Below are 133,627 nucleotides of genomic sequence, written 5' to 3'. Positions count from 1 at the left end.
GTGTGGCAAGCGAATGAGCAACTAAAGTCTGATAAACAGGGCTTCTCACACAAATGGTAATGGTATTGATGGCTAGCTAATGATAACCATTGGATGTTTAGCGATTGCTAGCTAATTATCAAAAGTAGTTAAGACAGTTTTCTGGGTTAGATGGCCAACTATGCTTGCTAACGTACCCAATTATTGCAGCCATGTTTAAAATATAAAACTATATAAAACACAAAAAATGATCACAAAATCATAACGTAACATTCACATTGGCTATGAAATAACTGATATGCATATTGCCCCAAACCTTCCCGGTTTTCACAAATACGCTGCCCCCCCCAGCCATGTTTGGATTATACATTACACTTATGTCCCAAATCTGCCCACAACACAAGAAGAATCAGAACGCAACCTAAAGTCCCTTCAACAAACGCAAACCAATGTGCAAAGGCAATTTCTCCCAAGTCCCAACATACTATAAGCAAACAGGTTTATTATGAAGTCACAAAAACTAAACCCAAAAGCCACAAAATATGTAAACAAATAATTGTAAGTGTTGGAAAAAAAACAGGTAATGCCAAAGCAGGGCCTACAGAAAACTACTAACCCTAGTCTGCAACAAAGTCATCTTACTCCCAATGAAAACAAGAAATGGCGAGTCTTCCGCAAGTTTCCTACTCTGACCATAAACCTAACCAAACAAGCCCACAAAAGAAAAAGAACATCAACCTTACAAACACCATATATAGTGACTTTCAATAAAACTATTAAACCTAAATAAGCCACTGAGAGGCGAACGTGTTTCGGACGCGTGTTCTGGGCTAAAAATAAACCAATGTCCAGTGCGCTGTATGTCTTTGGATATGGCGATCAATTTATTTACAGTTCGGCATACACATGCTCACCATAACACAGGTAGATAACAGCGTTGTCGTTTCCATTCAGCAAATTCAGATACAAGCACGCCAGCGAAGCTAACAACTGCCGGAAAGACACGGACAAAAACTGTTTGCTTCCCGTTCCACACACCTGATTCTCATCACCTGCAGCTTGGTTAAATGCACTTCCTGCATTAATGCTCCACCCTGTGTTCAATATCAGAACTGCATGTGTATACATTGTAGTCGCACACTGTTTTTAGTTAAGGACAAAATAAAACAAACAAAAAATACATAATGGCGCCAACATCATACATAAAAAGACAAAGAAATACTCAAAACAAAAACCACAAGTCTACACCATGTGCAGGATCCAGCCACAAAAGCCTCTCCTCTTCCCAGCTACAGCAGGACTTATGTAGAGCCACAGGCAGGTGAAGCCAATCAGGCAATCAGCAGCTCGTTTAGGTGGAGCTCCAAGTTAACAAGTTGAGGAGAAAAGCACAGATCACATGCAGGGGGTTAGATTAAGCACCGGCACGTAACACACTTCTGGATTAAACTTCCCCACGCCGCCTCATTGCTGCTTTGAAATTATTCAACAAATATACAACCTGCTATAGGCAGTTAACCTAATGCTTAATAGCTACCTACAGGAACACAGTTACAAATCCACAGTCGTTTTTCCATCCTTCAAATTTATTGTAATCACCTGCTGTAGCTAGTCATTTAAGATTAATTCCACTGCTGCCACTTGCGCTCGCTTCAACAATGGATTAATATCACCACCTACTGAACACCACCTCTTGAGCATGTTTCAACAATGGGGATTGAGTGACTCAGCACGTCAGCCAGCCCCTCAGTAAGAGACATTCACTGTTCTTAGCCAGCCGTCAGGGTCCGGTGTAATGACAAAAAACGGTGCACCTGCAAAACCTGTGTAAATCTGTTTCTGCTTCAGGTGTCATTTAGACTTATCGAACACTTTCTTGGATACAAGGCTGAGCATGAGTAACTATACACTTATTGACTTATAAGATCTGCATTGGACATTATTACCCATTTTAGCCTGCTGGCTAAAGCACTGCAAGCTATGTAGTTAGCTAAAGCAAGTGCACTGTAGAAAGGCCCAAATGGTAGGCCTAGCACTGGTGTTGGGAAGTTCAATTCATTAAAATGAATCAGTACATTCGAGTCAGTACATAAAAAAGAATCGAGTTTTCGAGTCGTTCGAGTCATTTTTGCATAGGTCACCATTAATAAAACACTCACTTTCCGAATATAGTATTCATGTACTAGTCCTCCCTCTCCGGCTCTAACTCGAATAATACTCTTACAGCTCCGGGAAAAACGTAGGTGCTCACAACAATGCAGCATAATGGATCAGAGAAACTATATCTCTCCCACCTAGATACTACTAGTTGAAGACACTTCTTTATTAGAACGTACGCCAATTAATTAGCGAGGTTACTAGCTAGGTTACATGTCAGCACAACAATGTCTTTCCCACACGTAGCCAACTCTCACATGGTGTGAATTCACCCTTAGTTCAATGACTATTTAAACAGAAGCTACTGCTCCACAGTTTACGACTATAACACTCGAACAAATAAAACTCATTTCTTGGATGACTCTTCATTTTTGTGAAAAAAAAAAAAGGTATTGCTTTCTCCACATCTAGAGAAGGAGCAATGCTTAGGCATTTTTAACTTAGCTTGCCTTACCTGTACAAAAGTGGCAAGCGTATCACAATACATGTAGAAACGATTTCACTGGATTAAGGTTTTTGTTACGCAACTAACACCCTGTTAACCCTGGAATAACACACCGAAAACCTGGAGTTTCGAAATGGGAGAAAGCAAGCAAATTTCAGCACAGGCTTTTTTGTAACAAGAATAATTTAAAAATATCCCTCGGCCATTTGTGAATACAATAAAGTATTAAAACAATGCATCAGCAAATAATTCAGTTTTCTGGACTTTTAATTTCCACCTCTTACACACACACTCACACACACAGTAACATATGTGCACACATGCCTCGTTGTTCCGGAGTTACTCATATAAATGGCAAGGATTCAACATTATCATTACAAATCAAAACAGTATCAAGTTATACTTACATTGATGCTTGTTGCAAAGAGCGTTTTTCAGTGAGTGCTTTACATCATAAAGCGTAGGTTGAAGAAACCAAAACATGAACACTGAAAAATAGAAAGGTACACAATAAAGATGTTTATTATAAATGGATGCCGGTGAATCTCTTTGATTTACTATATACATTTATTTTAAATATAAGCAATAAGTAATAAACCTTTTAATGATTACTAATGAAACATCACTAATCACCAAGAATATCAATTCCCATATACCAGACTTAAAGGACAACACCTGTAATTTTCATTTTTTCAGTATAGTCAACATATCCTTTGAAAATACCTAAACTGAAAATGTTTTATGTCCAACTCTCAGTACTTCTCCACATTTTCCTACTACATTTAGCGTTCAACCAGGAAAGTCATTCATTTCAGTTGTGCGCTCAAGTCGTTGAATTAGCTCAGGAAGATAAATTTTCATTTTCAGAAAATACAACTTATTATCACGAAACATATGGCCAGCGTTGTTTTTACCAAATTTACTTCCAAAGGGAGCGGATGAATTAATTTCGAAGACGCCCATTTTCAGCATGCCACTCCAAACTACTTTCCACATATCAAAAAAGCCAATGTTATTACTTTATAAAGTTGTTTCAGTAAAAAATACAAAGGCCAGGTTCTTCGTAATAGGAATTATGCTGACCAAAGCAACAGGATGGCTGCGTCCAAATAGTCAAACAAATTACGTCCTATGTCTTTTCCTAAGCATTTTTCCTTAACCTTGATGGAAAATGTCATGAGGTCAAGGAAAGATGTCAAGGAGAATTCATAAGTACTTAGGAAAAGACAACCGTGGTGCTAATCGTGCATTCGGACGGTCCTCGTCAACTCGTAAAGTTGGAAATTTATCACGTGACCAAGTCGTATTTACGTTTGGGTGGTCATGGCAACTGGTAAATTTATCACATGAACAATACGTATGTCCGCTGGGGATGTAAAGGAGGTGGACCAATGAGATCACCTACTGTTGGTCACATGATAAATTTCCAGTTAAAAAAAAAAAATTATTGATCATATTTCAATGTTACAATACATTGTATAGAAAAATATATATTACAGTTGATCACATTGTGAGATCATTTTAACATCGTATATTCATACATTAAACAATATCGGAATAAATTTCCAGTTGTCCACCATGTGTTGAAAGCAAGGTGAGGTCAGTGAAACGTCACAACTCGTAAACTCGGGTATCATGGAACTTGCCCAAGTTTACCACTGGTATTTACCACTTGGTCGGCCGTTCGAGTGCAACCTCCTGGTGGTAAACTCGGAAATAACAGAAGCCGCGTTTCCACCGCAGGAACTATACCCCGGAACTAGGAACCTTTTGAGGAACTCAGTGCGTTTCCACCGCAGGAACTAGGGTCTAAATTTAGTTCTGGGGGCTTTGTTTTACCCCCCAAAACGTTCCTGCTCGGGGGGTAGTACTTTCCGAAAGTACAGGAACCTTTTGGGTGGAGCTTGCAGCGCTGAACATTTCTGATTGGTCGAGTACTCGTAGCATTTGTGTTGTATTTATTTTCCGCCATTACCCGCCATGTTTGAAAATATGCAGCGGCAAACCAATTTATTTTCATAATAACTTCAAATCAAACTTGTATGTTATGCGGCGCAGTAGCCTACTTTTGGTTATAGCCTGCCAACGTCTTGGAATTATAACGTGTGCTCTTCTGTTCTTTTCTTGCTTTAGTATTCGTTTTATAAAATGCTAAGCATTCGTGCTGGGACAGCATATTACGTAGGCTACCAAAACATTCAAACGGATTAATTCGGTTGCTGAATATTTTCTTCCGGATTTTCTTTGTTAGCCCGTTGTTGACTCAAAACGTTTGATACAGTTATGTGAGGTATGCGGTAGTTCTGCATAATTAACATTGGTGATACAGTACAAGCAAACTGGAAATCACCTTCCGCACTTTTTATCCGGGTAAAATAACAGGTTAATTCTAGTAATCTTCCCTTTAGCTTTTTCAGACTGCCGTAATTTTACTCAATTTTACTGCCATTTTTCAATTCCACGAAAAGACCAGGAAGACTATGGACTCATTTATGGTGCATGGTTCGCATCTGGAGGGCACACTTCGCTGCTCGGCTAGCAGTAACTTCGAAGGAAAGCAAACGGTGGCTGTACCACTACTAATTTACATTTTCACGCAAGTCCGAGTTTTCGTTCTATTCTTGTCATTTTGCGATTAGCCTGATATGGAATTGACGACGAGAAAGTAATAAAACAGCAAATTGTTTACAACGTGTGCATGTTTTCTGCTGTTAATGAATGTGTTTGAGAGGATATATGAAAATCAATAAATACAAAAGTAACCATATATAGTCATTGTTGGTAACCCGTTGTATATAAGTGGAATAAACCCCTCCGGGCTGTCCCGGTTATTAGAAAATAATGTAGGCTACTTCGGTGGTAGTGTGGGGTTACAGAAGAAATCATATGACAGATGGACCGACGACAACGTCAGTGAGCTAATTTGCCTAATCTTCGCGGTACTTTTGACCCCGGTGGAAACGCAGACAACCATTGGCTGAAGGAACCTTTTAGTTCCTGGTAAAGTAGTTCCTGGGACTGAAAGTTCCGGGTAATTTTGGTGGAAACGCGGCTAGACTTTACGAGTTGACGAGGACCGACCGAATGCACCATTAGCTACACTAGGCTACGTAATTATGTGACGGCGGATGTTATTGACGTGGGTCTGCCGTGGTGAAACTACAATGTTCCGAAGATGGACTACTAAAAGCGCATCTTAAGCCGCGTTTCCACCGCACGAACTTTACCCCGGAACTAGGAACCTTTTGAGGAACTCAGTGCGTTTCCACCGCAGGAACTAGGATCTAAATTTAGTTCCGGGGGCTTTATTTTACCCCCCAAAAAGTTCCTGCTCGGGGGGTAGTACTTTCCGAAAGTAAAGGAACCTTTTGGGTGGAGCTTGCAGAGCTGAACATTTCTGATTGGTCGAGTACTCGCAGCATTTTTTGTGTTTATTTTCAGCCGCCATGTTTAAAAATATGCAGCCGCAAACCAATTTATTTTCATAATAACTTCAAATCAAACTTGAGCCGCGTTTCCACCAAAAGTACCCGGAACTTTTAGTCCCAGGAACTACTTTTCAAGGAACTAAAGGTTCCTTCAGCCCATGGTTGTCTACGTTTCCACCGCTGTCTAAAGTCCCGCGAAGATTAGGCAAATTAGCCCACTGACGTATGAAAAAGCGACGTTGTCGTCGGTCCATCTGTCCTATGATTTCTTCTGTAACCCCATACTACCACCGAAGTAGCCTACATTATTTTCTAATAACCGGGACAGCCCGGAGGGGTTTATTCCACTTATATACAACGGGTTACCAACAATGATTATATATGGTTACTTTTGTATTTTTTTTTTTTTATCGATTTAATCACCTGGAATTGAAATATTCTTCTGCAGCCGTTTGGGCATATTTTACCGTTGTCAAGCAAAACTGTCGTTGGTAGTTGAACTTGGACCGTTGTTATGCAACAAATAGGATATAACAGGCCAATAGTCAGATTGTAACTGTTTTATATATCCTCTCAAACACATTCATTATGTTTTTATGCGAACATTCGCTTTCATGTCTTGACATCCGAAGCGACAGAATGCATTCACATTTCCAATATAACTGGCAACAACAGCAGAAAACTTGCACACGTTGTAAACAATTTGCTGTTTGATTACTTTCTCATTGTCAATTCCATATAGGCTAATCGCAAAATGACAAGAATAGAACGAAAACTCGGACTTGCATGAAAATTTAAATTAGTAGTGGTACAGCCACCGTTTGCTTTCCTTCGAAGTTACTGCTAGCCGAGCAGCAAAGTGTGCCCTCCAGATGCGAACCATGCACCATAAATTAGTCCATAGTCTTCCTGGTCTTTTTGTGGAATTGAAGAATGGCAGAGTAAAATTATGGCAGTCTGAAAAAGATAAAGGGACGATTACTAGAATTAACCTGTTATTTTACCCTGGCAAAAAGTGCGGAAGGTGATTTCCAGTTTGCTTTTACTGTATCACCAATGTGAATTACGCAGAACTACCGCATACCTCACATAACTGTATCAAACGTTTTGAGTCAATTACAACGGGCTAACAAAGAAAATCTGGAAGAAAATATTCAGCAACCGAATTAATCCGTTTGAATGTTTTGGTAGGTAATATGCTGTCCCAGCACGAATGCTTAGCATTTTATAAAACGAATACTAAAGCAAGAAAAGAACAGAAGAGCACACGTTATAATTCCAGACGTTGGCAGGCTATAACCAAAACTAGGCTACTGCGCCGCATAACATACAAGTTTGATTTGTTATTATGAAAATAAATCGTTTTGCGGCTGCATTATTTTTAAACATGGCGGTTGAAAATAAACACAAAAAAATTCTGCGAGTACTCGACCAATCAGAAATGTTCAGCGCTGCAAGCTCCACCCAAAAGGTTCCTGTACTTTCGGAAAGTACTACCCCCCGAGCAGGAACTTTTTTGGGGGTAAAATAAAGCCCCCGGAACTAAATGTAGACCCTAGTTCCTGCGGTAGAAACGCACTGAGTTCCTCAAAAGGTTCCTAGTTCCGGGGTAAAGTTCGTGCGGTGGAAACGCAGCTTTGTATGTTATGCGACGCAGTAGCCTAGTTTTGGTTATAGCCTGCCAACATCTTGGAATTATAACGTGTGCTCTTCTGTTCTTTTCTTGCTTTAGTATTCGTTTTATAAATTTTTTTTTATAAAAAGCATTCGTGCTGGGACAGCATATTACGTACCAAAACATTCAAACAGATTAATTCTGTTGCTGAATATTTTCTTCCGGATTTTCTTTGTTAGCCCGTTGTAATTGACTCAAAACGTTTGATACAGTTATGTGAGGTATGCGGTAGTTCTGCGTAATTCACATTGGTGATACAGTACAAGCAAACTGGAAATCACCTTCCGCACTTTTTGTCAGGGTAAAATAACAGGTTAATTCTAGTAATCGTCCCTTTAGCTTTTTCAGACTGCCGTAATTTTACTCTGCCATTCTTCAATTCCACAAAAAGACCAGGAAGACTATGGACTAATTTATGGTGCATGGTTCGCATCTGGAGGGCACACTTCGCTGCTCGGCTAGCAGTAACTTCGAAGGAAAGCAAACGGTGGTTGTACCACTACTAATTTAAATTTTCACGCAAGTCCGAGTTTTCGTTCTATTCTTGTCATTTTGCGATTAGCCTATATGGAATTGACGATGAGAAAGTAATCAAACAGCTAACTGTTCACAACGTGTGCATGTTTTCTGCTGTTGTTGCCAGTTATACATATAAATGTGAATGCATTCTGTCGCTTCGGATGTCAAGACATGAAAGCGAATGTTCGCATAAAAACATAATGAATGTGTTTGAGAGGATATATAAAACAGTTACAATCTGACTATTGGCCTGTTATATCCTATTTGTTGCATAACAACGGTCCAAGTTCAACTACCAACGACAGTTTTGCTTGACAACGGTAAAATATGCCCAAACGGCTGCAGAAGAATATTTCAATTCCAGGTGATTAAATCGATAAAAAAAAATAAATACAAAAGTAACCATATATAATCATTGTTGGTAACCCGTTGTATATAAGTGGAATAAACCCCTCCGGGCTGTCCCGGTTATTAGAAAATAATGTAGGCTACTTCGGTGGTAGTATGGGGTTACAGAAGAAATCATAGGACAACACACGACAACGTCGCTTTTTCATACGTCAGTGGGCTAATTTGCCTAATCTTCGCGGGACTTTAGACAGCGGTGGAAACGCAGACAACAGTGGGTTGAAGGAACCTTTTAGTTCCTTGAAAAGTAGTTCCTGTCACATGAATGACTGTTAAATTGTTAAATTTATGCAAGCTAGGCATAACATATTAGGCCTACAAATCTACTACTGTATATATCATCATTCTTAAGTTTCAACCATGTTGAATTAAAAACATAATCTGGCTAAAAATGTCTCATATCCCTTTTTCTTGAAAGACAGACTTCTGTGCTATGGTTAATATGCTGATTATGATCTGATTATAAGGCTATGCATATAATAGATTAAGAACCACCACACAACTCAGTCATGTTGATCGTTTGTTTTCGTGAACGGCCGAATGGTGCGTCGCTTTAAATGTTGCTGCCACAAGGAATTGTGGGACGGCATTATCTCCTTTCCTTTCATAAAGGACGGTCCAGTGTACCTTATGCTAAAGGAGATAAGAAAGGAAGCACTGAAGCACATTTCCTTAGCATTTAGTGAATTCGACCAGCTCTTATCATGGCTGCCACTTGGATACTTCCGGGTCATTTCACTCAGTTAGGAAACTTCCTAAGCGAAAAAGACTATTTGGACGCAGCCAGTGTCTCTCTTTTTTGGTTCTACATTTTACAGCTTCCGGTAGCTATATCAGCATTGTATGGACAATACAGTTTTATAGTTTGTGAGTTTGCATCTTAGAGCCATGGGTTCCCTTGGCAGATTTCCAATGCTTTTTTCCCCACAGGGATTTCGTTTTCTGCTGAAAATATAAGGTCTGTGGTAAACGTAGGCCTAAGTGAGTTTCCCGTTTTGTTCTACGAGATAAATTACACCCCTTAATATCTCAAATGCGAATTTTGAAGCCATTTTGTGCTTTAAAATTGTTAGTTGCAAACAAGTTGCTAAATTATAATAGACTGGAAGGCATATTCAGTACTCGGAATGTCTTGGCAGATATTGAGATGTAGCCTACTGAATAAATTACATTACCTAATACCTAAAGACAAATAAGGCAGCTGGCCCTGATGTACTCAAATAGTTAGGTGAGATCGTCTTTAAACCACTGGCAGTTATCTGTAGACAGTCTTTAGAAACTGGAGAAATACCTGAGGACTGGAAACAAGGTAATATAACTCCAATATATAAGAAAGGGGACCACAGTGATTCAGGTAACTACAGCCATGTCAGTTTAACTTGCATCACATGTAAAATACTGGAATCTATCATTAGAAACAAGTTAGAAGCATTTCTTGAAAATAATAACATCCTAAGGGATTGCCAGGCAGCACGATTTTCGCAAGGGAAGGTCATGCCTGACAAACCTTCCGGTATTCTTTGAAGAAGCTACCAAGTGTTTTGATTATAACAAGCCATATGATATTATGTACTTAGTCTTACAAAAGGCATTTGATAAGGTACTACATGGGAGACTTGTTGGTAAAATAAAGACAGTCGGAATTAGAGGACGTATTTCAGAATGGATTCGGAGCTGGCTACAGGGTAGAACACAAAGAGTGGTAGGAGGGATATTATCTCAACTGTTGGAAGTGGAGGAGTCCCACAAGGATCGGTGCTGGGACCCACTGCTCTTCCTCATTTATATCAATGGAACAGGAACATATAAAGTACATTAGTCAAATTTGCAGATGATACAAAACTAGGAGGCCCAGCTAATAGTTTGGAATCTACTGAAGTAATCCAAGAAGATTTAAATAAAATCCAGAAGTGGGTGGAAACCTGGCAAATGAAATTTAATATAGCCAAATGTAAAGTTCTACATGTGGGAAATATAAACATTAGGCAGGATTACTTCATGGAAGGAACAAAGTTGGAATGTGCTCAATTTGAAAAAGACTTGGAGCAACGGTTGATTAAAGCCTTTCAGGTTCTAGGCACTCTGCTGTAGCAGTAAAAAAGGCCAACAGGATGCTGGGATATATAACCAAAAATACTGAGTATAAATCCAAGTAAATTATACTTATCCATTTGTTAGACCACACTTAAAGTATTTTTGTGCAGGTCTGGGGAACGTATTACAAGAAAGATATAGATGCTCTGGAAAAGGTAAAAGCTATGAGGAAAGACTTTAGATGCTTAACCTCTTCAAGCTTAGTAAAAGGAGACTTAGGGTTGATTTGATTGAGGCTTTTAAATTCATAAAGGGGATCAACAAAGTGAACTACAAGAGATTCTTCAAGTTGAGTTCTGCTATTAGAATGAGGGGACATAAGTAGAAATAAGGTACAGACAGGAAGAATTTTTTTATGCAGAGTTGTTGTGGAATAGCCTGCCGGGTCCTGTAGTAGAGGCAGAAACTGTGGGGATTTTCAAGACCAGGCTTGATAAGGTGTTCGATACTATCTAGTCTGTAGGTAATCAGAGCACTTGGTACAATTTAGTCAGGAAAATGAAAAGCATTGTTGGGCTGAATGGCCTGTTCTTGTCATTATATTCTTGAAACTGCAACAACGGTCGCATTCTGGCAACCGCCACTCACGTTTCCACACTAGACCGCCTGCGCAGGACAAACATTGTAGTTTCAACATAGCAACTTGTTTGCAACTTACTTTTTAAAAACACATAACGGCTTTGAAATTCACGGTTGAAATATTAATGGGTGTAATTTATCTCGTAGAACAAAACATGTAGCTCCCTTAGGGTTACGTTAACCACAGACCTTATTTTCTACAGAAAACGAAATCCCTATGGAAAAAAGGACTGGGAATCTGCAGAGGGACCCCAAAGTGGAAAAAACTTCTGAGTTGACCTACAAAAACACGTCATCACTGTGACAATCTATTGTTCGCAGGATAAATTTACTGAGAGTTGCAGCAAAATATTATCAGTTTTGGTCTTTTCAAAGGATATGTCAACAATAGTGAAAAAAATTAAATGACCAGTGTTATCATTTAAGGTTTATTTGAAAATTTCAGCCATGAAATACAGCTGATCTGTTTTGAACAGAACATGGTATCAAAGGGATATTTCACTAATTGACTTTGGGATAACACAAGTAATTTTGCCGAGCTTTACCCCATTGTATTTGAGTTGCGTGAATGCTGGCAACATGAGCTGTCCCTGATGACCATTCACGGCAGCGCCATTCCTCTTGGTTTTCTGGTTCCCAGTTCACTCCTATAAATTTTTGTGATGTCGCCAAAATGAATCTTTTTAAAACACAAACTACGGAGAATAAAAGATCAATAAAAGAGAGTACTAACATCAAATGATCCAAAGTTTTTCAACTTGATAAGCAGTTTTCAGGTTTAGCTTAGCTACAGATTTTAATATTTTCAGACTTGCTACTGCGTAGAAATACAGGAAGCCGTAGTTAGATTTTTTAAAATGTTCACATCCATGTGAATATATTATCGTGCTAAATTATATATTGCTATATTAAAATAACATTTTTTCGGGTCTTCTTTTTCTGTTATAAGGCAGTAAAGCATTGAAAATACATCAGATATTCAAAAAATTGGAACCGTTTGTCATTCGTCCTCTATTTCATCAACCTATTATTCTCTGTAGTTCATGTTTAAGAAAGATTAATTTCAGCAACATTGCAAAAATGAATGGGAGTGAACTGGGAACTAGAAAACCAGAAGGAGCGGTGCTGCTGTTAACGGTCAACAGGAACATCTGATGTTGCCAGTATTCACAGCCATGGGAAACACAAAGGGTTAAGCCCCGCAAAAATTCTTACGTTATAGGCTACCAAAGTAAAATATATCCCTTTAAGGCAAACCGTAACTCACAAGACACTACCAATCACACATCTTACAAAAATAATTTGGAGTTTAGATTTACTGCAGAACAAAGTGCTTTTGACGAATGCTAGTTACAGCAAACATTTTAATTTAAGGCAGTGTATATTCTCACTTGACCTTAACAAGTTGGAAAAAGTTATTGTAGTTAACATTTTTGCTGTCTGGCATTTAAACAAAATAACATGGCGTAGACAGATGTATGGATTGTTATCAACACAATAATTAGAAAATGTATTTACATGGTGATTCTATTCATAAATATGCACAAAAAAAAAAAAAAAAAAAAAAAAAAAAAAAAAAAAACACCCATACAGTCAGTTATCAAAAATTTAAACACAAATCAAAGCCAGTTAATAAAATTTTGGGCAGAAGCATGTCCTGTGTGCTTCACAATCTAGCATTATTTTGAATTTGGAATATGCCACATTTCGTCCATGAAAGTCAATCAACTTCTACACGCTCTGTTGGGAAGTAGACAAAACTGCCTCTGGAATTCTTCGAGAATATGCCGTTAATGCTCAACTGGGTTCAGATTTGGTGGCTGAGATGACCGTGACATATGAATAATGTCAGTGCCATGCTCCTCAATCCACTATAAGGGATTGACTTTATATGATCATTGCAATTGCACATAACCCTGAAGACACATGGCATAAAACTACTAATGATCTGTTTCCAGGGGTATTTTTAATCTACAGAGACACCCTTTTCTGCAGGAAAATTAATTTAACATGGCGTGAACATGATCACCCTGTACCATTAAAGACTGTCATTAAGTGTGCCTTCTAAGGATGTCTGTTCACCCAAGCTATGCCAGATGAATGTACCAAAAATACACCATTATGGAACCACCAAAACCGTTTCCTGGTGGAAATCAGTGCTCAGATGTAGTTTGTAAGGTTGGTAGTTGGCAGTAGTCCATAGCCTGTACTCCTTGCAGTCTGAATAAGTGCATGGACCTCACAACTGTGGAGTATGAGCTCGGATCTGTTACCCTGCGGTTGGGATGTCTTTACCTCATCAATCCAATGCTGACATCACAATAATGCAGTGGTGTCAAACTCTAGTCCTGCAGGGCTGCAGTGCCAGCAGGTACTTGTGGTTTCCATTCAGTCAGCAGCCAGTTAAGGCCATCAGTACAAGGTGTGTAGATTATTTAGCCAGTTAACAGCTTAAGTGAATCACTGGTGCTGAAACACACCAAAAACCAGTAGACACTGCAGTCCACCAGGACTGGATTTTGACACACTAACCCTATAAATTCTGGGATGTTAACTTAATTAACTTGATGACCCACATGGATGTGACAGCCACATATTTGCTGTCCTTCATTTACCCAACGGTTTACACTTCTGTGCACTACCTGTACAGGCCTGGTATTGCTTATTATTAATTATTTTAAAGGGCAACTTACCCACTGTAAAACCATATGGAGAACGTGTGATAATCAGAAAGAATATTTCCATTTCCATGCTGTCAGGTAGATGAAAATTTACAGCTGTAAGTACAGAAAAAGGGGAATGTTTCAGACATTTTGTTACTAATGCATATGGATACACATTTCAGTCTTACATTTTTGCTGCACAATAAAGCCAATAGGATCAGATGTCCATTTGGACATATTGTACGAGGACACCAGTAAGGTGAAACAATTATGTGCAGGAACTTAAACATGAGAAACAGATGGATAATAATGAGGAACACAGGAATCCACTATTAAGCAGGTAGAGAAAAATTCACCATGACAACCCATCATGCAAAACAATAAGCAATATGCTACATTACTGAATTAAGCAAAAAAACCGTAGGTGACTGACATTTTACAATTTAAAGGGACTTTAATAACAAATACCATTTTTTGCATTACCATTCTGTTATGCTCAACCATACCTAATTGTTTCATAGAACTAGGTAAGTTCTGCACTATTACATAATGCCGCAATATATCCCACTGGACATCTACAGCCAGACACTTAATTGTATGTACAATTTTGATGCACAACGTGTATTTTATTATAGTAAAATATAGTCTTACCTGAAAATTTTTCTTCTGTTAATTGCTTCAACAGGACAACTGCAATCATGAGTCCAGAAAATAGTATTGTTCCTGCATCTGGGGCAGATGCCAAAAGCTCATGGAGAAGGACTGATTTGAAGAGAATTGAGAGATAATTAAATTATGCACAAAACATGGAAAGAGAATTAAAACTGAGAAGGACAATGTGAAAATGTTCAGAATTAAGTATTTTTCCAGTACAATTCCTACCTTCTGCATTGTGCAACAAATGACCTTACACTGACCATAATATTGCTATTACCAGCTAAATACTGAACAGCAGAAAAAATAGTCAAGTTGATGATGTTGGACACAATTTTTGAAGCGCATAGTTTATGCTAAGTAATCACATATAATAAATAAAATTATGTAGCTTATTGCATTCATGACAAATTTTTATATGCCCTAAATTATTTTTGATTTATGTCTGACATAATAATTTCCAGTATTCATAAATGCACAATGTTTACTGATACTTCATTGATGGCTTACATCATCACAAAAATAGGGCCCATAGGGAAAATAGTGCTCTACTTCAGCAAAGCCATACACAAGTAAAGTAATAATAAATGTTTGCTAAAACCATATCAATAACTTGTTTGTTTACTTTTTAAAACATGTGATATAGAAAGGAAAAGAAACCTATGTTAAGCCACAAAAACTGCTTGATGCGGTACATACACTTACTAGAATTTACCCCTGTTGTAATGACAAAATATTCCAATCGCAGCGCCTTGTTTGTGAATCTCGTGTAACATGTACCTGTAAAAAGAAGCCAGGAAGGTTTCAGCCACAGAAAAATGGCCAGTCACCCAACCACAACACACTAATAGCTTGGGTCAAAAATATTTGAGTACTGGTGAGCATTGGGTCCGCTGGAGAAGTGGATTAGTCTCGGCTGTGCCGGCTGGTGGCGAGAGCACACGCACCTGGGCTGCGTTAGCTAATCAGCCCAGGTGCTTAAAGGTGTGCTGCTCTCCTCAGTTTGGGGCCGAGACCAGGAGCTCACACTGACAGCGCATTTTTGATTTTTGTTTCATTTTGGTTCAAAGGCAAAGAAACTGAAAAGTTGGTCAGCGGATCCCATGCTGAAAAGCACTCCTGGGTATTAATTAATTTTGTCTTTGTTATTTTTGTTTGTTGTTTTAGTTAACTGTTTCTGCTCTGAACCCGTGAGGGGGAAGGGTGAAGGCGTGATCTGCGCCAGGGCAGTACCATTCACAGCTTGCTATGCCAGTGTGAGAGATCTGAACTAAAGGCAGGCAGAGACTAGATGCCAGTGTAGGGTGTTCTGAATTGGTTTGGTGTGACTTTGGGGAGGTGGAAGACAGGGTGGGGAGCAGCAGCCTGGACCAGCTGCAGTGGTCTGATGGTACAGGTCAGTATATACCGTTCAGGAAGGTGTTACAATGGCCCAGACGAGAGATTTCCTGGGATTGTATGAGTAACTAAGTGGCCTCTCAGGTGAGGGAAGGGGCAGATTCTACTGATGTTGTGAAGGAAGAACCTGCAGGTCCAGGTGACTATGACATAAAAATATGCCAATAAGCACTGTCAGATAATTACATTGCTTAATGTTTTACTGTCTACGTTTTAGGATTTTTCACCCATTTTTACCAAAAAAGTTTTAGTTAGATTAACATAGTAATTGATACAGCATATTCAAGATGACAGACCCTTAGGGTAAAGCCACACATCCTTTGATGAGAAACTACTTCGTAGTCGCCTCCAGTCATTCATTTTCTATGGACAGGCCAGCGGTGCATAATGGAAGCAGACTGGTGAGTGGTGTGGTGCTATGTCTGCATTTGTACTCCATCTTTGTTCTATGAAAATGAAGCTGTCCAAGTAGCTCACTCCGGCCATCAAAACTCATATCAAACTTTCAAAGTAGGTGTTTTAGATCGAACATGAACTAAGCAACTGCTTGCCTATTTCTCACCTAAAATCCATCCATCCATCCATTATCTATACCTGCTTATCCTGGGCAGGGTTGTGGGGGGAGCTGGAACGTATCCCAGCGTGCATTGGGCGAGAGGCAGGGTTCACACCCTGGACAGGCTGCAAATCTATCGCAGGGCACACACACCATTCACTCACACACTCATACAGTACCTATGGGCAATTTGGAGTCTCCAATTAAGACTACCTGCGTGTCTTTGGACTGTGGGAGTACCTGGAGGAAACTCACGTGGATGGGGGGATGCATGCAAACTCCACACAGAAAGGCCCAGACCGTACCCAGTGAGCCACGTGCTTGACTGCGCCCCTACACTGTATGACATTGATTCCGGAAAACAGAGCCCAAAATCGCAGGTGATATTGGCAGCAATAAATTGTACAAATGTTCACAAAATACTGTATGATAAAATAAAAACCTACCAGGAAGTGCATATGGAGCCACCTTAAAAATCACAAGAATCCTCATGAGATTTATAGTACTGCCAACATAAGCCTCTCCATTAGAGCCTAGAAAACAAAAATGACATCAAAGTGGTGACAAATCTGTAACTGTAATTTTTTATGTTTTCTCCCCATTTTCTCTCTAATTTAGGATGACTAATAAACAATGTTAATAAACTTTTCTTATATTAAAACTGACTTAAAATTATACATCTATAAGAACAAGCAATAGGTTTTAAAATAGGTTTATCAAAGCACACCTAAAGATGGCATGATACACCTACAGATATGTGTGCCAATGTACAATAAAGAAAAAGAAAAATATAAAAGTAAGGGCTGCTGGGTGGCTCAGCATGTTAAGGCACCAATATAAATATGATATGGAGCACAGCTGAGCTCCATGGTCATGGAAGGCATCTGCAGGGTGAGACACAATTGCCGATTAGGTCGGTTAGGGGTCTCTTCCCTGTTCATTGCTCTCTGTAGGGTTGGGTATCGACACCCGGTTCCGAATTGGAGGCAGTTCCAAATTGCCATGAACAAGGAATTCATTAAGAAAGGTTGGCTTCAGATTTGCTTATCGAATCCTGAAGATGTATTTTCACTCACATTCTCGCTAAAAGAGTGAAATGCATGAAGCATCAAAAAAGTCTATAAAAACGTTAAACTGCCAGGACCAACTGCTCTAACATCCACATCCCTGGTTAAGGCATGCATCATCACAGCTTGGAGATGGTGGTTTACAACATGGCTGACCACAGTAAACTGTTTAAAGTGTGGCTAAGCTGCGGTCAATTAATTTCATGCAAGGGAGGAAGTACCTCCAGTATCTACTTACATTTGCTGCAGCATAAACTTCAGCATTGCACCACTTTTGATGAGCACCAAAGTCCCAGTAACACCCCAGATTGAGTTAGAGCTAGTAGCGCCTCAAAATCAGGTAACGAACAAAGCAAAAAACAGCGTACATTAAACTTTTATACGGCAAAACAGAGAATGATATTTATGTTTCTCTTAGATACAAGTTCACAGAATAGTATCACCTCCTCCAGCTCATCCCCAGAGAGCACCATTTCTTAATTTTTCTTTATTTTGCTCTGTTTTTACCAAAACGAAGGAAAAGACACCTTATCTTCATTATTGACAATTTACAATTTTTGTAGCACCCGCAATCTGCTAAGATTTAAGGGTAGCTTTTGTTTTGAAAACATTTTGGTTTCTTCCTCAAAAAATACAATATAAATCGTAACGAGGATTCAGTAAGAACTGTATTCAAAAAGCAGAGTCAGAATCGATAAAATCCAAATGATACCCAACCCTACTCTCTTGTGACCCCTATAGTTAATTGGCTAGTACACCACATGTGGCGGAGGAAACCATTTACGTCTACACTCTCCAAAATCAGCCACAGGAATTACAGCATGAACATGACTGAAATTAGCTAATGGGACATTCAAAATTAGGGAGGGAATTGGGCATAGAAAACTTGAATAAAAAACAAAGTAAAACAAAGCAGGCAGACTTACTTTCAATATAACCCCATATGGCGAATGCGATGGACATCAGGATGCATGGAACGGAGACTTGAAGGCAATATAGCAACACAGCTCTGTTGCTTCTATCTAAGCAAATAAAAATGCAGTATTCACACACATATTGTCATGTTTTGGGCGTTTGTATGATTCGCTACATTGTGTGTACTCCTGGTTGCTGTAGTTTGAATGGGAATGACCTCAGCGAGCATCAGTCATGTAGTTCAGTTAGACTGCTGTGTGAAAAAATATCCTGTAATGGCAGCCTGGTTTTCATGACCATTTGACTTGCTTCCATAATAAAGGTAAGTAACAATATATGTATTTAGATGGACCCTAGGTGCCTGGGCTGGGTTTAGGTTTTTGGTGGCCCTAAACAAGACTTTGCATGTGGTCCCTAAAAGTTCCCATCACAACCACTAAATTGCTATGGAGGTATTTTTTAGCAAAAGTCACAAATCTGTAGAATGGTTTCACATTTGTAAATGGAGTTTCACAAATCTGTATAACTGATTCATAAATTTGTAAATTAATGTGAGAATACATGCAATAACAGTTTCAAAACTTCAGTAAAGACTCAGTAATTACAACCTCTCAAATCAACCTCTTACATCCTCTTGACATTTTCACCAAATTTTGCAGTGTACCTTGATTTGAAAACTTGTGATTTGGGATGTGTAGTTGTGCCAATACTAACGCTCTGAAGGAGAGTGACAATGTCTGTTCTTCCAACCAATTAGATGAGTGGATTTGGGATGACGCTATACTGCCATTATTTTCCATCACTGACAAGACTTTGTGGGTATAATGATTCGACCTGCACAAGCATGAAGGATACTATCCATACTGACAGTCTGAAAGGTAAGAAGTAGAACGTACTGCAACACCTGGTGCTTCATGCATTATTTTCCTATCTCTTCGTTGAGAATGCTCTGAATGGTAAACTAAATGCTTTGTTATATGTTTATACTATCAAATTGCACCATAATCCAATGATTGCTAGGCTACATCTTGTCTAGCTAACTCAATGCAAGGCATGGTGCTTCATGTGTTATTTTCCTATTGCTCTGTTGAGAATAGTATCAGTTGTTGAAGCCAATTGTGGTTAATCCAGGTTAATGGGGCCAAATTCTCTTTTAACTTGTGTAAATGAATTGCATTTAATGTACATTTCAAGTTAATGTGTTTTGGGAGAATATATTATATTGCTGAATTGGTATTTCTTATTGGAACACAGTGCATTGAAAACAATACACTGTGTAATACTGGCAGTTTGTTAATGACTCTGCACATTCTGTGTGGCCTGGCCAGCCTATATAGTCATATGTATCCTATGACATACCGCCAGCTTACTCTACCAGCTAAACCAGCTTTGTCCAGCGAGAACCAGCTTTAACCAGCTACAGATCAGCTATGACCAGATAGAAATGTCGAAAACACATCTTAAACCATCTTAAACCAGCTTAGAATCCCAGCTGGTCTTAACTGGAATTTTCAGCAGGGCAGCTCTTCATATGGCATATTTGTGGGGTTTCTCCAGCCACATTGGGCAAATGACCTAATGCCCGCTTCCTTATCATTCAGCTAGCATGACATAAAAGTTGTCCAGCTCACTTATTGTTCACCAATTGTGGATGGCAATTTCGTTCCGTGCCCTGGTTCAGTATACAAAAACCAAAAAGGTGTATTTATGAAATTTTGATTGAAGTGTGGTAAACTAGACGTTGCAGTATGCAAGACACGAGAGAAAAATAATCTTTCTGTTAGAATCCTGTTCTGATACATTTGAAAAGAAAGTGCAGGCTAATGTGGCTAGAGCAGGTGGGCGCTCACAGGGTTTAGCTGATAACAGCGAGCTAGTTAAGCTGCAGGGTTGCTGAGAGCTGAGAGACAGCTGGTGAAAACCTGTGCGGTGACAGGTAGAGCACTTCTAGGAAATCCGAGCAGTCACCATGGCCAGAACATGGAACGCCATTCGGAACGTTTAGCTAGACGAAGGATAAACAGAAAAACTTGCTGTCTCCAAAATGACTTAGCAGCAGACTCTCCAGAGCAGCAGCACATTGTCTTTTAAATATTTTTACAGGATGTGAAATATTAAATTTAAAGCATATTAGTTTATTTACAGTAGTTTTGGGTCAGCTGGGGACAAAGATGAAAAAAATTGCTCTCCAGAAGTAGTGGCTCTAAAGGACCGCATAGACTGTTTATGCTAGCAGCTGGCTATGCTAGGTGCTGTCTAATTTTCCTTGGAATCCCCTTCCAAGTCAATTTGTGCATATTTAAAAAAAAAAACTATTCATGAACAAATTTATGCAAAAAACAGCAACAGCTGTATTTTATCATACATTCAGTGTCCAACTGTGTGCAGTGAGTTATCATTGCTGTATAAGGAAAAGACCCGAGAAATGGTGTGAAATAAAGTGTTAAATAGTTGTACAGTAAATTGAAAAAAATGTAAACACACCTACCTTTTTTGATTTTTTCTTGTCTTTCTTTGTTTATATACCAAAGAGCAGGAATGCAGCTTATAACTGCAAAAGCCGCTGCAGCAATGGTTAAGCCCAGGACACATAAATGTAAGGTGGAAAACCCTATAACAGAGATTCAATGAATCAAAGGCTGAACATAAGAACTTGTGGTAGCACCGCTGGAACAAGCATGATGTTTCTGTTTCTTCCTCCTCTGTAAGGGAAAGGTGTCTTTCTACAACCTATTTATTGCCAAACCTGCAATACAAGAACCAAACTAACAACAGCAAAACAGGCCCTGTCACACTTACACTGGGGGGCATCTCTATCCCTGTTCCCCAAGCATTAGGACACTGTTAAAAATAAATACTATTATTAAGCATTAACTAATTAATAATTGATAATAAATAATGGTTACGGTGTTTAAAAGATACAGATGGCAATAATTTACAAGAGGTTCGTTCATTTAGCAGATTCTCTTGTCCAGAGTGACTTCCAGTGTAGGAGAAATAGACCTGCGTTTACCTGATTATTATGAACAATAGTGTCAGACAAGACCAACAACATCAGTGAGTAAAGATAAAACAGTGAGTAACAATACACCACCGAGTAAAGATACAACAGGGAGTAAAGATACACCATTGAGTAAAGATACACCACTGAGTAAAGATAGAACAGTGAGTAAAGATACACCACCAAGTAAAAATACACCAGTGAATAAAGATACAAAAAAAAACTAAAGTACCAGTGCAAGTTAACGATACTAAGCAAGAGCCAGAATACAAATCCTGAATACAAGCAGATCACATCCATAACAAGTCCTAAAAAGAAACACAAAACCATAAAATACCGTAAATTAAATTATTGTAAAAGGTTAGCGCTGAGCTGGAACTAATTTTCCCAGTAATATTAAACTGTAAGGTGGTGAATTAACATTTTGGAGTGAATTTGTGAGTAAGAGCCAAACCATTTACTGCGAGAAAATTACATACAGTATGTGATCATGTTCATACTTACCCAGTTCTTGTAACCATGCCGTTGCATTGACTGATTCCCTGTCTGTATGGACTTTGCACATGAATTCCCCTCTGTCTTCACTTTTTACATCCCTCAATTTCAGAGAGAAGTTTCCTTTGGGAATTTCCTCACTGAAGAACTCAGCACGCCCCCTGAATCTCTCTTGCTGTGACTCTGGTCTGTTCTCCCCCTCAGAAAACAGCAGCACCAGGATTTCCCCGTTTGTCTTTATCCACTCTACTTGTAACTCTTTGACAGGAACATGGGTGTCCACTGAGCAGTTCAGAACCACATCTTCACCAGCATATGCAAATGCAGGCACGTATGCACCTGTCACAACCAGCCGTTCTGAAAAAATCAAGTTACATTTTTCATTTGTACTCCCGTCAGGCAGGTCCCGTGAGAGACAAGAAACATCAAGGTCTACCAAAAAACAACTGTGGACCTGGTCACTCTCCGGAGGAGAATTCAAAACCTCCAGGACAGCGTTTTGGTGGACTTTCGAAAGAACAAGGACCTGGCGAGAGAGAAATGGGGGGTGGACCACTGGAAAGAACTCATCATATAGTCCACCCCCCTAGGAGGGGCACCCGCTCTTCACCCCATTCCCGAGCACACATACATCCATTTATTTTTAAATGATGTAATGCTCTTAAAATAATTATTGTCTTGGTGATTGTTGTTTGGATATTTGTGTTTTGATTTGTAGACTGGGGTTTCTGTGGGTGTTTTTTTTTTTTTTTCCGGGTTTTGTATACAGTGCTGTTCTTTTATGGATGGTCTCTTATTTTGTGATCATCGTTAATGTCTATGTTTCATTGTGTTTTCTTTCATTTTTGATTTTTAAAAGGAGATGTGTTTTAATTGTATAGTTTGTAAAAAACCAAATAAAGATACATTTTTCATTTGTATTTCATTTTTACAGGGTGTGGTATATTCTACCTTCACGCTCCTCTATGCATGTAAGCAAATGCTTTCTGTTCATTTTATCATAACTATTTTTCATAGAAATTGAAAATTCAGCTGGTTTTCCAACAAATTTCATGCAATAAAAATGCTTACTTTTCAAATATGTAACCAGAACAAACAACAAATCTGTCTCAATCTGAATTTGGTCAAGTGGGGGTACTTACCAATATCTATTTTCACCTTAGTTTCACTGGACTCGTATTTATCGTGAACTACACACTTGTACAGCCCTTTGTCTTCAGTAGTGACATTCCTAAGCAGCAGAGAGAAGTTTCCTTTGGAGATTTCTTCAGAGAGAAACTGGGCCCTGCCGCTGTAAGCTGGGCTCTGTGATTCTGGCCTATTCTCCCCTTTCTGGAACAGATGCACCGGGGTTCCAGAATCCTCCCTCATCCACTGCACCTCCAGCTCAAGCAGAGGTAGTGGGGTATCCACAGAGCAGGGCAACGTTACAGACGCCCCCAACTGGACAACTAGGGGCATAGCAGGACCCCGCACTGAAAATCCTGGAACCGAATAGATACGTTTGAAATTCCTTCACAATACGTGCAAAACGTATAAAAATCCCGTGGCATCCGTTTTATTTAATGAATAAATTATAATACCAAATCTAAACTAGAATGCAAATGAAGTCAAAATCATACAGAAATAAAATCAGTATATTGGTAAACACAAACATAATTAAAAACGAAACTGAATTATTACGGTAATAATTATGTAGCAATCAAAATGATTTTAATTCCATAGGCTAATATTGAAACTATACGCACGGATGCTTCATGCGGAAATCATAAAAAAAATTGCTTTTAAATGTCATATTTGACTTTTTTTTCGTTTAAACACCAGCTGTTGCCGTAGGCTACTACTGAGAAAAGTCAATTTACCTTCCGTCCTGATAGCGCAGAACAACGACAGAAACCAACAGAAAACTCTCATCTTGCTTTTCATCATGAGGTCTACGAAAGTCTGTAAAAACTTTATGTGATTATGCTAATACTCGAAAAACGTAAAGTAGGCTACTGAAAAGGAATTACTCATACACGTTCTAACTACGCACGATAAAAAATATGTTCTTACTTTTACTTTCACTTCCATGGCTACCGTGCCTTTACCTCGTTTATTGCAACAGCGCCCTCTAAAGTGCATAAAAATACTTGCATGTAAAATTATTAACTGTCTCAAGACGTTTTAATGCATGGTGTAAATAGATGCGTGCGCCTGTGGTTGAGAACGAGGCGGACACTTCGTACAACATCACGCGACGAAGCCACGAATTAAATACATGACGTGACTCAGGTCTATTGAACCTGTGACAGACAACAGCAGCTGAGCTTTTGTTATTTGATCATGACACAACGCCTCACTGCTATATGCGTATATGGGTTACATCTTAATCTGACTAACTTCATTAAGTAATGATTCATCCATTTCTTGTTACCACAAAAAAGCCAACTGATAGAATGTGATCCTCTAGTTACACAAAAGTTACTCTAGTTTGACAAAAAAAAAAAGATCTGATGCATCAGCAAAACCATGCATGCATAATATTACCATTACACTAACAGGAAATGGGTACTGCAAGTTACTGAGTTGCTGAGTTTTTCAACTGTTTTCTGACATAAAATGTTTTGAATGACATAAATACAAACAGTACTTATCCTTTCCCCATTTCACCCCAGTTCAGAATCCCTAAATGCATCTGTAAGCATGTCCCATTACTGCAAAATCCAAATTCTGGTCACTTAAAAAAATAAAAAAATTTAATTTTTTAAAAAAAGGAAAAAATTAAATCAAAATATATTCTGCTTGACCCCACGACCCTGCTCAGGATAAGCGGGTAAAGATAATGGTTGGATGGATCTTCTGCTTGAAGTTATGTTTTAATCCTTTTGAAGAGTAGATTTTTTGGTCTACTTTTGGTCTAGTCAGTGTTCTAGAACTCCATTGCTTTCAAATAATAGTAGTGTTTGCTACATCAGCATTTGAATGTTCAGTTAAGAATCACATATTTGTCATCTTGCACCTCAATGGGTTAAAGGAGAGCCTGAAACCGGGGGAGAGCCGTGAGGGTTACAGATGGAGATGGGGTCACAGTACAGAGGGTGCCACGGTGGGAGTCGAACCCCCAGCTGCATGGTTGGTAAAGGGGTTCACATTAGGTTCACTACTACAAGAAAGATATAGAGGCTCTGGAAAAATTTCAAAGAAGAGCAACAAAATGAATTCCTGGTATGAAAGATAAAAGCTATGAGGAAAGACATAAGATGCTTAACCTCTTCAAGAGAATTTTTTCACACAAAGAGTAGTCAATGTGTGGAATAGCCTGCCAGGTCATGTAGTAGAGGCAGAAACTCCGGGGATTTTCAAGACTAGGCTCCATACAGTGTTAGATACTATCTAGTCTGTTGGTAATCAGAGCACTAATTTAGTTAGGAAAATGGCGAGCATCGTTGGGCTGAATGGCCTGTTCTTGTCATTATGTTATGTTATGTTATGTTTAAGAGCTAGCTGCCCCACATACTGCAGCACACAGTGTCCCCCAAAGTTAAGGCACGTATGATTTGATTTAAGCCAGTGTTGTCCACAGAAGAATTAAGCCAGCGTCATCCACAGAAGAATAAGCAATGAGTGTTTTCCAGAACGTCCAAAATGGCAGAAAATCCAATATAGCGGACATTTTAAGTAATAGGGCTGCACCTAACGATTATTTTTTATCGATTAATCTAACGATTCTTTTTCGATTAGTCAATTAATCTTACGATTAATTTATTGATTATTCAAAAGATGATTTTATTACTTGATTAATATAACAATTAATTTACCCAAAATAAATATCAAAAACTTGTCTCATTAATATTTCAATATTTTATTCAATCGTCTTCTCTTAAAAACAAACAAATGTAACAAGAAACAAAGTATGCAATGCAGGGCATTACTCCGCAACAAAAAATAGCCCAGTCTTAACTGGTAATCTCCGTTTTACAGTCCAACATAAAATCTCTCCAAAATATATTTGTAAATCTGTTTATGTTTTCCTGTCTGTCGAACGAAGGTGGTCGATAATAGGTGCCTGTAAGCACTGTGGCATTGTTTGAGCTCCTGCACCCAGCCTTGATGAAAAATAGGCAACTGGCCGCATTCAAGATTCTACAAATGGGTTTTTAAAAAATGAAACGTACCCACGCTGGAACACTGTGGTAAAGGGGAACCTTCACTCTAAAATCGATTTTTGATCGACTGCATCACTCGCACATTTTTGATGGTAGGTCATTCCACCAATAATAATGAATGGGCCAATTACACAAACTGATTTTCCAGTCTCCTGACTCAGTATACCTGATGAACCACACAACTCTGAAAGACAGAGAAGCTTGGTTTGGGTGGGCTGTGTGGCAAGTAAGATATCTAAACAACTGCAACACAACAGATTGTGTCTGACAATTGTCAAAATGCTTTTTTTTCCTCTTTTTTTTACCTAATGGGGGAGGGATCATTACTTCAAAAATGTGACATTAGGGTTTAGTTTCCCTTTAAAAGACTCAAAGAGATGGATTTTATAGTGGCTTCAGTATTACAGGGTTCATACACTTTTTCACCAATGATTTTCAATGACTTTTCCATGACTTCTCCACAACCTTTAACTGAATTTCCATGACCAAAACAAATGACAAATGATCTCAGCGGGACGATTTAAAATGATTTATTGTAACAGCTCCAACTACCCTGTACCCTCCAACAGACCCTGAATGGTCTTGATATCTGGGTAGAGGAGCACAAAATGAAACTCAACCCAAAGAAATGTAAAGTTTTACATGTCACCCACATGAGGCATCCACCCGCCCTGCCGACTCTCTCCATTGAGCAGAACATCCTGGAAGTCTGTGACACTGTCAAGGTCCTGGGGGTCACCATCCAGAGTAATTTGCGTTGGGACAGTCAGGTGGTCCACCTGGTCCACCATGCTGACCTCAGAGAACAGGAAGCTTTTTGCTCTGCATCGCCTGAAGAAATTTGGTGTCCGAGACCCAGAACTGGTTTCCATCTACACAGGCTATGTGCGCCCGGTGCTGGAGTACGCAGTCCCCGTCTGGCACAGTTCCCTGACTAAAGACCAGGCTAAAAGGCTGGAAAGCAGAAACGGGCTTGTAAAACCATACTTGGCCAGAGGTACTCAGGGTACCCAGAGGCTCTCTGCATCTCGGATTGTGCACTCTATCAGAGAGACACACTCAACTGTGTCTTGGCTTTGCCAGAAAGCTGCTAAAGTCCAACTTCAGTGACTGGCTACCACCCCTCAGGGAGGAGCTCACAGGTCGTCAGACAAGGAACTCAAACAAACTGGCCATCCCAAGATGTCGAACTGAGAGATACAGGAGATCACCAATCCCCTATATGTGCAGACTCCTAAATGACAGCGGATTTTAAATTTAAATTTGGGATACGAGATTAGATCTCAGCTTAGATAATTGCAATATTTAAAATTTTTTGTCTACTTAGTATTGATGTTTTATTGTAACAGCAAAATAATTCAGTGTTTTTAATGACAACTGTCTTTATGAACCTGTAATAATGCTGAAAGGTCAATAAATAAATAAATAACACTAAGTAAAATTAGGTCTGCATCTGAAACATATGGTGCCTCTCTAAAACAAATAAACACCAGACAGACACACTTAGATACATTCTCTCATATTTTAATTCGAATAGTTTAACATTTTTGTCAATGTCTCAAACAGGGCTCGAACTTGCGACCATTTTGGTCGCATATGCTCCCGAAATTTAATCTGTGCGACCTCGAAATATAATTGGGAGCATTTGTGCGAGTGCAAATAATTGTTCTGGTACGACCTTTTTTTTAAATTTTTCTTTTTCCACTCTAACGTCTCTTTCTCTGTACATTCGCTAGTTAGTACACTCAGCATGTCCCTTGTGAGCTGACGGTGACCCTTCTAACCAATCGCGAGCTTGACATTCTTACCTTTAATGCTGATTTTAAATTGGTTAATATTAGCCTTCAATCACTCCCTTTCGCTGCACTCCACTGTCACGCGACACAGAGAGCTAACGCGTTAACTAATGTTACCTGAAGACAAAAGTTTATGTTCACTTTATTAGCGTTATCGAAAGCTGAAAAGTTGAAGCGGACGTTTTGTGTATTTTTTACAGTCTCTGGTAGCGACCCGGTTGGAACAGCTAATTTCTCCGATGCAGTTTACTGGCGGTTGATTTAATTAGCGGTATTAATGTCACGAGAAGCGCTTTGTAGTTTGAATGCATAACACGCAATTCCTTGAAGAGTCGACATATTTTATGCGTGACAGTTTAACTGTTACTTGTAAACCGTACTGTTATATTGTCGTTTTTATCAATAAAAAATCTATTGCATATATTGTTGGTGCTCCTTACATTTCGGTGGGTGTTCCTAAGTTTTTGAAGTTGGGAGCACCAGTGCTACCAAGTAAAAAAGTTAATTTCGAGCCCTGATATATTATTGAAGCTGCACTTCCTTGGCATATTGTCGGCACAGTAGGGCCTACGTTTACTAACTGCTACATCAGCAGAGGCGTGCCTGTAAACAGACTGAGCCGGACCGAATTAACTTCTCACATCACGAAAATACCGCGAAGGTTACGTGCCAATTTACGTTTTATTACTATACATACTATTTTTATGATTGGATTAATTAGTAATTATATTTGATGCAACTTTAGCTATATTTCCATTACTTTTCCAAAACGTTTGAAAAAATATTATTTTCCATAACTTTTCCAGGGCCTGGAATTGCATTTTAAATTTCAATGACTTTTCCAGGTTTTTCATGACCGTACGAACCCTGGTATTAGCCTCTTTTTGCTAATGGCTGTTGTATCCTGTCCACTGCCTGGGCAGCTGGACCCACCTTGTTGATGACTCCTCCACTCTCCACCACTCCTTCTGCTCCCACTATCACCAGGTCCACCTTCTCCATGATGTACCTGCAGAAAATCACAACACTTTCTCAGAAACCCTACCTGGGCTGCCTTTGCATTTTATTGGCACATCCAGTGAAAGGATAGCAAATATGAGGGATTTCAAGGAAACATTTCACCGATTCAAAATGTACAATCGTGAAATAACTCTGTGGTACTGGTGAATAATCTTTGGTTCTCAAAAAATATCATAAATGGGGTCTGCTGGGGGACTGGTGGAGAAGCCCCACAGTCTCAGATCGAGTGTGGACCGTGCCAGTGCCGACTGTAGCAGGTAACTGCATGGGCAGATGCACAGTTGGCCGACTGCATTGTCCAGGGTTTGGGGGGGTTTGGTTAGTCAGGGTGTCTACATTTCATAACTCTCTAGTGGCCTCTGGTGGCCGAGCGGCCAGCGACACATATGAACGGTCTTCCTCCACCTCCGCTCTGTGTGAGCTTAGCTGTGGTCTGCAGTACTGCAGTATGTGCTGTACTTGTTTGTCTAACCCTCAGCAGTTGTTTTCAGTGAGCCAGACACAGCCCAGATGCAGCCCACATCTGAGGCCTTAAACAGTCGTGGTGAATTTAGAACAGGAGAAAGCTTTACCCCACGGCAGCATCTAAAACTACAGTGACAGGAACATTGAGATTTCTCAATGCCTCTGCCATTTTTTTCCTGCAACAGAAAAAAAAGAAAAAAATCACTAATGTTTTTATTAATATTTGCTTAGTATTTGCTTTAGTACCCTAAATGAGTGATTTAGATTACTTACAGACCATAAAGTTAGAACATGAACGGGCGTGTACGAGTGTGTGTGTGTGCGTGTGCGTTTTCCCCGTTTGGTGTCACAGCAGGCTTTCACTCAGTGTGTGTGTGTGTGTGTGCGTATGCATGTGTGTGTCCATGTGCACATGTGCATGTGTGTGTGTGTGTGCGCCTTTTCCCCCGTTTAGAGAATCGCTTACCCTGCGGAGTCCGGCTGGGATTCTGTGACGTGCACGGTGAAGCGCTTCTTTTCGGCCGCTGCCGTCTCCAGCACCCTCAGCACCACTCTGGAGGACGAGTGCGTCAGGATTTTCTGTGAGAGGGAACGAGGAGCGCGTATATGAGGCAGGAACAGGACAGGGGGGCCCCCAGAACTCTTTTTACTCTCCTCTGACAAACAAGCACTTCAGCTCAGTTTGAGAGTAACAATGTTTGCAATGTTCAACAGCAAAAGTGACGTGTGTGTCAGATTCTCTGTTTTTTTTCGTATACTGTTCCATGCCAATTATGCACCTGAATGTCCCAAAACATTTAGAGATTTAGAAGGAGCCTCATCTGCTCTGCCTACTTAAATGTTGCATCTGAAGAGTGTTGGGACAGGACGCAGAACACGACAACCCTCACTGCTCTGTCTTTTATGAAGGTGTGGCACAGCTTGGCGACTTTGTTCCTGGAGAGAGAGATTTTCTTCAGGAAAAGTTCCCCTCTTTCAACCATAACTTTCTTGCATCGTGACAGATCCTGAGGAAAAGAAACAGCCCGGTTAGTTGCTTTAGACTCCTGATATCATGCTGGTGGCTTGTTAGCCTGTAAGCAGGAGGATCTAAAGGCAAACATGCGTCAGACTATCATGACCATGTGTGCACTCGGTTGAATGTTCAGCTTTGCACTCTGGTATGATTTTTGCTGCTGAGAAACAGAATACATTTGTTACCCAGTTCTGGTATTAGGGGCTTCTAGCATTTGTCTTCACTCAAGGGAATTAATGCACCTAACAAAACATAACATAACATAACATAACATAACATAACATAACATAATTACGAGAACAGGCCATTCAGCCCAACGATGCTCGCCATTTTCCTAACTAAATTAGGGCTCTGATTACCTACAGACTAGATGGTATCTAACACTGTATGGAGCCTAGTCTTTAAAATCCCCAGAGTTTCTGCCTCTACTACATGACCTGGCAGGCTATTCCACACATTGACAGCTCTCTGTGTGAAAAAGTTCTTCCTAATGTCTGATGGAATCAGTCAGAGAGCATTTTAACCTCTGACCTTACCTTAGTCTAGAGGACTGAAACAGAACTATTTTTTCATTTTCCCTTTGAAATTCATTTTCAAAGAGAAAATGAACTCAAATGAATTAGTTTCATTAACCGTAAAATGTAGTCTTTCATATGTACATTTTGATTGGTGAAAGATAACATTAAAATCATTCAGGGATCTGCAGGATTGTTTTCAGATTTTGCTAGTGTGTTTCAAGTGCATATTCAGTGTGTGGGGGAGGGGGGGGGAGTGTGTGTGAGTGTGTGTGTGTGTGTGTGCGTGTGTGTGTGTGCGTGCGAGAGAGAGAGAGATACACACATCGTGCTCCAGGGACGTGAGGCTGATGAAACGCAGGAAAAGTTCTCCTCCTGAGGACACGGCCACATAGGAGTCCGCTCCCGTCAGCTGGTCGATGGCCTGTGTCAGGTTCTCCCTCAGACCCTGGATGGTTTCACCTGCACCAATCGCAGCACAGTGCCGTGCAGTCAGAACCAATCACAGGATAGGGCCGTGCAGTCCGAAACAATCACAACACAGGGCTGTACAGTCAGAACCGATCAGAACCAATCACACATCCTCTGTTAGTCATAAGCAATCACGTCCTCTGTTTTTTGGGGCTAATCACATGTCCTACGTTTGTTAGGACCAATCACGTCCTCGGTTCACTCATCACACATTCAAGTCCTCATATTTCCAACAGTCTCTCACTGGAGTCAAAAACAATTAAGAAAAATATTTAAATTGATATCTCCATGACTTATAAACAAAAATAGCATTTGTACACATTTGTTTAGTAAAGACAGTAGATAAAATAGTTGTTACAGTGTCTAGATTAAACTTGCCACCAGTTTCCACACTTCCCCATGGTGTTTAGGCCCGTTGTAGACAAACTACGTACCTTTGTCTCTTTTTAAGAACTCTAGTAGAGTGCGGATGGCTGCGACAGCAGAGGCCACATCCGGATCCTGCCTCATCTGCGCCCTAAATTACTCTACCAACTCTGAAAAAAATCTATCTGAATTTATCCCCAATCCAGTTAGACAAGGACCTATTCCATACATTGTTATGCGAAAGCACCCTGGTCAGTTGATCTTCTAACACCAAAACAAGCAATTTGCAGTGAACAAAATTCAACATTACATAATTTCCGTAAATTTGAATGAAAAGTTACTTTTTATTCACTGAATTTACCAGATTGAAATAAAAGGTAACATATTTTACAGATACTCAATAAAGAATGTTAGTAAACTAGCGACTTTCCATAAAGAAACATTCTGCACAAAACTTTAAATGACCAAGTATTTATTTGTTCCACTGCTAAGGGGAGAAATGGCTAACCAGCCTATTCATAAAAACAAAACTGAATAAAACACAGACCACTAACAAAAGTACTGGTTTCACTTATTGTTATAGATGGCTAATCTAATAGCACTGTAAAAAAAGAAAAAAGCAAACACGTTGAGTTGGAATCAGTACTGCGTTTGCATCAAAGTAAGATAACGTACCGTCTTCGTTCATTCTGTGAGGGTGCAGTCAGATGTCTTTCTTGCCACAGCTGGACCAGGGGGACTAGCTAGCCAGCCAGATAACGGCCAGTATTAACGAACAGTGGATTTTCGTGATTAAAATGTTTCCCGAAACCGGAGAGAATCTATAAACATAAAAGGCTTATCTAACTAGCTCACAAGCGAGGATGATGAGCTGCCTCAGTAACTGATAACCAAGTTATCACTATGACAGCTTGACACCTTGCTTTTTCCAGTGCTTGCCTAGCTGGCTAACCAAAAAGCAAATGTTTTTGAGAAAACTAGCTATATGTGTATTTATGTATTTATTTGCAATCGAGATAGTCGGCCAGTTATTGTTACAAAAGAATTTAGTTCAATTGTAATCTGCACATTCGCTCATATCCCGTGCGTAATCACATTTTAATAAGCGGGTGGAGGGTTCTTATACAGCTACCTCCATCTACCGTGCCGGAGGGTGAATTACAAGAGAGCTTAGATTTTTAAACCTTAACCTTCCTCCAGTGTCCGGGTCAAATCTGACCAATTTACAACTTTCCTAAATCATAAATATTGTGTTTTTCATCTTATTGCCTCGAGACCTTATGTTTTCCTCCACACTCGGCATCTGAACATATAAAATTGCTGATCACCACTTCCATTGAATTTTGAGTGGCTTAGTCGACTTTGTCACACCTGTGGTGTTCCGGGTTTAAAATGACCACCATTGGAAATTAATGGGTAAGACTACTGTATATTATGTTCATCCAGCAGATGGAAAACATCCCCATACACACACCCACTCACCCACACATCCACAACTACAACCCACTCACCCCCCACCCATCTGCCCCCCACCCTTTCATCCATTCCCACCCGCCCTCCACTGTTAAACAAAATTTGGTGATGATTTATGGTTTATGTGTTAATATAAGAGCAGTTAAAACTGACCGGCCAAATTTGGCTGCAAACACTATAATAAGGGGGGGGAGCAACGGACACTGGAGAAAGGTTAAAGTGATAGTTCCCTTCCTGCGGTTGTGGTCTAAAGCCGTTATTTTTCAAACTCAGTCCTCCCCCCGTGTATGTTGGTTTTCGTTCCAACCACATTCGTTCCACGCAATACCAGAATTTCAACCAGCAGTTAACTTACTCTCAATTAAATTAAATTACTCTCAATTACTCTCAAAGGATTATTTGTCCTCCTAGGCGACATTATGTCAGAAATGGCTATGGATGCCACAAAGAATAAAAGTCCCATATTGATATTGTACTGTATTACGTTACATAAAGAGAGGTAAAGAAAGAAAGAACTGATCATATTAAAGACTGACATGAATCAATATACTCCTAATTGCTTTGTAAATGATAATGAGCGAAACCTGCATCATGATAACGAATGTACTAATCTCAGAGCTGAACATAATGTCAAGGACACTATGCTTAACATCCACCACCCACTGACAACTTTCACCATATAAAACCACCACAAATACAGTCAAGCGACATTAATTCTTTTTAAAAATTAATTTTTGTAATGTTTTTTGATCCATCCATCCATCCATTAACTATACTCGCTTATCCTGGGCAGGGTTGCGAGGGGAGCTGGAGCCCATCCCAGCGTGCATTGGGCAAGAGGCAGGGTTACACCCTGGACAGGCCACCAATCCTTTGCAGGGCACACACACAATACAAATGCAAACAAGACAAGAAACATCTATTTATTTGCACAGCAATGTCATAATGTACAATTCAAGCGCAGTTTTCCTCTAATCTGTCTTTATGACAGTGTCTGTAAAACAGAAATTGCAGTACACAAATAAAGTGGAATTAAATTCAACAAAAATGGCGACAGCGACAGTTAACTAACATCTGGATCTACAAGTTATTTTTTACAGCATTGACTATAACTAGCTAGGTGTTCAGTGGAATGCAACCAAGATGTTTCAATGTTTATCAATCCTGGTCCTGGGGACCCATGTTTATGCTGGTGTTTGTTCCAACCGCAGTAATGAGTGTTGCATTGTAATAAGCTTCTAATTGTTCTTAATTAGACTTTTTGCATCTACTGAATGACAAAGTGCCCCTTTAAACCCACATTATGCCAGAAATACCTATATATGCCCGTAAAAATGAATGTCCCATATTCACATCCGAGGAATTTCAATTGGTCAGACCAACTTATGCTTTCATTTACTGTGCTGTAGGCAATATCTGAAGAAAAACACGTTTGGCAAAAATGGCAAGTTACTCACAATGAAAGGAATTTACTGACAGCAAATGGCAACAAGCCAAACCTTCATTGCGCTAAAATAAGTTTAACCACACAGTTATGATAAAGCACACTTTCAACAACCTTAACTGATCAACTAAGAGATTGGCAATGACAAAAACCAGTATGCACAGTGGGTCCCCAGGACCAGGGTTGAGAAACACTGTGATAAATAAACCAGGAACATTTTTTCAGCATGGAGCAGTATTAGCACGGAAACATAGGAGTGATGTTTTGAGACGAATGACGTCATAATTCTGTGTACCAATTAGCAAAGAAAAATATTACAAAGTGCATTGTGGGTACACAGAATCAGGCCTTAAGACTGTGTCCTTTTGTAGATGAGAAAGGATCCTTTACACTTCACTGTGACCATCATCTGATCCCTGTAAAACCAGAGATAAAAATGAGTATCATAACACAAGAACTCAGAGGCTGAAAATATGTGATGTGGATGACAGTATGTGAGTGTGACATAATCTCATCCCAAATATGAATTAGAGTTCAGTCTGATGTGAGCCAATGCTATTGAGCTACAGTATACCGCACAGTAAGATGTTCAGTGTAATTGAACTCTAACAGGGCTCCACACAATAAAAAATATAGTTGATTTAACACTATCCATTAGTCTGAGTGTATAATAGTAAGGCTTTATTTGGGATGAAATGGAAACATTCCCTCACAGTAATTCTGCTGTATGTGTGTATGTGTAATATACATTACATTACATTACAGGCATTTGGCAGACGCTCTTATCCAGAGCGACGTACAACAAAGTGTATAACCATAACCAGGAACAAGTATGACGAAACCCCTAGAGAGAAGTACCGGTCCAAGTACAGGGAACAACCGCATAGTTCAACCTGGACCCTGGTGGTTAAACTGATTAACACTAACATATATACTAACATAAATATAGACTGCACTACAAAATAATTTATACCTTTGAATAAGATGAACAAAATAAAATAATAATAATAATAATACAAGTACTGAGATTTTTTCTTTTGATTCTCAAATGTGGAAAACATTAAAGTTTTAGTGTTTTAATTGAATCCATCAACACTGTTCTCAAATTTATCATTTATTTTCTTAAAACATACGAGCTGAAAATATTCACACCTTTGTTTTCAGTACTTTGTGGTCTATGCCTTTGCAAGGATAACAGTACTGAGTCTTCTACGGTGTTTTATGAGACTGGAGAATATGTTGGGGTGGATCTTTGACCACAGGATCAGTAAAGATCCTTCAGAACCTTCATTCTACCCATGTGGACTGTCTCCTTCAATTTAAACCTGCCCCCTGTCAGTACCCCTTTCTGCTGCCCCCTGTCTGTACCCCTTTCTGCTGCCCCCTGTCTGTACCCCTCTTTGCTGCCCCCTGTCTGTATCCCTTTCTGCTGCCCCATGTCTGTATCCCTTTCTCCTGCCCCACTGTCTGCAACCCTCTCTGCTGCCCCCTGTCTGTACCCCTCTCTGCCGCCCCCTGTCTGTATCGCTCTCTGCTGCCCCGTCTGTATCGCTCTCTACTGCCCACTGCTGCCCCCTGTATGTATCGCTCTCTACTGTCTCCTGTCTGTACCCCTCTCTACTGCCCCCTGTCGGTGACCCTCTCTGCTGCCCCCTGTCTGTAACCGTATCTGCTGCTCCCTGGCTGTTACACTCTCTGCTGCCCCCTGTCTGTACCCCTCTCTGCTGCCCCGTTTGTATCCCTTTCTACTACCCCCTGTCTGTAACACTCTCTACTTCCCCCTGTCGGTGACACTCTCTGCTGCCGCCTGTCTGTAACCCTCTCTGCTGCTCCCTGTCTGTACCTCTTTCTGCTGCCCCCTGTCTGTAACCGTCTCTGCTGCTCCCTGGCTGTTACACTCTCTGCTGCCCCCTGTCTGTACCACTTTCTGCTGCCCCCTGTCTGTACCCCTCTCTGCTGCCCCGTCTGTACCCCTTTCTGCTGCCCCACTGTCTGTAACACTCTCTGCTGCCGCCTGTCGGTGACCCTCTCTGCTGCCCCCTGTCTGTAACCCTCTCTGCTGCTCCCTGTTTGTACCCCTTTCTGCTGCCCCATGTCTGTACCCCTTTCTGCTGCCCCCTGTCTGTACCCCTCTCTGCTGCCCCCTGTCTGTATCCCTTTCTGCTGCCCCATTGTCTGCAACGTCTCTGCTGCCCCCTGTCTATAACCCTCTCTACTGCTCCCTGTCGTAAAACTCTCTGCTGCCCCCTGTCTGTAACCCTCTCTGCTGCCCCCTGTCTGTACCCCTCTCTGCTGCCCCCTGTCTGTAAACCTCTCTGCTGTCCCCTGTCTGTACCCCTCTCTGCTGCCCCATCTGTACCCCTTTCTGCTGCCCCACTGTCTGCAACCATCTCTGCTGCCCCCTGGTTTAATAAAGTGAAGAAAAAAAGGAGTGCAAACTGACTGCTCTCCTAAAACATAAATTGAATATATCCTGTCTGGCAGGGCCAGGTGGGTGGTTTGACAACTAAACCAGAAGAAACTTCATTGCTTCAAGCAACAATAGCTGATGGCCCTTGAAATCAGCACAATGACAGCCTCAACATTAGGAAATGGCATGGCCATTTTATGAAAGAAAAACGCTTTTTAACTGCCACAGCACTTCTCACAACACACCTGATTTTGCTGAGATGATGTTGAAGATTGGCCACAGATTTTGCAGCTCTGGACAATGCGCTCCAAGTCTTCTTTAATTCTAAGGTAAAATGGAATGGTAGTGTTACCACAAACAGTGAAAGGAACTTACGGATTGAGACACAGTCCCGCTAATTTAGAAGGTTTTACATTATAACTTATTTTATACAACTAGGCTTAAAATGTATTAAGATTTAAAGCCTAGCTGGATTTATAACAGATAAACATACTCATAATTAGTCAAATGCATTTACTACAGGTAGTTTGTACTTACCCTGTATGCTGCATACCTGCATTTCAGAAAGCAGCAAAATAAAGAAATGGTCAACATTTACCAAAATATGACAATATTCCATTTACACATGCATAATGTTCTTGTCAATTTGAAGGAATCTGAGTTATATGCGAGTATCAGCCATATTTGATATTTACCAAATATGTAATATTTCCAAAGGATACTTACAGTATGCATAGATCTGTAAAACTAGCCAACAGGCCAAAAAGAAAGACTCAAGGGGAAAGATGATCAACCGAAGATCTTCCACAGTTCGTACCCCATTTTCTGAAAGTAAACACGTGTTTACAAAAACCCTTACAGAGAATCCCCCAGTTTGGTCTTGTGATTTCCAGAGTTAGCACATGTGCAGTCACATTTATCAGACGTGGTCATGTTTAAAATTGGCATTTAACACCTATGAATGTGTGGGTGGTACAAAATACAATGTAAATTAGGCAGTAGGTATAAGTTTTTAGATCAGAATACTTGACTTCTCACAGAAAAGGAAGTAATCACCTCAGATGTTTTCATTAACATGTAAAATGGTGTTTACTGTACTCACCTGCTTTCAGAATGACTTCTGTTGCTAGAGCAGCTGAATTAAGGACACTTAGGAAAGCAGAACCAAACACATATACTAGGATATGAAGAACAGCTGAAAAGCAATGAGGCCTGTTTTAGTAAGTATGTAAGACTACGGCAAAAAATCTTGCCATGCTTTTTGAACTATTTTCATTTTTACTTGCATGAAAATAGTTCAAAACACAAACTGATTTTTAATTTTTTTTTCTGGTTCTACAGTTACTCCTGATACAGAAAAAACATGACTTTTTTCTTAAGTCATATTTCTTAATTTCAGTTAAATTATACAAAACAAAGGGAAGTTCGTTAAATGACAAATTCAGACTGGCTGTGTGTTTCAACAAAATATTATCTAAAACCAGTTGAAAGTCTATTAAGCTGCATAATTAATGATTAATATGCATTGATGTTATAATGATACTGTACCAGGGAAATTACTCCTGTGGTCAAATTGCTGTATTGGATTCAGGATGTAGAGGAATGCAATGAAAGACATCAATGCTGGGTATTCTGCAGTAACACAAATATCAGTTCATTGAAGTTATGAAAAAGATAATGAAATAATTTCAAAATCTGAATTTATTTTTAATTAAACAAAAAAAGAGCTAATGAATTCAATAACAGTGTTTTTTCCAGGACTGAAAATTTTGGTTGATAATGTCATGTGTATTTTAACAGACTGCAGTCTGTGCAGTGATTAATAATGTAATAATGGGGGTGAGATGTGTGGTGCAGTCTGTAGGATGAATCCCCCTGTGTGGGTCCGATCCCCTGCCATGGCACCCTGTGAGCCTGTCACCCTCTTTGAATAATTAAAAATATTAAAAAAGGGCAGGCATTCCTTTTGTAAATAAATGTAATCATTGGGGTGTCGGGTGGCTCATCTCACTGTTCTTGTACATGAATGGGCCCCGCGGTCTGGTATCTCTTGAGTCACCGTTCTACAGCCTGGATAGGCCCCACGGTTGGGTATCTGTTAAGTCTCTGTTCTAGTGCATGGATGAGCCCCAGGATTGGGGACTGAATGCCAACTGTGCCGATGGCCCAACAAGGTGATGCGTAATTAGTAGGAGCATCAGCCAAATTTTAGGGAGGGTTCAGTCAGCTAGGATCCACAGTGCTTTCTCGTGACCCCTACTGGTTAATCAGAAACCTGTGATCTGCTTGCTAAAGCTGCTGTTTTCCTCTGACTCTTGTCTGTGCAAAGCTTGGCTTGTGGGCCGCGGTGTGAAAAGAAGCAGCTGGTGAGATTCTGAGGAGAGCATGTGCTCATCTACACTCTCGCATCAGTTGTGGAGATGTGATGTAGCAAGGAAAATGTAATAATGAGTAATGATAAATAAATACAATGTGATTTTCCCCAGTACTTCTCCCAGTCCTATACATGTACACATATGCCCATTATGCAAAAATGTTCTGCCAGTCTTAAGCTATGTACTAAGCTATATATTAATATATCAACAAATACCACATTCCATACCTTTATCCTTTTCTGAAAGGATGATCAGGACCAGAAGGTAGAGTGTTCTTTTAAGAATGAACATAAGCACATCAGGGACTTTGTCAGATAAAGCTGAAAGAAAATGTGTTGGCATTAAGTCAGAAAAACCATGGTATATTTACTGGATTTATTATATTTTTCTCTCATTATTTTTTTTCTGGCAATAAAGGATTGTATAGACATCTCCATAAAATGATGTTCGGCAGGTTTATTGTGTGGGTTATTAACCTGTAACATTATAAGAAACCTACACCAAAATAGGCTTGCCACTGTGTTTGGTTTAACTGATGGCACATGGTGTGAGAGTCTACACCTCCACCCTCAATACTGTTATTTCATAATTAAAATAAAAGTAAAACATTTAAGAGAACTACAGCTAAAACGTTTCAATGCTACATGAATAATAAAACATTTATTATATTCACATGATACTCAATACCATCAGTTCTAATAGGCGAGTAATAAAATTAGGTGTATTTGTATCGCAAAATGGTGCTCATTTTATCAACGTTATTTAGAATTTCGGATAGATGACCTCTTTGCTCTCTGCATATTCATGGAAAAAATCTGCAATGCAGGCTTCATAATTCAAAAGCTCATGAAGCACAGGTTTTGCTAGCTAGCTATATATGTTCCATGCATGAATGTAGTCTACTAATTTCTGAATGATCATTTATCAAAGTTGGGTACTTGGGGTGAGTGGGCGGGGTTGAAGAAAAAAAAATCCTGCATAGTATGCCTTTAAGTAAGATGTCCATTTCTGCCAGCACCATTGCCTTTATCAGGTCTTAATGCAAGTCAGTGACTCCATATTATAAACGTCATTAGCAATGTCCATCCATTGGGCCACTGCAGGGGGATCTGTGTAGAGCCAATGCCTCCTGATGGCCTTTTTACATGCAGCCAGCAAGACTTTCAACGGGTATTTGTCATAGGTGCGCAAAACATTGGGCAGGTCACACAGGTACAGAGAGACAAAAGAGTATTTAACTTTGAAGCCCAGTATCTTGTTGATTGATGAACGTCCTCCCAGAATAAAAACTGAATAAAATACACAGGTCCAGAAAATGAGTGCATGGTCAACCATTACTAGCCCACATTATCTTGTTTTATTACACTGTATAAAATATATATGCTGAAGCCAAACCTTCCTATGACCCGATATAAGAATTCCTAAACCATACAGTCAAACGCTTTTTCTGCGTCCAGATTGACCAACATTGTGCTAGTCTTTTCCTTTCCAAAATCGGATTATAATAAACTACAGTTAAGTTAGCTCGTAACAATAAAGAATAGAACAAACTATCCAACTACAATTATATTTTGCTCCTGGGGCGGCAAAATACCACAAAATACCTGACCTCCGGTCAGCAAGAAGGTGGCCAAATTAGCTAAGCAGCTAATTTGAAAGGAAAGAAACAAGAAAAATTCCCCCTTGGGTTGTTAAGAACTCAAACTAATATAAAATGCACACTTGAAAGCACAATAAAATCCTTAAACCAACTTTTCCAAACACCTCCTTCCCCTCACTCCTTTCATCACAAACAGAAAATGTATGTCAGATAAAAGCAATCGAGCAACAGCAGAAACAAGCAATAAAACTCAAAAATAACTTAAAACATCCAGTCAGCACTAGTGGCTTACTACTAGTTCAGTAATTTAGAATCATTTTCTGTAGCCTACTTCAGTATAATTGATGTACTAAAAGCTGTAAGGAGATTCAAGTATACGCCTAAGCATATTTTCCTGAAGTGCATAATAGTTCAAAAGTGACCCAAGCACACTTTCTTATTTTAATAAAGTATGATACATTAGCGTGCTTATAAAACTTTGTCCGGTCCACTTTGTCAAAGTTTCCTTAAGCCAAAAACTGGGGATTCAAGTTGTATATCTATCATATGATATCATGAAATACATCCCAGCACCACTCCATTCTAAAATTCTGGGCATAATTCCTAGGTTAGTACATAACAAAACTGAAGTGAGCCCCAGCCTCGTTCTTGGGCTAATGAAACTGAATGCACAGGCAAAGATGTTATTCTTGAGAAACTACTGAAAATGCATGATAAAAGGACAGCACCTTATTCCTGAACCCCCCTCAGTGCCAGAATGAGAACATCAAACAACAGAAAAAATACATCCCAGTTCAAGCAAGGTTTATGTTTCCATGCCTCTTTGTATATAAAGTTACCAATATTTCATTGTCCACTAAATCTTTTTGGAACTACTCGGGTTTCTGAACATTAATCAGTGACAAACATTTGCATGAGTGCCTTACAATTACATCTCCATGTGTAATGTTACATTTCACACTGAGTAGGGAATGAAGACATGCAGCTAACATACATTAGCTAAGCTGGCTGACATTAGCTAAGGTCACAAGAAAACAAAGTTGCTAATTATACATCTAATTAATACATTTGGCCATCATGTGAAGCAAACATATTTTTAAGTAGAGTCTTATTCATCAGTGACAAATATCTGCAATATGAATAATGCCTTACATGTTTCTAACCAACAACAAACTGCAATTAGACAAGTTACGGTGCATTCAAGTTACGTGTCTAATGTTGCCGCAGTCTGTGGAGTGTTTGAACAACTCTAACGGGCAGTGACAAATTGACTGACGTGTGATCTCGGCGGCTAAAAATTCTATTAAAAATACTGAAAAATATGCTCTCTCAACACTAAAATACTGTTTAATAGCTTATAACCTAGCCTACAGTTTTCCAGGATGTCACAAATATTTCCAGGACATTTGACAAGATCCTAATTTTCCAGATCCTTTGCATGACTGGAAAACTAGTCCCTAAGATTCCAGATTTTCAAGGATACATGGGAACCCTGGTGGAAATTTGTCTGAGCAAGGAAGCCTATTTACAATTTAGCTGCAAGGAGCAATTCCTGAGGTACAAGCAGCAGAACAACAGTTGACAAGCACAGAAAATCTATGAAGGTCGATACAAACTTTAGATATATATGTTGATGATGGAGCATACCATCAACATAGGGAATTGTCTGATGCAACAGTGATTTTTTTTCAATATTTTTTAAATATTTGGATCACTATAGCACCACCACATGGTTGGATTGGGCTACAACTTTAGGCCTGGAGTCTTAATATAGCCGCCAATATGCCTACCAAGTCTCATAATGTGTGTCATCTGGTTATGGAATTATCAGCATTTTGGAGAAAAGCCAAGCCTGCTGCAATTTCACTGACTCTAAATTTGTCCATATTTTTAAAGAAGTGCTAGAAAAGTAATGCCAGTATAAAAGTATGTGAGTTGAGCCAAAACACCAAATCATGTGCAAATTGGTTAATTTTTTGCAGGAGAAGAAGCATTGTAAGTATTTTGAATAATTCAAAAGAGTGGCACGTAACACACTTCTGGGTTAAACTTCCCCACTCCGCCTCATTGCTGCTTTGAACTTATTCAACAAATTTAACAAGCTATAGGCAGTTAACATAATGCTTAATAGCTGCCTACAGGAACAGTTTGAAATCCACAGTCGTTTCTCCATCCTTCAAATTTATTGTAATCACCTGCTGTAGCTAGTCATTTAAGATGAATTCCACTTCCGCCACTTGTACTCGTTCCAACAATGGATTAATACCACCACCTACTGAACACCACCTCTCGAGCATGTTTCAACAATGGGGATTGAGTGACTCAGCACGTCAGCCAGCCCTCAGGATCCGGTGTAATTGCAAAAACGGTGGACCTGCCAAACCTGTGTAAATCTGTTTCTGCTTCAGGTGTCATTTAGACGTATCGAACACTTTCTTGGATACAAGGCCGAGCATGAGTAACTATACGCTTATTGGCATAAGATCTGCATTGGACATTATTACCCATTTTAATCTGCTGGCTAATGCACTGCAAGCTATGTAGTTAGCTAAAGCAAGTGTACTGTAGAAAGGCCCATATGGTAGGCCTAGCACTGGTGTTGGGAAGTTTGATTCATTAAAATGAATCAGTACATTCAAGTCAGCATATCAAAATGAATCGAGTTTTCGCGTCGTTCAAGTCCTTTTTGCATATGTCACCATTAATAAAACACTCACTTGCCGAATATAGTATTCATACTAGTCCTCCCTCTCCGGCTCGAATTATTCGAATAATTAACTAACTCGAATTATACTCTTACAGCTCCGGGAAAAACGTAGGTGCTCACAACAATGGAGCTTTATAGATCAGAGAAACTATATTTCTTCTCCCACCTAGATACTACTAGTTGAAGACACTTCTTTATTAGAATGTACGCCAATTAATTAGTGAATGGCAAAGATTCAACATTCTCATTACAAATCAAAACAGTATAAGTAGCAAGTTATACTTACATTGATACTTTCTTTTGAATAAGGCAGTTTTCAGTGATGACTGCATATCAAATAAAGTAGATTGAACAAACCAAAGAATGATCACTGAAAAACAGAAAGGTACACAATAAAGATGTTTGTTAAAAATGGATGCTGGTGAATCTCTTTGATTTACTATATACATTTATTTTAAATATAAGTAATATAGTAACAAACCTTAATGATTACTAATAAAAGATCACTAAGCACACAAAGAATATCAATTCCCATATTCCCCACTTAAAGGACAACACCTGTAATTTTCATTTTTTCAGTATAGTCAACATATCCTATGAAAATACCTAAACTGACATTTTCCTACTACATTTAGCGTTCAACCAGGAAAACCATTCATTTCAGTTGTGCGCTCAAGTCGTTAAATATAGCTCAGGAAGACATATTTTCATTTTCAGAAAATACAACTTATTATGATGAAACTTATGGCCAGTGTTGTTTTTACCAAATTTATTTCCCAATGGAGCAGATGATTAATTTCGAAGAGGCCCATTTTCAGCATTTTCATGCCACGCCAAACCACTTTCCACATATCAAAAAAGCGAACGTTATTACTTTATAGAGTTGTTTCAGTAAAAAATACAGAGGCCAGGTTCTTCGTAATGGGAATTATGCTGACCAAAGTAACAGGATGTCTCTCTTTTTTGCTTCTACGTTTTACAACTTCCGGTATATCAGCATTGGATGGACAATACAGTTTTATAGTTTGTAGACCTAAAACACGCGAGTTTGCATCTTTGAGCCGTGGGTTCCCTTGGCAGATTTCCAATGCTTTTTTCCCCACAGGGATTTTGTTTTCTGCAGAAAATAAGGGCTGTGGTAAATGAAGGCCAAAGAGAGATTCACATTTTGTTCTATGAGATGAATTACACCCCTTAATATCTCAACCGTGAAATTTGAAGCCGTTTTGTGCTTTAAAAGAGTTAGTTGCTAACAAGTTGCTATATTATAATAGACTAGAAGGCATATTTAGTACTCAGAATCTCTTGGCAGATATTGAGATGTAATGAAGAAATTACATTACCTAATGACAAATAAGTCAGTTGGCCATATACCCAAGGGTACTCAAAGAGTTAGGTGAGATCATCCTTAAACCACTGGCAGGTATTTTTAGACAGTCTTTAGAAACTTGAGAAATACCTGAGGACTGGAAACAAGGTAATATCATACCAATATATAAGAAAGGAGACCGTATTGATCCAGGAAACTACAGGGCTGTCAGTTTAACATGCAAAAATACTGGAATCTACCTTTAGAGACAAGTTAGAAGTGTTTCTTGAAAATAATAACATCCTAAGGGATTGCCAGCATGGTTTTCGCAAGGGAAGGTGTAAACACCTCACAGCTAGACCAATGAGGGTTTGTAGCTGGAGGGGAAGGCATCGCGTGTTTTCCCTTGGCTGGTGTGAGTCCAAACCGGAGATGTTATTTATTTTTCCTCTGCTCGTAAGAACAGGGCACAATTATACTTAAGAATGCACTGGTTTCGTCGCCACGGGTCAGATATGAATGCGCTGCTTCATATCCCGCTTAAGACGGGCCTGAAACGGACCAGTAACATTCTTGTTACTCTCCGTTCGCAAACGGGGCTATGCTGTCATCAGAGATATATCTGATCTGTCGCCGGACTGTCAATATTCCAATGGGAGCATCAGAATATTCACAAATGAGCAGAACAACACATCAGATATATCCATGACCACAGCAAGTAAGCGTAACAGTTACTAGGTTTTACTCTCGTAATAATCTGACTCCAAATGAAATTAGAATTTAAAATTTGGTTTTAACTATACGTGGAACTTGGAGTGGTTACATTCGACTATCTTGTGCCATTATTCCTCAATATATGCTCCCGGGATTAGCACTATTGTTAAATCTCAGTTCGGTGAAGCCCCCAGAGGGTAGGAGGCTGACCACCATAATACATGCCTTCCTTTGTGCATAGATAGTTAGGAGCCCAGGACAGTGTGTATCTATCGGGCTCCTTAAGGCGAATTTGACAAGAACCGGCATATAACGCCCATGGGTCCTCTTAAGCCAAAACACCAGAACCAATACAACACCAATCCCGTTAGCGGGCAGATCGTGGTCGCCTATCTAACTTGAGGACCTCACTAAAGACTTTCGCTGTACTAGACCCCTGATCAGTAGGTCCTAGTCGTAATTGTCCCCCTGAGTATTTAATCGGAATTTCGGCTGAAAAGAAGATAAAATGGATTAGAGTCATGAAGACCACGCAAGTTAAAAATAAGAAGAATTTATTTAACAGGCAGGTAGATCATTAGCTTCAAATTCACAGTCAATTTAAAATATGGAAGGTTTTTAAAACATAAATACAGAGTAAAAAGTTCTTACCCAGCCTGTTTAGCTACACACGAAATCACAGAGCCTGCGCAGTGTGGGAAGTCGATTGCGATCTTCCCTGTTCAGCTACGCACAGAACACAGAGTATGTGCAGTGTGGGAAGTTGATTACGATCTTCCCAGATTGCTTTGTCTCCCTTCCTTTTAAGCCAAATCCCGCATTTGATCAAGGCGGCATTGCCATAAATTAACCTGGACGAATGATAAAATCTGGAATTTAGGGCCCCACCGTTTGGGGGCTGTTGTCAAAACAATTAGTGGGGAAATTGGGAAAAGGAGATGATTACCAGAGAGAACATTCGATTGGGATAGTTTTTTCCTGAGTTTCTGAAACTATGTTTTATCAAATTCTATTTGGTATGAAACATATTTCATTCAATTTCTTGGATTTTCCTGAATACGTCCATACCAAACATGTCAAGGGGATGTAATATTATACCCTTTTGTTGAACCATTTTACATGCAATCCATGTTATTACTACATAAGGCATAATGCAGCAATATAATGACAACGTGCATGGTTTGTAAGGTTTTACGGGGTTTGTGAATATGATAAACAGACGGTTTAGAGTCCAGATCCAGAAAAGAAATAAAAAGTGTGATGACAGAGGGGCCCACATAAGGGCACTGTGGTACTTTCAAGAGCAGTTGCCCCACCATTTTGCCAGAGGCCTGATGATCTTTTCACCCTTAATGGCCCCAACACACACACACCCACAACCGTAGACAAAGAGACTAGTTCCCCTTATCTTAGTCTTGTCCAGATAGCAACATTCCAGAGAGCCAACGGCTTGCTCACACAACCATAAACAACCAGTCCAGTTCCCCTTATCTCAGTCTTGTCCAGAGGTTAACAGTCCAGAGAGCCAAATGGCCTGCTCATCCAGAGGAAGTCCGAGTAACCTATTGTTTTATCACAAGGCTCTCGGGTCCTTTGAAGTACAGGATGAGTCCCAGCGTGCAGGCTCGTTCAAATGCCAGCCTTTTCTGGGTCCCAGTTTGACTCCCCTCTTACAAAGGTCATGCCTGACAAACCTTCCGGTATTCTTTGAAGAAGCTACCAAGTGTTTTGATTATAACAAGGCTTATGATATTATATACTTAGGCTTCCAAAAGGCATTTGATAAGGTACGACATGAGAGACTTGTTGGTGAAATAAAGACAGTAGGAATTAGAGGACGTATTTCAGAATGGATTCGGAACTGGCTACAGGGTAGAACATAAAGAATAGTAGTAGGAGGGATATTATCTGAGAATTGAACTGTTGGAAGTGGAGTCCCACAAGGATCAGTGCTGGGACCACTGCTCTTCCTCATTTATATCAATGACCTTGACAGGGACATAGAAAGTACATTAGTCAAATTTGCAAATGTTACAAACCTGGGAGGCCCAGCTAATAGTTTGGAATCTATTAAAGTAATCCAAGAAGATTTAAACAAAATCCAGAAGTGGGCGGAAACCTGGCAAATGAAATTTAATACAGCCAAATGTAAAGTTCTACATGTGGGAAATAAAAACCTTAGGCAGGATTACTTCATGGGAGGAACAAAGTTGGAATGTGCTCAATTTGAAAAAGACTTGGAGCAACGGTTGATTAAAGCCTTTCAGGTTCTAGGCACTCTGCTGTAGCAGTAAAAATAGGCCAACAGGATGCTGGGATATATAGCCAAAAGTACTGAGTATAAATCCAATGAAGTTATACTTATACAATACATTTGTTAGACCACACTTGAAGTATTGTGTGCAGTTCTGGGGAACGTACTGCAAGAAAGATATAGAGGCTCTGGAAAAGGTTGAAAGAAGAGCAACCAAATTGATTCCTGGTATGAAAGATATCAGCTATGAGGAAAGATGTAAAATGCTTAATCCATTTAAGCTTAGCAAAAGGAGACGGGTGATTTGATTGAGGCTTTTAAATTCATAAAGGGGATCAACAAAGCGAACTACAAGAGATTCTTTAGGTTAAGTTCTGCTATTAGAACGAGGGGACATAAGTGGAAATTAGCAAAAGGTACAGACAGGAAGAATTTTTCACGCAGAGAGTGGTCAATGTGTGGAATAGTCTGCCGGGTCACGTAGTAGAGGCAGAAACTCTGGGGATTTTCAAGACGAGGCTTGATAAGGTGCTAGCTACTATCTAGTCAGTAGGTAATCAGAGCACTTGGTACAATAATGGGTGTAATTTATCTCATAGACAAAACATGAAACTCTCTTAGGCTTACGTTAACCACAGACATAATTTTCTACAGAAAACAAAATCCCTATGGGAAAAAAGCATTGGAAATCTGCAGCGGGAACCCATAATGGAAGAAACTTCTGAGTTGGCCTACAAAAACGTCATCACGGTAACAATTTATTGTTTGCAGGATAAATCTGAGAGTTGAAGCAAGTTAAATGGCCTGAAGTTAACTGAAGTTATCAGTTTTGGTCTTTTCATAGGATATGTCGACAATACTGCAATTTTTTTAATGACCAATGTTATCATTTAAGTTTTATTTTAAAAGGTAAAATTTTCAGCCATGAAATACAGCTAATCTTTTTTGAATAGAACATGGTATTGATATCAAAGGGATATTTCACTTTGGTATAACACAAGTAATTTTGCAGAGCTTTACCCCATTGTATTTGTATCACGTGCATAGACTTACTGGCAACATCAGTAGTCCCTGATGACCATTAACGGCAGCGCCATTCTTCTTGGTTTTCTGGTTTCCAGTTCACTCCCATTAATTTCCGCGATGTCGCCAAAATAAATCTTTTTAAAACACAAACTACAGAGAATAATAGGTCGATGAAAGAAAGTACTAACGTCAGATGGTCCAAAGTTTTTCAAGCTGATAAGCTGTTTTCAGGTTTAGCTTGGTCTGACTCACAGGATATAGACTGTGGGTATAAGCCACAGACCGTATAAAAATAGGTATAAGCCTTTATATTTTTTACAGTCTCTGGTATAAGCTTAGCATCGCCCAAGACGAATGTGATTGGTTTAAATAAATATGAACAAGCCAGAGCGTTTTTTTCCCCATACCAGAATGATAATGGGTTGAGCCAGACCAAAGAGTTTCTCTTTGGCCAGACCATTCTCCAGCGCTGGCACAGTGCTGAAACGAAGTGTGGAGATAGGTCTGCCCAAGTGAGACTAGGTTTAGCTTAGCTAAATTTTAATATTTTCAGACTGGCTACTGCAAAGAAATACAGGAAGCCGTAGTTAGATTTTTAAAAATATTCACATCCATGTGAATATATTATTGTGCTAAATGATACATTGCTTAATTAAAATAACGTTTTCAGGGTCTCCTTTTTCTGTTATAAGGCAAAACATTGAAAACACCTCAGATATTTAAAAACTTGGGACCGTTTGACATTTGTCCTCTCTTTCATCAACCTATTATTCCCTGTAGTTCGTGTTTTAGAAAGATTAATTTCAGCAACATTGCAAAAATGAATGGGAGTGAACCGGGAACCAGAAAACCAGAAGGAGCGGTGCTGCCATTAACAGTCAACAGCGACATCAGGGCTGTGTCCCAAACCATATGTCAGGGTTCGGGTAGGGGGGACCCAAACGCAGAGGGAAAAGAAAACACAAATCCAAAATGGGAGGGGAACAAAAGACTTTACTGACAAAAGGCAAACAAACAGGGAACAGAAAAGGCCACGATGGGCAAAAACACAAACTCAAAAAATATCTAAACAAAACAGAAAACAAGAAGAACTCACAAATACAAGCAGGGCAGAACACGGTCAGGGCAGAACGCAGGCAGGCAGAGCACAAGGGTAATTCAAACAAACAGGTAGGTCAAACAAACACAAGTCAGGAACAAAACACAAACAGGTAAAAAACGCAGGCAGGTACAAAGGGTCTGAAACATACATCGGAAACAAACACAAGGAACCAGCACCCGAGTCAAGGGAACAGAGAACTTAAATAGACAAGGGCTAACAAGACACAGGTGAACTCAAAAAACAATCAAACCAAAAAAGGAGGGGATAACAAGACACAGGTGGGAACAATGATAGAATCACGAGACAATTGGAAACAATCATACAATTAACACAGGGAGAGCAGGACACAAAACAGAAGTGCCGCCATCTGGCGGCCCAACAGGGAAAACGCAGACAGGAACACAGGACCATGACACCATACTTCCATGCTCCGAGCGCGCATAGCGAGCATACCTCCATCTTGGAGTGCGAGTCCAAACCAAAGTTCGGAAGTGCGGAGTACGGTAGTGTGGAGCATGAAAGTTTGGTTTGGGACACAGCCCAGATTGTAGCTGTTGCAGAAAAATGTTTTATTATATTTCTTACTTTGAATATCTTTTATTTCTTTTCAGTTTGAAATGTTTGTTAGAATAGGCATTATTATAGTGACTATATTGAATGGACAGATACTGTAGTCACGTGACTGAGTTCACTTATCAGATCTAAGATGCGCATGCGTTCAGAACCACCGGGAGATTCATACGGAAAAGAGCTGTTAACGTCAATGAAGAGTCTCAGTCCGATATCGCCACATTGTAACAACTCCTAAATTTTTGGCCAGAAGGCGCACACGGTATATGATTGTTTTGTTATCTAGCTTTAATTGTGCAATTCATTATCGTATTACAACTTCGTTTGTATGGACATTTCTGTACACTAAAAGGTTGTTCCTAGCAGGCCATATTGCTGCGAAAACTTTCATGGACACTTAAAGACCACGAAAACAAAATGGCTGCTAGCCAACAGAGACTCGGTTTGTGTATATAATTCACTTGTGCTTTGTGTTTCTAAAAATAGAATATTTTATGTCGTTCCAGTTTTTCACGGTGTTTGCCTGAGTTAAAAGAAAGACAATAAACGCACAGATTACACAGATGTTGCCAGTATTCACAGCCATGGAAAACACAAAGGGTTAAGCTCCACAAAAATACTTCTGTTATAGGCTACCAAAGTAATATATATCCATTTAAGGCGAACCGTAACTCACAAGACACTACCAATCACAAATCTTACAAGAATTATTTGGAGTTTAGATTTACTGCAGAACAAAGTGTTTGAAGAATGCTAGTTACAGCAAACTTTTTAATTTATGGCAGCTTATATTCTCATGTGATCTCAAAATTTTTTTTATTATAGTTAACACATTTTTGCTGTCTGGCATTTAAACAAAATAACATGCCGTTGACAGATGTATGGATTGTTATCAACACAATAATTGGCAAATGTATTTATATGGTGATTCTATTCATAAAGATGCAAAAAAACACGTACAGTCAGTTATCAAAAATTGACACACAGATCAAAGCTAGTTAATAAGATTTTGAAGCATGTCCTGTGTGCTTCACAATCTAGCATTATTTTGAATTCGGAATATGCCACATTTCGTCCATGAAAGTCAATCAACTTCTACACGCTCTGTTGGGAAGTAGACAAATCTGTCTCTGGAATTCTTTGAGAATATGCCATTAATGCTCAACTGGGTTCAGATTTGGTGGCTGAGATGGCCGTGACATATGAATAATGTCAGTGCTGTGCTCCTCGATCCACTGTCTATAATGGATTGACTTTATATGATCATTGCAATTGCACATAACCCTGAAGACACATGGCATAAAACTACTCATGATTTGTTTCCAGGGGTATTTGTCATCTACAGAGACACCCTTTTCTGCAGGAAAATTAAATTAACATGGCGTGAACATGATCACCCTGTACCATTAAAGACTGTCATTAAGTGTGCCTTCTAAGGATGTCTGTTCACCCAACCATGCCAGATGAATGTACCGAAAATACACCATTATGGAACCACCAAAACCGTTTCCTGGTGGAAATCAGTGCTCAGATGTAGTTTGCATGGACCTCACAACTCTGGAGTATGAGCTTTGATCTGTTACCCAGCGGTTGGGATGTCTTTCCCTCATCATTCCAATGCTGACATCACAATAATGCAGTGGTGTCAAACTCTAGTCCTGCAGGGCTGCAGTGCCAGCAGGTACTTGTGGTTTCCATTCAGTCAGCAGCCAGTTAAGGCCTTCAGTACAAGGTGTGTAGATTATTTAGCCAGTTAACAGCTTAAGTGAATCACTGGTGCTGAAACACACCAAAAACCAGTAGACACTGCAGCCCACCAGGACTGGATTTTGACACATTAACCCTATAAATTCTGGGATGTTAACTTAATTAACTTGTTTAACTTGATGAGCCACATGGATGTGATAGCCACATATTTGCTGTCCTTCATTTACCCAACGGTTTACACTTCTGTGCACTACCTGTACAGGGTTGGTATTGCTTATTATTAATTATTTTAAAGGGCAACTTACCCACTGAAAAACCATATGCAGAACGTGTGATAATCAGAAAGAATATTTCTATTTCAGTGCTGTCAAGTCGAAAAAAAGACACAGCTGTAAATACAGAAAAGGAGAATGTTTCAGACATTTGGTTACTAATGCATATAGATACACATTTCAGTCTTACATTTTTGCTGCACAATAAAGCCAATAGGATCAGATGTCCATTTGGACTTATTGTACGAGTACACCAGTAAGGTGAAACAATTATGTGCAGGAACTTAAACATGAGAAACAGATGGATAATAATGAAGAACACAGGAATCCGCTATTAAGCAGGTAGAGAAAAATTCACCATGACAACCCATCATGCAAAACAATAAGCAATATGCTACATTACTGAATTAAGCAAAAAAAACTGTAGGTGACTGACATTTTACAATTTAAAGGGACTTTAATAACAAATACCATTTTTTGCATTACCATTCTGTTATGCTCAACCATACCTATTGTTTCATAGATTTTGCGATTCACTTGGACACATCAGCAGTGATGTAACCAGGGGTTATGAGTTGTTTCGGGTCTTTCAACAATGATGCACTCTCACCCAGGGTTAATCAGGCCCTAGCTTGTGTGCAAGTAGCATGTGTTGTCCATGGATCCCCCCTCTTGATCCACAGCCATCTTGACATCCTCTGTGGCCTCAGTGGCGTTCTTGATGGATTTCTTGCTGTGCTGTCCTGTGACGCCAAGGAGCTCGATGGAGTCCCTCTCCCAGGGCCTTCAGGCAACAGCTGAGGATTTGTTAGAGTGATCCTCTTCTCTGGCACAGTGGGCAAATCGGTGTCTCAACCATACCCCACAGTAAAGGTTGGCTGGGCTGGGGTGAACGTCGTAGATCAACTGGATCAGGAACTTGATCCGGAGTGGCTCATCCTTCCAGAGCTCCGCCCAAGAGATCTTCCATTCCATTACTTGCTCCCATCTGATCCACGTGCCCTGCTGCTGCATCCCCAGCATCCTACAAGGGGTAACACCCCTGCTCAAACCAGCTGACATCTCTCTTTGCCTTGGGCCTTTTCGTAGCAAGTTCTTGGGGCACTACCGAGCCCTGCACGCCCAGACGCCACTGATTCCCCCAGCAGGCTGTGCTGCAGCTGTGACTCAGCCTGGTCGACTGCCTCCTGTGCCCTCCATTTCCTCCCAGTCCTCACTTCAATGCTGGCTGTCGAGACTCTGTATTGAAGCACCTCTCTTGAACGAGTGACCATGAACTCCTGAGTCAGGCTGCTTCTCCAACTAGTGTAGTTCCAGAGGTGACTATCAGACTGAAGCAGTTGTAATAGTCCAGAACGAGGTCCCTGATCTTGTCTGGAACATGGTGCTGGACCAGCACTACTTCCACCAGCTTGTGTGGTATGGACCTGTAGGCGCTGGCAAGGTCCAGCTGCAGAGGCTCTGCAGTTCCCTAGGTCTTGCTCCTGTGCTCAGTTGCTGTAGGAGCTGTTGGAGGTGCTGGTCAATCTCCTCTTTAGAGCATGCGAGGTGGCCACTTCCTTTCTGCCCAAGCAGCTGCCTGGTGAAGCCAAAAGGGTGCGTGATGAAGGCTGCACACTTCCTGGCCCTCTCTCTGCCCCTCCTTCTGTGCCACTTTGCTCTATGGAGAGTGAGAGAGTGATGAGCTTCCTCCTGACGATGTTCTGGGTTCCGGGCACTGTGGGGTGACTCCGAGCCTGGCTCCTCCTGTATCTCACCTGATGCTGCTTCTGTGCATTGCACCACTTGCAACCACTTGGGTTTTTGTAGACCTTGCTGCATACACATACTGCACTCATAGTTGATTTTTTAAAATGTTTTTTAGCTTGGGTTGTTGCCTGTGTGTCTGTCCGGCTGGGGTGCTCATTCTCTCCCCCTCTCGTGGCATCCCTGGGGGTATTTCTGTGTAGGGGTTTCTGTAGCTTGTTTCTGGGCTCTTCCTCTCAGGAGCTGCAGGTTGGGGTGCTAACCCTCCCTGCTTTGGTTGCCGTCTCTCTGAGCTGTCCACTGTCTCTCCAGCTGTCTCCACATTCTAATGCTTTAATCACCATACCTAGAGTATATACCTTAATCTTACCTGTCATATTTACCCATGCCATAAAGAGTCAATTGTATTGCTTATTATGTATGCATTAGGAGACTTTAAATTGACTTTAAATTAAACTGAAAAGGCTATATAATTGCATGATATATTATCCTAACCATTACTGCATCTACAATATAGACCTGCACACCTGGCAGAATCAGAATCAGGTTTATTGGCCAAACATGCTTTTTACACATGTAAGGAATTTGACTACGGTTCACAGTAACTCACACTCACACTGTACTTACATTCAACACTGTCAACAACAACAATGACAAACAACAGCAAGAGTAGGTTTTACCTACAGTAAGCAGTAGTGCTATCATGCACAGCAGTAAAGTGCATGTGCATTGAATAAATATGTAATAAACATGAGGAGTATACCTTACCATACAGTACTATACCCAGCAAACACAAAGCATGCATGGAAGCTAATGTTCTAGTCATATATATTAAGAAAAGATTTTTCATGCATAGAGGTCGTTAAAACATTCTTACTGCAATATGTAATTATACAGGAAATGCATGCACGTTGACATTTCAGTGAAACAGTGATACCTTCATTTCAACATGTTGTTTTCTGGTAGGCTGCACATAAGATGTTTATAAGCCTATGATTACTTAAGGTAAGTTCTGCACTATTACATAATGCTGCAATATATCCCACTGGACATCTACAGTCAGACACTTAATTGTATGTACAATGTAGATGCATAACGTGTATTTTATTATATTGTAAAATATAATCTTACCTAAAAAATTCTCTTCTGATAATTGCTTAAACAGGACAGCTGCAAATATGATTCCAGAAAGTAGTATTGTTCCTGTACCTGGGGCATTTGCCAAAAGCTCATGGAGAAGAACTGATTTGAAGAGAATTGAGAGATAATTAAATTATGCACAGAACACGGAAAGAGAATTAAAACTGAGAAGGACAATATGAAAATGTTCAGAATTAAGTATTTTTCCAGTACAGTTCCTACCTTGTGCATTGTGCAACAAATGACCTTACACTGACCATAATATTGCTATTACCAGCTAAATACTGAACAGCAGAAAAAATAGTCAAGTTGATGATGTTGGACATAATTTTTGAAGCGCATAGTTTATGTTAAGTAATCACATATAATAAATAAAATTATGTAGCTTATTGCATTCATGACAAATTTTTATATGCCCTAAATTATTTTTGATTTATGTCTGACATAATAATTTCCATTATTCATAAATGCACAATGTTTACTGATACTTCATTGATTGCTTACATCATCACAAAAACAGGGCCCATAGGGAAAATAGTGCTCTACTTCAGCAAAGCCATACACACGTAAATTAATAATAAATGTTTGCTAAAACCATATCAATAACTTATTTACTTTTTAAACCATGTGATATAGAAAGGAAATGAAACCTATGTTAAGCCACAAAAACTGCTTGATGCGGTACATACACTTACTAGAATTTACCCCTGTTGTAATGACAAACTTTTCCAATCGCAGCGCCTTGTTTGTGAATCTTGTGTAACATGTACCTGTAAAAAGAAGCCAGGAAGGTTTCAGTCACACAAAAATGGCCAGTCACCCAACCACGACACACTAATAGCTTGGGTCAAAAATATTTGAGTACTGGTGAGCATTGGGTCGCTGGAGAAGTGGATTAGTCTCGGCTGTGCCGGCTGGTGGCGAGAGCACACGCACCTGGGCTGCGTTAGCTAATCAGCCCAGGTGCTTAAAGGTGTGCTGCTCTCCTCAGTTCGGGGCCGAGACCAGGAGCTCACACTGAGTGCATTTTGGATTTTTGTTTCATTCTGGTTCAAAGGCAAAGAAACGGAAAAGTTGGTCAGCGGTCCCAACAGCATTCTTAAAGGCACTCCTGGGTATTAATTAATTTTGTCTTTGTTATTTTTGTTTTTTGTTTTAGTTAATTGTTTTTGCTCGGAACCCGTGAGGGGGAAGGGTGAAGGCGTGATCTGCGCCAGGGCAGTACCATTCACAGCTTGCTATGCCAGTGTGAGAGATCTGAACTAAAGGCAGGCAGAGACTAGATGCCAGTGTAGGGTGTTCTGAATTGGTTTGGTGTGACATTGGGGAGGTGGAAGACAGGGTGGGGAGCAGCAGCCTGGACCAGCTGCAGTGGTCTGATGGTACAGGCCAGTATATACCGTTCAGGAAGGTGTTACAGTGGCCCAGACGAGAGATTTCCTGGGCTTGTATGAGTAACTAAGTGGCCTCTCAGGTGAGGGAACGGGCAGATTCTACTGATGTTGTGAAGGGAGAACCTGCAGGTCCAGGTGACTATGACATAAAAATGTGCCAATAAGCACTGTCAGATAATTACATTGCTTAATGTTTTACTGTACGTTTTATGATTTTTCACCCATTTTTACCAAAAAAGTTTTCGTTAGATTAACAGAGTAATTGATACAGCATATTCAAGATGACAGACCCTTAGGGTAAAGCCACACATCCTTTGATGAGAAACGACTTCGTAGTCGCCTCCAGTAATTCATTTTCTATGGACAGGCCAGCGGTGCATAATGGAAGCAGACTGGTGAGTGGTGTGGTGCTATGTCTGCATTTGTACTCCATCTTTGTTCTATGAAAATGAAGCTGTCCAAGTAGCTCACTCCGGCCATCAAAACTCATATCAAACTTTCAAAGTAGGTGTTTTAGATTGAACATGAACCAAGCAACTGCTTGCCTATTTCTCACCTAAAATCCATCCATCCATCCATTATCTATACCTGCTTATCCTGGGCAGGGTTGTGGGGGGTGCTGGAACATATCCCAGCATGCATTGGGCGAGAGGCAGGATTACACCCTGGACAGGCTGCCAATCTATTGCAGGGCACACACACCATTCACTCACACACTCATACAGTACCTATGGGCAATTTGGAGTCTCCAGTTAAGACTACCTGCATGTCTTTGGGAGTACCTGGAGGAAACCCACGTGGATGGGGGGATGCATGCAAACTCCACACAGAAAGGCCCAGACCGTGCCCAGTGAGCCATGCGCTTGAATGCGCCCCTACACCGTATGACATTGATTCCGGAAAACAGAGCCCAAAATCGCATGTGATATTGGCAGCAATAAATTATACAAATGTTCACAAAATACTGTATTATAAAATAAAAACCTACCAGGAAGTGTATATGGAGCCACCTTAAATATCACAAGGATCCTCATGAGATTTATAGTACTGCCAACATAAGCCTCTCCAATAGAGCCTAAAAAACAAAAATTACATCAAAGTGGTGACAAATCTGTAACTGTAATTTTTTACGCTTTTCTCTCCATTTTCTCTCTAATTTAGGATGACTAATAAACAATGTTAATAAACTATTCTTATATTAAAACTGACTTAAAATTATACATCCATAAGAACAAGCAATAGGTTTTAAAATACTGCCATATCAAAGCACACCTAAAGATGGCATGATACCCCTAGAGATGCTATGTGTGCCAATGTACAATAAAGAAAAAGAAAAATATAAAAGTAAGGGCTGCTGGGTGGCTCAGCATGTTAAGGCACCAATATAAATATGATATGGAGCACGGCTGAGCTCCATGGTCATGGAAGGTATCTGCAGGGTAAGACACAATTGGCAATTAGGTCAGTTAGGGGTCTCTTCCCTGTTCATTGCTCTCTGTAGGGTTGGGTATCGACACCCGGTTCCGAATTGGAGGCAGTTCCAAATTGCCATGAACCAGGAATTCATTAAGAAAGGTTGGTTTCAGATTTGCTTATCGAATCCTGAAAATATATTTTCACTCACATTCTCGCTGAACGAGTGAAATGCATGGAGCATCAAAAAAGTCTATAAACGTTCAACTGCCAGGACCAGCTGCTCTAACATCCACATTCCTGGTTAAGGCATGCATCATCACAGCTTGTAGATGGTGGTTTACAACATGGCTGACCACAGTAAACTGTTTAAAGTGTGGGTCAATTAATTTCATGCAAGGGAGGAAGTACCTCCAGTATTCAGCATTGCACCACTTTTGATGAGCACCAAAGTCCCAGTAACACCCCAGATTGAGTTAGAGCTAGTAGCGAATCAAGTAACGAACAAAGCAAAAAACAGCATACGTTAAACTTTTATACGGCAAAACAGAGAATGATATTTGTTTCTCTTAGATACAAGTTCACAGAATAGTATCACCTCCTCCAGCTCATCCCCAGAGAGCACCATTTCTAAATGTTTCTTTATTTTGCTCTGTTTTTACCAAAACAAAGGAAAAGACACCTTATCTTCATTATTGACAATTTTCAATTTTTGTAGCACCCGCAATCTGCTAAGATTTAAGGGTAGTTTTTGTTTTGAAAACATTTTGGTTTCTTCCTCAAAAAATACTATATAAATCGGAACGAGGATTCAGTAAGGACTGTATTCAAAAAGCAGAGTCAGAATCGATAAAATCCAAATGTTACCCAACCCTACTCTCTTGTGACCCCTATAGTTAATTGGCTGGTACCCCACATGTTGCGGAGGAAGCCATTTACGTCTACACTCTCCAAAATCAGCCACAGGAATTACAGCATGAACATGACTGAAATTAGCTAATGGGACATTAAAAATCAGGGAGGGAATTGGGCATAGAAAACTTAAATAAATAAAAAACAAAGTAAAACAAAGCAGACAGACTTACTTTCAATATAACCCCATATGGCGAATGCGATGGACATCAGGATGCATGGAACGGAGACTTGAAGGCAATATAGCAACACAGCTCTGTTGCTTTTACCTAAGCAAATAAAAATGCAGTATTCACACACATATTGTCATGTTTTGGGCTTTTGTATGATTCGCTACATTATGTGTACTCCTGGTTGCTGTAGTTTGAATGGGAATGACCTCAGCGAGCATCAGTCATGTAGTTCAGTTAGACTGCTGTGTGAAAAAATATCCTGTAATGGCAGCCTGGTTTTCATGACCATTTGATTTACTTCCATAATAAAGGTAAGTAACAATATATGTATTTAGATGGACCCTAGGTGCCTGGGCCTGAGTTTTTGGTGGCCCTAAACAACACTTTGCATGTGGTCCCTAAAAGTTCCCATCACAACCACTAAATTACTACGGAGGTATTTTTTTAGCAAAAGTCACAAATCTGTAGAATGGTTTCACATTTGTAAATGGAGTTTCACAAATCTGTATAACTGATTCATAAATTTGTAAATTAATGTGAGAATACATGCAATAACAGTTTCAAAACTTCAGTAAAGACTCAGTAATTACACCCTCTCAAATCAACCTCTTACATCATCTCGATATTTTCACCAAATTTTGCAGTGTACCTTGATTTGAAAACTTGTAAAATGGGATTTGTAGTTGTGCTAATACTAACGCTCTGAAGGAGAGTGACAATGTCTGTTCTTCCAACCAATTAGATGAGTGGATTTGGGATGACGCTATACTGCCATTATTTTCCATCACTGACAAGACTTTGTGGGTATAATGATTCAACCTGCACAAGCATGAAGGATACTATCCATACTGACAGTTGTACTGACAGTCTGAAAGGTAAGAAGTAGAACGTACTGCAACACCTGGTGCTTCATGCATTATTTTCCTATCTCTTTGTTGAGAATGCTCTGAATGGTAAACTAAATGCTTTGTTATATGTTTATACTATCGAATTGCACCATAAGCCAATTAATGCTAGGCTACATCTTGTCTAGCTAACTCAATGCAAGGCATGGTGCTTCATGTGTTATTTTCCTATTGCTCTGTTGAGAACAGTATCAGTTGGTGATGCTAATTGTGGTTAATCCAGGTTAATGGGGCCAAATTCTCTTTTAACTTGTGTAAATGAATTGCATTTAATGTACATAGTTTCAAGTTAATGTGTTTTGGGAGAATATAGTATATTGCAGAATTGGTATTTCTTATTGGAACACAGTCCATTGAAAACAATACACTGTGTAATACTGGCAGTTTGTTAATGACTCTGCACATTCTGTGTGGCCTGGTTTTCTGAGCCCATTCTTCAGACTGAACTGTTACTGCTCAGGTCATCGTCCTCCCATTGCTCATGAGATTCTCACCATCTTCATCATCTTCATCAGTGACAGAGTCACCACACTCTGTTAAAAATTCCATCTTAAACCAGCCTAAGATGATCAAGCTGGTTTAAGCTGTGTTCTCATCACTTTTAGCTGGTTGGCCAGCTGTAGACCAGCTAACCAGCCTATATAGTCAACTAGTCCACCAGTTTGACCACCAGCTTACTCTACCAGCTAAACCAGTTTTGTCCAACGAGAACCAGCTTTAACCAGCCACAGATCAGCTATGACCAGATAGAAATGTCGAAAACACATCTTAAACCATCTTAAACCAGCTTAGAATCCCAGCTGGTCTTAGCTGGAATTTTCAGCAGGGCAGCTCTTCATATGGCATACTTGTGGGGTTTTTCTCCAGCCACACAATACACTGTGTAGTACTGGCAGTTTGTTAATGACTCTGCACATTCTGTGTGGCCTGGTTTTCTGAGCCCATTCTTCAGACTGAACTGTTACTGCTCAGGTCATCGTCCTCCCATTGCTCATGAGATTCTCACCATCTTCCTCATCTTCATCAGTGACAGAGCCCCTGGATGGACAACTCTCTTGGAAAAAAGAGAAAAAGAGAAGGGGTCATGTGAACTTGAGTGCACTCATATGAAATCAAAAGAGAAATGAACACAATGGAGGCCTTCATTCATTCTGACTGCATCTATGTTTTGGACCCTTAAATTACAATACATTTTTTCCATGTATTTTTCAGATCTCAGATTTGGTTTTGTTTTGTTCTGTTTTCTTTGGAAATTTAGTTCCTGTTGGACCCAACAACAAAGGAGAAAGTGGAACGCAGGGCTGGAACTGATAGTCACCGCACCCTGTTAAAATTCCAGCTTAAACCAGCCTAAGATGATCAAACTGGTTTAAGCTGTGTTCTCATCACTTTTAGCTGGTTGGCCAGCTGTTGACCAGCTGACCAGCCTATATAGTCAACTAGTCCACCAGTTTGACCACCAGCTTACTCTACCAGCTAAACCAGCTTTGTCCAGCGAGAACCAGCTTTAACCAGCCACAGATCACCTTTGACCAGATAGAAATGTCGAAAACACATCTTAAACCATCTTAAACCAGCTTAGAATCCCAGCTGGTTTTAGCTGGAATTTTCAGCAGGGCAACTCTTCATATGGCATACTTGTGGGGTTTTTCTCCAGTCACATTGGGCATATAATGACCAAATGCCCGCTTCCTTATCATTCAGCTAGCATGACATAAAAGTTGTCCAGCTCACTTATTATTCACCAATTGTGGATAGCGATTTTGTTCCATGCCCTGGTTCAGTATACAAAAACCAAAAAGATGTATTTATGAAATTTTGATTGAAGTGTGGTAAACTAGACGTTACAGTATGCAAGACACGATAGAAAAATAACCATCTTTCTGTTAGAATCCTGTTCTGATACATTTGAAAAGAAAGTGCAGGCTAATGCGGCTAGAGCAGGTGGCCGCTCACAGGGTTTAGCTGCGTAGCTGATGACAGCGAGCTAGCTAAGCTGCAGGGTTGCTGAGAGCCGAGAGACAGCTGGTGAAAACCTGTGTGGTGACAGGTAGAGCACTGCTAGAAAATCCGAGCAGTCACCATGGCCAGAACACGGAACGCCATTCGGAACGTTTAGCTAGACGAAGGATAAACAGAAAAACTTGCTGTCTCCAAAATGACTTAGCAGCAGACTCTCCAGAGCAGCAGCACATTGCCTTTTAAATATTTTTACAGGATGTGAAATATTAAATTTAGGCCATATTAGTTTAGTTACAGTAGTTTTGTGTCAGCTGGGGACAAAGATGAAAAAAATTGCTCTCCAGAAGTAGTGGCTCTAAAGGACCGCATAGACCGTTTATGCTAGCAGCTGGCTATGCTAGGTGCTGTCTAATTTTCCTTGGAATCCCCTTCCAAGGAAATAGTTGTACAGTAAATTGAAAAAAATGTAAACACACCTACCTTTTTTGATTTTTTCTTTCTTGATTTTTTCTTGTCTTTCTTTGTTTATATACCAAAGAGCAGGAATGCAGCTTATAACTGCAAAAGCCGCTGCAGCAATGGTTAAGCCCAGGACACATAAATGTAAGGTGGAAAATCCTATAACAGAGATTTCAATGAATCAAATGCTGAACATAAGAACTTGTGGTAGCACCGCTGGAACAAGCATGATGTTTCTTCCTCCTCTGTAAGGGAAAGGTGTCTTTTTACAACCTATTTATTGCCAAACCTGCAATACAAGAACCAAACCAACAACAGCAAAACAGGCCCTGTCACACTTACACTGGGGGGCATCTCTATCCCTGTTCCCCAAGCATTAGGACACCGTTAAAAATAATACTATTATTAAGCATTAACTAATTAATAATTGATAATAAATAATGGTTACGGTGTTTAAAAGATACAGATGGCAATAATTTAGAAGAGGTTCGTTCATTTAGCAGATTCTCTTGTCCAGAGTGGCTTCCAGTGTAGGAGAAATAGACCTGCGTTTACCTGATTAATATGAACAATAGTGTCAGACCTGGCCAACAACAACAGTGAGTAAAGATATAACAGTGAGTAACAATACACCACCGAGTAAAGATACAACAGTGAGTAAAGATACAACAGTGAGTAAAGATACACCATTGAGTAAAGATACAGCAGTGAGTAAAGATACACCATTGAGTAAAGATAGAACAGTGAGTAAAGATACACCACTGAGTAAAGATAGAACAGTGAGTAAAGATACACCACCAAGTAAAAATACACCAGTGAATAAAGATACAAAAAAAGCTAAAGTACCAGTGCAAGTTAACGATACTAAGCAAGAGCCAAAATACAAATCCTGAATACAAGCAGATCACATCCATAACAAGTCCTAAAAAGAAACACAAAACCATAAAATACCATAAATTAAATTATTGTAAAAAGTTAGCGCTGAGCTGGAACTAATTTTCCCAGTAATATTAAACTGTAAGGTGGTAAATTAACATTTTGGAGTGAATTTGTGAGTAAGAGCCAAAACATTTACTGCGAGAAAATTACATACAGTATGTGATCATGTTCATACTTACCCTGCCGTTGTAACCATGCCGTTGCATTGACTGATTCCCTGTCTGCATGGACTTTGCACATGAATTCCCCTCTGTCTTCACTTTTTACATCCCTAAGTTTCAGAGAGAAGTTTCCTTTGGGAATCTCCTCACTGAAGAACTCAGCACGCCCCCTGAATCTCTCATGCTGTGACTCTGGTCTGTTCTCCCCCTCAGAAAACAGCAGCACCAGGATTTCCCCGTTTGTCTTTATCCACTCTACTTGTAACTCTTTGACAGGAACATGGGTGTCCACTGAGCAGTTCAGAACCACATCTTCACCAGCATATGCAAATATGGGCATGCCTGCACCTGTCACAACCAGCCGTTCTAAAAAAATCAAGTTACATTTTTCATTTGTATTTCATTTTTACAGGGTGTGGTATATTCTACCTTCACGCTCCTCTATGCATGTAAGCAAATGCTTTCTGTTCATTTTATCATAACTATTTTTCATAGAAATGGAAAATTCAGCTGGTTTTCCAACAAATTTCATGCAATAAAGATGCTTACTTTTCAAATATGTAACCACAACAAACAACAAATCTGTCTGAATCTGAATTTGGTCAAGTGGGGGTACTTACCAATATCTATTTTCACCTTAGTTTCACTGGACTCGTATTTATCGTGAACTACACACTTGTACAGCCCTTTGTCTTCAGTAGTGAAATTCCTAAGCAGCAGAGAGAAGTTTCCTTTGGAGATTTCTTCAGAGAAAAACTGGGCCCTGCCGCGGTAAGCTGGGCTCTGTGATTCTGGCCTACTCTCCCCTTTCTGGAACAGATGCACCGGGGTTCCAGAATCCTCCCTCATCCACTGCACCTCCAGCTCGAGCAGAGGTAGTGGGGTATCCACAGAGCAGGGCAACGTTACAGACGCCCTCAACTGGACAACTAGGGGCATAGCAGGACCCCGCACTGAAAATCCTGGAACCGAATAGATACGTTTGAAATTCCTTCACAATACGTGCAAAACGTATAAAAATCCCGTGGCATCCGTTTTATTTAATGAAAAAATTATAATACCAAAACTAAACTAGAATGCAAATGGAGTCAAAATCACACAGCAATAAAATCAATATATTGGTAAACACAAACATAATTAAAAACGAAACTGAATTATTACGGTAATAATTATGTAGCAATCAAAATTATTTTAATTCCATAGGCTAATACTGAAACTATACGCACGGATGCTTCATGCGGAAATCATAAAAAAATTGCTTTTAAATGTCATATATGACTTTTTTTTTTCGTTTAAACACCAGCTGTTGCCGTAGGCTACTACTGAGAAAAGTCAATTTACCTTCCGTCCTGATAGCGCAGAACAACGACAGAAACCAACAGAAAACTCTCATCTTGCTTTTCATCATGAGGTCTACGAAAGTCTGTACAAACTTTGTGTGACTATGCTAATACTCGAAAAACGTAAAGTAGGCTACTGAAAAGGAATTATGAAAACGCTGCTTACTCATACACGTTCTAACAACGCACGATAAAAAATGTTCTTACTTTTACTTTCACTTCCATGGCTACCGTGCCTTTACCTCGTTTATTGCAACAGCGCCCTCTAAAGTGCATAAAAATACTTGCATGTAAAATTATTAACTGTCTCAAGACGTTTTAATGCATGATGTAGATAGATACGTGCGCCTGTGGTTGAGAACGAGGCGAACACTTCGTACAACATCACGCGAAGAAGCCACGAATTAAATACATGACGTGACTCAGGTCTATTGAACCTGTGACAGACAACAGCAGCTGAGCTTTTATTTGATCATGACACAACGCCTCACTGCTATATGTGTATATGGGTTACATCTTAATCTGATTAACTTCATTAAGTAATGATTCATCCATTTCTTGTTACCACAAAACAGCCAACTGATAGAATGTGATCCTCTAGTTACACAAAAGTTACTCTAGTTTGACAAAAAAAAAAGATCTGATGCATCAGCAAAACCATGCATGCATAATATTACTATTACACTATCAGGAAATGGGTATTGCAAGTTACTGAGGTGCTGAGTTTTTCAACCGTTTTCTGACATAAAATGTTTTGAATGACATAAATACAAACAGTACTTATCCTTTCCCCATTTCACCCCAGTTCAGAATCCCTAAATGCATCTGTAAGCATGTCCCATTACTGCAAAATCCCAATTCTGGTCACTTAAAAAAAATAAAATAAATTTTTTTTAAAAAGGAAAAAATTGAATCAAAATATATTCTGCTTGACCCCGCGACCCTGCTCAGGATAAGCGGGTAAAGATAATGGTTGGATGGATCTTCTGCTTGAAGTTATGTTTTAATCCTTTTCAAGAGTAGATTTTTTGGTCTACTTTTGGTCTAGTCAGTGTTCTAGAACTCCATTGCTTTCAAATAATAATAGTGATTGCTACATCAGCATTTGAATGTTCAGTTAAGAATCACATATTTTTCATCTCGCACCTCAAAGGGTTAAAGGAGAGCCTGAAATCAGGGAAGAGCTGTGAGGGTTACAGATGGAGATGGGGTCACAGTACAGAGGGTGCCACGGCTGCATGGTCGGTAAAGGGGTTCACATTAGGTTCATTACTACAAGAAAGATATAGAGGCTCTGGAAAAATTTCAAAGAAGAGCAACAAAATTAATTCCTGGTATGAAAGATTAAAGCTATAAGGAAATACTTAAGATGCTTAATCTCTTCAAGCTTAGTAAAAGGAGACTCAGGGGTGATTTGATTGAGGCTTTTAAATTCATAAAGGGGATCAACAAAGTGAACTACAAGACATTCTTCAGGTTGAGTTCTGTTAGAAAAAGGGGACATAAATGGAAATTAACAAAAGGTAGATTCCATACAGACATTAGGAAGAATTTTTTCACACAGAGAGTAGACAATATGTGGAATAGCCTACCATGTAGTAGAAGCAGAAACTCTGGGGATTTTCAAGACTAGGCTTGATACAGTGTTAGAAACTATCTAGTCTGTTGGTAATCAGAGCACTAATTTAGGTACGAAAATGGCGAGCATCGTTGGGCTGAATGGCCTGTTCTCATCATTATGTTATGTTATGTTATGTTAAGTGTCATCCACAGAAGAATAAGCAATGAGTGTTTTTCAGAACGTGCAAAATGGCAGCAAATCCAATATAGGGGACATTTTAAGTAACTAAACAGATCGATGAGGAGGAGTGTGAAATTCTCAGGTTTTAAGTCTTTAAATCAACTAAGGCCAGATTGTTTAAATGTCGCAAATTCAAAAGACAGTTATTGTCATGGTTTCTATTTCTATTAGTGTTACCTGGTTCTATGTCAACACAGCAGTGATGAGGCTCACCCTCATCAGGTGATGGCAGCAGTGTGGCTGGATTCAAAGAGCTGGGGTGTTTCAGATGAACGAATGGCATAAGCAAGCTTGTTTCCCGTCGGGTCCACCGAGCCATGTGGACTACAGAAGATTTTTTTCAGTCAAAATAGCAAGGACAGCGTGAGGCACAACAATTCCCACATCCTGTGTTCCTATCAGTGGCAGCGCTTGCCTTAGAGAGTCCGTAGCCCCATCTACTGCTTGTAAGCACCGTGGCATTGCTTGAGCTCCTGCACCCAGCCTGGATGAAAAATAAGCAACAGGCTGCTGCCGGTCCCCATGCTTCTGTGTGAGCACCGCAGACATATGCACCCCCCCCCGAAACATGAGTGAACAAAGTGAATGGGAGCATAGCATTTGGCAGTCCCAGTCCTGGGGCCATACACAGTTTTTGCTTTAAAGTGATGTATGCCACCTCAGAGTTCGACGTCCACTCAATTACATCACAAGGCCCTCCTGCCCCTTTCAACAAGTCATTTAGTGGTTGTGCAATCTTAGAGTAGTTTGGAATCTGCCCCATAATCTTACGCACCCCCCGAACGGTGTTTGGGCGATTGCACATGCTTATTGCCTAAGTGCGGTCAGCAGTCAGTTTTTTCTTTCCCTGTGAAATTACATTTCCCAAATATGCAACTTCCTCCTGTGCAATTTGTGCTTTGTAAGGATTACACTTTACCTTGCTGTCAGCCAAATGCAGCAGGAGTATCCCAAGGTCCTGCATGAGAGTCTCCTTGTCAGGAGATGAGATAAGTAAATCATCAACATATTGAATCACCTCAGATTCTAGCCCTGGGCATCGAGCCAACACATCAGCCAGTGCTCGATGAAACAATGTGGGTGAGTTATGAAACCCTTGACTCAGTCTTGTAAAAGTATATTGCTTTTCTTCTATAGTGAAAGAAAACCAGAACTAGCTGTCCAGGTGCGCTGGAACAGAGAAAGAACCATTGGACACATCCAAAACTGTCAATACTTTATGTTCTCTTGGGAGAGCAGTGAGAATTGTTTTCGGGTCTGCTTAGCTTTAGCCATTTGGTTAATTGTTTGATTGCGTAACTAAGGGGGCAGTTACTTTTTCACATGGGTGATATGGGTGTTTAATGACTTTTTTCATTAAATAAATGAAATAATTATTTAAAAAATGTTTTCTGTTTACTAAGTTTCCCTTTGTCTAACATTAACATTTTGTCTAAAAATCTGAAACCCTTTAGTGTGTCAAATCTGTAATAATACAGGAAATCAGGAAGGGGGCAAATAATTGTTCATGGCACTGTATGCATTTAACTTAATCCTATCAAATTGTTAGTGTCTTGAGCGAGTTGAGCAGTTTACATGCAAGTATTTTTAGGGAGCAGGAAATGAAATAGGCAAAGGAAGCTTTGCTTTTATATTACTTTCTTTGAACTTCAATGAGATGGCTTGTGTAGGTGATAAAGATAAATGGTTAAGTGGAGGACTACATCAATGGCCATGCTTATCTCTGTACTTCTTTGGCTAATCATTGATGCTACGTTATATTACTGTGGACCATGGCAGCTTGGATGACGACAACAAGAATCCTTACAGAAATGCTCTGAAGTTTGTAGTAGCATGATTTTTTGTGTTCATTGTGTTATTGTGGCTCATTTTTTCTGATATGAAGCATCGCTACATGTAGTTACTGTAAAAGGTTTGATTGCTACATCAGTTTCATTTTTCATTATGTTCTTGGCTGTTTATTCTAGTATTCTAGTTTATGTTTGGTATAATAACTTATATAGCTATGGATCAGTTTCATGTATTATAGATTTTTGCATGCATTACGAAGGAATTTCAAAGTGATCTGCTCTGTTCCAGGTTTTTCAGTGCTTGGTCCTGCAATGCCCCTAGTTGTCCAGTTGGGGCGTCTGTGACGTTACCCTGCTCTGTGGATACCCCACTACCTCTGCACCTGCTGGAGGTGCAGTGGATGAGGGAGGATTCTGGAACCCTGGTGAATTTGTTCCAGGAAGGAGAGAGTAGACCAGAATCACAGAGCCCACTTTACAGCAGCAGGGCCCAGTTTTTCTCTGAAGAAATCTCCAAAGGAAACTTCTCTCTGCTGCTTAGGAATGTCACTACTGAAGACAAAGGGCCGTAAAAGTGTGTAGTTCGCACTGTTCACGAGTCCAATGAAACTAAGGTGAAAATAGATATTGGTAAGTACTCCACCCCCTTAACCAAATACAAATGCAGAAACAGACTGCTTTGTTTTGAAACTGAAAAATCCTGGTGCTGCTGTTTTCTGAGGGGGAGAACAGACCAGAGTCAGAGCACGAGAGATTCAGGTGGCGTGCTGCGTTCTTCAGTGAGAAGATTCCCAAAGGAAACTTCTCTCTGAAACTGAGGGATGTAAAAACAGAAGACAAAGGAGAATTCATGTGCAAAGTCCAAAGTACAGACAGTGTAATGTGCCTGTGCTTGCGTTGGTGCTGCCACTGGGTGGCAGCAGAGGAGATTCTCCTCGCTCTCCCATTACCGGCTCATTGCTGTTTCGGGCCACCTGGAGTCTACCCTTTATAGGGACCTCACTCCCTCTGCTTGGTGCTCTTGCATTGCACAAGCATCCGGTAACGCTCTGGGTATTTTGAGAGCTCGATGTGACTTACTCGATGGCTATCTGGTACGGGAGCTAAACACGTAGCAACCGGGGCACTTGAGAGTGGTCACTTTTCATAGAGGGTATTCGTGGATAGAGTTATCTCCAGCTAGTTTAAGGCTTGAGCTGGGAGATCTTACTTAGCCTACTTAGGCGTGTGTTGTGTTTTGTTCTCAGTGAAGAGACTTTCGTCCTGTTTTTGAGGATTGCCTTTTGTTTGGCCTTTTGCCAGGGTTTATTCCCCTTTTTCCTTTCTCCTACCTCGCTCAGTGGTTGACTGCTGTTCGCAGTCAGCTTTTAGACTCCCCGTGGATTTATTGTCCGCTTCTGACGTTGCTCGCCAACCCCAACCTTACAGACAGAGAATCAGTCTGCAATGGCATGGCTACAAGAGCTAACATGACCTCACACACATTCACTCCAAAATGTACCAGAAAAGGGGAAAACACTGAGAGTTTAGTGTTTTAATTGTGAAATAAGGATTTTTTAAAATGACATATTAATGTTGTGAATACAACATTTTATCATCAAGGATGTTTTGTCATTATTGTCCCGCATTCAGATATTAATTATTAAAACAGCTGAGTTGCAGATAAATCTATGCAAATAATGTCGGTCATTTTAAAATTTAAATTACAGTGTGTCAAAAATACAAAATCTTCATGACTAATAAAATAATATTTTCACAACTAATGTCGGCAATGACGTGAGTGACAACTGCATTTTCCTTCTTAGATGAAAGCAACAGAGCTGTGTTGCTATATTGCCTTCAAGTCTCAGTTCCATGTATCCTGATATCTATCGCATTCGCCATATGGAGTAAAATTGAAGGCATGTCTTTCTCCTATTTTTACTTTTTGTTTTTTATTTTTTATTATTGTTGAATAATAAATAATTGTTTTAAGTTTTCCATGCCCAATTCCCTCCCTAATTTTAATCAATTAGTTATTGTTACTATTATGGGAGAAAAACATAAAATAGAGTTGCACTTTGTCACGATTATATTTTGCTGTCATTTTTGATTTTCAGGCTCTGTCGGAGAGGCTTTTGTTGGCAGTGCTATAAATTTCATGAGGATCCTAATTATATTTCGGGTGTCTCCATATATAAAGATACTTCCTGGTATGTTTTGATTTTATAATATAATATTTTGCTTCCAATACCACAAGATTTTATGTGCATAATACAGAGTGACACAGAGGCATAGGTGTGATTTTCAACCTGGGGGGACACGTAAATGCTGTGGGGGTCTGGGGGCATGGTCCTTTTGGAAGTTAAAAAAAAATTTTAGACACTTATATGCTTATTTCTGTTTACTTTTTAGAAGAGAATATACTATCGACTGTGGTTATAAGAGGTTAACATAGTTCTCCTGTAAGCTGCTAATCAATGCAAAAACCTTTAGGTGGACCCTCAGAAGTAAACTCGACTAACATTATTTTCCTGATCAGAGTGCTATTCCATAGTACACCTCCAGTTGAAAAAGAGCATAGCTCTTAAGCTCTGTCTGTATTATTATCCAGAACTGATGGTTTGGTTCACCAGTGAATTGTAAGTGGTGCAGTCATTGTTACAGTAAACATATTTTTCATGCAGTGATTTTATTACATTTTTTTGTAAGATGGACTTTATTAATCCCCAGGTGGGGAAATTTAGGTGTAACGTAGCCAATAAACAAAATAAATAAAGTAACAATTGCCTTAATAATGCTATTATTGATAAGTAAATAAAAAATAACAATTCCCCTATGAGCTATATTTATTGTGACCATATACTGAATGATGCTGGTAGATCCTGCATCCCTTGTCTTTTAGATCCGTAAAAAAAAAAAAAAAAAAAAAAAAAAAAAAAAATCCGTAATGTCTGGGCCCTTCCTTTTCACTTTCTTATTCAAATGGTACTCTCCATAATGTGTTCCAAATTACTATGTAAATGATATAGTATCTACATATTGATTTAACTGTAATATGGACCACTAAGTAACACAACCTTTACTTTCACTGAGAGATCGGTAATATGCATAATGTTACAGGTAGCTATAAAGAGTAGCTTGCTAAGTTAGCATTAGGAAGCATAATAGCTAGCTGCATATGGCTACAAAACTATAACTAACGGTATTAATCCATCAAAAATACATGACAGAATCTTATAGGTGCTTCTGTTATGAAGGCACACAAATGATCCTTTGAATTACCACAATGAGTGGAGGAGCTACATGACTAAACCAAGTGGATAGTGATTGCTGCCTTGGACGAGTGGACAGTGTTCCCAGATTTGAAAATGGTGAACCCACCCAATCTTGAAAAAAATAGCCCAATTAAAAAAAAAAAGCAAAAATATATATGTACACACATACAAACATATGGATATGTGCGTACATACATACACACACACGTTGTACTTATTTTCTCCTGATAAACCTGAACATGCAATTTTTCAAGATCAGGGACAGCAAACACTTGTGCACACGCTTGCCACCAATGTGATGACATATGTAGTCTCTTATTTCAATTTATTATTTCTTTTATTGTTTCACCACTACCTTTGTGTTCCCTTCACATAGTTACACAACAATGCTTGCAGGCTAACGTTAAGCATTTCCTTGCCAGCTACCAACTGCCTATCTGCTATATTGTTAATGTTGCATTTGACAACAATCTTTTATTTGATTTAATCACTTGGCTAACTCCAGTTAATAGACTAGACATGTTATTAATAAGCAGAATATAGCTTACTTTCAGGCAAATATTCCTGGTTGTGTCTGTCTGCGGTATTGACTGTTTTATCCACAATCAACACTTTTCCAAGTTTGTCTTTGGCTTGTGCAAGGGAATAAAAAATAACACCACCACGACTGCCCTCCAGCCGGTCAGGATAACGTGTGCCACTTCTGCAAGTCACCCAACAGTAGCTTTCAACCACCTACAGAAGCTCTGTAACTTGTAGCTGTCATCAGATTATCCATAGATGGACGCTTTTTTGCTATTTTCGTATAATAATATGTGACTGCGTTGTTCCCTGTCCATTTACCCAATAAATAAACAGCTTGAAACACAGCAGCACTTGTCACAAACACATACATAGATGAATTGTAAGGTCAGTTAACAGACACCCCCTTTCAAAGCTTGCGAAATCAGAGAATAAACTCAGCGATGTTGACGCCCAGTGCCGAATTGGCCCATTTCCTGCACTCGGACAGGGTGCTGTTTATAAAACTGGTCCGAATTTGCCAATATGTGTTTGGATGGAGATGTTCACACAAAGGTAGTTTAATTACCCTAAGTACCGGACACCTACTTTTTTTTGCCCATGTCCTTTCGAAGTTCTCAATGAAAGGACTGAACACACGCCACAAGGGAGCGTGTCTGGGTTTGGGAAAGTGACGATAGCTAGCTAAAGTTTTTATACACTATCAACTATATGGTTGGACAGTGCCGGTCAAAGCTAGATGTTGGAGGAAATATTACATGGCAGTTGTTTCTATGCAGGGATTGGTGGTCTGCAATGTTCATCATGAGTTTGCTAAAGGTCAACTGACAGGTAGAATACCAACTGAGGAAGAAAGATAAAGATATACTTTATTGAACCCCGTGGGGTAATTTGTCCTCTGCATTTTGACCCATCCTAAGCCACCAAAAGTACCCGGAACTTTTAGTCCCAGGAACTACTTTTCAAGGAACTAAAAGGTTCCTTCAGCCCATGGTTGTCTGCGTTTCCACCGCGGTCTAAAGTCCCATGAAGATTAGGCAAATTAGCCCCCTGACGTATGAAAAAGCGACGTTGTCGTCGGTCCATCTGTCCTATGATTTCTTCTGTAACCCCATACTACCACCAAAGTAGCCTACATTATTTTCTAATAACCGGGACAGCCCGGAGGGGTTTATTCCACTTATATACAACGGGTTACCAACAATGATTATATATGGTTACTTTTGTATTTATTTTTTTTATCGATTTAATCACCTGGAATTGAAATATTCTTCTGCAGCCGTTTGGGCATATTTTACCGTTGTCAAGCAAAACTGTCGTTGGTAGTTGAACTTGGACCGTTGTTATGCAACAAATAGGATATTACAGGCCAATAGTCAGATTGTAACTGTTTTATATATCCTCTCAAACACATTCATTATGTTTTTATGCGAACATTCGCTTTCATGTCTTGACATCCAAAGCGACAGAATGCATTCACATTTATATGTATAACTGGCAACAACAGCAGAAAACATGCACACGTTGTAAACAATTTTCTGTTTGATTACTTTCTCATCGTCAATTCCATATAGGCTAATCGCAAAATGACAAGAATAGAACGAAAACTCGGACTTGCGTGAAAATTTAAATTAGTAGTGGTAGCCTACAGCCACCGTTTGCTTTCCTTCGAAGTTACTGCTAGCCGAGCAGCGAAGTGTGCCCTCCAGATGCGAACCATGCACCATAAATTAGTCCATAGTCTTCCTGGTCTTTTTGTGGAATTGAAGAATGGCAGAGTAAAATTACGGCAGTCTGAAAAAGCTAAAGCTAAACAAAGAAAATCCGGAAGAAAATATTCAGCAACCGAATTAATCCGTTTGAATGTTTTGGTACGTAATAGGCTATGCTGTCCCAGCACGAATGCTTTTTATTTTTAAAAAAATTATAAAACGAATACTAAAGCAAGAAAAGAACAGAAGAGCACACGTTATAATTCCAAGACGTTGGCAGGCTATAACCAAAACTAGGCTACTGCGCCGCATAACATACAAGTTTGTTTTGAAGTTATTATGAAAATAAACTGGTTTGCGGCTGCATATTTTTAAACATGGCGGCTGAAAATAAACACAAAAAAATGCTGTGAGTATTCGACCAATCAGAAATGTTCAGCGCTGCAAGCTCCACCCAAAAGGTTCCTGTACTTTCGGAAAGTACTACCCCCCGAGCAGAAACTTTTTGGGGGGTAAAATAAAGCCCCCGGAACTAAATTTAAACCCTAGTTCCTGCGGTGGAAGCGCACTGAGTTCCTCAAAAGGTTCCTAGTTCCGGGGTAAAGTTCCTGCGGTGGAAATGCGGCTCTAGTTACTTAGGAGCAATGGACAGCCACAGTGCAGCACCCGGGGACCAACTCCAATTCTGAGGCCAGTGCCTTGGTCAAGGGCAACTACAGGAGTGCACCTAACATGCATGTCTTTGAGTGTGGGAGGAAACCGGAGTACCCCCACGCAAACACGGGGAGAACATGAAAACTCCGCACAGAAAGGCCCCAAGCCGAGATTTTATCCATTAATGTATTTCTGTGTACATATATTTATTTTTGTTTATTTTTTATTTTGGCATTTTTGGTCCTTTATAGAAAATCACATACTGCTGCGTGAATTCATATTGTCAGCTATAGCCTACCTAAAATACTGTATGCTAAATCGCCCAGCCCTACTTTGAAGTGGTGTATAAACATTATCACCAAGCTTGAAGATTCCAATAAAGAATAAAAATAACTGTGAGATGTCGGAATACTCCTTTGAGTGGTGTTTCTTCAGATGCTTTATCAAATTCATTGTATCATTGTATTGTGTTAGCTGTACTAACGCCGTCCTTTGAAACACTGGCATTGCAAATGTTGCAAGTGGCTGAAGGGCTGCTTTTGGATTCCACTTCCTATACGTTCCACAACAGACATCGTAGCAGGTACTACTCATAAAGCTTGTTCACGGGTGTGACAGTGCATTCAGGCAATTGGCGTAATCAGAGTACAAAGTCAGAAAGTACGGATGCAAAGCTTTGCTACAGGCGAGAAGTAACGTGCATATTAAGTGTTGTAGTGTCAGACAGGATCGGATTCAGATCGGGCGTGTCCTAGCCCATACACGATCTACAAAATATAGAGGTTTCGGCAGCCCATACCAATCCATGGATCGGATGGAATTCTGAGGGAAAGACATCCCAACCAAAGGGCAACATATGAAAGCTCATACTCTAGATTGTGGGGTCCATGCACTTACTCAAAGTGTAAGGAGAACAGGCTGTGGACTACTGAGGACTGGCAAAATGCTGCCGACCTCAAGAACTTTACATCCAAGTGCTGAGTTCCACCACTGAAAGTTTACACCTGTAGAAGGTACAGTTAATGGCAGTCTTTGATTGTACAGAGTGATCATCTTCACATTTCACATTTTTATTTTTCCTGCAGAAAAGAGGTTTCTGAAGATGATACTTGTACATAGAGAGTAGTTTTTACCATATGTCATCATGGATATGTTCAATTTTAAATATCTTAATTCAATCTATCAGTCAGAGGATTGAGGAGCATAGCACTGGCATTAGCCACATGTGATGGACTTCTCAGCCACCTGGTGTGAACCCAGTTGAGCATTAATGGCATATTTTTGGCATAATGCCAGAGACACCACTGTCTGCTTCTGGCACAACAGAGCTTGCACAAGTTAATTTTCACAGAAGGAACAAGGCATATTCTGTGTCACGTGCGGGAAGGTAGGACCCAGACGCGGAGTGGAAAAATAACACAGGAACTCAAGAGGTAAAGGGAAATAAGACTTTACTACAAAAAAAGGCAAACACAAACAGGGAACAGAAAAGGCCACGGTGGGCAAAACAACAAACTCAAATTCTTAACTAAAAAAACACTGAACAGAACACAGACAGGCAGAATTCAGGCAGGTGGAACACACAGGCATATACACAAAAGGCAGTAAGACACATAGAACCACAAGCAGAAACAAAGTCAGAAACACAAATGAAACGTATTCAGGAACACACAAGTCAGAAACAAACACAATGAACCAGCACCTGAGGCAAGGGGACAAAGAACTTAAATAGACTGAAAACCAACAAGACACAGGAGGGCACAATTAACAATCAAACCAGGACAGGGTGGGAACAACGAGACACAATCAGAAACAATAATAAACTAATTGAAAGCAATAATACAATTAACAGGGGAACGAGCAGGACACAAAACAGAAGTGCCGCCATCTGGCGGCCCAACAAGGAAAAACAGAGAGAAACACAGAACCATGACATTCTATTTTTGATCACAAAATAGGAGGGCTGCTTTTTTGTTTTTCTCTTTCGTAAGTACATGAATAGAATCACAGTGTAAAACATGTAATTATTGTGTTGATAACAATCCATACATTATTCAATGTCATGTTATTTTGATTATTTGTCAGACAGAAAAAATGTGTTAACTGCAATAATATAGCTCTGAGCTGTTAAGATCTATGTAAACAAACTTGTCGAATAAACTAAAACACATTTTAGCTGTTCCTTGCATTCACCAAAAGCACTTTGTTTTGCAGAAAATCTAAACTCCAAATTATTGGTAGTGATTGGTAGTGCATTTTGGGTAATGGTTTGCATTAATATCAATACTAGGTTCTTCTGAAAACCGATCAGCCATATTTCATGGCTGAAATTTTAACATTGTAAAGTAAACATTACGTCTGGTGTATGGGGATTGGTAGTATTTGTGCACTTAATGATCTTTATTTAGTAAGACCAGTAATCAATAAGGTGTATTACTATATTACTTATGTTTAAAATATATGTATATATTAAATCAAAGGCATTTGCCAGCATCAATTTGTAACAAAACATATACAGTTCTGCCACTGAGATTTACCAGATTGACAGTACCCACAATGCATTTTGTAGTATTTTTCTTTGCTAATTGGCACACAGAATTATAAAATCTCAAAACATCACTCATAGCTTTCCTTGCTAATAGTGCTCCATGCTGAATAAATGTTTTTGGTTTGAGTTATCAGTGTTTCTCAACCCTGGTCCTGGGGACCCACTGTGTAGATTTGTCATGGCCGATCTCTTAATCAAATAAGTTCTTGAAAGTGTGTTCCACCATAATTGTGTGTAAAACAATGCATGTTTGGCTTGTTGCCATTTTCTGTCAGTAAACTCCATTCATATTACACAAATACAGTAGTTTCAGGTTTCCACACATTGAGCAAATGGGACCCAACTGAGTTCACCTGTCAGTTTGTAAGTGAATCAATTAGCTATAACCTCTTTCAACTGAAATTATTTGCTATGTAGTGCATACAGCACAGTAAATGAAAGCATCTGTGAAATTCCTAGAATGTGAATATGGGACATTTATTTTTTAAGAGCATACATTGCTATTTCTAGCATAATGAGGCATGAGGGTCTTTTGTCATTAAAAAAGGCCAATTAAGAACAATTAGTGTCTAAGAACAATTAGCAGCTCATTACAATACATAGCTTACTACTATAGAACACACACCAGTGGACACACAGGCTTCCAAGACCAGGACTGAGAAACATTGAATTATCAGTTATCAGGGATGCTTGTCTTTCTCAATAACATTTTGGTCACATTCCAGTGAAAATCAAGCTATCGAACATGGTTTTAGTTAATACCATAAAGAACTTGTCAATCAAGATGTTAGCAAACTGTCACTGTCACCATTTTTGTTGAATTCAATTCCACTTTATTTTTTTGTACTGCATTTTTTGTTTTATAGACAATGTCATAAAGACAGGTTAGAGGAAAACTGCACTTCAATGTACAGTATGGTGTTGCTGTGCAAATAAATTGATGTTACTTGTCTTATATTGCATTTGTGTTATGTGATTTTCCAACCAACATCTACTTGGTTCATTTAGCCAGCTAGCTCCTCCACTCGTTGTAATTCAAATGATTATTTGTGTGCCTTCCTGATATAAGCACCTATAAGATTTCATGTTGTTTTGACAGAGTCATACCGCCAGTTACAGTTTACTAACCCTAACTCTCTTGTGCTACCTTTGCTGACTTTGCTATTGTCAGGGATTGTTTGGGTTTTTTCAGTGAAAAGTAAAGGTTGTGTTACTTAGTGGTCCATATTGCAGTTGAATTAATAGGCATATGCTGTGTAATTTGCTATTTATATGTGGTGGGTGGATCTGTCAGATATTGTACACATTATGTGGAGCTCCATTTTAATTCCTCCATCTTCATCATTCTCATCTTGTGTTTGCAGTCAATGCATGACTTGATATAACATAATGCTGCAAGTGAAAAGGAAGGGCCAAGACATTAGGCATTTATTTGAAAAACAACCTTAAACACAGGAGCATCATCATCAGCAACATTCAGTTTATGATCAAATAATTCTAATTTACCGGGGATTGTTATTGGCTTACCCCTGCATGAAAGATATCTTTGCTGCAAAAATGATTGCACCACTTTCCTACAATTCACTGGTAAACCGAACCATGTCAGCTCCTGATTATACAGATAGAGCTATTCTCTTTTTCACCTGAAGGTGTCCTATGTGAATAGCACACTGGTCAGAAAAATATGTTGGTCGAGTTTACTTACTTCTCAGGGTGTATCCGTGAAAGTTTTTGCATTAGTTAGCCGTTTACACAGAAACATGGTGACGCTCTTCCAACCACAGTAATTAGTAAATTCTATTCTCAGAATTTGAACCCCAGGTTCAAAGTCACTCCCACGACCCGGAACTAACGTATTTAAGTGAGTAACCCATCAGACCATGAACGTTGATATGTGGAAGTACTTTCTCTTGCAGTTTTTACGTTGCTGGCTTTTGAGTCATGACATTTTTATACAGGCATTATTTCTTATCTTCACAATTTTCACAAACAGAAAGTAAAAATAAGATAGCGATATCTTGATTTGTGTAGTATTTTCTTAAGATTAAATGGTTACGTTTTGGATTACTTCAACATGGTGTACACACTCTGCTCATGCGGACTGCATGCCAATGTAGTATCATTATATCTCCAGCAGATGTCGCCACATGTCCTCTTTCAAAGGCATGTCTACTGATTTTTTTGTGTGCTTTTTATGTTGGCTGTCTGGTTTTCTTGCCTTGTTAAGGCACTTTCTGTATTCTGTGTTTTTTGTGTGAGCGCCTACATACGTATACAGTATTGGCACAAATTATGGAAACACCACGTGTAAACATGGTTTCTCTATTGGGCATAATACATATAATGTCACCATAAGAAATAATAAATTATTTGCAATTGTGTTGAACAAGTGATAATAATTACACTCTCCTACCTGTATTAGTCCATAGCTACATAATTGAGCAGTCTAATGTATCTTATTGTTGGAAATTTTCTAATCACCCTGAACATGTATTACCTTTGTCCAGTCTTTTTCTACATAAAATTAAAATAACCATGAAAAGAAGACCTTTTTATTCTTGTATACCTTATTGCTTATTTTAAATTACTGATGGTCGCATAATGTCATGGCCATTCGTGGTAAGTTAAAATTCCACCTGGTTTGTCTCTGGACAGTAAAAGACAGTCTAGCTAGCAGTCTCTCTTGCTAGCTAGTGGCATGAAAAAGTATGTCGTCGTTATGTTGGGCAGGTTTTTTAATCTTCCTCTTTCAGCAAATCATTCACATTCACTGATGCTGGTGTAGTTTGTTCCTCCTCTGCCTATTCCTCTGCCATCCTTCCACCTGAAACCAGTTAATTAGTGGCTGTGTTTACTTGCATCACGTAGGTGGCCATCTCTAAGCTTTACAGTTATATAGACTCCTGTGTCTTATCTTTTAACCGCATGACACTGAGTATATGTTCGACATACAGTGCCGTGAAAAGGTATTTGCCCCCCTTCCTTGATATCTTCTATTATTGCATAGTTGTCACACTGAATGGTTTCAGATCTTTAGACAAAATGTAATATCAGACAGAGGGAAACTGAGCAAGGAAAAAAGATTTCATTTCATTTAATGAAAAAAGTTATCAAGGGCGGACACAGAACTCACAGTGGTGGAGTTCTGTGTGGAGTTTGCATTTTCTCCCCGTGTCCGCAAAGTTTCCTCCGGGTACTCTGGTTTCCTCCCACAGTCCAAAGACATGCAAGTTAGGTTAATTGGAGAGTCTAGATTGCCCCTAGGTATGAGTGTGTGTGCCCTGCGACGGACTTTCGCCCCATGCATCCTGGCCTAGACTCCAGCACCTCCTGTGACCCTGACCAGAAATAAGCAGGTATAGATAGTGGATGTATGGATGGAAAAAGTTCTCAAACACCCATATCACCCATGTAAAAAAAACAATTAACCACATTTATTTGATTAGATTCATTTGGAATTTGGAAGCCCTGTGGAATCTGAATCTCACTCATTTTGAACCTTACTGTCAGAGTGAAGTAGTCACCACAAAATTTGTACAAGCACACTGTGCCACGATCAAAGGAAATTCCAGAAGAAATGGAAAAAAAGTTGCTGAAATGTATTTGTCTAAAAAGGGTTACAAAGCAATTTCTAAGGCTCTGGGAGTCCATGGAAATACAGTGAGAGCAATTATCACCAAATGGAGAAGACTTGGAACAGTACTATATTTGTCCAGGAGTGGCCGTCCTGCCAAAATTTCTCCAAGGGTACAGTGACAACTCCAGGAAGTCACAAAAGATTCCAGAAGAACATGCAAAGAACTGCAGGCCTCTCTAGCCTCAGCTAAGGTCAGTTTTCATGCCTCCACAATAAGAAAGACACTAGGCAGAAATGGGATTCATGGGAGAGTAGTAAGGTAGAAACCAAAGCTAACCAAGATAATCATCAATGCTTGTCTCACATTTGCATAAACCCAGATAATCCCCAAACCCTGATGGTATTGGGTTAAGAATACAGCAGAACGGTTGGGAATTTATACTAGGTTTCCATATACAGCACAAGAATAGGGTGCATAATGTACATAACATAATAAATAGCCCACTATTTTTATAATAAATATTTATCAATAATTTAATAATTGAATAAACAAATTACATTTGTAATAAAGGTAACCTTGCAACACTAGTTTGCCATTTACTCCCTACAGAATGATTGTCAGATGACATACACCAGGGTCGACACATCCATGCCACTGCTCAGTATTTTATTTTATTTTTTTCAAGAAGGCCACACCCAACCTAATTTCTGGCGTCCATCAGGACCGAACTGTGACTGGGGTACTACTGTTGAGGTCCTCGGCTTCTTCAGGCTGTGACAATGAATGTCATCAGAGTCCCCAACACGATGGAGGAGCAGAGGGACGTGGCGGGGGAAGGTTTTGCGAGGCTGGCCGGTCACCCAGCTTTCCAGAAGGTGATGGGTGCCAACGACAGATGTAGCTTCTGCATCAAAGCCCCTGGAGGGCCATATACCCAGTGTTCCAGGAACCAGAAATGGTTTCCCTCCATCCAGCAGCAGGCCGTGTGTGACCACAGAGCCAGGCTCATTGACATTTCTTTTGGTTTCCCTGGTTCCTTGCATGACTCAGCGATCCTCTGGCACAATAAAATGCTTTTATTGTATATAATGTCACAAAGTTACATTACATACTTTAACAAAAATACTGTATACTTTATATTGTTTGTTTTTGTTCAGACTTCAAAAAGACAGACTAGCAATTAAGGCTACCCGTTAATCGTTCATTTATGTTAGATATGCTCCTTATAAACTCTCAGCACCACTCTGGAAGACAAATAAGTCAGGATTTTCTGTGAGTGGAAACAAGGGGCACGTACATGAGGCAGGAACAGCGAAGGGGGCACTGGAATTGACTTTCCTTTGGACTTTGTTCATTCTATGATGATGCAGCCAGATGTCTTGTCAACACTAGCCAGTTTAGTAATCCACATTGTTACGGCCGGCTCGTAGTTAAATTGTAAATCTGAACAGTCTTATACTTCCGATGAGTTTTGGTCATCGAGATATACAAGAACTGCAGACCCGTGGACTCCTATTGGAGCTGCTCAATGGCGCACAAAGCCAATTCTGTCAGGATTCTGCTCTTTTCTGTTACTGTTTTTTCTGTTTTGGGCCGCCAGATGGCGGCACTTCTCAGTTTTGTATTTCAGTTTGTTTCCCTCATTGTTTTCCCCTGTGTTTAATTGTATTATTGTGTTCAATTATTCAATCATAGTTTTGTCTATGTCTTGTTATCCCTTCCCTATCTGGATTAATTGTGCATTGAGTTCACCTGTGTCTTGTTATCCCCCTGTCTATTTAAGTTATTTGTTTCCCTGACTCAGGTGCTCGTTCCTTATGTATCGACCTGCCTGTGTTCTGCTTGCCTGTATTCTGCCTGCCTGTGTTCCGCCTGCCTGTATTCTGCCCTGACTGTTTTCTGCCCTCGTGTTCCTTGAGCTCTGCGTATGTTTGGATTTTGAGTAGTACTGGTGTTTTCTGTTCTAAAGAGTTTTTGTGTTTTTGAGAATTGCCCTTTGTGGCCTTTTGTCTGTCTCCTGTTTGTTTTGGAAGTAAAGTCTTTGTTTAAATTTACCCTTTTGGAGTTTGCTGAATTTTTTACTCTGCGCCCAGGTCCAACCCCCCAAAACCCCCTGACAAATTCCGGGAGGCTGCCATGTTTGACTATGGGGCTTTTGGCACCTGCGTGTGTGCACTGGGCACCTAAATGTGAAGGATCACAGTAATGCAGAGCAATGACGTTAACTCTTAGGGGTGCGCTCCGAAAAAGCTTTCAAATCTTATAACGAGCTGTGACTTTTGCCAGCTAGCTACAGGACTTTGTGGAAGAGAGCAAGTTGACTCATTGTGACAAGGCAAGTTAAAGTAATAAATAAGGGAGTCGATATTTTTATAAAAGCATTTGGCAACACTTGACTGTACATTACATTAGCTAGCTAATCAGCACCGTAGCATCGTCTGAAGAATAATTTAAGAGCAAATTAAATATAGCTATTGTCATTTTCTAAATTTATATTGGCCTATTTATTTTTCATATGCAATTACTCGCCATCATCCTGCAAGACAGAAATATGACAACTAATAACATTTTTAATGATAGTAGGCTATTAGTAGAAATATCAGAACGACAATGTAGTCAAAATAATATGGTGGAATCGGCATAATGGCATCTTAAGAGCCACATATGCCAGCTTTATTAGTCATTTATTTGCCATGATTCATTACCATGAAAAATGGGCACAAGAAAGTTATGGCAGGTAACATTTTTTTAGTAATATTATGAGTAATAATATCAAAATAACTATTATCAAAACAATAGTGGCGGTGGATTCATGTAATCCTAGGTCAGGGTTTAATACTCTACAAGTTCTGATCTATTTTTTACAGTCTCTGGTTCTGATATAGCGGTTCTGTGCTGGCAACTCTCAACTCTTTTCAGCATTGATAAGTCAATCCCAGCCTCAGACTTTTTCATGCACGGGTGTGTCTGTGCGAGCAGGTACACGCATTGTGACATAAAACCATGTGGACCAAACCGGAATGAAATGTACCTTATATTTTCTTCTGTGGGACTGTGGGAAAAAATTGATGCCTGGAGAGTAATTATTTCAATATGAAGAAATTTTTATAGCTTAAAAGTACTGTCCAAAGTAATTTAATTTGGCCTGGTTAAATTTGTAGTTTTGAATGGACTTCAGTGGGGAAATTTGCTTTTTGGCACCAGAGCCTTACTAAACTGTAATACCTCGCGTAACCACTAGTGTTTATGAGCTTCACGGAGAATGGCAATCCCTGGTCCCCTGGGTTTTGTTTCCCTATTCTGTTGTCGAAGTTTTATTACATAAGCTCTTATGTGGTGGGTGTCCGTGGGCTGTTATACATCTACCACCATTGACTGTGCCAGAGTGTATATTGCAAGAGAGCTTAGATTTTTATCTTAAATAGATAGATCACTTTCTCAGTCCTAGGGACCCCTGTGCATGCTTGTTTCATTCCTACCAGATTAGCAATCTCAGTAATTTAACAAGGTGTTCGTTTTTCTTAATTAGGCTTTTCATATTTTGAGGGATTATTTATCCTCTTAAATTACATTATGTCAGACATAGCTATGCATATCATGAATAAATAAAGTATCATAGTCACATTGTACTATATTGCATTACATAAAGAGAAATACAAAAAAATGAACTGATCAAATTAAAGACTGAGGTGAATCAATAGAATCCTAATTGCTTTGCAAATGATAATGCTCCAAACCGACATTGTGTTAACTTCTGTACTAATTTTAGAGCTTTCACCATATAAAACCAAATGCATACAAATGCAGTTAAGCAATATGTACTCGTTTTTAAAAAAACAATATTTATTAATTTTTTTGTAATACCATTTCTTAGATAACCCACACAATACAAATTCATTAAGACAACATCAAATTATTTACACAGCAATGCCATAATGCATTCAAGTGCAGTTTTCCTCTAAACATACGGCTTCTGTAAAACAAAACAAGCAGTAGAAAATAAAGTGAAGTGAATTAATCAAAAATGGCAATAGTGCCAGTTGGCTGATATCTTCATTAAAAATCTTTTTTTCACAGAATAAACTAAAGCAGTGTTCACATGCTAGGTTTTCACTGGAATCTGAGTGAAATGTTCTTGCAAAAGAGAAGCATCCCTGATTGTTATGGTTTAAAACAAACTAGGAACATTTTTTCATCATGGAGCAGGCTTAGCAATGAAAGGTAGAGTGATGTTTTGGGTTGCATCCTGTTCGCCAGTTGGCAAAGAAAAATACTAAAAGAATCAGGCCTTTAGACTGCGTCCTTATGGAAACCACAACGGGGTCCTTTACACCTCTCAGAGACCATCATCTGTTTCCTGTAAAACCACATAGATAAAAATAAGTATCATGACACAAGAACTCAGATTATGAAAATATGTGATGCGGATAAACAGGATGACAGTATGTGAGTCTGGTGTAAACTCATCCCAACTGCAGTGGATTTAGAGTTTAGTCTGATATGAACCAAAGCTATTGAGCTACAGTTTACTGGACATTGTTGGAGTCTATTTTCTTTGTTATGAAGAAATTAATTGTAAATAGTTAACTGAATAAACAATGACACCCGGTGGACATCCCTGAACGTCAAAGCGCAGGAAATACTGTATACTGATCACATGAAAACATGGCTGCCCTACAGTTATTTGAGACAGGTGTGTTAGTCCAAGATAGTTGCCATCAGAAAACTTTAGTCAATGTGCAAATTGCACCTCAGGCCATTTTTATTTTTACACATTTATTTTTGACATTAGAAACATTTGATTTACTTCCATTTTGTTTCAAATTTAGGAATGCCTATTTTGACTTTTTTATGGCTCTGTATATTTCGTGTGGATGTATCTGTTTGATCTTTGTAACTATGTGAAACTGTGCAGCTTTAAGATTTACGAAACATTTCTGTGTAATCGTACAATATAGCATTATCGAAACATGCCATGTGTCATCACAGGATGATAAGTGGCTCAATCTATCGCAACAGTTATTGTTCATTCCTGGCTATGGTAGTCTAACCTTATGAAATTTACAACAAGCACTAACGCTTTGCTGCACTCATAATGTGCTTCCTTGCATCCACTTTTTTCCGACCACTTTTACATCTCTGAAATGGTGCTGTGACATGCTGCTAAGCCACAAATTTTCTCTTATTGGTTATGAGACAACTATTGCCACCAAACAATATAGCCCATCTTGTCTATTCCTCCGTACCGAGCATCTCATTTTACACTCATGAAGTTTCTCTTTTTTGCTTTGCGGATTTGACTACTCCATTATCCCGACAAGCTGATTTATATGCATATCACGTTCACAGTTAATACTAGGCTCGTGCATGTACACAAAATTTCAAGTTGATTTGTGTCAGAATTTGCACAATTTTATAAATCAGGATATTTTTTACCGTACAGACGTTTTTAATTTTGTGCATACGCAACATTTTAGTATGAAATCTACTCAGATATTTATAAATGAGGCCCCTGTTCTATGTACCATATATTCCAGTATGCTTTACAAATTTAACTTCTTCACTGTGTTCCTACACTAGAAACTGCAATTTGTCATCATGAGGACCACAGAAATCCTCTCTTGTGGACAGACTGACTTGCATAAATTACCTCCTGTGTGTGTGCTGTACTCTGCTCAGGTGGAGAGAGAAGTACCATCTCTTCAGCATCCTGTGGCATCTACAAAGAGAAACAATAGTGAAATTACACATGAAATACATCAATCAAATGTGAAAACTTCATGTTGGAAACTTGCACATGAACTTTGGGGAAGTATATATCTGAATATTTAAAGAGATGGACACATACGCTTTGTTTTTAGTCCATGTTGCAGGATTTAGTCTGTTTTGTTTTTATTTGAAACCATACATTTCTTTTCTGTGTGCACATAATAATAAGACTTTACTTGAGATGAAATATAAACATTATATTTCACAGCAATTCTGCTGTGTGTATATGTGTATATCACATAGTCCACAACAATATTATTTATACCCTTGACGAAGATGAAAAAGCAAGACTGTATAAAATGAATAATACAAGTACTGAGATTTTTAAATGTAAATTCTCAAATGTGGAAAATATTCAGAATTTAGTGTTTCAATGGAATCCTCACTTTTCTCAACTTTCACATTTTTCCCCGAGCACCATGACTTTGGAAGGATAATAGCACAGAGTTTTCTGCAGTGTTTTATGAGATGGCTGAAAATATTGGGGGATTTTTGACCACATAATCTTTCAAGATCCTTAAGGACATTCATTCTGCTCTTGTGGACTGCCCTCTTCAGTTTTAACCAGAATCTTTAAGTATGGTTTGAGAGATCCAGTCATGACCCAGACTAAGCTTCTTGTTTTTCGCCTTTGATCCTGCTAAACTCTGTATCATTTCAAAAATGCTACAGGAACCATAATTATGTAAATTACTGTATGGAACAATAACTTCTGGTCTGTGTAACATTTTACCATATGCTTTGCAAACTGTACTTCACAGTTTCTACACTAGAAACTGTGTAATTTGTACTGAGAACAGCAGGAATTCTCCCTTGTGGACAAACTCATAGAAAATACCTCTTGCATGTCTGCTGGCCTGTCTGCAGATTCAGGGAAACCGATGATATCTAGAACATTCAGAATCAACTAAAAAGAGAAACAACATTGGAATTATACATTAAATACATCACTTACAAATGGGGTCTTCATGTTAGAAACCTACATGCAAACTTTTGTGATGAGTTGGAAAATATATACTTGACTGCCCTTGTCAATTAACCCCAAATTGTTAGATTGGATTAATGTCCTGAGTCTTTTCCCAATCAGATTAATTTAAAGTTTAGTTTATCCATTTATGGCGCAGATTGAGCTTCTTGTTTTTTTTCACCCCTCATTCTGCTACACTCTAAGCATACTAAACATACGGGATGATGTAATATGACCTATACTGCTGCATGAAACAACAATAACATCCAGTATGTGTAAAATTACATTACATTACAGGCATTTAGCAGACGCTCTTATCCAGAGCGACTTACACAACTTTTTTACATAGCATAAAATATTTCCCTGTATTAAACTTTTGCACAATGTTTCTACACTAGAAATTGTGCAATTGGTCATCTTGAGAACTGCAGGAATCCTCCCTTATGGACATAGACTCATAGAACATACCTCATGCATGTCTGTTTCAGAGAAACGGTTCATCTCTAGAGTTTGCTGTAACAACTAAAAAGAGAAACAATATTTAAATTATAAATGAAATACATCACTCACATGTGAGAACGTAATGTTGGAAATCAACACATGAACTTCAGGGACAGTTGAAATATCTGAATATTAAAGGGATGCACACACGCACACTTTGTTTTGTTTTCATTCGAAATGTAAAATTACCTTTCTGAATGTACATATTAAGGTTTTATTTGGGATGATTTGGAAACATCCCATCACTGTAATTCTGCTGTGTGTATATACTGTGCATTACAAAATTATTCATACCCTTGATGAAGATTAACTAAAACGACTGTATCAAAATATATAATGCAAATACGGAAAATGTTCATTTAGTGGTTCAATGTAATCCACAAACACTTTTCTCAATTTACCTATTTTTCTCCCAAAAATATTCACACCTTCTTTTTCAGTACTTTGCAACGATAACAATACTGAGTTAATATATTGTGGGGATCTTAGACCACAGAATCTTTCAAGATCCTTCAGAACCTTTCTGCTCTTGTGGACTGCCCTCTTCAATTTAAACCAAAATCTTTAAATTTGGTTCAAGTCTGCAGGCTTTTTGCGGTCAATTAACCAAAATGTTCAGTCAGTTTACTACTTTGTGGGTGATTTTGACGTTTTCTTGCGATCATTGTCTTGTTTGAGAGATCCAGTCATGGTCCAGATTGAGCTCCTTGTTTTTCACCCTGAACTCTGTTCCATTCCAACAATACTAGCTAAGCTAAAATGGTCTACACTGCTGTATAGAACAATAACATCTGGTTCGTGTACCATATTTCCCAGTATGTTTTGCACATTCAACTTCTTCACTATGTTTCTACGATAGAAAAACTACAAAGAAAGTACTTTCTGCTTGTGTGTGCAGCATGAGAGAGACGTACCATCTTTACAGCTTTTTCTGGCTTCTACAAAGAGAAACAATATTGAAATTATGAATTGAATACATCACTTAAGTTCGAGAACTTCATATTGGAAACCTACACATGAGGGACGAGTCGTAATATCTGAATATTAAAGAGATGCACACATGTACACTTTGACTCAAGTCAGTGCAGCAGGACTTTTTTCATTTTGTTTTCATTTGAAAGGTAAAATGACCTTTCTCTGCATACATAATAATAAGACTCTATTTGGGATAAAATGGAAGATCACTTGAAAGCGATGGCCGAGATTAGGGCCCATATTGAGATTCTTGCTTTTTCACCCCTGATCCTCCTAGACTCTGTCCCATTCTTAAAATACTACATGACTTAAAATGACCTAAACAGCTGTATGGAAAAGCAATATCCGGTCTGTGCACCACATTTCCCTGTATGCTTTGCTGTGCACCACACTTCCCAGTATCTTAACTATGTTTCTACACTAGAATTAGTTGTATTGCGCACAGCAGGAATTCTCCCTTGTGGACAGACTGACTCAGAAAATACCTCCTGCATGTCTACTGCATATTCAGGGAGATAGAGCATCTCTAGGGCTTCCTCCGGCATCCACAAAGAGAAACAATATTGAAATTATGAATGGAAAACATCACGTACATATGAGAACTTCATGTTAGAAACCTACATATGAACTTCAGCTACAAGTCAGAATATCTGAATATTAAAGAGATGCACACGTTCACTTTGACTTGAATCAGTGTAGTGGGATTTTCAGGGGTCTAATCATGAAGTGCGTAAAAACCCCAATGTTTTTTCTAGGATTATTATTATTATTATTTTTTTTTTTCCAGGTCTAAAACTGATTCTGCAAAAAAAGAAAGAAAAAAAGTACAAACACCAAATTTAGAGGGTAAGTTGCGGCGTGTGCAGCCATCTTAGAAACCAATAAAGACCCATGTCTACCATGGAGGGGGCGCTATAACAGACGCAATGTGTTTATGCTCATTCTCCCTCAAATTCCCTGACAGGTGACCTCTTTCATGGACATGATGATGTAGCAGGGGGAAGAGCCTAGTTAGCAAACTAAACCATATTCGCTACAGAAGTACTATGCAACAAGTCAGCCGGAAAATTAATTGCTCTTTGTTCACAGCCTCAAGCAAGAACAGTCGATATCACTTAAGTATAGCACAAGCACAGCCACAACATCAGGAGACTGCATGGTCATTTCTAAGAAAGAAAAACATCTTTGATTAGCTTAGCACTTCTCTCATAACAACACACCCGATTTTGCAGAGATGATGTCTGAGATTGCCCTTTAGTTTTGCAGCTCTGGACAATGAGCCTCAACTGTTTTCTCCTACGTAAAAATGAAATGACAGTGTTACAACAAACAGTAACAGGAATTTAGAGATTGAGACACAGTACCACTTATTTATCACAATACCACTAAGATTTTTCATTATAACTAAATTTTAACAACTAAGCTTAAAACATACTAAAACATTGATGCAATTTTGAAACATTGAAGCTTTTAATATAGAATATTTAGAAATAATATAATGACCACAAAATGGGAAAAATCAAAGGATCTAAGGATGCTTAAAAGGATCTAGAACAGATAAATGTACTCATCATTTATGCTAAATGCATGTGCTACAGGTAGTTTCTACTTACATTTTATCCTGCATACCTGCATTCCAGAAAGTAACAAAGCATTTAGCTACATATCACAATAATGCATTCATGCATGCATCACTTTCTTTCCAATTTGTTGGAATTTGAGTAATATGTATGTGTCAGCCATATTTGAAATATGCCAAATGTTAGTAATATTTCCAAAGGATACTTACAGTATGCATAGGTCTGTAAAACTAGCCAACAGATCAAAAAGAAAGATTCAAGGGGCAAGACAAATACCCGGAGATCTTCCACAATTCGCTTTCCTTTTTCTGAAAATAAATATATATTTACAGAAATCCTTACTGAGAATCCCACGGTTTGGCCTTGTGATTTCGTGAGTTAGCACGTGTGTAGTCACAGTTCTCAGAGTGGTCACATTAAAAATTTAACACCTATGAATGCACTGGCAGTACAAAATATGACATACATTAAGCAGTAGGTTTAAATTTTAGATCAGAATGCAGAATACACAAAGGGAACAATTACTACAGATGTTTTCATTAAGATGTAAAATGGTGTTTGCTGTACTCACCTGCTTTCAGAAAGACTTCTGTTGCTAGAGCAGCTGAATTAAGGACACTTAGGACAGTAGAACCAAACACAAATACTAGGATATGAGGTACACCTAAAAAGCAATGAGGCCTGTTTTAGTAAGTATATAAGTTTGAGGCAAAAATACTCACCACACTTGAAGGAAAAAATTAATTTTTTTACAGCAAATTATTTTTTACTTGCATGAAAATGTAGATATAATTTTGAATGATTTGTCATTTAACAATCTTCACCTTTTTATTATTCTTTTTCCGTTCCTACAGTTACTCCTTATACAGAAAAATATCTATTTGTTGTAAGTCATATTTCTTAATATAAGTTAAATTATAAAAACAAAGATGGTGAAATACAAATAATTCAAACTGGTTGTTTTTGTGGACACGGAATATTAAGCTCCATGATTGAGTCAAATTAATTGATTAAATGATACTGTACCAGGTAAATTACTCCTGTGGTCAAAAGCCAGTATTGCATTCAGGATGAAGAGGAATACAACGAAACACATCAGTGCAGGGTGTTCTGCAGAAACACATATCAGTTCGTTGAAGTTAAGAGCAAATTATTTGATCGTAGACAAAATAAAAAAATGATAAAATGATTCCATAATTTGAATTAAAGGCATACTATGCAGGTTTTTTTAACCAAGAAAATATCATAACCATACTAAGGCATATGATGCACTGGAAACCTCTGTCTTTTGTGCATCTTTACCTGTATTTGTTATTCTAAAATGTGTTTGGGACATTTCTAGGTGTGGCACTTTCGTATGTTAGGAGGGGTGGGTGTGGCTGAAGGGCCTGTGGGGTGGGATTAGGTTTCAGTGGAGTGCTTGTTGCTAGCTAGCTAGCAAAGAAGTCCAGATACAGCAAAGCAAAAGGACAAGTTGACAGGGCTCTTTCAAGAACTAGAGTTAACCACTGAACTGCTTTATCCTCGGCGGCGTCTGCTGAAATTTGTCAAGGGGATGAAAATTAATGTGGTTGGCTTGTTTTCTGTTGGACCTGTAAGTGACGTTACCTGCAGTGTGAAGCTAGACACAATAAAGCTGCTTTCACAAGGATCTGAAATTTAATAAATAAAAGTTCCAACAATAAGACTACTATTACGTTCAACATAATGGAATTAATTAAGCTATAATCAGATTTGCCTTCTTACTGTTGTGCATGACTGCACTTTTCACAGTACTAACGTTACCCATCCAGCTAGCTACATTGGGTGGGGTCCTCAAGGTAAGTGGGAGAGGCTGAAGACAGAGAAGGATGCGACTTTGATTGTAAATGCAGCCTTACAGCAAGGCTAAAAATCCTGCGTAGTATGCCTTTAAGATAGATTTTATTGGGCTAGATTTCCATATATGAAGCATTAAATATTATATTATATTACATTATAGTATTACAGATACAATAATTTAGTTACTTTAAAATAATGACATTAAAAATATAAGCAAAATAATTTACTTACAATTATTCTCCCAGGATTGTAAATTTGTGTTGGTAATGCCACATATTTTAGCAAACTAGTCTGTGCAGTGATTAATAATGTAATACTGGGAGTGAGATATGTGGAGCCAGCTATAGGACAGCCTAGTCGTAAGTCCATGTACAAAATTCCCTGCTGGGGCACCCTTGACACCCTTCACACTTGTCCTTTGTAGGCATGTCACAAACCAAAGTCATCAAAAAATGCATCCTTCTGAGGTGCCTTATTTTGGTTATATTTGAAGGCAATGTCTGATGCATCCTTCAGCTGGAAGGCTATCCCATGGGTCTTTGCTTTTTCTGCAGACTTCTCACTTACGTTAAATTAATGGCAGCTCAAACCAGCGAAGCAGTGGAAATGTGAATTTACAGTGAACTCGATAATCTGTTGTAGTCACATCTAAAAGTACATTTTATTTATTTAATACACTGGAATAATGTATTTAATGTTTTTAAGCCTCACAGGGGTGGGGGTTTCATCGACCACGGTGCCAGAACAACAGTATCGAAAAAGCAATTTACACCCTGTGAATAATGCAGAATTAAAATGTCTATCAAAAACACACAAAAAGAACATTGAAAACTTGAATTGTGTGGTCCACGGACTGTTGTGGCCCTAAACGACCACATAGAGCATTTATGCCAGCAGCCAGCTCTGTAAGGCACTGTGTGAGTGCATGGATGGGCCCCATGTTCTGGTATAAAATCCCATTATGCATGCTTGTATAACTGGAAGTAGCATTACCAAAATTCGTGGGAGGCTTCAGTCAGCCAGGATCCACGTTGCTCTCATTGACCCCTATTGGTCAATCAGAAACCTGCAGTTTGCTTGCTAAAGCTGCAGATGATGCAGAGTCTTTCTCTGACTCACATCAGTACTAAGCTTGGCTTGTGGGCTGTGATGTGAACAGAAGGAGCGGGTGATGTTGCAGAGATGTAACTTAATACAAATGTAATAATGTGTAATAAATAAAAGTGATTTCCCCAGTATGACTCTCAAGCTTACACACATATGTTCTTTAGGCAAAGAAGAATGTAATGTTCTGTCAGTCTTAAGCTATGCATAATACATCAAACCTTACAAAGCTTAATCAAGCAGAGAAAAAATGATTAAACAAATATCAATGTCAACAAATACCAAATTCCATACCTTTATCCTTTTCTGAGAAGAAGTCCAGGAATAGAGGGTAGAATGTACAATCAATAATGTACTTAAGCACCTCAAGGACTTTCCCACCTAAATCTGAAAGAAATGTGATGCCATTAAGTTAGAAAAATAAAATGTTATATTTACCGTATATATTACAGTTCTCTGGCTATGAATGGTGATATAAACATCTTCGACAAATGACATTTTGCTGCAATATTCATGTAGCTTTGGATTGGTGAGGTGAGAGTTCACAGATCACTATCATTCATATTTCCAACCCTCAGTTGTGTCTGTATACGCAACAGTACACAAAGTCTTGGTTCAGTACTCTGTATATCTAGTTTTTAGATTAACACCTCTTGAGAAACAGACAATATAATTTGACCTGGCAAACTCACAGACCAGGCAGTGTCACTTGTGATTGGGGAGCTTGCTCTGCTTTGACCTCGGGAATGCTCTCTCTCTCTCTCTGCTCTCCCCTCCACAAACATCAAAGGAAACATCCATGGGGCATTCAAAAGTCATTATTTATCTCACTTATCTAGGCACATGTATCTCTCTACAAACCTTCATTACCTTCTAGAGGAAACACACATCTAAATGTCTATATAGATAATGGTTGTCGAATCCTAACAGTTGAAATCTGCATTTTAGAAGCAGTGCTAATTTCAAGCGGAAACCAAAGTGATGTGATTTGGTTTTGTTACATGGAAAATATTTTGCCTGAAGGTAAAATTACTATTGGCGGGATTTAGAAATATCAGCAAATAAGCAGTAGTAAACTTTCCAGGTTGCCTCAGTACCTCCTAACATATTCATGCTTGATTTTATTATAAAGAGACTGAAACCATGAATCTTTTAATAACAGTATTGTAGTGCTTAGCCCTACTTCCAACAGTATAAGGCAAATTAAATAAGAAAAATTTTCAGCTTTTAGTTAAGCCAGTCCTTGTCTGACCAGCCTTCTCCACCTCACCAATTGGCACAAAAATTCTCCCCTGATGCATAGATTAGGAGAAGGGAGGGCATTCCCCTCACTTGCACTCCAGTCTGTTTTTATCTCACTCCAGTAACAGCCACATTCTGGTGATGCTGTGTCAAATGAGTTGGCATGTTTAATGTATTGCCAGCCATAGACCTGATTTCAGTTGAACAATGTCAGCTTGAATGATATGACAGGGTCCTCAGGCTCTGGCTTATCATTTGAATTTGCTATACTGATGAAGCTGACATATGACCCTTTGCAAATGACTTGTTCAGTAAATGGGGGGAACTCTGAGTTTTGAATATAAGTTCAAAACAAGAAAGTTATGCGTGGGGCTGCTGGGTAGCTCCCTCAGTAAAAGTGGCGCTTGTAGAGCATGAGTGAACACCACGGTCTCAAATCGAATCCAGCCCATGCCAATGCTGACTGTGGCCGGCAGCGTATGAATGGGTCTCCATCATCCCTGCTCTGTGTGTGCATGGCTGTGGTGTGAAAAGAAGCAGCTGACTGGCAGACGTGTGGACCAAATGGTGCCAGTTAAAGCACCACACTGTGATTGAAGCCGGCAGCGCCTTTAGGACGACACAAAATGACTGACTGTGTCACCCAGGGCATGGGAAGGTTCAGATGAGGTCTTATTCCAATCCCAAAAAATGCTTTTTCCCTGATTGGAGGGAGGTAGGGCTGTCAATGTTGGCATTTGAATATCGTTTCATGTTAAAATATGTTTAATATGCATTAAACGTTATGCCCATAGGACAGGAAACCAATACAACAAGAGACATAACTAGCATAGGAATTTTTGAACATAGATATAAACGCAATCAGGTTGAAAAAGAAAACATTAACATAAACATTTAAGATGGCTTTTAAGATCTACATACAGCACACCTTTATAATGCCTTTGCTTATATAAAATTATGCCAGTTTTAAGAAATTTGGCAAAAAAAATTTTTTGAGTGGGATAATTTACAATAAACTGCTACTAAAAACAGAAAGGTACCTTCTTGGACCTTTTGGAAAGGGACCTAAAATCAGCATAGCTTTAACGTTATCCTCCCAAAGCACAATTAACTTCCAAAAGCTAGCGTGGAAAAAGTAAAATGTTAAACTAACTTAACTGCTTAAGCCTTTTATGTCAGGCCTGCAGGTTATTTGCTGGAAACCCCAGATGGTTCACTTGCAAAGAGACCGGTACTGATCTCTTTTTATCCACTATTTCCCCAGTGGACGAGATTATGTGTGGGAACAAGGTATTAAATGAAAGTGCAGCGTCAGTCAAGTGACTTTCAACAGAATAGGAGCAAGATTTATTTTCAGTTTAACAAACCCCAAGTTGAAAGGAAGACCGTTGTAATAGTCACACTGCATTTTTTTCCCTTTCAGATTTAAGTGTTAATTTTCACACTCTAATGTCATTGTCTTTTTACAGTTGAAACAGCATTCGAATATCAAGCCATCACTTGACAACCCTAGTTGGAGGGGGAATCCCCAAAGTGACCCAGTTATAAGATGCCAGCCACCAGTAAGGGAAACATTTAAGTTTCCATCTTCACTATTGCCACTGCGACCCTGATCTGGATCAAGTGGTTAGAAAATGGATGAATCTTCATTTTTCATCTAACAGTAGAGCTCCTTTTAAACTGCAGACTTCAAATAACTTATTTGTCTTTGAACATTGGGATGGCAGGTATGCCATCCAGCCAAGATATGCCTTGGTGGGGCATGCCCCATATTATAAAGACATGCTGCTATATGCACTTTATAAAAACCTTTATTATTATGCACAGATGCTTTATAGCATACATTTGCATGGTTTTATCTCATAACTTTCATCTTCTTAGTTGTTGAATATAAAGTTTTTGTATATTTCCAGAAACAAAAGTAAACATTTTGCAAACCAACTAATCGATTGATCGAAAAATAAATAAATAATCATCAGATTAATTGATTATAAATATTGTTGTTAGTTGCAGCCCTAAAATGGAGACAGCAGAAAACTACCATGCCTTTCTCCAATTATGCAAGATATTTTGCCTAAAGTGTGTGTGCTTCAGTAGGATATTATCACACATAGCATCCTACTCGAAGGGTCAATTGCCTACAATGGATAACAAAATAGCAGGTTGTTTTTGTGACCCATATCCTACAGACAAATTCAGACAAATTTAAGATGGGGAAGCAGGTCATTTACTTGTACATGAATGCTGCTTGAACAAACATGCCTCTGAACATAAGCATGGCAGCTACCATTATTTCAATATGTGAATATGCACAATTTAATTTATTCAACCAGCCATTTCCAAATGAAATTAGCACCCTGGATTCTTGCACTGACGCTGACAACTAGCTCATCAATAACTATGAAAGCATCTTGGAATTCACCTAAGAGGAAGCTGACTGCATCCTATTTCCCTCATCCAGTACGGGCACCACAATGACTGATGACATGGTCATTAAGCTGGAATGACTGCACCAAAAGAATACGCCTCTTGCTTCATGGCTCCACACTCAGTCAATACTGAAGAAACAAGTAAATCCCGAGAGGCCTCCATAAACAGAAGGCTCCAACCCTGCGTAACCAGGATGCTACCTTTGTTAAAAAATGGGGAGAAATCCTTAATAAATGCTTATTTGACCTCATGCTCTTGATAATAGAACAGGTGCAGAAAGATTCAGAAAAAGTTAAGATGGCAATGGCACAACAAGAGAATTCTTTGAAAAACGAAAGATGGCTCACAATTCATGAAGTTCAGTGAGACCCTGAAGAAATCCATTTCAGAATACAAAGAACATCTCCAGGCCATCAAATTGAGCAACTACAAACAAAACTTCCTTGACTACCAGTGAAGGACAGCCTACCAATGGGAAAGCCAAGATCAACAGCCCTCCAACTGTACAGGACTGTGACGACAGCTACCTAGAAAAAACTCCATGTCCACTGGAGATGACTACCAAGACAGTGATTCCATTCTGCACTCAGTGTCTTCTTTATTAGGTATGAGGGGACACCACGACTGAAATCCCTAAAACAGATGAAATGTTGGCAGGGGAAGGGGAAGAGGAATACCATACACCCAAACCCATCAGCATCCATTGATTAAAAAATTATGGCAGGACATAGTAATCAATCTGTCAAGTAAGTTACTTTCTGAGCCACAAGTTTCTGTACTGTCTAAAGAATTGTCATTTGTATCTGTTTGCAAAAAAAAGGCATTTTGATATTCAAATAGATCTTTTTAAGTTCTTCAGAAAGATTAAATTGAAACAAGTTTTTTTTAAAAAAATTTTTAACAAACCTGTTCCTGATTCTAGCGGTAATACAAACATGCCCCTCAGGCCAAAAGGTGTATTTTGCCCCATTTCCACCAGGTCATCCATTATAACAGTTTGCAGATTGGGTGAGCAAGATGTTAATCAATTTGATGTCACTCTAGACATCAAAATGTGTCCATTTTTGAGAAAAAAGCCTAAAAATTTGCAAATAATGCTGACATTGTAATCAAGCCAGCTGATAAAGGAGGCACTATAGTGATGCAAGAGCTCAAAGTATAAGCTTAAGACACTTAAACAATTGTCAAATTAACTATTTATCAAATCCCTAAAACACAGCATATCATTAAGGATATCATAACATGTGCTTCTACATACGTAGTCTATGCAATTTATCCTATGTGGGGAAAAACAAAAAGGGCTCTTAAACAATGGAATAGCGAACACATTAGCTCCATAAGGTGCAACAACCAACCTTATCCAGTAGCAATTCATTCAAACAAAAATGGCCATGATTTAACACATTTCAAATTTCAAGGTATCAAAAAGGAACTCCCTTCTAGAGATGGTGATCTTGAAAAACAGTTACTACAACAGGAAGATTTCTGGATTTATATTCTCGGGACCCTGCATCAAAATGGTCTAAAATAAAGACCTCATACTTAGTGCTATGCTGTGGTTTATTGATATAATAGTTGTCAATACATTATTTTAGACTTTTGTCCAGTCCAGTCCCCTTACACATATAACCATCAGGATTACTTCGATAGAATGCATTGATGAACTGTACCTTATTCTGTATTGAAATGTTTTTTTAAATTTACTGGTGCACTGTTTTCGACAATGTTCCAATCTTCTTTTTCCTAGCGCTAATTAATGGAAATTGAACACCTTTCGGTAGCCACATTCCCTGATCAATTGGAAGATAGACACACCCCTTTAACTCTATAGGCTGATGCCAATTTATCTTAATAAATCCTGGATATATGGTGTATCCAAATTCTGTGGGCACCGGCGTCCATACCACTAAAGAGTGGGAAGGAAAAGGAAAGCTGGCTTCAGCCTCCTGGCTAAAAATCTAATTTCAGGTCTCATCTGACCGGAGCACCTAGATCCAATCAGAGTTCAGCTTTTTGGCCAGCGGTTGGATCGGTGTCAGAGGAAGGATGTTGAGAATAATTTCACACCTATGGTGATTTACTCTTCTGGATCTTTAATTTCATGGGGTTGTTTTCAGAGGTGGAAAGTCCAGGGGTCAGAAAGTAGAAGTCCTTGACATTGAGGGTAGTCTACACATGCAGACCAAATAATCTGAAGGATTTTGACAGATTCTTGTGGGGGGGGGGGGGGGGGTGTTCGGAGAACCAGACACGACTGAACGGGAATCTGAAAGCTATCCACACGGGGTAGAGTAACCACAAGGTCTTGAAAGACTAGAGGAAGGGGACATAGTAAACAAACAGAAAAATAAATACTCCTTAGGGAGAATATCCCAGCTATACAGGACTAATAGTCTACCCGTGAAAGGGTGAAAAGAACTTAAGGACAAGGAGTATTCAAACTAGACAGAACAGAATAATATACTCCTCTGGGCGGTAAGTCCTGCCGTTAAATACTAACAAAAAACTACCCAGCGAAAAGGGCAAAACTGAACAGAAAAAAGGAATATAATAAAGTTGTCTCGTAAAAAGAACTGAGAGTGTAAAGAAGGTGACAACTAAAGAAAACAGCCCTCAAAACGAGGATTGATAGAAAAGCACCCAAAATGTAATGCCGAGTAAGAGATTATTGTGCAATTGTCTCAGCATTCAGTACAACAGAGATCTCTTCAAAATAAGAAGAGAGACTGTTACAGCACTGAAACGTTACAAACACACTGACAGAATACCAGCTTATGTGTAACCAAAGTTGACACAAAAGCACTGACTGCAGGCCAGCAAGAGCTTAAAACTACAGCAGGTGATCCCAATTAGCCCAATCAGGGGAAAGAAGTGACAAGGATGTCCTCCAGTGGCCAAGGATAGCCACTACCACCCAGAACCATGACAATTCTTTATTGAAGAATAATGAAAGACCCTTCCCCCAATATGATCACTAATATCATGAAACACAATTAAAGACCACTCAGCAGTTTTTTCTTGTGAACAGAAGGTGCTGAAAATAGTAGTACCGATAGTACCGAAAACACCAATAATTTTTTCACCTTTTTAGGAAATAAAATTATTGTGTTAAAAACAAAACTTTTTTTCTCTGAAAAACTGTGTAAAATAAAAATGTAATACGTTTTTTATTTTTACTTTTAGTTTTTTAACCAGAATCCTGTGGTGGAGGTGAATGACTAAAATTGTATTTTTACTCTCTCTCTCTCTCTCTCTTAAAAAATGGATTGCCAGAGAAAATTTTATCGACTTTCCCTATGTGCAGCTGTTCTGTCCCTCTCAGTGGTGTGTAACAGTGTGACAGTCATTTTCAGTGTTTAACACGACCTTTCTAGTTTATGTTCATCATACATACTTCACTACCTACCTAACTACTTACAACCCCCCCCCCCCCCCACACACACACACAAACACAAACACATGGTTTCGCCATGTACAAACTACATTTTATACATATCCCCCATTTCAGACATAGTAATGTTATGTAAATGAAAGTAGTCGTGATTTTTACTCTTATCATTATCACAGTCTGTGACTCCAAGCAAATGATATGTGACAATAGACATCACCAGATGCTCAGTATCTTCGCTAGCTGCCTTAAGGTTTCTCTTCAGTACATGAAATGCATGATCAAGTGGATTCAGGTCAGGTTATTGACTTGGTCAGTCAATAATTTTTAGTTTTTTGGCTTTGAACTGCAACATGGCCATACTGTTTTTGTGGCCAACTAGTGGTTCACATCTTGCGGTGTAGCCTCTATAGTTCTGTTGTGAGGTCTTCTGCTCACAATAATCACTGACACATCCTAGCCTGCCTCCTGAAGAGTGTTTCTGATTGCTTAGAAATGTGTTTTTCTTCATTATGATCAGAATTCTTCTTAGCCTGCCAGGCACTTTGTGATTGAGCTCACCAGCAAGCTTTTTCTTCTCAACGATGTTCCAAGCAGTTGCTTTTGGTAAGACTAAGGTTTGGCCTATGTCTCTGACAGTTTTTCTTCTTATTTCTCAGCCTCATAATGGCTTCCTTGACTTCCACTGGCTCAATTCCTCTTGTTGACAACCACCAATACCAGACTCCAAAGGCAATCAAAAGCCTAGCATCTTGATCAGATACGTAAAGCTCTCTTATACCTGCTCTAAGGAGGCAATTGAACACACCTGACAAATTGGAAACATTTCTGAAGCCGTTTTTCCCAAACATTATGGTACCTGAAATGGGGGAGGGGGGGCTACAAAATGTATAAAAATACCCTTTAAAAATCTGAGAAACTGAAATGTAACCACATGTGAATTGTTTGATTACAAATCAAAAATTGTGTTGCACAGAGCCAAATCAATTCTTTGTCCAAAACATTATTGAGGACGCTGTATATGCACAAGTCTCATTGCTCCATAGTTACCCATATCGATTATATGGATTCAAGATTGTCATCAAAACAGCCCTTCATGAATCGCAATATAGCATGTTATACTTACATTCATATCTCTTACTGCACCAATCTGATTTCCAGTAATCCAGCAATTTTTTCAAATCAGGTAGAATAAACCACAAAAGAAACACTGAAATACAAAAAGATACACAATAAAGATGTTTGTTATAAACTGATGCTGGTGAATCCCTTTGATTTAATATATACATATATTTTTATATAAATAATATCAAAGAATATCAATTCCCATTAGAATTATAGCTGATCTGTTTTAAATAGATGATATTGGTATTAATGCAAACCATAACCCACAATGCACTTCCAATCACAAGTCTTACAAAAAATTATTTGGAGTTTTTTCTGCAGAACAAAGTGCCTTTAATTAATGTAAAGGTAGCATGCATTTTAATTTAAACCCCTGTAGTCTACCTCATCGCTGGCAACGAAAAAGGGGGGATGTTGTATTTAATGCTTAATAACTTTGCTCTCGTTTCATGTATAAACTTATTTTAAATTGCGCTGTGAAGCTAAGCTCTGTGGCTACAAGAACAGTCCCTTGCTTTTTGCTAAATCAGTCTGAGATTTCTCTATCTACGTGCCAATTGGAGGGAAGTGTTTCTGGTATTAATCATTTACAACACAAAGGAGCCAGCTATGTTCGTCTCGCACTTTTGGTTTTTGCTGGCTGCAGATCTGCTGAGCACTGTGGGATGAAGAAATGCAAGGAATGTCACACAGACACCCAGCTGCATTTTCTAAGTCACCATCTTAACCAGGAAATGCAAGATGCAGGCACACACAGGCCTTTTATTTTCTTTTTATTTTTGCTTTTTTTCCCATTTTATTACATTATTCCATTTTTTCTTCGATGGCAACCATCGAAAATTACTGCCCAGCCGGTGCTGGACACGTGTTTGGAGAGGAGGTGTGTTTGGAGTGCTATGCTAAACGCAAATCGGAGAAGCTTTATTTCAGTGCCGGTTTATAGCTTGAAACTGTTTGAGAAGAATGGCTAAACCCATTTGTAAGTATTTATACACTAACTTACTGTTTGTGAAATGAAAAATAAAAATCTAATTCTGCTCAATATACCTTTGCGCATTTGGAAACCAGCTAGATTGTAGTTCCAAATATATATAGAAAAAGGTGCCAAGCACATTCTGTATAATAATTATTGGACAATATTTTCTAGCAAAAATGTACTTGTATGTATAAATGTATAAATACAATCACATAGTATAAACAGGAATTGTGCACGTAGTAAGGGCTAGACAACAGTACAGTGAACAATGGGCACTCTTGCTTTGTCTTTCGAGGCTTTCAAGATAAGGTACTTGGGTTGTTTTCTTTAAATTTTGTTGAGTGATAAAGCCTATCGTTTTTTGTGTGGGTTGTTCTTGTACTGTACTTGCTAGTTCAATTGTAAGTTCAAGAAGCCTGCTGTTCTCGCTACTGGGTCTCGCTGGGTGCTCTGGCGTCTCACAATCTCTGCCTCGCCCCCCACCTTTCCACCCTTTGTCACGTTAGGGGCAGTCTTGGAGAGCTTTATTTTACAAAAATAAACAAAAATATAAATAGTGTGATGGAGAGTGAGATATAACGTGTGAAAATACAGTGACTCGAATTTAGGCTGAAATATTCAGTTCACCAAAAATTTGGATTCTTATATATATATTGGCAGTAGCAACATGGTAAATGGTAAATGGACTGCATTTATATAGCTCTTTTATCTAAAGCGCTTTACAATTGATGCCTCTCATTCGCCAGAGCAATTAGGGGTTAGGTGTCTTGCTGAAGGACACTTCGACACGCCCAGGGCCGGGTTTGAACCGGCAACCCTCCGACTGCCAGACAATCGGTCTTACCTCCTGAGCTATGTCGCCCCTTACCTCCTGAGCAACAGTGCCCCCTGCCTCATTTTGGACAGAAACTGTTTTGAGCAGTGGCATAGCTAAGTTCTGATATGAATATTTTGTATATAGTTATTGATTTTGTGTGGTCTGTCGTGTTTATTTGAATTGCAATTTTTTATTGTTTTATCAATAAATTTCATAAAATTTTAAAATAAGTTTCTCAGTTTTCTTGGCTTTTCTGTCCATTTGCCATTTTACAGTCTCCTAACATGAATCTACAATAAAATAACAGAGAGGACAATTTTTTACTGAAAAAAATAATATGCTAGACACACATGAGGGGGCAAAAACAGCAAAAATTTGAGGGCCCCACATAATGGGGAAAATAGGCCTAGTTAGGCCTCAGTGTTAAAGCAGCTTGTATTCTCAGACTTGTTTGTGCTTTTAGATCTTAACATATTAGAGAAAGGTATATTATGGCAGTTAACACATTTTTTCTGCCTGGCATTCAATCAAAATTAAATGAAATTGACGAATGTATGGATTGTTATCAACACAATTATTAAAAACATGTATTTGCATTGTGATTCTATCCATATATTTGTGACAGAGAAATTAAAAAGCCACCTTTTCATGTACAGTTAGTTATCAAAAATGGACGTATAAATGTTAACCAATGAATAAGGTTTTGTACCACAACTTGTGGCCAGCATGTCCTATCTGCACCAGAAATTTTCTTCCATGAAAGTCAATCAGCTGGTGGCTCTGTGGTTAAGTGGACAGTAGTGTCTATGGCATTCTTGCAGAATATGCCATAAATACTCTACTGAATTCAGATCCGGTGGCTGAGAAGGCCGTGAAATAGGGATAATGCCAGCGCTATGCTCCTCAATCCACTGTCTGACTATGATGGATTGATTTTTTATGATAATTTAATTGCACATTTGTTTTATAAGTTATCACTGCTAATGGAGGTGCCACGAGCTATTGACTGAAGGGGTTCACATTTTTTCACACATGAAATCTGAGTTTTTGTTAAATAAATAATAAAAATACATAATATTTTTGTTTGTGTCCTTTATTTGGAATGTCTTTATGACAAATTGCGGTTTAGATACAGACTTTATCAGTTTATTTTAATATTTTATACAAAAATAATGACCATCCCTAAACTTTCAAGCAGCACTGTATACTTTCCTTATTTATAGGACAATGGCCTTGAGTCCCATAATTCCTGAGTTTATGAATAAACTTTGGTATGATTGTTTCAGGCAATATTTTAAATATCCTGTATCAAGTTTAAGGTTTAGGAGCTCTAGAATGTGCAGTTATCACATTAGAAATAAACTGTAGCCGCATGAGCCGCTACCTCGGGATTGTCATCTAGCTGCCACTAATCTGATCAACGTGAACATCGACTGACGGACCATGTTGGTCACAAAGCTACACCCTGAGCCGACCAGAGGAGGATGGGTTTACCCCCTTGACCCTGGTTCCTTCAGAGGTTTCTTCCTATCTGTTACAGGTAGTTTTAGCTTGCCACTGCTACTTCAGGCTTGCTCCTGTGGGGGTTTAGGCCAGGGTTGTTTGTGAAGTGATGCTATATAAATACATTTTGATTTGATCTGTAGGACAATTAGTGAGAGAGTAGATTTTGTTAGCAGTGATAAAGTCAATAAGCTATTAGCGCATTTACTCTATTAGCTTTTTATTTTTTAACCAACCCGCGTTCCTGGCTTTGTTGACAGCAACAATGTTGCCTTTTGACATTATGATTGTTTTATGTTCTTTGTAACCATCCACTATATCAGTCCATATGAGTCTTTTTTTCTGCAGGTGAATAATAGGCTGCTCCAGTATGGTCCATGCTGTACTGCTATAGACTCAGTTTTACAGACACTGGCACTTCTATGGAAGGTGCATGGAGCTGGATTAACAAAGAAAGATGATAACCACCTTCATGATTCTGGTTCAGCCTGAGTACAGTTGTCATGCCAGCTAATGCAAAGAAACCCTGGCTATGTTAACCTGCCTTCACAGTATACCATCCTTGGGGTGTCAAACTGAAGTCCTGGAGGGCCAAAGTGTCAGCAGGTATTTGTGGTTTCCTTTCAGTCAGCAGCCAATTAAGGCCTTGAGAAAAAGGCGTGTAGATTATGTAACCAATCAAAAACTTAGTGGAGAAACACATTGGGAAGACACTGCAGCCCTCCAGGACTGCATTTTGTCACCCTAACCCTGGGATGAATTTGGATGTTATTTGCTTACTCTGATGAGCCACATGAGCATGATAGGCACATATTTGCTGTCCCTCGTATACCCAAGTGTTCACATTTTTGTGCACTAGCCTACCTGTATATGTTTGGTATTGTTTAGTGTGAATTGTTTTAAAGGCCAACTTACCCGCTGTGAAACCATACGCCGAACGTACGAAAATCAGAAAGAAAAATTCTGCTTCAATGATGTAATTTAGGTACTTATACTCTGAGGAAAACTTTATCCCTGCAAGTACAGAAAAGGACAATGTTTGCGGCATTTGGTTACTTATACATGTGGACACATCTCAGTCTTGCCTTTTTGGTGCACATAAAGCCGCTAGGATCAGATGCTGTACGAGGACACCAGTAAGGTGAAACAGTGATGTGTAGGAGCTTAAACATGAGAAACAGATGGACAACAATGAGAAACACAGGAATGCACTAATAAGCAAGCAGAGAGAAATCCACAATGACAAATAGATCTCCACCTATCAATGTATCAAATGAATCACCTGACAAGCAAATGTAAAAAATACTAAATAATAAACAAAATACGCTACAGAAATTAAATGATTAAGCAAAAAACTGTATGTGACTGACATTTTTCCCAATTTATAGTTACTTCAACTAATATCAAGTAACATTTTTTGAATTACCATTCAAATGCCATACAATGCCTACCATACTAATTCTTAAATAGCCATGCCTACCTACTTTAAACGTTCGCCTTACCTATCCTATTTACCCATGCCATAGCAAGTCAGTTGTATTGCTTATTATCTATGCACTAGGCAGGCGCCAGGCTATTAATTAAATATAAGGCTATATAATAGCATGATTCATTACCCTTACCATTACTGCATCTACAATAAAGACCTGCAGACCAGTCATGTAAACATGCATCTAGGCAAATGTTCTTACTCTACAGCAAGAAAAGAGTGTGTTCACATGTAGAGTTCCTTCAGACATTCTTACTGAAATATGTGTTTATGTATGGAATGCATGTGTGTGTTGACATTTCAGTGAAACAGTGATTTTGAAATGTTCTTTTCTGAAAGGAAAGCAGGCTGTACATGTAACATTTACAAGCCTATTATTATTTAAGATTAGTTCTGCACAATTACATACTGTAATGCTGAAATATATCCCACTGGACATTTGCAGCTGACACTGATTTTATGTACAATGTATATGTGTAAGGTACATTTTACTATAATATAAAATATAGGCTTACCTGAAATACAAACTGCCGATAAATCGTACAATAGCACAAGTGCAAACATGAATCCACAAAAAAGAAGTCTTGCTGCATCTGGGGCTTGGTATGTCAACAAATTATAGAGAACAACTATTTGAAAAGAAATGAGAGATTATTAAATTGTGCACAGAACACTGAAGGAAAGTTAAAAGAAAAAAGGACAATATAAAAATGTTTCAAATTAAGTACAGTATTGGCACAAATTATAGAAACGCTGCTCTTAAAAAGTTTAGTACTTATAAAACTTTTATCTGTGCCCTTTCTTCTGTTGTTGTTTCTCAGAGCCATTTTCATCTCTAAAAATATATTTGCAACAGTAATCTTCTTGACCACGAGTGGTAATAACATTATGTGACTGTTCATAATTTGAAAGAAAGCATACAAGCCAAAAATAAAAAATAAAAAAAAGTTTTCTTTGTATGAATATTTTCATTTTCTGTAGAAAAATACTAGACAAAGAAATTCATGTTCAAGCTAATTATTATATTTCCAAAAGTATGATACATTAGACTGCCCGATTATGAAGGTACAAAGTAATGTATATAGGAAGGTGTAATGGTTATTACTTGTTTAACAAAAATGCTAAATATTTATTCGCTTTTGTTTTAAGATATTACATTTATTATATATTACATTTATTTAGCAAAAAAGAGAAATTGTTGCAAGATATTGCATTAATTGTCAAACTGTGTTTATAAATGAAGTGTTTCCATAATTTCTGCCAGTACTGCATGTCTCCAGTACAATTCCTATGCTCAGAGCAGCCAATTACTGTTCTTATTTTGATCATATTATCACCATTACTAATTAGCTAAATATTGAGCAACAGAAAAAATTCAGTGAAGTTGATGATTTTAGTCAAACTTTTTTTGAATTGTACTGATAAAGGCAAATTTTTGCAAACACTGCCACTTTTATAGGAAGCCACACAGAGCTTGATTAACAAAGCCCATCAACTTGTAAAGCAACACTTTGCAAATTGATAGCCACCTTCATGATACCGGTTAAGCCTGATTGTACTTGTTAATTTTTATGAAGCCAGCTAACGAAAAGAAATGCTTGGTATGTTAAGCTTCCTTTGTAATATACCCCATGATGCAGGCAAAAAATATTCTGTTTGCGGGGCACAAAACTAGCAAATATACTTGTGCCCAGGCACATTTGTGGTTTTGTTGTCACAAAAATAGGGCCCATGATCTACTTCAGTAAAGCCATACACAACAAAACAAATAATGAATGTCTAAAATGCTAAACACAATGCAATCTATGTTACAACCTAGCCTCCAAAACTACTTTGTGGTAAATACACTTACCAGAATTTACTCCAGTTCTAATGACAAAATTCTCCAAAGGCAGGGCCAAGTGTGTGAATCTCTTATAATATTTACCTGTAATAAGAAAACCATTTTAACAGCAGTATCCAGTGCTCATGATGTTCTTGTATTTCCCTGTTTGGAAACATCCAGTGCCGGATAGTGACACCACAAGAGATCTTACTGAAGTTTATTACTATGTTTATTTATTTATTACTCTGCTATTACTCATCTCCATCTCTGTCTGTGGGTACCACCTCTGGCTAAGGCTCCGACACCAGCAAAGCTTTAGCCACAGAAAAATGGCAGTCGCCCCAACCCTGAGTCACTAATAGCTTGGTTCTAAAATATTTAAGAATACTGTTTCCTTCACTCTTACAAAAAGCCTGGAGAGTTTTAGATGTTTGAAAAATTGCCAGGGAATTTGTCTTCCTGCCTGATTAAGAAAGATCATTTAAAACCTGGGGAATGAGCTCAGGGACGAGCCAGGGCCAAAAGCAGAGGCTGCTGGGAGCTCAAAGAGATGGGACAGCCTGCTGGTGGGCAGATGTTGAACTGAGAGGTCTACTTTGTGCTTAAGGCGTGATCATTGTCCTAATATAGGAAGGGGCAGTGCCATTCACAGCTTCCTATGACAGTGAGTGATCTGAACTAAAGGCAAGCAGAGACTGGACACCAGTGGAGGCTGCTCAATAGTGTTCTGGCATGTGTGAATTTAGGGAGACCAGGTGGGGAGTAGCAGTCTGGACCAGCTACAGTGGTCTGATGGTACAGGTCAGTATATACCATTCAGGAATGAGTTACAGTGGCCCAGACGAGAGATTACCTGGGCTTGTATGAGTAACTAAGTGGCCTCTCGGGCAAGGAAGGGGTGGATTATCCTGGTGTAGGGAAGGGAGAACCTGCAGGTCCAGGTGACTTTGACATATATGTTTTCAATATTTACAGCAAAAATTAATTTGTTAGATTATAATCTTGTTCAATGTTATACTGTATAAAATTTAAGTGTTGGATTTTTCTTTGTCACACCCATTTTTTACGAAAAATGGGTGGGCTAAATATTTTGTTATATGAAGACACTGTACTTGATACAGCATATTTTAAATGAAATATTCACTAAAATGTTCACAAAAAAATGTTTCTTGTGCAAGGTTATGATTGAAAAAAGCTGAATCACAGAAAGTGTTATATACGAAATTATATAAAATGTCATAGATACCTTATGGTAACTTGATAAATATATTTCATTAAGTGCTGAATGTTTACTTTTAATAGCCTATATATCCAATTGTACGTGGTTTCACGCCATACCATGTGTCTTTTGGAATGTAAGATAGAGAAGATAGACTTCAGCTACAGTATAAACCAAGTGCATTAGGGATCAAAGGACCTCTAGGCCCACATGGTCAGTCTTGGTATGGACTTACGGATCCTAGCTTATAATTGGCCAATAAATGATATTTTTGCGTATGGTGATTGAATGAATCTCATATGCTGGAACAACAGTTCTTTCTCTCTGAAAACTATATAAACTCATGTACTGGACTTTATATTTTTGAAGACTGTACTTGCACCTCTTCCTAACTGGTCGTTTTTATTAAATAAAAAGGAGCTCCTGAATTTGCCATTTGGTATCTTTGTCTTCAACACCATCATTTTTGTTAAGAAATTCCTACAGTTACTTTTGGTGGGATTGGCAATAATCTCTTATTTTGGATACAGAACCTGAGGACTCCAAAGAGAGGTTAGTAAATTTTAAATACCACCTTTAATAATTATGGAAATTCCTCTTATTTTGTTAAGATGAGTGACCCAGTATCCCTTTTTATAGATATAGTTGTATTTATTTGATTGTTTGTGGATATTGAAGCACAACTAAATTGTATTATGTGCATGTGTGTTGTGATAAAAAAAAGTCCTATAGGCAGGGCCATAAGACTAGAACAGGGTTCTGGCTGCTATTTTAATACAGTAGATAAGTCCACAGGTAGGAAATTCTGTGGCGGGCAGGGGGCATAAGACCGGTTCGGAGGTTCAAGCAGGTGATATCTCTATAAATGCAATTTGTTCTCTTAAATTTTGGTGCTAATTTCTTCTTGTTGGGAACATGGAGCCAGAGAGATTTAATAATTTTTTCAATTCCATATGCAACCACCAGATCAGTTTACAGAAGAAAAAAACAGCTCTCAGAATGGGAAAATCTTGCAAAAACATGTGTCTACCTGTATTTGGTAAGGCTGCTTGCAATATACTGTACAAGAATCTCCATTAAAAATGGTTGGGAATGCCATGCCCAAAAAGCAGGTATTATTAAAGCAAGATAAACCACATCCCTGCTATCTATATGATAGAATATCTCATTCACATCTGGGCCACATCAATGGCTGGGGTGAAAAAGCAGGCATTCTTTAATCCCATATGAATGCTCTGCAGGAATTATCAACATAATGACTAAAAATTATATTACAATAGAGGAGTAAAAATACAATTTTAGAAAGTAAAGGTCCTCCCCAATACTTTGTGCCGATCACCTGGATTACCTAATTAGCACGATTCTGCAGCTGGCTGAGTTCATGGGTGGAAGAAATACATGGCAGGACCTTTACTTTCTGACCCCTGGACTTTCCACCTCCGCATTACTGGGCCTCCTCACGTGAAACCTCATGTGAAGAGGTGGAATAAGTGGTTTTTAAAAATTTGACAAGCCATCATTTGAAAGATCAGAATAAATTCTGTGTCATACTATATATGGACATAAATACATGTGATACTGGAGGCAATACATTGTCTATATGTGCATATCACAAAATACTGTATTATAAAGTAAAAGCATACCAGGAAGTACATATGGAGCCACCTTAAATATCACTAGGATCCTTGAGAGATTTATCGCACTGCAAGTATAAGCCTCTGCAAAAGAGCCTGCAAGACAAAAATGACATATAAACGGTGACAAATGTGCAACTTTTTAATGCTTTTCTCCTCATTTTCTCCGCAGTTTAGAATGGCTAATAAACAATGTTAATAAACTTTTTTTTATTTAAATTATACTTTAAATTATTCGTCCGAAAGAACAAGCAATATATTTAACTATTTTAAAAAACACTATCAAACATGTCAAGGAACATCTAACAACAATGGTGTGATGCTATGTGTGCCAATGTAAAATAAAGAAAAATAAAAATATAAAGTAAGGGCCGCTGGGTGGCTCATCTGGTTAAGGCACCATTGTGTGTGCTTTCACGTCAGCAAGGGGTCCCTGTTTCATCACTCTCTATAGGGTTGGGTATTGAGAACTGATTATTGAATCCTGAAAATTTATTTTCAGTCGCCTTCGCGGAACGAGTGAAATGCACTGAGCATTAAAAAAGTGAATACAAAAAGTTTAGGTCAACAACCAGGACCTGCTGCTCTAATGTCCAACTCCATGATTGTTTACAATATGGCTGACCTGAGTAAACAGCAGAATGTAATGCAGTAAATTAATTTCAAGCATTCAAAATAACTTCAGCATTATTTTGAATGTTTTTGATGTCCCCAGTCAGAGTCATAACACCCCAGATTCAGTTAACACTAGTAGTACCTTGCACTCAGGTAACATACAACAATGCACTAAACAGCGTATTTCAAACTTACATATGGTAAGATAGAGAATGATACAAATGTTTCTCTTAGAAATGAGTCGACACAGCAGTATCACCCCTCCTCCAGTTCATCCCCAGATACCTCCTAATAGGGAAACTCCATAATTATTTATTTATTTTTTTGCTTTTTTGTCAAAAAGAAGGGCAAGACACCTTATCGTCATTATTGACAATTCACGTTTTGTAGCAGCCTTAATCTAAGAATAAAGATTAGTTTTTGCTTTTAAAGCATTTTGGTTTTTCCTTCCTCAAAAATATGATATAAATCAGAACCAGGGTTCAATATGAACCGATTTGATAAGCAGAATCAGAGGAGAATCGGTATCAATAAAATCCAAATGATACCCAACCCTACTCTCTTGTGACCCCCACTGGTTGCTTGCCAGGTGACACCACGCGTTTCGGAGGAGGTCTGTTTAAGTCTACACTCTCCCAAATCAGCCACAGGGACTGCAGCATGAACACGACTGTAAGTAGCTAATGTAACATTCAGAATTAGGGAAGGAATTGAACATGGAAAACTAGAAAACAAAGTAAAACAAAGCAGGCAGACTTACTTTCAATATAACCCCATATGGCGAATGCGATGGACATCAGGATGCATGGAACGGAGACTTGAAGGCAATATAGCAACACGGCCGTGTTGCTTTTAACTAAGGACCAAAAAAATGCAGCATTCACACACATCCTTGCACATATCCTTATAAAACTATCCTTTTATTAGTCATATACGGGATCATAACAGCACGCTGCATGTGGCTGAGGAATTACCTAAAATATAAAATGTATTTTATAGTCTGCCATACCCCATAGTTTACCTTCTCATCCAATACCCAGAGTCTGGAGGACCCTCTCACTGAAGTTTCAAGGACTTTCAACAGTTTGATTTTTATCAGAACTGGATCATTATTCACAGTAGAGTTTAAAATGAAAAATTCCCCCAAATCATAATGACTGTCTCTCTATCTGAAGATGATGCAAATAGGCCCTGCTTGACAATTCTAGGCTGCTGAGTTTTAGACAAATTGCTCCTGTATGTCAATAAAACATTCATATATTTTTTAACTTAATCACAAATGTGAGTGTACTCAGTTATTTCCATTATTCCCTTGCCTCAAGCTAATAATTAATTGCAATTTTTTTTCATGTCTGTGATATTGGTGAAATGCTTTATATGAAAATACATATAAACTTATGGAAATTAATTAAGCTCTGTTTGATTTGATTACAACCATAATAAAGGTGCTTTGTATTTTTCCATTAAGTTCTATTGCAAATATATTTGTGCATATTTAAAAAAATAAAGTATTGTTCATGAACAAATATTGGAAAACACTGTAAGAACTGTATTTTATCATACATTATGTGAAATTGTGTGCAGTGACTTATCATTGCTGTATAAGGATAAGACACCAGAAAAATAGAGAGTTAAATAATTGTAATATTACATTGAAACTGGAGAAAAAATGTAAACACTCCTACCTTCCTTTATTTCCTCTTTTTTTTCTTTGTTTATGCGCAAAAGAGCAGGAATGCAGCTTATAACAGCAAAACCTGCAGCAGCAGTGGTTAAGCCCAGGACACATAAATGCCACGTGGAAAAACCTGTAACAGAGATTTTAATTAATCAAAGGCTGAACATAAGATCATGTGGTAGCACTGCTGGAACAGGGATGATTTTTGTCCTAATTCTTCCTCCTATGTAAGGACATATTACTTTTTTTACAACCTTTTTATTGCCAAACCTGCAATACAGCATCCAAACCAACAACAGCAAAACAGGCCCCGGCCAAAAGCATCAGTGAGTAAAGATACAACATCACTAAAGCACCAGTGCAAGTTAACTATGCTAATCAACAGGGATAGGCAGTATTTCTGTTACATGTATTTGAAATACTTTTAAAAATTATTTTGGGTATTTTGTCATTTGTATTTGACAGGCCTGGAAGAAATGCCACGTAATCTGTAACAAGATACTTCTGAGAACAGTATTTTTGTTTTTTCAAAATACACAAAATACTTCAGGTAAAAGAACCCAGTAAATCACAGTTAACATTTCCCCCAAATAACTTTTTAGCCATAATATTTAGTTGATGTTGGGTCATTTTAATGTGAGAACCAGCAAGTTTACCCAGGCCTATTTATTTTGGCCTACTAGGGGCCTACAATTTTCACCTAGTTTTTTATAGTTTCATTTAAGTGTCAATATCTCAAAAACTACTAATACACAACAACAGCAACGTAGGTTCAGCTACTTCAGCCACACCCATTGCTAACAGGTGCATAAAATCAAGCATACAGCCATGCAATCTCCTCAGACAAACATTGCCAGTGGAATGGATCATACTGAAGATCTCGGAGACATTCAATGTGGTACGAAAAACCTATCCACACATATGTCTGCCCCATTAATATAATTTACTGTATGCTTGTACACACAGGGCCAAGTTACTTCAAACAATTTAGCAAACATTGGGTAGCATTGCGGTGGAAATACAGCTTGTTTAATTTGTGTGAGGTAAGATAGCCAATATTGTTTCTTGTAACCTGGAGTAATTTTTGATCAATAATTTTAATGGCAGGCCTAGATTTTTTCCTTTTGAATTAATGACTTATAGACTGGACTTTGTACATGTTACATTACATTACATTACAGGCATTTAGCAGACGCTCTTATCCAGAGCGACTTACACAACTTTTACATAGCACTTTTACATTGTATCCATTTATAGAGCTGGATATATACTGAAGCAATGCAGGTTAAGTACCTTGCTCAAGGGTACAACGGCAGGGTCCTTACCCGGGAATCGAACCTGGGACCTTTCGGTTACAAGCCCAGTTCCTTACCCACTGTGCTACACATGTGAGAAACTTGGCATTTTTGTATGTTGAAAACATGTTTTTCATCAGATGCCATTTTATACAGGTGGTGTCGGGTGTGACAGACCCACAAAGTATTCAAATGCGATGGCACATGCACAGGCACTTGCACGTCGAATGCGAAAGCACAAGTGCCAAAAATCCAAAAAGCAACTTTAATATTAGGTGTGATATGTTGCTCAATAATACTGCTCCAGACAGCATTTTTGGTTGTTTCTTGGCAGTCTTCTTCCTACAAAATACACTACCTCTGGATTGTCTTCTTAGAGAATTAAGCATTCACTGTGCTTCAATTGACGGCTTTGTTTTGAATGGTATTTGGAGTGTGAAAATGGCCTGTTGTGACCACCAGTCACCACAGATGTCGCCAAATACACCAAAACTGAAAAATTAATCTTTACAGTGACACATCAGATAAAAGCATCCAAACAAGGTAAAGAGCCCTTAAACCTGGACTGAATCATGAAAGAAGGAAAAAACACTACTCTGATCATATAACAGATTTCAGGAAGAAGTATATTGTTTTATATAACCTGAAGATTTGCATAAAGCTTAATATTTAAATGTTAGACATTAATGACAAAATATACAGGATACAGTGTTGTCTTTCATAGCATAAACATATTATTTAAAAAAATGATTTAGCTATTACATTCACCAACCATTCTTAAAAAATCAAGTTACATTTTTCACTTGTATTCCGCTTTTATAGAGTATGGCAAATTTTACCTTCATGCTCCTCTATGCATGTAAGCTTATACTTCCAGTTAATTTTATTTTCACAATTATTTTTCAGCAAAATGGCAAATTGTGGGCGGCAGTGTAGTAAAACGGGTAAGGAGCTCGCCTTGCAACCTAAAGGTCACAGGTTTTATTCCCAGGTTGGACACTGCTGTTGTACCCTTGAGCAAGGTACTTAACCTGCATTGCTTCAGTATACATCCAGCTGTATAAATGGATGAAATGTAAATGCAATGTAAAAAATAAAAAAAATAAAAACCTGTGAAAGTCGATCTGGATAAATCTGCTAAATCCCTTTAATATAAATTCAGCTTGTTTTCCAAGACATTTGATTCAATAAAGAGAATACTTTCAAGATTTTAGACTGCATATATGCAAAAACAAAAGGCTGTATTGCATTTGGAAAAGTAGGGTGGAGTACTTACCAATATCTATTGTCACCTCTGTTTCATGGGACTCGTGTTCAGTTTGAACTACACACTTGTACAGCCCTTTGTCTTCAGTAGTGACATTCCTAAGCAGCAGAGAGAAGTTTCCTTTGGAGATTTCTTCAGAGAAAAAATCGGCCCTGCCGCTGTAAGCTGGGCTCTGTGATTCTGGCCTACTCTCTCCTTCCTGGAACATATGCACCAGGGTTCCAGACTCCTCCCTCCTCCACTGCACCTCCAGCAGGTGCAGAGGTAGTGGGGTATCTACAGAGCACGGCAACGTCACAGACGCCCCCAACTGGACAACTAGGGACATCGCAGGACCAAGCGCTGAAAAAAAATCCATTGGCATCCGTTTTATTTCATGAACAAGGTATAATACCAAACTTAAACTGGAATACAAATGGAGTCTAAATAGTATAGCACTAAAATCTGTCTATATATTGAAAAACAAACGAATAGGAACAAACGGTAAAACGAAACTTGAATTTAAACAATGGAATTTTAATTCCATTAGGAATATGGTATCCACATACAGAGCTTCATTTCAGAAAATCTGAAAAATGCGTTTAAATGTTAAATATATAACTTCTTTCGTTTAAAACACTAGTTATCCCTTATTACTGAGAATATTCCATTTACCTTCCGTCCTGATAGCGCAGAACATCGATAGAAGCCAACAGAAAACTCTCATCTTGATTTTCATCATTAGATCAACGAAAGTCTACAAAATTTCCAGACTTTTATGAGTACGTTAAAACTCGAAAAGAATATTAAGGTAGGCTACTGAAAAGGAATTATGAAAACGCTGCTTCCTCATACACGTCTAAAAACGCACAAGATTTTTACTTTTACTTTCATTTTTATGACTTACCACTTTCAGCGCGACAGCGCCCTCTAAAGTGAAGAAAAATACTTGCACGTAGAATGATCAACTGGTTGAACACGTATGACTGCATGAAATATGTAATTACCCATGATAGTCGGACACTCTCCCTTGTGGCGTATGTGCCGTCATTTTCATTGAAAATTTCGAAAGGACGTGGGCAAAAAAAAGTAGTTGTCCCTTATTTAGGGTAATTAAACTACCTTTGTGTGGAATTTCGTGTCCACCCGAACATATGGGCATATTGCGAAGCATTTAATAAACGTCACCCTGTCCGAGTGCATAAAATGGGACATTTTGGCACTTGTCGACGATATCGGTAGAGTTGACAGCCTACTCTCGCAGACTTTGAATGTGAGTATCCGTCTATGGGTAGGCTATGGGTGCGGCAATGCTAGCCTGCGAATGTCTTTTAGTTTTCCCACTGGGAAGAAAATAAGGTTAGCTGACCTTACAGTTCATGTGTGCATGTGTTTGTGACAAGTGGTGCTTTGTTTCAAGCTTTTTATTTATCGGGTAAACAGAAATGGAACAACGCAGGCACTCATTATTATACGAAAATATCGAAAAAGCGTCCGTATATGGGAAACCTGACTATAAATAAATGTACACCTATTGGTAGGAAATACAGTTCGTATTGCATCAGGCGACTAAGGAATTACATGCATGACGTGACTCAGGTAAAACATAACATAATGACGAGAACAGGCCATTCGGCCCAACAATGCTCGCCACTATCCTGACTAAATCAGTGTTCTGATTACCAACAAATTAGATAGTACTGTATCTAACAACCTAGTCTTGAAAATCCGCGAGTTTTTGCTTCTACTACGCGACCTGGCAGGCTGTTCCACACATTGACTACTCATTGACCATTCTTCCTAATGTCTGTACGGAATTTACCTTTTTTCGGTTGAACTTTCGTTTATTCAATAGAACCTGTGATAGGCAACAGCAGCTGATCTTTTATTACTGGTCGTGAAACAAAGCCTCACTGCTATATGCTTATATGGGTCATTTCCATCTTAATCTGATTAATTTAATAAATTAACAATTCATGATTCCCTTGTTACTACCAAAAGGCAACTGATAGAATGCACTTCTCTTGGTAAGGGAAGTGATTTGACCAATAATCTGATGTGTCAGCAAAACTATACGTGCACAATATGGGCATTACACTGTCAGGAAAGGGGTACTGCAAGTTACCGAGATACTGAGTTTTCCTATTGTTCTCTAAATTAAAGTGTTTTGAATAACAGACACAACAGTACTTTTCCCCATTTCACCCCAGTTCAGAATACCTAAATGCACCTGTAAGCATGTCGCATAGCTAAATCCCAATGCTGTTCACTTTTTTTAAAAATGCACTGCACCACACAGTCCCCCCAAATCATAGCACTTATGATTTGATTTCAAACTCAACAATGCCTCATGTTTAGAAAAGAAAAAACCCTCACTGGTGTAACAGTGCATATAATTCAGCCAGTATCATCCACAAGAGAATAAGCAAGCAGTAAGTGTTTTTCAGAACGGTAGAAAATCTAGTATAGCAGGAATTTTAAGATACTAAACAGATTGATGAAGATGAATGGTTTTAAGTCTCTAGATCAACTGAGGCCAGAGTTGTGATTATTGCAAATTTCTCATTCAAAAGACAGTTATAGTGCCACTGAGTCGCCTATCTATTCTGAAATTGCTGAGTAGCCATTCAAACACTGTCCATCAACGGGCAGGTTTTGTAAGAATCACCCAATTAGGTCAAAAAAGAAAAATTTAAAAATAATATTCCAAAATGGCTGCCAGTTCAAGATGGAGGTGACCCTTCGTAAACATACGGTGGCTATGGAAAATGTACACATCATATCATAATGTTCAACTATTACTGCATCACAACCTTAAATTAAAGCACATTAAATCAGATTATTTTCCACCTTCATTTACACATGATATCCCACAATATCAGAGTGGAAAAAAATCTAATGAATGAGGATTAATGTCAGCAGCGGACCTACCTCCTACGGAAGCTGAGGCATCTGGACACATTTTTATATTTATTTATTGTCTGTATGTAGTGTACTGACCTGAGCAAAATGAATTTCCCTTGTGGACAATAAAGAATGTCTATCTATCTATCTATCTATCTATCTATCTATCTATCTATCTATCTATCTATCTATCTATCTATCTATCTATCTGTCTATCTGTCTGTCTGTCTGTCTATCTATCTATCTATCTATCTATCTAATAAAAAAATACAAATTGGGATGGCAGGTATGCCATCCAACCAAGTTACGCCTTGGCGGGGCGGCATGCCCGATATGTCATAGCCCTCTTGTTTCTCATGTTTTCTGTTAGCCTTGTGTATCTTGTCTTTGTTGTACGATCTTTGTTCTCTGTTCTCTCCCTGCAGTGTAGGCGGGTCCTCGCCGTCAGCTCCACCACCCCCGTTAGCAGCTGATTTCCCTCACCTGCTCTCTGCATTCCGCACGCCTATGCCAGAGTATTCGCTGATTGTTCGCAGCATATATTCTCGGTTTTCCAGCAACACCATGCCAGATAGTTTTTTTCAGTTCATCTGATGAGTTACGTTGACTCCAGTCCTAGAGATTAGTTGGAGTAACTTTTTCTGTTTGTTTTTTCTCTCGTTCGGTTCCCGTACTTGCTTCCCCGATCCCGTGGTTGTTCAGTTCCTCGTTAATTGTATCTGTCTTTTCGGTTCAGTGTGTCTAGTCTCCGTGGTCGTTCTGTCTTGTCTTTCGTCCTGTCTTGTCTCCCGTTTGCCGGTTCCAGCTCACCTTCCGCCGGCCTTCCAGTCTAGTCCTGCCCAGCCCTGTGCCTGCTCCCTGCCGCTGCCCAGCCCTGTGCCTGCTCCCTGCCGCTGCCCAGCCCTGTGCCTGCTCCCTGTCGCTGTCCAGCCCTGTGCCTGCTCCCTGCCGCTGCCCAGCCCTGTGCCAGCTCCCGTTCATCATTCAAACCACACCTGGCTTGTCCCTCTGGTTCCCAGCCTGGTTCCCTGTACCTGGAAAAATAAATCACGTCTGGTTTCTCCCTGCATTCTGTGTCTGCGTCTTGCATTTGGGTCCACCTGTACTACTCCCCATAACACGATATCTATTATAACTGTGTTGTATGTGTGCACACCCTCCTGAATCAATACTTGGTGGAAGGTCCTTTTTCTTGAATTACAGCATGCAGAATTACTTGACTGTAGGAGTGCTGTATTAGTCCTTTTTTGTAGGACTAAGGACTGTACCTCATTCACAGATGCCATTGGCCTCTTGGTGACTTCTCTGATCCTCTCCTCCTTGCTTGGCCGTCCAGTTTGGAGGAACGGCCTGATGTACATAAGATCGTGTGGGGCACTTCTACCGTCAACTTTTTTATGGACTGTGTTCCAACGGAAATTTAAGTCCTTTTATATCTTTTAATCCCTTTGCACTGATGACAAATCTGTCCTACTTATGTATTTATATGTGCACTAGATGTAAGCATCACAGCGACATGGAAAATAGCTTAAATGAAGCAAGTGTATCATTTATGTATAATTTATAATGCAAACTTTACTTTATTTTCATAAATTGCATATAACACAGTGCCACAAGCATAAAGAAATTTAGTAGAAAATGTTAAAGTGAAGTTGCTCTTCTTTAGTTTGCAATGAACTACTGAGAGTCTCAGTAAACTCCTTTATCACAAGTATGCAAAATCTAAGGGTACTATGCAGAACTACTAAAGTTCTCTGGGAAGCAAAATGTAATCAATGTACCCTGGTGTCCCTTGGTGTCTCCAGATCTATCCAGAATGGCTCAATGGTGCATTGATGTAAGTAATAAAATAATCATATTTAATTACAAATCAACTATTTTGATTCATGAAATTCACTTTTGCATCCTTTTCAAGTGGAAATTATAGAGGGTGGATATCTCGGGATCCAAAAACCTCTCAGAAAATGATTTAAATGCATTTTGTTCATTATAAAACATTTAAAATTGCCCATTTTTCACCAGGACCTCTGGAGAAATGTTATAATAGGAGCAATAAAATGGAGATGACATGATGCGAAAGCATTGTAACACACTTTGATACACACATCTAAATACGTAATTATACACTCCTGTACTTCAATAAAACACCATGTTTGTCTGTACTCTACAGTATGTAATATTTTGTTGCATACCCAGGGATAACATTTCCGTTATGGGTTTCACAAATGTTGCTATTTATAATCATTCAATGGGAAATTTTACATTCATCTAGCACATATGAGCAGAGAAAATTTGATTAACTACTTTCCATGCTCATGGAGACACTAATACCCCATAGTCTAGCTTATGTACAATGAAAAGATAATATGCCACCATCAGGAAAATGCTGCCAATGTTCTAGCTTCACAGCAGAATGGTGCATCAAACATAAGACGAGAGCCACCAATGAATGCTTATACCGCAGAATATGACATGTCTTCTTTAAAGAATAGCGCTAACCTCGTGAAAGACACTCAATTTAATTGTGAAAGGTATGAATTCTGACAAAATTGACCACAAAAAGTCACTTCAATAACAGTGATTACCTGTTAGCTAGCTCGCAATACAATAGTGAGTGTTATTAGCAAAGGCAAATCGGCAGTTGTCGATTATGACCAATGTGAATACAGTGCTGCGAAAAAGTAAAATATTTCCTGATTTTCTCTATTATTGCATATTTGTCACACTGAGTAGTTTCAGATCTTTAGACAAATGTATCAGTTAACAAAAAGAAACTGAGTAAATGCAAAACTTTATTTTTTAAATTACTATTTATTTTATTTAACATCCATATCACCCATGTGAAAAAGTACTTGCCCTCTTTGTTACTCAATCAACCTATTAACCAACTTGGATTGATAATTAGATTCAGCTGATTGAACAGAGACCGGCCTGGTTGCAGCCAGCCCTGTTGAATTTAAACCTTACTCATATTGAACCATCAGAGTGAAGTAGCCACCACAAAGTTTCTGCAAGCACACTATGCCACAGTCAAAAGAAATTCCAGAAGATGGGAGAAAAAAAGTTGTTTAAATATATCAGTTTGGAAAGGGTTACAAAGCCATTTCTAAAGCTCTGGGACTCTACCAAACCACAATGAGAGCCATTATCTCAAAATGAGGAACACTTGGAACAGTGGTAAATCTTCCCAGGAGTGGCTGGCCCGCCAAAATTTCTCCAAGGTCGCAGTAGCAACACATCCAAAAACTCACTAATGATCCCAGAAGAATGTTCAAGGAACTTCAGGCCTCTCAAGCCTCAGCTAATGTGTTCATGTGTTCATTATTTTTTTTTACCTTATGTACCTGCTATTTGGGGGTTCAGGCCTGATGTTTGCTCTGTTTGCTCTGCCTCTTCCCTTGCTACTCTGTGAAGTGTCTTTGTGACAGTTCCATGTAAAAAGTGCTATAAAAATACAATTGAATTGAAATTGAAATGAAAAAATTTAATTCATGGGGGAGTGGCAAGGTTGAAACCACTGCCAACCAAGAGAAATATCAACATTTGCAAAAAAAAGCACCTGTTCTGTGGACAGATATGTCAAAACTGACACTTTGTCATACCAAAGGTCAAACATGGTTGAAGTGTGATGGTGTGGGGTTGCTTTGCTGCCTCAGGACCTGGATGTGACATGCCATTATTGAAAAAACCATGAATACTTTTTCAAAGCACTGTACCACATCATGAATTATGGTAAAGCGAAAGGTGGAGTGAAAGAACATACATAATTGAAATATTTCAAACAGTAATAATTACATATTGAGGAGGACATCTTTTTCATGTTTGTATGTATACTCCTCGAAAGAATTGTAGCCTCCCTTGCTCTCCTCTTCTGACTCACTCCCAAAATCCATATTAGCTAGGGGACGATATGCCTCAGCCATGCTGAGACTTTCTCAAGATTAATAATATTTTCCAAAAATTTAAGGAAAACAACATTTACACCTCACCGGATGTGTGTCTTTTCCTGCTAACACTGTGGCTGAATGCGTAAAGCTGTGACTATATGACTAAACTTGCTATTACGCCTGGACTTAAATTGCTGCTCCAAACATTCAATTAGACACATCATACATCTTTGGAAAGCTAATTCTGTCCTTTACTGGACAAAATAATTGGTGATCAAGCCAGAATGAACTAGAAAATGAACTAGGTCTCAATGGCATACACAGAATGTGTGGTTTTATGCACAGCTATCTCAGAAGGTATACAGATTGTGTATTTATTCCGTATTTAATAGCTGATATTCATAATAGAATGACGTGTTATAATTTCACTAGAATTTCATTGGTTTATTTCCTCATATACTGTAGTTAGCAGCATTTTTCACCGCTGTTTTGGCATATCTTTGGGCTATTGTTTGCTATGGTGGACTATTAATTTTTGGTGGTGAAAGAATATTTTTATGAATTCCTAGATAGATTGTCCAGTTTGTCACGCTTGGTTGGTATAGTTGCAGATGAGACTGGGATGGGGATGCTTGTCAAATTGATGAACTACACAGCAATAGTGGCACTTATGAACTCCGTCTTTAGTATTGTTGTAGTGTATCATGTACTAATAAAGCTAGACTACACAGTTTGTTGTTTCCACTCGTAGAATGGTTGCAGGAACACTGAACTTCTGAGTTAAGAAATCTCATGATGTTGGCGTCCTGGCCATGAGAGGGTTTGCGCAAAGGGGTTATTACACATCTCCTGACTTATGCCTGTCCACAACTTGATCTCTAAATTATTTTGAAAGCCTCTTGTTGCTTGTTCTTTACAATGCAATGCAGTACCCAGCAGAACAAGTCTACAGAAACAGCTGCAATAAAAGGTGAACATTTTGAAAGGTGTGTAAACTTTCTATGGCCACTGTGTATTTGACAAATGTTCACTGCAACGTGTTTAAATTCTCTAGAAAGGACCAAATTATCCATTATCTCAATTTGAACATCCTTTTACTCCATACCAGTACTTTCCTTCTTAGTTCACAAGTGGGACAAGCTCTTCACTTCCAAGGTGAAGGACCAGACAGGCATAGTGTGGAGGCTGATGGCCTGGCCAAGGGGTAGCTACCACACTGCCTGTTTTTGCATGCTAGCGTTAGACAAGCTGCTACCACACTGCCTGTTTCTGCATGCCTAACGTTAGCTAAACTGCTACCACACTCTGTTTTTCAATGCTAACGTTAGCTAAACTGCTACCACACTACCTGTTCTTGCATGCCTAACGCTAGCTAAACTGCTACCACACTCCCTGTTTCTGCATGCCTAAAATTAGCTAAGCTGCTTACAAATTGAAATTGAAGCTACAATTATGTCTGACTATGAAATAGATGACAGTTTGCCACTTTTCCCCACAAATCAAAATTGCTCAACCAGGAACCAGTTTCCTCTGTGTTGATTTGTTGCTGCATTGAAATTCTTCTCTCATGGGTAGTACTACAGGAAGCCGAGTCACTTATTTCTGTAAGTGCAGCGCTCTCAAGATGCATACAACACAGGAAATATGCTTGCAAGAAAAAGTGTGCAAACCCTTTGGACTTACTTACTTATTTCTGCATTAGAAGACCTGCATCAGAGGAACTTAGAAGAACTGTAGAGATTCATAGGGCTGGAAAATGCTACAAAAATATATCTAAAGGCTAGGGTTTTCATCAATCCACAATAAGATAAGTTGTCTACAAATGGTAAATGGACTACATTTATGTAGCGCTTTTATCCAAAGCGTCTTGCTCTGGGACACGCCCAGGCGGGGATCGAACTGGCAACCCTCTGTCTGCCAGACAACCGCTCTTACCTCCTTAGCTATGTTGCCCCATACAAACAGAGGAAATTCTATACTGTTGCTACTCTTCCTAGTATTGGGCATCCTGCAAAGATCATGGCAAGAGTGCAATGTGCAATGCTGAAGGAGGTCAAAACAAACCCTAGGGTAACAACAAAGGGCCTGCTGAAATCTTTTGAACTTGCTTGTGTTCTGTGTCCGTGTGTCCACAATAAGAAAAACACTAAACAAGAATGGTATTCATGGGTGGACACCAAAGAGGAAACCACCGCTCTCCAACAAAACATTGCTGCACGTCTCAAGTTTGCAAAAGACCACCTGGGTGTTCCACAACACTTCTGGGACAATATTCGCTGGATTGGTGAGACAAAAGTTGAACTTTTTTGCAGAAATGCACAATGTACATTTTCGAAGGAAAAAGCACTGGTCACCAACACAAAAATCTCATCCCAACTGTGGAGCATGGTGGATGGAGCATCATGGATTGGGTTGCTTTGCTGCCTCAAGGAAAAGAGCTTGTAATCATTGAGGGAACAAAGAACTCAAAAAAGATATTTTACAGCAGGGTAGCAGTCTGTCACCTGAAACCGTCACCTTAATATAAATTGGGTGATACCACAAGAAGAAAATTCAATGAACTGAAGCAGATTTGTCAGGAGGAATGATCTAAAATTCCTCCTAACCATTGTGCAAGTCTGATCAGCAGTTATAGTAAACATTTGATGGTGGTTATTGCTGCTAAAGAGGTCCTACCAGTTACTAGATACAAAGATTGACATACTTTTTCCAGCCTGAACTGTGAATGTTTAGACAATGTGTTCAATAAAGACAAGCAAAATGTAATTGATTGTGTCTTATTAGTTGAAGCAGAATGTGTTTGTCTATTATTGTGACTTAAATGAGGGCCAGACCACATTTGATGAGTAATTACTGCAGAAATCCAGGTAAATCCAAAAGGTTCACAAACTTTTTCTTACAACTGTAGTTACAACTAAAGATGAGAATAAATGTTTTTTTAAAAATAATTAGGTAAAATACACACAACCTCTGGAGTCACGATGTCACTGTACAAGCTGCTTTGGAGTTACTTGATTAATTTGCATACAAAAAACATCTGGACTTGCTGAAAACTCACTAAACTGCATTAACTATCCCAAACTGTTTAGGGTCACATACAAAAATGCTTGGTGGGCCTGGTTGCCTATAATTATGCCTAGCATCGTTAGAAGACGAGACCTCAGAGAGTTTGAAAGAGGGGTGATTTGTTGGGGCACATCTGGCAGGAGCTTCAGTGATGAAGACAACTTGATTTGTTGATGTTTCATGAGGAACAGTATAAGGCGGTGTTGGCATGAAACTGTGAGGGAAAGACAAGGAAAAAGTCAAGGAAGTCAAAAAAGTTGGCTGAAAATTTGAATTGAGGATTTGAGCAGGCAGGCCATCATCAAGGTAATAGTTGATTGACTTTTTATAGAATAAAGGAGCTGGAAGATTCTGTGCCACATTGGATACCTACTGTTCTGGTAGCATGTGATGCCCAACTCCCTAATAAGTGACTTCACATCAGTGTTTTGGCCTTATTGGCCACAAACTGTATATGTCTGCTTTGTGTAATGGTCATTAAGATGCATACAAGATAAGATCCAGACAACACAACAAACTGAAGGCATACAGAGAGACAGGTGATGAAGCAGAATTAGAAACCGTGGCACAGAACTGTACAGGATCACACATAATAGGATAGAACAAAATACAATCATCTACTTACATTGAACTTATCATACAACAGTATAGACATCACCACTCTCTGTTAAGGGCCATAAGGCTTCTTTATTTGTGCAGCATGGAGAGATCTCTACACTTAGGAGTGCAAAGGGTGGCATTGTACTATAATGGGTAAGTAACTGGTCTTGTAACCTAAAGGTCACAGGTTTGATTCCCGGGTAGGACACTGCCGTTATACCTTTGAGCAAGGCACTTAACCTGCATTGCTTCAGTATATATCCAGCTGTATATATGGATGCAATGTAAATGCGTTGTGTATAAGAATATCTGGTAAATGCCTGTAATGTAATGTAATACAAAGCAAATACAAGCCCTTTATGTAGTGCTTCTGCATGTGAAAAAAAATCCTCATGAGTGGAGAGAGTAGAATGGTGACAAAAAAAGTTCAAAAGGGCACTTTCGGTTAGTGCAGGCAGAAAAACCACAGTTGTTCCGTTTATCAGCAAAAACACAACTTGTACACATGGCTTTTGTCACGTACGCTCTAGTTCATCTAAGGACAGTGCCTTTTCTCTTCCTCTTTCTCTTTTCACTAAGTTATGCGATCAGGAAAAACATATTTAATATTAAACCTCCACACAGTATAGACAGTATAGACAAAGACCAGACATAGTGTAAACAATATATTAAAAACTGCAGTGTATGCAAAATTGAAGTAAAGAATGTCGAAGTGCCTTGGTTTTCCAGCAGTGCAGCTGGAAAACAAGAATTTATGGGGCTATATCTGAGAAGTTCTGTGCAAGGACCCACACGCAGACCAGGGAAATCCAAAAAACGTTGTCTTTATTCAGTTCGAGGTTTGAAGCCAGGTAATCAGAGAGAGTATGGTGCCAAATCGAGTTTCCAAAAGAAGTGAAAAAACAGGCGAAAAGTCAAAAACCAGGAGATCAGAGTGGCGAAGGTACAAAGGGACAGGCAAAAGAGAAGTCAAGGCAAAGCGAAGGTCAAACCAGAAGCAAACAAAACCAAAAGGGGCAGGCAAACTCGAAGTCGTACAAAGGGGTGTCGCAGGAATCTCAATAGACAAAGGCTTACTAACAATCGGCACAATGAATTCGATCAACGTTCTGACACTAAACAGGTGGAAAAGACTGACATTTATACACTGGGGAAGATAACAATCAAGGAGGGGTTAAGAGAGTGAGGGAGGAGTAACAAACAACATCCAGGTGAAGAACATTAGGAAAACTAATTAAATGACAGGGGACTGACAAAACGCGGACTGGAATCACATAGACCACAATGATAATAGATGGCCTGGGTTGAGCAGGTACAAACGCGTGCAGAGAGAGAGAGGTGCAGTCAGAGCAAGAGACAGGTGCAGGCAATTGCAGAGCTCAGCGTAGAGCAGGCTAGAAAGAAAAGGGGCGGAGCTACAGCGCAGCATGGAAAAGGGGAGACTGGTTAATGTATTCGTATAGTGATCTAAACTATCAAAAACCCAAAACTAGTGTGTGTTAGTCCATTAGTAATATTCACATGTTAGTATATTAATGAGGTTAGTACTTTACAATCTATAAATTAGTAAGGATTAGTAGAAATTAGTAAAACCAGAAATAAGTAGGAAGTAAGTAAAAACGAGACTGGAAGGAAGGGGGGGAAACCACGAAAACCCGGAACCACCCGAATAGTGAAATCACACAAGTACAGGGGAGTGAAGCAGCTCAGGGAACACAGACACAGAGACAGTACTGGGGAGACAAGTGACCGGGAATTACAGACTACAACAATATCTCAGTTGTTGTGAGGGGATGTGTTTCTGAAAGACCCGATGTAGTGTGACATTGATGGAATGTACTCTGTCCAAAACCTGCTTGTTCAGCAGCTGTTTCAATCCTGTCTGCTGTACCCCAGTGGCTGTGCTGCAGATATTGATCATGCTGTTAATCCGAGGATACATTTCCATGCCATGTGTGGTATGTCAAAGCACCTGATTTCTCAGAATTACTCCAGGCAGGACTAACTGCCTCTAAAATGAATCACAGAATGGAATTGCAAACAACTAGTAAAGACAAGTGGGGAGAATCTGGTCTTAAAAGACTGTCCTTGTTAAGACAGCAAAGGATCTTTCCCACCCCACTGGAGACCATCATCTGTTCCCTGTAAAACCACAGAGATAGAAATAAGAATTAATAGCACAAAACCTTAGATGATGAAAATATATGATGTATATAAGCAGGATGACAGCATGCGAGTGTGACTTAATATTATCCAAACTGCAGTGGGTTTAGAGTTCAGTCTGATGTGAACCAGACCTATTTAGCTATAGTTTACTGAACAGTAAAATGTTCAATGTTAATTCAACATGGTTCATTTCATTCTACACAATAAAAAAAAAAAACTCTCAGAGTTGATTTAACAGTGTCCATTTTTGTGTGTATATAATAAGGCTTTATTTGGGATGAAATGATAATATTCCCTCACAGTAATTCTGCTGTGTATGAATATGTGTGTGGTATACAGTGCACTACAAAATAATTCACAACCTCAATAAAGATGAACAAAAAAGTATATATAAAATACAAGTAGTGAGACTTAAAAAAAAAAAAAAAGATTTCTCAAACATGGAAAATATTCAGCTTTTAGTGGTTCAGTAGAATCCGCTGACACTTTCGTCAAATTATAAACTTTTTTCCCCAAAGATAAGTGCTGCAAATATTAACACCTTTGTTCTCAGTACTTTGTGCACCATGGCTTTGCCATAATACACTACTGAGTCTTCCACATTTTATGCAAAATTTTAATTTATGTGAATACAGTGTTGTGAAAAAGTATTTGCCCCCTTCCTGATTTCCTCTATTATTGCATATTAGTCACACTGAAGGGTTTCAGATCTTTAGACAAATGTATCATTTAACAAAGAGAAACTGAGTAAATGCAAAACTTTATTTTTTAAATTACTATTTATTTTATTTAACACCCATATCACCCATGTGAAAAAGTACTTGCCCTCTTTGTTACTCAATCAACCTATTAACCAACTTGAATTGATAATTAGATTCAGCTGATTGAACAGAGACCGGCCTGGTTGCAGCAAGCCCTGTTGAATTTAAACCTTACTCATACTGAACCATCAGAGTGAAGTAGCCACCACAAAGTTTCTGCAAGCACACTATGCCACAGTCAAAAGAAATTCCAGAAGAGGTGAGAAAAAAAGTTGTTCAAATATATCAGCTTGGAAAGGGTTACAAAGCCATTTCTAAAGCTCTGGGACTCTACCAAACCACAATGAGAGCCATTATCTCAAAATGAGGAACAATTGGAACAGTGGTAAACCTTCCCAGGAGTGGCTGGCCCACCAAAATTTCTCCAAGGTCGCAGTGGCAACACATCCAAAAACTCACTAATGATCCCAGAAGAATGTTCAAGGAACTTCAGGCCTCTCAAGCGTCAGCCAATGTGTTCATGTGTTCATTTTTTTTTACCTTATGTACCTGCTATTTCAGGCCTGGTGTTTGCTCTGTTTGCTCTGCCTCTTCCCTTGCTACTCTGTGAAGTGTCTTTGTGACAGTTCTATGTAAAAAGTGCTATAAAAACACAATTGAATTGAAATTGAAATGAAAAAATTGAACTCATGGGGGAGTGGCAAGGTTGAAACCACTGCCAACCAAGAGAAATATTAATGCTCGTCTCACATTTGCAAAAAAAGCACCTGTTCTGTGGACAGATATGTCAAAACTGACACTTTGTCATACCAAAGGTCAAACATGGTTGAAGTGTGATGGTGTGGGGTTGCTTTGCTGCCTCAGGACCTGGATGTGACATGCCATGAATACTTTTTCAAAGCACTGTACCACATCATGAATTATGGTAAAGCGAAAGGTGGAGTGAAAGAACATACATAATTGAAATATTTCAAACAGTAATAATTACATATTGAGGAGGACATCTTTTTCATGTTTGTATGTATACTCCTCGAAAGAATTGTAGCCTCCCTTGCACTCCTCTTCTGACTCACTCCCAAAATCCATATTAGCTAGGGAATGATATGCCTCAGCCATGCTGAGACTGGATGTGTGTCTTTTCCTGCTGACACTGTGGCTGAATGCGTAAAGCTGTGACTATATGACCAAACTTGCTATTACACCTGGACTTAAATCGCTGCTCCAAACATTCAATTAGACACATCATACATCTTTGGAAACCTTTTTTTGTCCTTTACTGGACAAAATAATTGGTGATCAAGCCAGAATGAACTAGAAAATGAACTAGGTCTCAATGGCATACACAGCATGTGTGGTTTTATGCACAGCTATCTCAGAAGGTATACAGATTGTGTATTTATTCCATATTTAATAGCTGATGTTCATAGTAGGATGACGTGTTATAATTACACTAGAATTTCACTGGTTTATTTCCTTATATACTGTAGTTAGCAACATTTTTCACTGCTGTTTTGGCATATCTTTGGACTATTGTTTGCTATGGTGGACTATGAATTTTTGGAGGTGAAAGAATATTTTTATGAATTCCCAGATAGATTGTCCAGTTTGTCACGCTTGGTTGGTATAGTTGCAGATGAGACTGAGATGGGGATGCTTGATACATTGATGAACTACATAGCAATAGTGGCACTTATGAACTCCGTCTTTAGTATTGTTGTAGTGTATCATGTACTAATAAAGCTAGACTACACAGTTTGTTGTTTCCACTCGTTGAATGGTTGCAGGAGCACTGCACTTCTGAGTTTAGAAATCTCATGATGTTGGCATCCTGGCCATGAGAGGGTTTGCGCAAAGGGGTTATTACACATCTCCTGACTTATGTCTGTCCACAACTTGATCTCTAAATTATATTGAAAGCCCCTTGTTGCTTGTTCTTTATGATGCAATGCAGTACCCAGCAGAACAAGTCTACAGAAACAGCTGCAATAAAAGGTGAACATTTTGAAAGGTGTGTAAACTTTCTATGGTCACTGTGTATGACATATGTTCACTGCAACGTGTTTAAATTCTCTAGAAAGGAACAAATTATCCATTATCTCAATTTGAACATCCTTTTACTCCATACCAGTACTTTCCTTCTTAGTTCACAAATGGGACAAGCTCTTCACTTCCAAGGTTAAGGACCAGACAGGCATAGTGTGGAGGCTGATGGCCTGGCCAAGGGGTAGCTACCACACTGCCTGTTTTTGCATGCTAGCATTAGACAAGCTGCTGCCACACTGCCTGTTTCTGCATGCCTAACGTTAGCTAAACTGCTACCACACTGTCTGTTTTTGAATGCTAACGTTAGCTAAACTGCTACCACACTACCTGTTCTTGCATGCCTAACGTTAGCTAAACTGCTATCACACTCCCTGTTTCTGCATACCTAGCATTAGCTAAGCTGCTTACAAATTGAAATTGAAGCTACAATTATGTCTGACTATGAAATAGATGACAGTTTGCTGCTTTTCCCCACAAATCAAAATTGCTCAACCAGGAACTAGTTTCCTCTGTGTTGATTTGTTGCTGCATTGAAGTTCTTCTCTCATGGGTAGTACTACAGGAAGCCGAGTCACTTATTTCTGTAAGTGCAGCGCTCTCAAGATGCATACAACACAGGAAATATGCTTGCAAGAAAAAGTGTGCAAACCCTTTGGACTTACTTACTTATTTCTGCATTAGAAGACCTGCATCAGAGGAACTTAGAAGAACTGTAGAGATTCATAAAGCTGGAAAATGCTACAAAAATATATCTAAAGGCTAGGGTTTTCATCAATCCACAAAAAGATAAGTTGTTTACAAATGGTAAATGGACTGCATTTATATAGCGCTTTTATCCAAAGCGCATTACAATTGATGGCTCTCATTCAGTTAGGGGTTAGGTGTCTTGCTCTGGGACACTTCGACACCCCCAGGGCGGGGATCGAACTGGCAACCCTCTGACTGCCAGACAACCGCTCTGACCTCCTTAGCTATGTTGCCCCATACAAACAGAGGAAATTATATACTGTTGCTACTCTTCCTAGTATTGGGCATCCTGCAAAGATCACGGCAAGAGTGCAATGTGCAATGCTGAAGGAAATCAAAACAAACCCTAGGGTAACAACAAAGGGCCTGCTGAAATCTTTTGAACTTGCTTGTGTTCTGTGTCCGTGTGTCCACAATAAGAAAAACACTAAACAAGAATGGTATTCATGGGTGGATACCAAAGAGGAAACCACCGCTCTCCAACAAAACATTGCTGCACGTCTCAAGTTTGCAAAAGACCACCTGGGTGTTCCACGACACTTCTGGGACAATATTTGCTGAATTGGTGAGACAAAAGTTGAACTTTTTTGCAGAAATGCAACACAAAAATCTCATCCCAACTGTGGAGCATGGTGGATGGAGCATCATGGATTGGATTGCTTTGCTGCCTAAGGGAAAAGAGCTTGTAATCATTGAGGGAACAAAGAACTCAAAATTATAAGACATTTTACAGCAGAATGTCAGGGTAGCAGTCTGTCACCTGAAACCGTCACCTTAATATAAATTGGGTGATACTACAAGAAGAAAATTCAATGAACTGAAGCAGATTTGTCAGGAGGAATGATCTAAAATTCCTCCTAACCATTGTGCAAGTCTGATCAGCAGTTATAGTAAACATTTGATGGTGGTTATTGCTGCTAAAGAGGTCCTACCAGTTACTAGATACAAAGATTCACATACAGCCTGAACTGTGAATGTTTAGAAAATGTGTTCAATAAAGACAAGCAAAATGTAATTCATTGTGTCTTATTAGTTGAAGCAGAATGTGTTTGTCTA

The 133,627-nt window shown here is 39.0% G+C and overlaps 4 protein-coding genes, 3 long non-coding RNA genes and 1 pseudogene across 8 annotated transcripts; 1 reads left to right on the top strand and 7 right to left on the bottom strand.

Moving 5' to 3' along the window:
* Positions 1-14,586: 14,586 nt before the first annotated feature.
* Positions 14,587-18,640, bottom strand: LOC118213386. The gene is made up of 3 exons (XR_004762406.1): positions 18,549-18,640; positions 17,002-17,088; positions 14,587-15,381 (listed from the first exon to the last, which is right to left on the bottom strand). It is a non-coding gene; the product is annotated as an uncharacterized LOC118213386 (long non-coding RNA).
* Positions 18,641-20,501: 1,861 nt separating this feature from the next.
* LOC118213032 (butyrophilin-like protein 2) lies at positions 20,502-23,989 on the bottom strand. The gene is made up of 5 exons (XM_035391632.1): positions 23,896-23,989; positions 23,176-23,517; positions 22,043-22,390; positions 21,026-21,148; positions 20,502-20,542 (listed from the first exon to the last, which is right to left on the bottom strand). The coding sequence occupies exons 1-5, from the start codon at positions 23,960-23,962 to the stop codon at positions 20,502-20,504; spliced, it is 921 nt and encodes a 306-aa protein (XP_035247523.1). The 5' UTR covers positions 23,963-23,989.
* Positions 23,990-26,402: 2,413 nt separating this feature from the next.
* Positions 26,403-32,517, bottom strand: LOC118213382 (annotated as a pseudogene).
* A 2,460-nt stretch (positions 32,518-34,977) lies between these two features.
* Positions 34,978-108,805, bottom strand: LOC118213379. Its single transcript, XM_035392297.1, has 15 exons — positions 108,738-108,805; positions 107,401-107,514; positions 106,312-106,410; positions 102,102-102,185; positions 94,210-94,302; positions 92,017-92,100; positions 91,562-91,654; positions 91,200-91,298; positions 91,024-91,039; positions 90,631-90,706; positions 89,350-89,373; positions 88,403-88,456; positions 87,806-87,874; positions 86,849-86,917; positions 34,978-35,162 (listed from the first exon to the last, which is right to left on the bottom strand). The coding sequence occupies exons 2-15, from the start codon at positions 107,447-107,449 to the stop codon at positions 35,133-35,135; spliced, it is 939 nt and encodes a 312-aa protein (XP_035248188.1). The 5' UTR covers positions 107,450-107,514; positions 108,738-108,805; the 3' UTR covers positions 34,978-35,132.
* Positions 61,350-65,679, bottom strand: LOC118213378 (butyrophilin-like protein 1). 2 transcript variants are annotated; one of them, XM_035392296.1, is made up of 5 exons: positions 65,338-65,679; positions 64,617-64,958; positions 64,015-64,362; positions 62,936-63,055; positions 61,350-61,532 (listed from the first exon to the last, which is right to left on the bottom strand). In XM_035392296.1, the coding sequence occupies exons 1-5, from the start codon at positions 65,402-65,404 to the stop codon at positions 61,444-61,446; spliced, it is 966 nt and encodes a 321-aa protein (XP_035248187.1). In that variant the 5' UTR covers positions 65,405-65,679; the 3' UTR covers positions 61,350-61,443. The 2 variants fall into 2 exon arrangements, with proteins under 2 accessions (XP_035248187.1, XP_035248186.1); XM_035392295.1 differs by having other exon boundaries at positions 61,353-61,529; positions 62,918-63,055; positions 65,338-65,678.
* LOC118213391 lies at positions 77,313-80,697 on the bottom strand. Its single transcript, XR_004762410.1, has 2 exons — positions 79,326-80,697; positions 77,313-79,012 (listed from the first exon to the last, which is right to left on the bottom strand). It is a non-coding gene; the product is annotated as an uncharacterized LOC118213391 (long non-coding RNA).
* Positions 108,806-111,240: 2,435 nt separating the features above from the next.
* Positions 111,241-117,290, bottom strand: LOC118213380 (erythroid membrane-associated protein-like). Its single transcript, XM_035392298.1, has 5 exons — positions 117,073-117,290; positions 116,428-116,760; positions 113,864-113,986; positions 112,939-113,034; positions 111,241-111,659 (listed from the first exon to the last, which is right to left on the bottom strand). The coding sequence occupies exons 1-5, from the start codon at positions 117,137-117,139 to the stop codon at positions 111,526-111,528; spliced, it is 753 nt and encodes a 250-aa protein (XP_035248189.1). The 5' UTR covers positions 117,140-117,290; the 3' UTR covers positions 111,241-111,525.
* Positions 117,291-117,398: 108 nt separating this feature from the next.
* Positions 117,399-121,967, top strand: LOC118213389. The gene is made up of 2 exons (XR_004762409.1): positions 117,399-117,670; positions 120,581-121,967. It is a non-coding gene; the product is annotated as an uncharacterized LOC118213389 (long non-coding RNA).
* Positions 121,968-133,627: the final 11,660 nt, after the last annotated feature.

This window comes from Anguilla anguilla, chromosome 14 (assembly GCF_013347855.1).
Source record: "Anguilla anguilla isolate fAngAng1 chromosome 14, fAngAng1.pri, whole genome shotgun sequence".
Lineage (NCBI taxonomy): Eukaryota > Metazoa > Chordata > Actinopteri > Anguilliformes > Anguillidae > Anguilla > Anguilla anguilla.
Note: the sequence above shows the minus strand (reverse complement) of the source record. Positions and strands in the feature narration are given on the sequence as shown.

Bases quoted from the DNA above. Each gene is read 5' to 3' on its own strand.
- LOC118213380 (XM_035392298.1), bottom strand. From the start codon at position 117,139: ATGATGAAAATCAAGATGAGAGTTTTCTGTTGGCTTCTATCGATGTTC. The intron at 113,987-116,427 runs GTAAGTACTCCA...TCTCTGTTACAG, and splicing joins AGAGGTGACAATAGATATTG to GTTTTTCCACGTGGCATTTA. The intron at 111,660-112,938 runs GTAAGTCTGCCT...TTTGTCTTGCAG, and splicing joins CATATGGGGTTATATTGAAA to GCTCTTTTGCAGAGGCTTAT.
- LOC118213379 (XM_035392297.1), bottom strand. From the start codon at position 107,449: ATGTTTGCACTTGTGCTATTGTACGATTTATCGGCAGTTTGTATTTCA. The intron at 94,303-102,101 runs GTAAGTATAACA...CATTTCTTTCAG, and splicing joins GTGCAGTAAGAGATATGAAT to ATTTAGGTGGGAAAGTCCTT. The intron at 87,875-88,402 runs GTATGTTCTATG...TTCTCTTTTTAG, and splicing joins CTGAAACAGACATGCATGAG to TTGATTCTGAATGTTCTAGA.
- LOC118213032 (XM_035391632.1), bottom strand. From the start codon at position 23,962: ATGATGAAAAGCAAGATGAGAGTTTTCTGTTGGTTTCTGTCGTTGTTC. The intron at 21,149-22,042 runs GTAAGTATGAAC...TCTCTGTTATAG, and splicing joins GGCATGGTTACAAGAACTGG to GGTTTTCCACCTTACATTTA. The intron at 20,543-21,025 runs GTAGGTGTGTTT...TCCTTCGTCTAG, and splicing joins ACAAGAAAAAATCAAAAAAG to CTAAACGTTCCGAATGGCGT.
- LOC118213378 (XM_035392295.1), bottom strand. From the start codon at position 65,404: ATGATGAAAAGCAAGATGAGAGTTTTCTGTTGGTTTCTGTCGTTGTTC. The intron at 64,959-65,337 runs GTAAATTGACTT...ATTCGGTTCCAG, and splicing joins CTGCGCTATCAGGACGGAAG to GATTTTCAGTGCGGGGTCCT. The intron at 64,363-64,616 runs GTAAGTACCCCC...TGATTTTTTTAG, and splicing joins TAAGGTGAAAATAGATATTG to AACGGCTGGTTGTGACAGGT.